General features: G+C 40.1%; 1 protein-coding gene across 1 annotated transcript; it reads right to left on the bottom strand.

The window, feature by feature from the left end:
• Positions 1-38821: 38821 nt before the first annotated feature.
• Positions 38822-101141, bottom strand: LOC134209893 (uncharacterized). Its single transcript, XM_062685914.1, has 2 exons — positions 99370-101141; positions 38822-39008 (listed from the first exon to the last, which is right to left on the bottom strand). The coding sequence occupies exons 1-2, from the start codon at positions 101139-101141 to the stop codon at positions 38822-38824; spliced, it is 1959 nt and encodes a 652-aa protein (XP_062541898.1).
• Positions 101142-117041: the final 15900 nt, after the last annotated feature.

Here is a 117041-nt window from a genome sequence, read left to right as displayed (position 1 = left end):
ATTTCAAAGATTTTCCCGTGAAAAATCTTCAAAGTTTTTCACGCATATTCCGCATAAATTTTGCATATGCAACAGATATTCTGAAAAAAAAACTTTCCGTGGATATTCTGAAAATTTTCCTGCAGAAATTTGGATCAATTTCTCGTTGAAATTCTGGAGATTCTAGAAATTTCAAAGTAGTTCCTGTGAAAAATTGGAAAATAATTTCCAAATTTCCAAATGAATACTTGGATACTTGGAGAATTTTGTAGGAAAGTTCCTCAGACTTCTCCGGTTAATGTCTTAAAAATATCCTAAACACTTTTCAAAAATTAATGTAATAAAAAAATGGCCACGCCTATTCACGACGCCGCCGTCTCCGGCTAAAATGGATTTCGGCGTGACGCCGAAAACGCCGCCGGCCAAAGTTCTGACAAACTTCGTCGCCAACAATTTTCGGACCGGCACACACCTCTAAGTGAGGAGCATTCCGTGATGAACTTGTTAATAAAAAATCACGAAAATAAACCGTTAATAAAAAATGAGACGTCCCACTTTCCACATCTCATTCCTCACTTTTTAAATAAATATTTGACCAAATGACATGTTCAGCCAAATGATCTGTTCGGCCCAATGCCCAATTTGCCCAGATGACCTATTCGGACAAATCAGCTGTTCGGCCAAATGACATCTTCCGTCAAATGACCTATTCAGCTAAATGATCTGTTCGGCCAAATAACTTATTCGACCAAATTACTTATTCGGCCAACTGACTTTTGGTCAGATGGGTTTGTTCGGACTAGTGGCATTTGGAATGTAAGGTCATTGAAGAAGAAGAGTAATAATAATATAGAATTTTACCCTGAGAAGAATAATGTAGATGGAGTTGAATGATCAATGAAGAAATGGAGAGGTGTGCAAGAGCAGTAGGCTTCGCGAGATTAAGCATAAGTTTGTCTGGCGTCAAAAAGTTAAGCATGTTGTGTGTTAGGTGTAATTTAAATGCCTCGTTCATAGTCCGGTTTTTTGAGATTGTAACAAATTACCCAAATTAAAAAAAAAACATCCCCAAAAATACCATTTTCCCGGAAAGTATCATGTTCTCGAGAACAATATTTCTCCAAAACTAACATATTCCCAAAAATTACATTTCCTGATTATGACTTTTTTTTTGGAAAATGGCATTTACCCAAATACGACATTTCCACACAAAAAAAAAGTTTCCCGAAAAAAAAACATCAGAAAAAATAACAATCGTCTTATAAAAGCATTTCTCCGAAAACCTTATTTCCAGAAAAGCATCCATTTACAACAATATAACATGAATTTATTGAACGGAATTAATGTATTCGAAAGTGAGAACAGGTATCTTTTTATCATTGGATAATCTTTAACCAGTCAATTGCTCTTCTCATCAAATGATGAAGTATTAAAAATAAAAAAAACAATGACCCTGTTTACCTGGTTTAAGCGAAATCAAACTGGCAATTCTGGATAAGGCCGAGTAACGTACAGCTGGTCTTCAATATTTTATTTGTTATCAATTTGATATCAAGGACATAAGCTTTGTGTTGTTCTAACAATTTCTTATTTCGTTTTGTATAAGTTCTTTTTGAATTCGAAATAATTTTGGTGTTCAAATAACACATGATGAAATATAAATAATCTTCCAAATTGACATGAAGGATAGCCATTTGTAAGACCCCTTGTTTTCTAACTACACCAATGCGTCACAGTCCAGAGATGGTTTACGACGAGTGCCCTACGGCAGCCATCGCCAGCCTTGAAGACGCAGCTCCCTTTCACGCTTTTTAATTTAACGATTTCTGTGATGGGCGGTGCACTTGATCCACTGAATGGGATGGTTTTATTGACGGATGCTACCGATGATCGGCACTGCCGCCTTATGAACCCTGATTGAAGGACCAGCTTATGTCTGGGTGATGTTCGGTTCGGCGAAGATGAGCTCGACTCGACGAGAGTATGGTAATCGGACGGGGTGGTTAGTGGGGTAAGGTACTTTATGACCAAACGCTACCGACCGACGGACGACTCTCTGTTATGATTTTAACAGTTAATAATGGGTAATTTCGGTGCCAAATTCGGCGATGAGCCGTGAGGCAAACAGCGGGATGCTTATGCATACGTTAATGAAGGGAACAGTCAATTAACTAATGGATTTATGGTGAAGGGTTTGCTTGAAGATGGACAGGGTGATCAATGAAATCAGGTTTAAGAATAGAGAAAAGTTAAATACCGGCACATTTGTGTAATCAATCTCAAGCATTACGTATGCAGAGTATTTGGAAAGGAAAAATGAAGTACATGTAATGGTTGGAATATCCAACTTCAATTGAATTTCGTCAATTACAGATTTTTTAGACAAAAAAAAAACATTATGTACAGGCTTAAATGATATTTACCTTATTTTTTTGACGCAACATATATGTACCTGCAAGATGAAAAAAAAGTATGGTTAGTTTGGTCAGTTACATAAAAATTCATGAATTTATATCGAACGAATGGCAGTAACTAAGTTATACTTTCATGATTACAGAAATAATGTTTGAACTTAAAATCAACACTTATTTGCAGTTGGTCTTATTTTTTCCTTATTCATTTGCCCACTCATTAAGAAAAATGATAAATTCTGCTGCAAAACATCGCTTAATTGAAAAAAAATCCATCATTTTCAATAGGCTTGAGTGAAATCTCCAGTCGAACACACTAAATTGAATCTTCTAGTACAGTAATGAGTACCGAGTATTGGTAAATCATTAATAAGCAGCGCGGTATAGCCCATTGATCCAGATCACGATCCACGATCCTCGTGATGCCACCAAGACGCCGAAGGTCAATCAGATAGTGTTCCAGTTCGTGGCATTTCCAACGGAAAATAGGAGTTACAACAACAATCGCTTCTGCAGCTACTTAAGCACGAAATCCAGCCACAATTAACGAACCTAACAAGTGCTGTTTGAGTTCTTCAACTAGAACCCTCGACAAGCGCCATCTGAACTAGAAGCTTGGTTGGCATACCTCGTCGCAGTGGAAGATTGGCGCTCGTGAGTGATCGAATCGCGTTCAATTTCAATAAATATTATAATTTTCCTCGCCGGTAAATAACCATAAATTAAATGGGTGATTAGAAAAAATGGCGATGCTTCCACGGCTGATGAAGCTCTCTGAGAGTGCGAATGGTATGAGGTTGATCATAAAATTGATATTTATTGCCACATTTGCACACAGTACAGATGAAGTTCGATCGTGATCGATCGAGCCGTGAAGACGAGAGGCGCTTCGTTGCATTCAACATCAGTTCTGCGAAGCTGAGACGTATTTTCACAGGAAAATAAACTTTACGCCTTCGGAACACTCCTTCTAATATGAAATCAACAGCGATCCACAAGATTCGAATGAATCGAGAAATGTGTTAGCAAATGGGACAAGCAATAAATTCGTTCCAATTGATATTAATGCAAATCAATTCTCATCGAGCTGCAACTTGACCCATTAAAGACACTTGAACAATCGCATGCCATCATAATTTGTACCTTAACTACTATCAACCGCATTCGAGAGCACCTTGCTCAATAGTTCAACCATGCGCTTGATTGTTATGGCGGTTCGAACCCTCCGAGCATTTTGTTGTTTCGCCCTACCGCCTTCACCGGCATCCACGATCCCCAGAGAAGAGGGCTGCTGTTTTTTTTCTATTCGTCTAATCTTACTTGTGGAGATCGCATCTTCATCGCAAATCGCAACCAACAACCTGTGCGCGCCTGAACCATCATCGAAATACAAACATGAGACGCGGTAGCACTTGATGCGATGTGCAGTCTCCTAGCAAATTGTCACGATTTGCCATTCTGATCGTCGGAGCGCGAGCGCCGTAGAATCGACGCAGAACCGCTCATCCATTCCGATTAAGTGGTTGTTGATTTGTTTTTACTTTTCTTAAAAGAATATACTTGAAGTATCGTTTTACAAGAGAAATTCGACTAATTGACATACAACACCGTGATAAATAAGTTCGGATACAATTTCAAGTTTTTGTGTAGATTAACTACAGAAAATGATTCGAAATAACTCATCTCCAGTTCATTTATCAGCTCAAACGTGTTTTTAAAAACGTGACAGCTGGTACGCACGAAATCCATATGCAAGATTTTTTGATATTCGTCTTGACATGAAGTAAAATCTAGATTGTGCAGTACTTAACCTTACAAAAATACACAAAATACAGCAAAAATACACCGTGATTAAATTCATGAATTCGGGAACACCAGTCACGTTTTCCAGAACGTTCCAGAAAACGTGACTGTGTTCCCGAATCCGTGGTGTTAGTTCACGAATTCATGAACGCTTTTTTCTGCGTGTATGAGGCCATTGTCCCATGAACCCTACACAAGGCCTGAAAAATAATATCTAGCCAAATATCTCATTTGACCGCAAGTGATTTGGACGAAAATGTCAATTAACCGAAAATGTCGTATAGTCGAAATGGTTATTTGGCAGGGCCATTTGGTCAAAAACATCGTTTGGCTGAATAGTTGGCCGAATAGTTGAAATACGTTTCTTTATTTAGTGTGTAAAATGAGAAGTAAGAAGAGTTTGTAGTGGGAAGCAAGAAATGAGAAGTGATAAGTAGCGAGTATCCAACAATACGAAGCAAAATCATCTCTGAAAGAAGAATGGACAAAGAAAAGAAGAGGAAGAAGGAAGAAGGAAGTATTTTTACTTCTTACTTCTCACAGTAAGAAGTGAGTGAGAAAAAAGATAAAAATATTTTCTCACTCCTTATTTTAAATGCTCACTGTTAAGAGTGTAAAGTGGATAATGATGAAGATGATGACGAAAGCTGAGAAATACGAAGCAAGGAGTGAGAAATGAGAAGAAAGAAATGAGGTGCGATAAATCAGACATTTTACTTCTCACTTCTTATATCTAATTTCTCACGTCTTACATCTCATTTCAAACTTCTCACTGTTGAATTTCAGAAATGTGAAGTGAGGAATGGGAAGTTGAGCATGATAAGTGAAAAGTAAGACTTCTCACTATGTAAATGGAAGATTATGTTTGTGGTATATCTCTCACTATGAAAAGTGAAAAGTATGAAGCGAGAAATGAGAAGTCTCATTTTTTATTTTTCGTTTCTTGCTTCTCATCTCACTGTGAAAAGTCAGAAAAGTGAAGTAAAAAAAGAAAAAGAAAGTGAAAAGTGCGAGTTGAAAAATAAAAAAGGAAGCTTTCGATCCTCTTGAATGGAGGCTTCCAAGCCTCTTGAAATGAGGCTTCCGAGCCTCTTGAAAGGAGGCTTCCAAGCCTCTTGAAAGGAGGCTTCCAAGCCTCTTGAAAGGAGGCTTCCATGCCTCTTGAAAGGAGGCTTCCGAGCCTCTTGAAAGGAGGCTTCCGAGCCTCTTGAAAGGAGGCTTCGAAGCCTCTTGAAAGGAGGCTTCCGAGCCTCTTGAAAGGAGGCTTCCGAGCCTCTTGAAAGGAGGCTTCCGAGCCTCTTGAAAGGAGGCTTCCGAGCCTCTTGAAAGGAGGCTTCCGAGCCTCTTGAAAGGAGGCTTCCGAGCCTCTTGAAAGGAGGCTTCCGAGCCTCTTGAAAGGAGGGAGGAATTTACCCCAGATGGAGAACCGCTAGCCTGATTTAAGGATCCCCCAAACCTAAGCGATTTCATCGCTGCGATGGCGACAACTAGTCGCCGCGATTCTATCGTTGGGTCGCTGCAGGCAATGTTTCATTTACGGTTCCATACCAACGGCGACAGAATCGCAGTCGCCATGCGATAGAATCGCGTCGCGATTGTCGTGTCGCATGTGTTTGGGGGAACCTTTAATGTTTGCTCAATTATGTAGATAGTATTCATTTCCGGCAATCGATTTATTTGTCATTGGATGGTTCAATATGTTATCTCTGCTAATTCTGTTTAAATTTCTCTTTGAATTTTGTCCCATTTTTATCCTTCCACCATGTTCGTTCACCCTTTCAATGAAATTTAATTTCAATATTTCACACAAAAAACAGGGCAACGAATTGGTAAATCAACATCTGGGAAGGGGCGACAAGTATAAAACTTGACTAGTCACTTAGTATTTGACCGCACCGAATTAGACATTTCTTTGCCGAAAAAGCACATAAAAAGTGGTTTAGGTTTCATCATACAGGGAATTCAGTAAACTTTGAAGGAAAAAATATCGAAAAATTATTCATTGGCATTTCAGATGAATTCTCGGACTTCTCTCTCAACACCACTCATTATTATTTTTTGCACAGTAGAACAGTCAACTTAATCTGCCATTTTTTCAACCCACTTCTTTCTGATTGTTCTGCACCATTTTTCAAGCTTCCCTATGATAATTGCCTAATATTTTTCGTTGGGATGAAAATTTTGGCATTTTGGTGGATTGATAGTTTTTTTCTATAACGTCAATATAACGTCAACACATCCCTTCTGTAATGGCAGCTGGTTAAGTCAGGCCAAAGCAACACCAGACAGCCGTGTGATAGAAATATAGAATGAATAGGAAAAATCGTTTTTGAAGACACTCCTCCTTGTATATTTGCCCAGTTATGGTCGCTCCAGTGATGGAAACTTTAGTTTCTTTCGACAACTGAAGATGCTTTTCCATACAATCAATTTGTGGACAATGTTGCCTGCCAAGACATATTTGAACTTTCCTGGGGAATCACCTTTCCGTTTGGCAAGGTAAAACTTTCAAGTTCCCGGGAAATGAAAATTCATTTTAATATTAGTTTCAGCGTCCATCAAAATACATCAATTGTATTTCGTCAGAACTTGCTCGTACAGCATTCTTGCGCGACGTTTGCCAACCAGGTACTATTTCAGGGTCCTGTTGAGATGTTTAGTGACATGATACGACTTGAAACCTTCGCGCCGACAGATTCTTTGTTCTGTGCTGTGCGGCGCAGTGAACCTTTTCGCTAAATTTACGAAGGGAAATCCCAGAATTGCTCCGAACTGCTCTGTGGGCTTTCACTTGCAGTTTCTGGTCGTATGTTCCTCTTTAAAGGTTGTTTTGTTCTACGCGATCCAGCAATAGTGTTTCCAGATAGCGTTTGATAGTATTTACAATCAATTTCGATAATTTTAGATGCTTTGAATTCATTAGTACTGACCACGTTGGATTTCCAACGTGAGTGTGCAAAATTAGTTCCCATCTCTCGCGTTGCATTGTCAATAACTTTTGAACGTGAGGATCAATACTGATCAAACTTTCACCACAAATCAAACAAACCTTCCACAATGATGTGATGTATTTTACTTCTCGGTACGGCCACCAGAGACGCCGCAGTAATTGGAAAGAAACGGCCAAATACTAAGTGGATCAAGCTTTAGCTCACAAATTCCAATTGTACTGTAGTCTGGAAGCTTTTGACCTTCTAACACCAGCTAGGAAGGCTGACCGCTGAGAATGACGGAATCCCGGCTGAGTTTCTTACTTTGCGAAAAATCCTACTTTAAGGAATTGCACGACACAGTAGAATAGAAAAAAAACTGTGGCATATAATGCTACAACATGACTTTCCGGCAAAGCTAATGAGGCTATTACGTCCTAAGCTTTGAGTCCAATCGAGCACCAAAATATCTGGTGATATATCCGACTCATTCGGGACGTTAAACGGATTGATGCAAGACGATGCGTTCTCAAATCTGCTATTCAACATGGCGAAATCCGAAGCTCTGATGTGCAAAGAAACGGAACCCGCATTAACAAGTCTTACATAAAACTCCTTGGTTTTGCAGATGGCATTAATATCATTTATGTAGATCGCAGAGCAGTGGAAGATGCTTTTTTTTAACGGGAGACTGATCATAAACTTAAGAATTAAGCTGCAAGAAGGAGTTTCTACGGTTTGCGCAGCTTATAGATACGGACAAAACATAATTCAGTACACATCGTTGATTCGCCCAGTTGCCCTGTACGATCATGAAGCATGGACGTTCAAAGATGCAAACTATCGAATTCTCGGACTGTTTGAGCGGAAAATACCGTTTTAACTCAAATTCCGAACATGACTCATATTCCCAACACTCGCTTTCAAATGGTCATTTTGGCTTTATTCGTTTAATTCTCTCCATAGGGTCTTGACTTCATTTGTAATCTTGATCCTCAGAACTGAAAATCGATGGAATTTTTAGTTTTAGGTTGCCAAAACGCCAGTATTCGGAATATGAGTCATGTTCGGGATTTGAGTCAAAATGGTACTGCTTCCAATACTTGGGTGCCGGAAAATGATGAATTGCACAGACGCAATTCGTATTTTCAATCGAAATTGTGTCAGCTTGATTTCTCAACTTTAAATGAAACTAAATTTCTATATCGTACCTTAAAACAAAATTCATTTTTATACATTCTTTCTGACCTGATTGGTCATTCATTGGTGCATTTATAAGAAGGGATCAGCTTCCCTTCAGATGCATGAATCCAAATCATTAAAACATACCGGGATCGATCATCATCATTGGAATAGAAACATCGCTCTAAAGAGCACCTTCGTGCAAATTCAATTTTCAAGTTCTCTCGTGCCATAAATCGTTGATCGTCGATGCCACCGCCGCGTACCTTCATCTTCAGCTATTTGGCAACAACTTGTCTCGTTGATCGCAATCGATTGTACATCGATACACAAGGTATGCTCTGGAACTGAAGTTCAATTTACATCAGCGCAGTTCTTGATCGTGAACTATGCACTGTTTTTGTTTAGTTTGTTGCGGTAGTCTCCCAACCCAATCGAGCTACATTTTGCAATACTTGACTCGAACAAGATTCAAGTTACTCACAACGGTAGCAACCATCCATTGACTATTGGAGCATCGGCACTCATCCAGTTTGTAATTGAAGCGAAGATATGCGGCACAGCAACGAACACAACGACCGTCCGTCGACCCGATCAACAGGCAGCTTACATAAAGTTCAAGGCGCAACAATTGACGCCCTGTGAAGCAGAGCAAAACCGGCTTACTGCATCCACAATGCAATGTGCGACCAAGATCAACCGAGATGGGCCATTGACAAATAACTTGCTTGCACTAAGTCGACAAGACGCGCTGTTTTTCGCCATTAAACCCAATTGACGATGGGGGGGTTGCTTTCGGTTGGGATTTTCCCAGAAACTGGTCCAGCGTTAGATCATTCGCATCCGATGTGGGCGAGGAGTGCTAAGTGTTCAAAGTCAACGGTAACGAGACGGGGACGAGATCAGCTGGAGATGAGACATTACCTTAGGGGTAGTTTTCCCAGGGACGGGTGGTCCATCGAGGTTAGACTAATGCGAAGATAAAGAGCTTTTTGTTGGTTAATTTGTTAATTGAAATAATCGAGGTCGGTGAATCGCTCGCATCCAAATCGTTGGTTTTAGGATATTTCAAGCGTATTGGTGGGATGGAATGAAGCAATGCCGAAAATTGAGAAATGTTTAGTTGACAGAAACGATTTTGAAGCTTATAGGGTACTCAATTTATCATTTTTTCAATTTATCGCAGGAATTAAATTAATTTATTATATCGCCCACCCTGCTTGGTTTTCTCACAACAGTTGCCCACAGTAGTGGTATGATCAAACGATTACTTCAATCGCCTGTACAAAATTTATATTTGAGGATATCATATTCCAATCCGATAAAAAAGCTCTTAATCTGCGTTAGAACTTTGAATGGCCAACACATTCCTCAAATTCAAACACAACACATATTTCAAAAAGAATTATGATTAAGCACGCGATTCATACCTCCGGGTTCCGGATTCAAAGATCGCGATTTGAAATGTCCTTTCCATTAGAACACGATCAATCATGAATCCGCCATATCATCGGTAACAGCAATGTGGTGTGGTGGTCGTCGAACTTGGTTTGGCTGACCTTGCCTTTTAAAACACACTCAACGTAATAAATTGGTACAGCAATTTCACGGTCCTAAATCAATCAAACTGTTTTTTTTTTTTCGTTCGAAATGTTTCGATTACGTCATACGGAAATAACCCCGCCCAGGACAATCCTTGCACCGTCAAGTGTTCTACCTTCAATCATCGACCGCAACAAGGTGGTGTTGATAAAAAAATCCAAAGCCTTGTGTACAGGCAATCAAGAATCAAGATCCTGTTCTGGACGGCAACGACCAGTTCTCCTTTTAATAGCAGTCACTTTGTGCGGCAATCAACTGACTACTAACTAAATGATCGTATGTTTGCGCATATACGTAAAATATCTGGATCACATTGGGCGGTAAAACATTGCTGCGATATGTGTCATAGATAGCAGGAGCAGGAAATTAAGCAGGTCCCCTACAGCGTTTGACAGTGGCAATAATTAAGCATGTCGGTTTTCCATTTCAAGGATTTTTGATACGAGAGTTGACTGCTAATACAGTTTATAATGTGATATTATTTTTATTGCTACGGTTTAGAACGGTTCTGGTGGGCTGATTAACCCTACAATGGTGTATTTGAATGAATATAAAGTATAAGTTCGGAATTGGAAGATTTTTCTTATTGATAGAGTTGAAGACCTATCTTCCTTATGTTTGGCTTGAACATTTTCCGATCAAAAAATGTAGTTATTGACAAATTATAGGATGACCATAAAACCCATGGTTTCTTGTAGATAAGTACCATAGCATCACAAGTCAGACAAATTTGGTTGCAGCAACTTGATTGTGACTGAATTTGGTCAAATATGAGTTTCAGTAACCTACAGCTACAGACAATCTGTTTAATGAATGTCTTTGAATCTAGCGCAGTCTACCGTTTTGTAGCAAACACAATGTTGCACACTTACGAGACCCCTGAGAGCAAGCTCATTAAAATAAGGTAGTGGTGTTCAACACACTGCGGTAAGTGATTTTTACCTACACCATTTATTCAACCAATTGAAAAAAAATAATACTTACTGAGTACAATCTGCTTAAATAGTTAAAAAATATCAAATGCGTCTCGTTTTGTTTTTGACCGAATTTTTGAATAATGATCGCTTGTGTAATTAAATAAAAATTAATTTAAGTAAAAAAAGTTTAATAATGCCACACAATTTATTCAACAAATTTTGCACGTTTTGTGCTCGGTCGATAAGACTCAAATCTCCGATGGACACTACAACATTAGCTAAATTCGCTTTAAAGCAAAATGGGTTTTTGGACCACCCTTTTCAGCTTCAGGTACCATCGCTTCATGTATTCCATGAATAACTGAGTTTGGCAAGATAACTGTTTTAAGTTTTCACCGATTTACATGTCTTCCTTCAATCATGTTCAAAAATGGTTGTACCTGTTTGTCTGTTTCGTATAATAGGCGATTGGCTTATTGACATAATGGGTATTAGAAGTGAATAATATTTGTCGAGCAATTAGTTACAATAATTGAATGTTTGTTTGTTACATATTGAATATACGTGATAATGTTATGCATATTGAATGACCCATCAAATAAATTGTTAAGCAGGTTCCTGTATATTCGGAAACTCTTCAAATATTAAGTTAATTTTACAAAAAAAAAGCCAAAAAACGGCCATCTTGGAAATCACGGGTTTTTTTCCGAAATTTTTCAAGAGCACCAGTTGAGGTATCCATAACACGCATATGGGGTAAAACAATGGAAAAAATGTGAATTTTATTTTCACTACGGGATCAATTAATTTTATTCACTTGCTAAATTTCAGAAACTTGCCAAATGCAACAACAAACATACACAAAAATCGCGAACCTTCATAAGGCCTCTCAAGGTTTCATTAGGAATGGCTTCTTTACGGCTTGCCAACACAATCTTACTTCTTTACTCCGAAAAGCACCGATCCATTTTTTATATTTTTTTTATTTTTTTTTTATATATAATAGCCCTGTTTGTCTGTCCGGTGACTAGCCAACCAGACGCAGCACGTGGGGAAATTCTAACAAAAAAAAATTGACGCTTCAATTCTTTTTTACTATCAGATGCAGAAAACAAAACCAGTGACAACCTTAGACAACCAGACACAGCATTTGATGAAAAAAATCACAGCCAACAGATGTTGAAAATTTTGATTTTTTTTCAATGCATTTTTGTTTATTTAAAAAAAAACACTTGCCACGGGCGCTACTTCGTCTACAAATGAACTAGTATTAAATATAAAAACAGCAGCAGGGACTATGTCCAAGGGCTTGACGATCCCTCCCCGACCATCTGCGAGTTGTGGCGCCTGCTTAGGATGTGGTGGGGTTTGACAGTGGGCCCTGTTAAACCTCTATAAAGAGCAGCATGAATCCGCGAGTAGGCTCCGCCAAAGCGACCGTGTGCCGCTCAAAGCGCACAAGCCCAAGTCCTGGTGTTAGGTGGGACAGGAGGTTTGCGCAGGCCCAATAAGCCGCCTTTAAAAACAACTATTACGAACGACATAGAAGACTCGATACAATCTCGATACAATCGGCAACGGCCTAGGCGACGAATAAAGGATCACGATTGGAAGCTTGGAACATGGAACTGCAAGTCGCTAGGCTTCGCAGGTTGCGACAGGATAATCTACGATGAATTACATCCCCGCAACTTCGATGTCGTAGCGCTGCAGGAAATCTGCTGGACAGGACAGAAAGTGTGGAAAAGCGGGCATCGAGCGGCTACCTTCTACCAAAGCTGTTGCACCACCAACGAGCTGGGAACCGGCTTCATAGTGCTGGGAAAGATGCGCCAACGCGTGATTGGGTGGCAACCAATCAACGCAAGGATGTGCAAGCTGAGGATAAAAGGCCGTTTCTTCAACTATAGCATCATCAACGTGCACTGCCCACACGAAGGGAGATCCGACGACGAGAAAGAAGCGTTCTATGCGCACGCGCAGCTGGAGCAGACATACGACGGATGCCCACTGCGGGACGTCAAAATCGTCATCGGTGACATGAACACTCAGGTAGGAAGGGAGGAAATGTATAGACCGGTCATCGGACCGGATAGTCTGCATACCGTATCGAACGACAACGGCCAACGATGCATAAACTTTGCAGCCTCCCGCGGAATGTTCCAAGGACCAAGTTCTAATCGACGGTAAATTCTTCTCCGACATCACGAACGTACGCACTTACCGCAGTGCGAATATTGAATCCGACCACTACCTCGTTGCAGTATGTCTGCGCTCAAAACTCTCGACGGTGATCAACACGCGTCGGTGTCGTCCGCCGCGGCTAAACACTGGGCGGCTACAAGACGGTAGACTAGCCCAAGACTACGCGCAGCAGCTGGAAGTGGCACTTCCAACAGAAGAGCAGCTAGGCGCAGCATCTCTTGAAGATGGCTGGAGAGATATTCGATCCGCCATTGTAAGCACCGCAACCGCTGCACTAGGCACGGTGGCTCCGGATCAGGGGAACGACTGGTATGACGGCGAGTGTGAGCAGTTAGTTGAGGAGAAGAATGCAGCATGGGCGAGATTGCTGCAACACCGCACGAGGGCGAACGAGGCACGATACAAACGGGCGCGGAACGGACAAAACTCGATTTTCCGGAGGAAAAAGCGCCAGCAGGAAGATCGAGACCGTGAAGAGACGGAGGAACTGTACCGCGCTAATAACGCACGAAAGTTCTATGAGAAGTTGAACCGTTCACGTAAGGGCCACGTGCCATAGCCCGATTTGTGTAAGGACATAAACGGGAACCTTCTTACAAACGAGCGTGAGGTGATCCAAATGTGGCGGCAGCAATACGAAGAGCACCTGAATGGCGATATGGCAGACAACGGTAGCGGTATGGTAATGAACCTAGGAGCACACGCACAGGACATGCGACTTCCGGCTCCGAATCTCCAGGAAATCTATGAGGAGATCGGCCGGCTGAAAAACAACAAAGCCCCTGGAGTTGACCAACTACCAGGAGAGCTGTTTAAACACGGTGGTGAGGCACTGGCTAGAGAGCTGCACTGGGTGATTACCAAGGTTTGGGAGGATGAGGTTCTGCCGCAGGAGTGGAAGGAAGGTGTCGTGTGGCCCACCTACAAAAAGGGCGATAAGCTAGATTGTAGCAACTAACGTGCAATCACATTGCTGAACTCTGTCTACAAGGTACTCTCCCAAATTTTATGCCGCCGACTAACACCAATTGCAAGAGAGTTCGTGGGGCAGTATCAGGCGGGATTTATGGGTGAACGCTCTACCACAGATCAGGTGTTCGCTATAGTACGTCAGGTATTGCAGAAATGCCGCGAATACAACGTGCCCACACATCATCTATTTATCGCCTTCAAAGCCGCATATGATACAATCGATCGGGATCAGCTATGGCAGCTAATGCACAAACACGGATTTCCGGATAAACTGACAGCGACGATGGATCGGGTGATGTGCGTAGTTCGAGTTTCAGGGGCATTCTCGAGTCCCTTCGAAACGCGTAGAGGGTTACGGCAAGGTGATGGTCTCTCGTGTCTGCTATTCAACATCGCTTTGGAGGGAGTAATACGAAGGGCAGGGATTGACTCGAGTGGTACGATTTTCACGAAGTCCGTCCAGTTATTTGGTTTCGCCGACGACATTGATATTATGGCACGTAACTTTGAGAGGATGGAGGAAGTCTACATCAGACTGAAAAGCGAAGCTAAACGGATTGGACTAGTCATCAACACGTCGAAGACGAAGTACATGATAGGAAGAGGCTCAAGAGAGATCAATGTAAGCCACCCACCACGAGTTTCTATCGGTAGTAACGAAATCGAGGTGGTTGAAGAATTCGTGTACTTGGGCTCACTGGTGACCGCCGATAACGATACCAGCAGAGAAATTCGGAGGCGCCTTGTGGCTGGAAATCGTACGTAATTTGGACTCCGTAATACGCTCCGATCGAATAGAGTTCGCCGCCGTAACAAACTGACTATCTACAAAACGCTTATAAGACCAGTAGTTCTCTACGGACACGAGACCTGGACGATGCTCGTGGAGGTCCAACGCGCACTTGGAGTTTTTGAAAGGAAAGTGTTGCGTACCATCTATGGTGGTGTGCAGGTGGCGGACGGTACGTGGAGGAGGCGAATGAACCACGAGTTGCATCAGCTGCTGGGAGAACCATCCATCGTTCACACCGTGAAAATCGCAGCCAGAATGTCGGACAGTAATCCGGTGAAAATGGTTCTCGACAACGATCCGACGGGAACAAGAAGGCGAGGTGCACAGCGAGCAAGGTGGATCGATCAGGTGGAGGACGATTTGCGGACCCTCCGCAGACTGCGTTGTTGGCGAATTTAAGCCATGGACCGAGCTGAATGGAGAAGACTTTTATGTGCAGCACAGGCCACTCCGGCCTTAGTCTGGTAATAAAAATAAAAAATGAAAATCACTATGAAAACAGTAACTTTTGTGGAAAGCCGTTCCCTACTCTTCCCCAAAAATATATGATTACATTAACAACATAGGAAATTTAACAAGGTAGCGGATCGTCTTTGCTGCGAAACGTTTTGATGCCTGCAAGAAAAGATCATAAGAAAATGCTAAATCGTGGGAAATTCAATTTAACACGTAAAAGAATAACATCAATATCAATAATGAGCATTTTTGTTTCTTTTGTAACTTGACTTTGAAACGACAAATCACTTCGCAACAACAACTGCCTTAGCCTGCCAGCTTAGGAAGTATTCTATGTAGTCAACGTGTTGATTACCATAAATTAGTTCATGGGCAACCTCACGGAACGATCTTTCACATAAGGGTCAATTTTCACAGTAATTTGCATGCAAACATCAAATGACGTGTGCACAATCAAATTACATCCAAATTTTCTAAAAATTAAGCAGGATTATCAAAATGGCAAATGCAATAGTTTAAGCATAGGGGAGCGAAAAAGTTAAAATTTGAATCACTCTAATGTACATTGTAGGGACCGAGCAATCCATCGACATAGAGAGAGATATCGAGATGTAGAACATCGAGATGTAGAGAGTCGACTATATTTATATAATCTTTTAGATGTCCTTTATCACCTACCATCAAGTTAGTAACAATTCATTCAATTGTTTCCCAGATATTTACAAAACAAAAACTGCTGTTTTGCTGCTATTATTCCGAACACCTCTGTAATTGAAACAAACTGAACATTTTCGCAGGAAAGCAAATAAAATTTACGAAAGTGGTTGCCCCAAAAAAATTATATATCTGTTTTCATCAAATCTCGTTTAATGACATGTTTTTCTACAATGTTCTGGAAAACTGCAATATGAATATGTACATTATGTGGAAGATTTTGATTTAAAAAGTGTATTGGAGATAACTACTTTCCTTCAATAGGACTCGAACCCATTACCCTCAGTGCGTAGACTATGCTGTTAACCAACTAAGGTACGAAGCACCTCCGTCCACATAGGTTTTTGTAAAGTTGTACCAGAAGGCTATAATTTCACTCCAAAAGCCAAATTTTGATAGAAGGCTCGGAGACCCATAGTGTTATATACCAATCGACTCAGCTCGAAAAACTGAGCACATGTCTGACTGTGTGTGTGTATGTGTATGTGTGTAGCCCCGGGAATTTTTTATTGTTAAACACGTTTCATATAGAAGGACTTGACCGATTCGAGACTATGAAACTATCATTCGACGGAGAAACTTTCCTAGTTGGGCACTATTGTTTTTGTTTGCTAATATCTCATGCGGTTTGAATAATATTTCTATTTTTCTTTTATCAAATAGGGTAAATGATATATTTTGGACATGTACATATTTTGGACAAGCCTGAGCTTCTTCGATCTATTTTAGATAATGTGTACACACTTAAATTATTTTTTAGATCTCGGCAAAATTTTTACCGAGATTCCAACAGCCGAGATCTCGGTAATATTTTTTACGGAAATTCGGTAATTCCTTTACCGAAATTTCGTCAATATTTTGCCGAAATTCAGCAAAGTTGATTTTTTGCCGAGATCTCGGTAACGATTACCGATGACTCGGTAAAGTTTACCGAAATCTCGGTAAAAATTTTACCGACATTCGTCAAAATCATTACCAATATCTCGGCTGTTGGATTCTCGGCAATCGGTAAACTTAGAATTTTAAGTGTGTAGGAAGATTTTTATCGAGAGTATGATCATTGCATACTTTTACCTCAACTCTAGCGGCTCCTGATGAGAATTCACAAATAAACTATTATTTATCTTTAAAATTATCTAAATTGTAAAGCTATCTACGAAAGTGCCTGCTGGACGCCAGTATGCAGGAGAACATGCATTATAGGACTCTTCGTAAAATGCACCTGAAACACGTTTAAATTGGTTCAAACGGCAATCTTGAGGTCCTGCGGCCAAAGTTTGATTGTAATTGAGATACTAACATATTCCAATCGCTTAACATGAACTTGAGACGGATGAAAAAGGAGTGACCAAAATGAAGTTATGTTTTTATTCATCAGACATTTATTGGTCACCTCATGTACAGTACATGGATAAACCATTAATTGCCAACTTTCAGGCTGTTTTCGATGATATCGATAAGATTGCGAAACAATGTTAATTTCTGGTTTAATCTATGTCAGTTAAGCAAATAAATGCACTTAAATGAATGTGGATACGTGCAGGTAAGTCATACCATTGAAATCTGTAGGTGGCCATTTTTAAATTAGGAGAAAATGACTCTGTCCAAAATATATGCATTTTCATGTCGAAATTATATATTTGATGTCCAAAAAGAAAATATTTCAGTTCGCAGTATATCACAGTTTACACCTAGTAAACGTAATTTACTCAAAAATTGGGAAATGGAGACACAAGACTAATCATAGGTTATGAATTTGAATGAACCTAGTGGTTTTCAATTGTTTTATACTATTCAATCTCGATATATTTTCTAATGAATGTCCTGCGCTTGTCCAAGATACATCATTTACCCTACGCTGTGTACATGCACATTTTAAATCATTAATCAATTTAGCCGTGACGCAATCCATTACATTCATAGTTGAGTTATTTTTAAGCAGCATATAATCGCATCAAAGCTATTAACCGCCTAAATGTAGGCAATTTACGTTGCATTTACCATACTAATTCGAATTCAACACATTGAATCGAGAAAGGCATAATCACCACTGGGGGATAAATTTGGGTTTTTTTTTTCAAAACCTCACAATTCATCAAAATTCAAATAATTGTAAATATTTAAAAATCATCCACAGACAAAAAAAATTATTTGATCGCTGAAAAAATCAAGTTTAAGGCAGTTTCAAACTTTAAAAAAAATCGTTTTTTGTGTTTTTGGTGGTTCAAAATCCACTTTTTCAATTTTTGATGGGCTGCCCTTTTACTTTTATTCGGTTCTATTTGATTCCCTGATGCTCTGGACGAAATTTCAGCCAAATCGGTCAAAGTTTAGCATTTTACTGGAGTGTTGTAGGGGTGAATTTATTTCTTTTCAAAGGTAAAAGAAACGAAATTTGCTCAAACCACACTTCAGAGAAATGCTAATAACTTAGCCGGGCAAACTCTAATCTTCTCGCGGTTTTCTGCATAACAATCTGTATTAAATTCTTTAAGATCTGAATGAGTATCATAGTTCTTCATCGTAAGTTGTGCCGTCCAACTGCAATTCACTGTTTTTAGATGTTTCTGCATACATTTTTGCATATAAACTAAGTTTAAAACGAGTTTAGCACCACCCAAACGTTGGCCGATTTGACTGAAATTTTGTACAGAGCATCAGGGCATCAAATAGAACTGAATAAAAGGGCGACCCATCAAAAAAATTTAAAAAAGTTTTTCCCATACTAATTTGAGCCACCCTAGTGTACAGGTAAACAGTGAGGTTACGCTAGGATTTAACATTTAGTTTCATGCATCAACTATAGGAAACTGCAATGATAAATCTATTTCTCTTCCGTTCTTCATACATTTTGACGTTTACTGGCCTTGTTGTTTTCTAATTCCTTTGCAGCGAGAACGAGACAAAGCAGTCCGTGCAGTGCCCAATAGGGCTTACTGGTCGGATACTGATGGTCGTAAGATTTTCATACAAACAAACTTATGAGAATGTTTCATAAGAATTGAACTATGAAAATATTAAGATCATATTTCGGTCAAATCTATCTTTTTATTGGATATCCAACAAGACGGTTCTTTGAAGCGTCGGTGGGCGTGCAGTGTGAACACACGCCTCCCAATCACGACGTCCATGGTTTTTACACTTTTTTTACCCGAACTTAAAAGTTTTCTTAAAATTGTCATATGAAATGCATTCCATTAGTGAATCGTATGGAAATCAATACATTTTCTTTTGGCGAAATTTCAAATTCGGCAGGTTTAGTCATCAACGTCAACAAAACCAAATCGTTGGATGCAAACACGGTGACCCCTTCCAGTTTCATAGTAGCCGGGCAATCAGTTGAAAGCTTCCAATATCTTGGTAGCCAAATGCCGTCAGACGGCGGTACCAAGATCGACATAGGAGCACGGATCAAGAAAGCAAGGGCTGCCTTTGCGAGTTTAATAAATATCTGGAAAAACAGGCAGATAAGTGAACGCACCAAAATACGAATTGCCAACTCTAACGTGAAATCTGTGTTGTTATACGCCAGCGAAACATGGTGTGTATCAGTGGAGAACACTCAATGGCTGCATGTGTTCATCAACAGATGCCTGCGGTATATAATTCGGGCCTGGTGGCCTCACGACTGGATCACAAGCAACGAGCTCCATCGTCGTTGTCACCAGAGGCCGAAAGCAACAGAAATTCGGGATCGGAAGTGGGGCTGGGTCGGCCACACTCTACGTTGGGCGGAAACGAAATCTGTAAACAAGCATTAGACTGGAACCCAGCGGTACATCGCAGCAGAGGCAGACCCAGAGGCTCATGGCGGCGAAGCCTCAATAAAGAAATAAAAGAAGTCGACCGAAATCTAACCTGGCAACAGGTTAAAGCGATAGCCGGGCAACGCTCAGGATGGAGATCTTTGCACCACCGGAGGTGTACAGGATCTTAAGGAAGTAAGTAAAACGAGAATAGGACTTTCCATTATTTGATACTTGACTCTTCTGTCAGTTTCACAGCTGTTGTTTACATTTTCAGGCTGGCGCGTTTTAGCTTCGGGGTGGCGCGTTCCAAACCGCATGGTTTGAATTTGCACGAAAGTGCAGCGCTTTAAAATAAAATTGTTTTCTCTGGATATATATAGGTATAGGTATAGGTATGTATATCGGGTATCTGTTCCATTATTAATAACATGCTCCTATATCAATAACATTCGCAAAACAGGCAATTTAGGCCTGTGTTTGGTTGGTATCCGGCGTGCTCACTGCTGAAAAAAATCACAAAAATGATAAATAAAACAATTTGTGCACCGATTCTTTGTTTTCGAATGGTATTGATTTGGGTACATGGTATGGATTCAAGGAGCAGCTCCCCTAATAGTTTTTTCTTCCAAATTTTTATTCTGTATTTTAGATGGTAAGTTAAATTAGTGGTTGACACATTGGAAGTACATACTTTCGATTGTTTGTTTTTGTTAAATTTGAAGATTTGCTTGGGGGCGCATATTGATCATCCTTCCCCTACAACAAAGTTGTACCGAAAGGCTAGGCGAGACCGGGGCTAGTTGGCCGCGATTCGCTTTCGGAATGTCTGTACTCATTTTGGTTAGGCTTTTCGAAAAATGGTTTTCGCTGTTATAAATATACAAGTGGTTCTACAAACAAATGTATTCGGTGTCGCAGGAGGGAGAGAAGCGGAGTTATTCCCCGTCTGACTCTTTCTGCGTCACTTTTTCCGGGTCCGCACTGCCTGACTACGTAGTGATTGGCAAACTTCGTCTACCTGTTCGGCTGTATGTACCGAAGGTGATGAATTGTGTTAATTGCAAGCAGCTGGGCCACACCGCTCAGTACTGTTGCAATAAACCTCGCTGTGCATCATGCGGAGAGAAGCATGTGGAGGGAGCGTGCAAGACGGCACCGAAATGTGTCTATTGTAACGAAAGCCCCCCACATGCTCTTGAAGCTTGCCCAACGTACATACAGCAGCGAATCCACCAGAAGCGGTCTCTTCAGCAACGTTCTCGTCGAAGTTACGCCGAAATGTTGAGGAAGGCCGCTCCTCCACTCGTTTCTGACACCATCTACTCGTCTCTTCCTTTGGACGATCAAGGTAGCTCTGACTCCGAGGTTGGAAATGGGGTTCCCTTTGTTTTCAATGGCTCAACGAGGAAGAGAATAAAACAGAGCCAGCGACCCTCGAAAAAGCCTAGAAAACAGCCTCAAAGTGAGCCCCAATCCAACATGGTCAAATTCAAAGCGGGAGGAAATGCTCAAAAACGATCAACTTTTGTGGTTTCACATCGGGATGATCGAGAGTTTCCACCGCTTCCGGGAACATCTAAAATCCCAGATACCCCATTTTTTGCGATTTCTCAGCCAGAAAGAGAGCATACAGAGCGAGCAGAAGAACTCCCGAGCGCTCCAATGTTCACACTTTCTGGCATCGTGGAGCTCATCCTCAACTTCTTTGATGCTTCCGACCCCGTGAAGAACATGGTCAAAACTGTTCTTCCTATTCTGACTCCTCTCCTGAAGCAGCTGGCTTCAAAAATGCCCATCCTCGAGTCATTTGTATCCTTCGATGGCTAACTCAGTCAATAAGGGTAACATGATTTCGATTCTACAATGGAACTGTCGAAGTATTGTTCCAAAATTAGATATTTTCAAATTTTCAAATTTCAAAAAATTACAATGCGATGCTTTTGCTTTATGTGAAACATGGCTAACACCAGATGTGAACCTTCATTTTCCTGATTTCAACATAATCCGCCGCGATCGGGCAAATCGATATGGAGGGGTGCTTTTAGGGATCAAAAAACAGCACTCCTTCTATAGAGTCGATCTTGCGCCGATGTCTGGTACCGAAGCTGTCGCATGTCAGGTGACTATTCGAGGAAAAGACCTCAGTATCGCCTCGATATATCTTCCTCCAAACACCGCGATATCTCGAAGAGATCTCTCGCACATCTGCTCGGTTATGCCCGAGCCACGGTTGCTCCTGGGAGATTTTAACTCCCACGGAACAGGCTGGGGGGAACTGTACGACGACAACCGTTCATCAATGATATACGACCTCTGCGACGACTTCAATATGTCAATTTTGAATACAGGAGAAGTTACACGAGTGGCTCCTCCAGCAAAAGATAGCCGTCTAGATCTTTCCATTTGTTCGAGCTCATTATCGTTGGACTGTACTTGGAAGGTGGTCCAAGATCCCCATGGTAGTGATCATTTGCCGATCGAAGTTTCGATTTCCAATGGACATAAGCAATCTGCTTCCATCGATCTTTCATATGACCTCACGAAGCACATCGATTGGGGCAAATATGCGGACGCCATCAGCGATGGCATACAGTCGATAGAAGAACTTCCCCCGCGGGAAGAGTACAAGTTTCTATCGCAGTTGATTCTTGAAAGCGCTCTTCAGGCACAACGTCGGCCGGTGCCAGGAGCTTCGGTTCGTAGGAAACCCTACAGTCCGTGGTGGGACATCGAGTGTACGCAACTTTATCGCGAGAAATCCGCCGCGTTCAAAGAATTTCGGAAACACGGGGCGATCGTTCTTCACCGCGTTTTTCACGATACACCGCGCTCGAAATCCAGTTCAAGAAACTGGTCAAAGTGAAGAAGCGCGGATATTGGCGCACTTTTGTTGAAGGTTTATCGCGCGAGACTTCAATGAAAACTCTGTGGACCGTCGGGAGAAGAATGCGCAACGCGTCGTCCGTAAACGAAGATCGTGAAAGCTCGTCGCGGTGGATACTTGACTTCGCAAAGAAAGTTTGTCCGGATTCGGTACCGGTGAGGCAAGAGCTACGTGATGCTTTTGCAGACAGGGATGATATGGATCGTCCCTTTTCGATGATTGAATTCTCACTTGCTCTCCTTTCATGTAACAATTCTGCTCCAGGGATGGATAGAATCAGGTTCAATTTGCTCAAAAACCTCCCAGACGTCGCGAAGAGGCGCTTATTGAACTTGTTCAATCAGTTACTGGAGTGCAACATTGTTCCGGATGATTGGAGGGAAGTGAGGGTGATAGCCATCCAGAAGCCCGGAAAACCCGCGTCGGATTGTAACTCGTATCGCCCCATCGCGATGCTGTCATGTCTTCGGAAGCTGTTGGAGAAGATGATTCTCTTCCGGCTAAATAAATGTGTTGAATAGAATAGTTTCTTGCCAGATACACAATTTGGTTTCGGCAGGGGCAAGGGAACGAACGACTGTCTTGCGTTGCTCTCTTTAGAAATTCAACTTACTTTCGTTAAAAAAAAAGCGCAAATGGGCTCAGTGTTTTTGGACATTGAGGGGGGCTTTTGATTCAGCTTGTGTCGATGTCTTATCCGACAAACTCCACTCGTGTGGACTTTCACCAATTTTGAACAATTATTTGTACAATTTGTTGTCAGAGAAGCGTGTGAGTTTTTCTCATGGTGACTCAGCAACTTCACGAAGTAGCTACATGGGTCTCCCCAGGGCTCATGTTTGAGCCCCCTTCTTTACAATTTTTACGTCAGAGATATTGATGAATGTCTCATGCCAAGTGCTCGTTGAGGGCAGCTTGCAGATGATTGTGTTGTATCCGTTTCGGGGCCAACATCGGTTGATCTGCAAGGACCATTGCAAGATACTTTGGACAATTTGTCTACTTGGGCTACGAAGCTGGGTATCGAATTCTCTCCGGAGAAAACTGAGATGGTTGTCTTTTCAAAAAAACATAAGCCGGCAAAGTTCCCGCTCCAACTGATGGGTAAGACAATCACTCATAGTATATCTTCTAAATACCTCGGGGTCTGGTTCGACTCGAAATGTACCTTCGGGAAGCACATTGTGTATCTGACACAAAAATGCCAGAAACGGATCAACTTCATGCGATCAATAACCGGAACATGGTGGGGAGCGCATCCTGAAGATCTTATGACGTTGTATAGAACAACCATTTTGTCGGTCCTCGAATACGGTAGTTTCTGCTTCCAGTCCGCGGCTAAAACACACATGCTGAAGCTTCAAAGGATTCAGTACCGCTGTCTCCGTATCGCGTTAGGATGTATGAATTCGACACATACAATGAGCTTGGAAGTACTTGCGGGAGTACTGCCACTAACAGATCGTTTCGCGGAATTATCGCTCCGGTTCCTCATCCGCTGTGAGGTTCTCAATCCATTGGTCATTGATAACTTCGAGAAGCTGCTCGAACAAAACCCTCAATCTCGATTCATGAGTATTTACCACTGGTACATAACGCTGGAGGTAAGCCCTTCTTCGGTAGATACCAATCGTGCTAACTTCTTAGACTCTTACAGTTCCTCTGTTACTTTTGATCTGTCCATGAAGCAGGAGGTTCATGGAATACCAGACTTTCTGTGTGCGGAGGTCATACCTCCATTATTTGCAAGCAAATACAGGCACGCCAGTGAGGAGAGAAGCTTTTTTACAGACGGGTCAAAAATTGATGACTCCATTGGTTTCGGTGTTTTCAACGTTTTCATAGCGCCTACTTTAAGCTCAAAGAGCCTTGTTCCGTGTATACTGCTGAGCTAGCAGCTATACACTATTCACTCGAGCAAATCGCATCCCTACCTCCTGACCACTTTTCATCTTCACCGACAGTCTAAGTTCCTTGGAGGCTGTTCGGTCAATGAAACTCAGTTAAGCACTCAGCGTATCTTCTAAATGGGATACGGAAAGCTTTGAGTGCCTTATCACAACGGTCTTACACAATCACCTTGGCTTGAGTCCATTCTCATTGCTCGATTCCGGTAAATGAGAAAGCGGACTCTTTGACTAAGGTGGGCGCTATGGAAGATGATATTTACGATCGGTGTATCACCTTCGATGAATTTTTCACATTAGTTCGTCAGGAACCTTGAACAGCTGGCAACAGAAATGGACAAATGGGGAGTTGGGTAGATGGCTGTATTCAATTCGCCCGCAGGTGTCGAAGCGTCCATGGTTCAAAAATTGAATATGGGACGAGACTTCATTCGAACCATGTGTCGTCTAATGTCCAATCACTACACTCTAAATGCACATCTTTTCAGAGTGGGGCTCTCGGAAGGAAATCTCTGTGTTTGCGGCGAGGATTATCAGGACATCGATCATGTCGTGTGGGCGTGCGAGGAGCATCGTGGCCCCAGATCTGCGCTAACTGAACATCTCCGGGTCCGAGGAAAACAACCAAAGCCTATTAGGGAAGTGTTGTCGGGCCTTGATCTCGAGTACATGTCCCTGGTCCACCAATTTTTGAAAGTTGCTGATGTAAAACTGTAATCATTGTCTGCCCATTCCCTTGTCTGTCGTACCCCATATCGAATGTCTTCCTCTTGTTGAACATTTCCATGTCTGTCGTTAATCCCTTCCGTATGTCTTCCTCTCGTCGTTGTCTCCCAAAAAAAGTTTGTTTGTCCCGTTACAGATGTAAAAATGCGAGGAATGTCAACTTTGTGAACATCAGCATAGTAATTACTTAAGCACCCTAAAATCCTTTCCTTTCCTACTGTATTACTGTATTCCCTAACCTCGACTAAACCGCGAGTCTATGTATAAGAATCAAGAAATGTATTGTTAAACTTGATTTCGGCTCCGTAACGCTTCACGGCAAATGAGCCTTCCAAATAAACGAAAGATAAAAAAAAAAAATATACAAGTCTTGACTCTTGAGTACCTAAATTTGTGAATTTTTTGATCGATGAAAAAGAATAGGGGAAAGCCTTTTCACAAAAGCTACTGGGCCAACTTTTACCTCAAAAACGAACTTTTCACAGAAGGCTCAGATACTCATAGTGTTATATACCAATCGGCTTATCTCGACCAGCTGAGCAAAAGTTCGTTAGTCCCTGCACAGAAAAAAATTCCATGGTAAAAACTACTATTTTGTAGACTACGCTCTGTTTTTAAAACTACCATGGAATTTCAGTAAATTTCACCATGGTTTCAGAGAAATTCACCACTGTTTCAGTTCATATGACAACACCCCGCATGGGCCACAGTTGATTTTTACCGCGCGCATGGTAAAATCAAACGGGTTTGTTATCTGCTGAAAATCGGTGGTGCATATTCTTAAAATAACCCTCGGAATGGTAGTTTCGACTGCAATATTTTTTTGCGTGTGCGTATGTGCACAAAAACCAAGAAAAAGATTAGAAAACTTATCATATAGGTACATAGTAATCCTTCACCGATTTTTTCGTAAGTTGCATTCGACGGTGGGTAAGGCTTTGTTGAACACTGTGGAATTTGATAATGGTCGGCCATTGCATTTAAAATTTACGAAGAAAAGGATGCCTCGATCCTTAACTTGAGAAAGGAAGTAACACTATGTACCTGGTAGATTATTTTTGGATTTTTATGCAGACGTCCCGAACCCTGACCCAGGTCGCAAAATGAATTCAACGATAAAACTGCACCCACATTGATTTCTGATATCTGGATAAAGATTTCAAACAAAACATGAGCATCAGTAGATTCCAATTTACGAAGCACACTGTAACTATGCTAAACTTCATTATGGAAGAAAGGAAGTATCACAGGAAGGTTTATTGCTCGAAAGTGGTCCTAATCACGTTCAGACTCACAGTATCCATGACAGGGTTAAGCATCGTGCGCGTCAAGTACATGCTCAAAGGTTACAACCGTACCCGATCGATAGAACAACGCATTTGCAACAGATTGCTTAAAACTTGTCACTGTGGAGAAGGAGTAGGTAACAATCAGGTACCTACCACCGGCACCGAGCAAAGTGAACGTAGTTCACTCGAAGGATTTTTTGGAACGAAACGACAACGGTGAGGAGAGTTCGGTTCAGGGAGTCGTGCGGTACCACACCCAGTCCTTTGAGTCCACTTGGTCCTACGAGGAGCTGATTGGGCCCGCTCTGGTTGTAAATTTATGCATATATCAATTGTGTTGAATCTAGTTTTATGTCCCCAGCACGGTAACGACAGCAACGGTTAGTGGAGTGCTCGAGTTTTGCTACACATTGACTGACTGACTTGTCGGGCTCAGACTCCACAGCGGAGACACGGTTCATCGAAGCAGCAGCTTGGCGCGACCGCGGTCGGAGCAGGATGGGAAAGAAACTTGATCGGCCCATAGTGCGGAGTTCGGTACTTTGGGCAAGCAACTCCGGTGCGGTGCGCGGTGGTGCTTAAAATGGTTCCAGTTTGCCTTGCCATTAAGCGAGAATAGTGCTGGCTGCTGCCGCCTCCCATCATCAACCACCAACAAACAACCACGTGCTTCGGTGTTTTTATCTCCACCGTGTGCCGTGTGCGGTTGTTTGTAATCGTTGAATCATAAGTGAAGGGCATTTTTTCAATTAAAATGGTGTCAGGCTGCGCACGGTTCGGTGTTTGGTAACCGGCCTTATGCGTGGGTTTTTTCGAACAAAAACGGAGGTGCCGTTATGAGGGTAGCGAAATGTAGGAATTTTTCTAGAGATGAGTATAGCCGAGTTGGCAGACGTAGATATGTTTTATCAGGATTTTGGTATCCAGAATACTTTTAGTTTAGTTTTGATTACGAATTGATTGTGAATCGAATAACAGTTGGTAAGAAAGAATCTGATTCAGATAATGCGACTGAAGCCATTCAACAAAAGGGAGACATTTTGATTCAATGTCGTATCGCGATGTTATCCATCCAGGGAAAAAGAGATACTCCAGGAGTAATATAAACGTACGATTGCCTTGTCAATCAATCTATTGTAAGCCAAAGAAAGTAGGTGGCCTATGTAATTAATAATTTCAAACAACAATTTTTGGAATGTAGACATCAAAATTAAATTATAATCGTTGAATTTTCAGCCTACGGCTTAGGTTTATATTAATTCGCATCGAATAGATGAAGTAGAAGTTGACGAACTTATTCGCTTTCTTTGTATGATGAAAATGACTATTGTTAGCCTTGCTTGTACCCATTTATGTCTTCCGCAACTAAATTTCAGTTTACATATCTATCTACTCAACTTACTTCCCACAACCAAGAATGGATCAAGCCAATCGCTTTTTACTCATTCCACCTCTTGACATTAACCTCGAACGATTAGAATTCCATTTCACACTTCATCAGCATTAGTACTGCGAGCACCAAAGTCAAGATTTGTTCCCACCATGTAACTTATCTATATGTAAGTCGCCACAAAACCTTCTAGTCCGCGCTTCAACGCCAAGCACCACTCCGAAATGGTCGAACCGGACAATTATCCACCGGCTGGCTGGCTATCTTTCGCTCAGTGCTCTGAGCAATGACATATCCGCGTGGTTGATCTACAAAGAAACAAATCAACCGCGCACGATCGATCTCAGCCTAGATCTTACAGCCAGCCGCAGCCGTGCAAGCCTTCGTCGTAGTCGTCGTCGTCGTTCGCCAGTGACAAGCGCACTGCTGAAGGTCAACCCTCAGCTCGGACCTCTCTGCGCGCGCTCGCTATTCTATCAACTGAAGCTGATACAGCCCCGAAGCTTTTTCGCCAGACCTGTGAACTGTAGCACCAATCGGAGTCGACACAAGACCCGCGACGATTGTCCGACATTGTCTTCTCGAATCTGGGTCAACTGCTGTGGCGGAGACCCGCAGTTAAGTTGATTATTGTTAAAAGCCCCAGCGCGCCCGCCGCTATCCGACAATAAAAATTGTAATTATAACGATTACAGTTCCCGACTAGAAGAGCATAACAGAAACTAAACACAATATTGACATATTGTGATATTTATAACTTATTTTGATACAATTTTGTTCTTAGTAGCCATTATCTTTCAAATGTTATAACAGGATTTTATCATAATATGATTTAAAAAATGCTTAACACCGAATTGCCCAACAGTAGGCAATTAAAATAGATGTAGCAAAGTCTTCCAGCCATATAGATATCACAACGCTGATATAATTTGCAAAGGTTGCCTTATTTGTAATGTTGTTAGTTTCATGTTCTTGAAAAATATTTTTGTTCAGACAAAAACAAAAGTTTTGTATTGTTGATCACAATCTGGAGACCTATCACGAACTGTAAAAATGTGCAACTGCACAGAAACAATATTTTTGTATCTGATTCTGTTATAAATTTCTAACAAAATATGTTATTTTTATGATAAAATTGTAACAAAATTTGATAGTTTTTTTTTTCCAGTAGTGTGATTTTTGATAGAAATTTAGATATTTTAACAACATCCTGGACCACGTTTCTAACAAATTTTGTTATAAAAATTTAGTATAACATAATAACATAGGTTGATATAATTTTGATATGACCTTCTAGTCGGGTTTTTAGAGGGCCGCTGCGATTCTGCTTTCCAAAACATTGGACCAACAAAAGGGAGGTGCGACATTCCAAGTGGTTTGCTTTTGGACCTGAGCCGCCCGGCCAGATTACGATGAATAATGTTGACGCGCGCGTTAGGTAAACAATTCGCCCGGTCGCAATTCACGGCGCAGCAAGGTTGAGGAATTTGATTATGTTGAGGAGTTGGATGCAGTTGCAAGATCCTCTGCGTCACTCATTATTTTATTATTGAAGTTGACAACTCGATTAGGTATTCCGCTGCCATAAATCAGCAACGGTGATCCAACCTAAGGCAATAAAAAAAATTCTATTGCCTTCTTGTAGAGCATAAATCATTTCACTCGCCCAGGCCGGATGATTGGTGGATGATCATAAAGAAGCCTTCTTGACCACGCCGGTCTTCATCATGTGCGTTGTTCATTGTGCGAGTTGAGCGTTGTGTCATAAGCTGAGGATAAAGCACGTTTAATCCCAGAGTCTGAGAGTTGTGCACCGCGCCATTTTTTTCTGTGCACTGATTGAATGGATCGTTTGAATGATGTTGGTCATTAGCAGTCCTGATGCAATTTGTATTAGTAGTCCTCTGATTAAAATCGCTCTTTTCAACGAAGGATGACCTTGCAGAATTTTTTGAAGATTGATCAACCAAAGTGTTTGAAAGAAACGGATCAAGTTTGTCATTTTTCTCGATTTAGAATCTCAAAAACAAAAAGATAGAAGCAATTTCAAAATAAAAAATCGATCGCAAGATAAAACAAACACACATCACATTTACCCGGAAGTTTCAGATGTCCGTAAACAAGACGAAATATGTGAACAGGATGAGTCCAATAATTGTTGTTTCGACAATCTCATTATTTTTCCCCTTCCCTTAAGAAATTCATAAAAATAAAAATAAATTTACTTAAAAATTCGAATAAATTTCCGATGGAAGTTCGAATGAATATCCGATGGAAATTTGAATGAAATCTTTAATTGAAAGTTCCAATGAACTTCCGATGGAGATTCGAATGAACTTCCGATGGAAATTCGAATGAATTTCCGATAGAAATTCGAATAGATTTTCGATGGAAATTCAAATAAATTTCCGATGGAGATTCGACTGAATTTCCGATGGAAATTTGAAAAAAATTCCGATGGAATTTCGAATGAATTTTTGATGAAAATTCGATTGAATTCCGGTGGAATTCGAATGAATTTCCTATGGAAACTCGAATGAATTTCATGTGGAAATTCTAATGAATTTCCGATGGAATCTCGAATAAATTTCCCGTTGAAATTGAAATGAATTTCCGATGGAAAATTGAATGAATTTCCGATGGAAATTCGAATGAATTTCCGATGGAAATTCGAAAGAATTCCAGATGAAAATTCGAAAAAATTCCCGATAAAAATTCGAATAAATTTCTGATGGAAATTCAAATGCAATTTTTTATTGAAAATTCGAATGAATTTCCGATGGAGATTTCGAATGAATTCCCGATGGAAATTCGGATGAATTTCCGATGGAAATTCGAATGAATTTCCGATGGAAATTCGAATGAATTTTGAATGAATTTCCGATGGAAATTCGAATGAATTTCGTATGAAAATTCGAAGGAATTTCAGATGCAAATTCGAATGAATTTCAGATGCAAATTCGAATGAATTTCCGAAGAAAATTCGAATGAATTTCCGATGGAAATTCGGATGAATTTCCGATGGAAATTCGAATGAATTTCCGATGGAAATTCGAATGAACTTCCGATGGAAATTCGAATGAACTTCCGATGGAAATTCGAATGAACTTCCGATGGAAATTCGAATGAACTTCCGATGGAAATTCGAATGAATTTCCGATGGAAATTCGAATGAATTTCCGATAGAAATTCGAATGAATTTCCGATGGAAATTCGAATGAATTTCCGATGGAAATTCGAATGAATTTCCGATGGAAATTCGAATGAATTTCCGATGGAAATTCGAATGAATTTCCCATGGAAATTCGAATGAATTTCCGATGGAAATTCGAATGAATTTCCGATGGAAATTCGAATGAATTTCCGTTGGAAATTCGAATGAATTTCCGTTGGAAATTCGAATGAATTTCCGTTGGAAATTCGAATTAATTTCCGATGGAAATTCGAATTAATTTCCGATGGAAATTCGAATTAATTTCCGATGGAAATTCGAATGAATTTCCGATGGAAATTCGAATGAATTTCCGATGGAAATTCGAATGAATTTCCGATGGAAATTCGAATGAATTTCCGATGGAAATTCGAATGAATTTCCGATGGAAATTCGAATGAATTTCCGATGGAAATTCAAATGAATTTCCGATGGAAATTCGAATGAATTTCCTATGGAAATTCGAATGAATTTCCGATGGAAATTCGAATGAATTTCCGATGGAAATTCGAATGAATTTCCGATGGAAATTCGAATGAATTTCCGATGGAAATTCGAATGAATTTCCGATGGAAATTCGAATGAATTTCCGATGGAAATTCGAATGAATTTCCAATGGAAATTCGAATGAATTTCCAATGGAAATTCAAACAAATTTCCAATGGAAATTCAAACAAATTTCCAATGGAAATTCAAACAAATTTCCAATGGAATGAATTTCCAATGGAAATTCGAATGAATTTCCGATGGAAATTCGAATGAATTTCCGATGGAAATTCGAATGAATTTCCGATGGAAATTCGAATGAATTTCCGATGGAAATTCGAATGAATTTCGATGGAAATTCGAATGAATTTCCGATGGAAATTCGAATGAATTTCCGATGGAAATTCGAATGAATTTCCGATGGAAATTCGAATGAATTTCCGATGGAAATTCGAATGAATTTCCGATGGAAATTCGAATGAATTTCCGATGGAAATTCGAATGAATTTCCGATGGAAATTCGAATGAATTTCCGATGGAAATTCGAATGAATTTCCGATGGAAATTCGAATGAATTTCCGATGGAAATTCGAATGAATTTCCGATGGAAATTCGAATGAATTTCCGATGGAAATTCGAATGAATTTCCGATGGAAATTCGAATGAATTTCCGATGGAAATTCGAATGAATTTCCGATGAAAATTCGAATGAATTTTCGATAGAAATTCGGATGAATTTCCAATGGAAATGCAAAAGATTTTCCAATGGAAATTCGAATGAATTTCTGATGGAAATTGGAATGAATTTCCGATGGAAATTCGAATGAATTTCCGATGAAAATTCGAATGAATTTCCGATGGAAATTAGAATGAATTTTCGATGGAAATTCGAATGAATTTCCGATGGAAATTCGAATGAATTTCCGATGGAAATTCGAATGAATTTCCGATGGAAATTCGAATGAATTTCCGATGGAAATTCGAATGAATTTCCGATGAAAATTCGAATGAATTTCCGATGGAAATTCGAATGAATTTCCGATGGAAATTCGAATGAATTTCCGATGAAAATTTGAATGAATTTCCGATAGAAATTTGAATGAATTTCCGATAGAAATTTGAATGAATTTCTGATAGAAATTTGAATGAATTTCCGATAGAAATTTGAATGCATTTCCGATGGAAATTCGAATGAATTTCCGATGGAAATTCGAATAAATTTCCGATGGAAATTCGAATGAATTTCCGATGGAAATTCGAATTAATTTCCGATGGAAATTCGAATTAATTTCCGATGGAAATTCGAATGAATTTCCGATGGAAATTAGAATGAATTTCCGATGGGAATTCGAATGAATTTGCGATGGAAATTCGAATCAATTTCTGATAGAAATTCAAATGAATTTCAAATGGAAATTCGATTGAATTTCCGATGGAAATTCGAATGAATTTCCGATGGAAATTCGAATGAATTTCCGATGGAAATTCGAATGAAAATTTTAATGAATTGCAAATGTAAATTCGAATGAATTTCTGATGATAATTAGAACGAATTTTCGGTGGAAATTCGAATGAATTTCCGATGGAAATTCGAATGAATTTCCTATGGAAATTCGTATGACTTTTCGTTGAAAATGGGAAAGAGTTTCCGACGGATGCTAGGCAAAATGGATTTAGTTTCCAATTCATTAGTTCATCCGAGGTTATTTGAGACAATTCTCCGAGATCCAATTGCCCGAATTCTTCAAAAAAAAAATAACAAATCATCGACACTAACATTCTCCTGCAAATAAAATTTCCCCAAAATTACTTTTCAACGAAAATGATATTTTCCAGAAAAATACGCTTCCCCGAAAATGACATTTCACCGATAATGACACATCCCTGGAGGGTATTAGGCCTAAACCTATTTTGGCATGACAATTTGGCACAAGTTCATTTGTTGGCATAAAGACCATTTGGCATAATGGTAATTCGGCATAATGGCCATTTGGCATAATTGTAAAAAGCGTCAAAGGTGATGGTCATTTGGCATAACGAACGTTAAGCCTTTTTATTTTTGTATTAACTCAAATAGTTATTTGATTGAGTGGTGCTAGAATATAGCCGCAAAGGTGAAAATAACTCCAGTCGGTTATAATTTTTAAAGGCATAATCCTTCTTTATATAGCATCCATTAGCTGGGTACAAAACAATGATAATTGTTATCCCTCCATCGGAATTATGGTTTTCCCTGTGAAAAGCTATGATTGACGTGTTTCGAATGATGGATGTAATTTCAATTCCATCTTAAGTGGTAGACATTTGCTCGGAATAAGGCAACGATGGATGCGATTCCTTCTCTAAAAATAGATGGAATAAGCCGAAGCTGGGATTGATCCATTCTTCAAAAATATACGTTTGCCCGGAATAATGCAACGGTGGATGGTGGATTCGATCCCTTCTTGAAAAGTAGGTGTTTACTCGGTATCAGGCAACGGTAATTGAGATTTCTTCTTTGGGAGTAAGCGTTTACCTTGAATACTTAAGTTAAAGATGGAAGTAATCCCTTACTCGGAAGAAGGTCTGCCGTTTCATTTATCCGTTTTTCCGAAAAAGGCCTACCATCACTCTATTACAAGATTAAAAGTAATAGTCTATTCTTCCACTATTCACTAGTGGAAGTAAATGGAAGAATAATAGTCTTTTAACCTTGTAGCATTTCCCCTAAGACGATCTAAAATAATTAATCATTAATTAATCACTCTATTACACTTTATGTCTATATTTAGATGAAAAAAAAAATACATCAAATAACCCTTTCTTTTTTAAGGCTGCAAATTACGTCATAAAGCGTTAAGTCAAATAACTTTAAAATTGATTATCAAGAACCTCCTTCCCCTGAAAATGGCATTTCCTCGAAAATGACATTTTCCCGAAAATAACATTCCAGATAAAACAACTTTTCTCAAAACAAAATACCATTTAGATTATAGTCAGAATTTATTAACCGGAGTCAATGTAACGGATGAAAGTGATGCTACTCTCATACAATATTCTTGGTTTGTAACCACCTTCGAATTTGTGCGAAATGCTAACAAAACAAATTTTGGCATTATTTTGTTTATGTATTTATTCAGTTAAAGCTTTTAATTAAAAATGCGTTTACAATGAATTATATCGTTTATTTTTGGCTTCTCCATGTTTTCTTCAAGAGGCTTAATAAAATTTAAGCTGAATTGATTTAGTTTTTAAATGTAAGTTGCCTATTTGTTTTGAAATCATTCGCCTTATGAAACGCCCTCTGGGGTTTATCTTCGATCTTTGAGGATTGAAACCATTTTTAGTTCTTTATTCACAAACCGTTTTGTTTACGAATAGATATATTTTATTATAAAAAAAAACCGTTGTTTTCCATTCGTCTTTACTTATTCTACTTCAACCAGGGCAAAGCGACAGTACAGTAATTCAAATATTTATCCAACACAATTCATAACAGAGTTGCACGCCTCCTCGCTCGCTACCCGAACCGCCTGCTAATGAGATTGACATTTCGACCCGCATATTTCTAATCTCACCCAAGCTCCAACCCAATCAGCCCACGGTTAGTCACGAGTCGATCAACGGCCGTCATTCGATTCGACAATCATCGCGTCAGTCAATATTGTGCCCATAATGTAGCGCTTCTCCGAAGCTTCTTCAACCGAGTCAATGGTAGTTATTTAGCCTCTCAAACCCACCGATTGGGAATGGAAGGTGATTTATTATCCGGGAACGGTGACCGCCTGCCCACGAGGTACGCGGAGGAAGATTCATCTAAAACACGGATCACCACTCTCCGGAGATTTTCAAAAATTCTTCGAATGGTCGGATTACGCGAACGAACGCCTATTTGAACCGCTACCGCATTACAACAGAAAATTAATTTAAGAAGCGATAATCGATCATCACCCCCGTGTGCAGCTTTAAATGACGATGATGCACAGTGGCCGAAAATTGTAAAATATCGCAGGAAGTGAAAAACTTTTATGGAACTACGAAAAGTTTTAAGCTATGCTTAATCTAATAGACATAAAGAAGTCATTCTAAAAAAACTATCCGTGTTATGTGCAGCATTTCGTCAAAGACTCTTCACTGCACATCCCGAACAAAACGATTAAGGCGATAGTTCATTAATGCAAAACAGATGTCCACCGGTGTGGTGGCTACTGAATCAACAGATGATAAACGAAACACTATGGGTGATATTGCTGTCGCTTCTGAGGTTGCTGCTGCCGCTGTTACCGCCGCTGCCGCTGCGCGACGACTTGACCTGTGACTGCGGCGGTGATGCCAAAGATGGTGGGTGATAAAATTTAATGACTTTATTCGATAACCAATCGAAAGGTGACAGGAGACGTCAGCAGCGCGACTTCATCGTGCCTGAGGAGGGTCCGGGTGCGCACGCTTTTGGCGGTTCTGTTCATTGAAGAGGATCGACAACAACGACGAAGCTGGTGACGGCTCATTGTGGTGACAAATTATGGATTTGTCTCGGCCGTTTATTGATTTTCGGTGTAGCTTTCAGAAGCAAACATGGCCATTGTGGATGATGGCTTAATAGGATGATTAGCTGAAAATTATGCAGATCGGATTGGCTATAATCGATTTATGGTTGTTTTGACTGCATAACAAATTTGATTCGCTGAAGACACGAACGGTAGCCTCGACAGAACTTGATAAACATGACAATGAATTCACTTTTTATATTCAAACTATTTCGAGTCTTTATCATCGTTTGATGGCCGAAATTGCATTTATTGTACTTCCTGAGGACACCTTTCTTGCTTTAGGATTGAATATTTTCTACAGTTCATAATGAAAAGACACCATTACGAAGCTTGAAACATGATTAAATTATTCAAATAAGTATGTGGTTCCGGGCTGGGTGAGGAAAAGAAAATGAAGACACATATTTTCTTAAACAACCGATGAATTTGAATCTTAAGTGTATTGTAACTTTTTTCACGAGAATAATAACATCCTCCATGACATAAAGCTCTCTTAAAAAGCTTCAGAATTCGTCTTTACAGAGGCTTGAAAGCATCTTTCCAAGAGGCTGAGAAGCATCCTTTCTAAAGGCTGAAATATGTCTTTTCAAGATGCTCACAAGCCTCGTTCCAAGAGGCTCAGAAGTCTTCCTTCAAGAGGTTCGGAATTCTTCTTTTACGAGGCTAGAAAGCCTCCTTTCAAGAGGCTGGTAAGCGTCCTTTTAAGCAGCTGAAAAAGGCAATCGAATAAAATTCATTCAGTGAGTGCAACTAATAGCCCGCGTGTATTTGGCGTGCACCATTTTGTCAGATCGAAGTGACATTTTGAAAACTCAAATATCCATCTATCAGTTGCACTCACTGAATAAATTTTATTTGATTGTTAAAAATTGTGAAAAATAAAAGAGCAGATTTTTTGCCAACTGTGTAGGACATCTCTGCTTTCCAGACGCCTGGAAGCCTTTTTCAACAGGCTCGGAGCCCCGTTTAAGAGTTTTTGAATCCTGCTGTCATGAAACTCGGAAGTCCCATTTCAAAAGGCTAAGAAGCCTTATTTCAAAAGACTCGGAAGAATCATTTCATAAGGCTCAGAAGCGTCATCTTAAGAGGTTCAGAAGCGTCCCTCTGAGCGGCTTGGAATTCATTTTTCAAGAGGCTGAGAATTGCCCTTTCATGAAGCTGAAAAGTGTCGTTTCAAGACGCTCGGAAGCCTCCTTTCAAGAGGCTCGGAAGCCTCCTTTCAAGAGGCTCGGAAGCCTCCTTTCAAGAGGCTCGGAAGCCTCCTTTCAAGAGGCTCGGAAGCCTCATTTCAAGAGGCTCGGAAGCCTCCTTTCAAGAGAGCTCAGAAGCCTCCTTTCAAGAGGCTCAGAAGCCTCCTTTCAAGAGGCTCAGAGCCTCCTTTCAAGAGGCTCAGAAGCCTCCTTTCAAGAGGCTCAGAAGCCTTCTTTCAAGAGGCTCAGAAGCCTCCTTTCAAGAGGCTCAGAAGCTTTCTTTCAAGATGCTCAGAAACCTGCTTTCAAGAGGCTCAGAGCCTCCTTTCAAGAGGCTCAGAAGCCTCCTTTCAAGAGGCTCAGAAGCCTCCTTTCAAGAGGCTCAGAAGCCTCCTTTCAAGAGCTCAGAAGCCTCCTTTCAAGAGGCTCAGAAGCCTCCTTTCAAGAGGCTCAGAAGCCTCCTTTCAAGAGCTCAGAAGCCTCCTTTCAAGAGGCTCGGAAGCCTCCTTTCAAGAGGCTCGGAAGCCTCCTTTCAAGAGGCTCGGAAGCCTCCTTTCAAGAGGCTCGGAAGCCTCCTTTCAAGAGGCTCGAAAGCCTCCTTCGTAAAGCGTCAAGTTCTCCATTGGTCCACTGAGCGTTTTGTGAATGTCCTGTCCGTTGTCTCATGCTAGATGTTAAGAGTTCAGACGGTGCGACCCCTGGTCGAAGCCGGTCATTCTGTCTTTTCCTTTTCTTTGATAAAAAGCGTCCTTTCAAATAGCTGGAAAGCGTCGTTTAAGACGCACGGAAGCCTTTTTTTAACAGGCTCGGATGCCGTTTTTCAAGAGGCTCATTTCAAGAGGTTTTGAAGCCTTCTTTCCAGAGCCTTATTTCAAGAGACTCGGAAGCCTTAGTTCAAGAGGCTTTCAAGACGCTAAGAAGTGTCTTTCCAAGAAGCTGAGAAGCGTCGTCCTCTCAAGAGGCTGAAAAACGATCTTTCAAAATACTCATCGATTTGAGCATCAAGCATCCCTTCCGATTCAACCAATTGATTCATTTTATTGAGCTACTCAATTCAATCTTAAAATTCTCAACATTATCCTGACTTATTATGAAAATTTTGATTTACTTTCTTTTAGCGTCTGTTGTCGATAATTGAATTAAACTCACCGCCAATTTGAGTACATTTATCACATCGCAACTCTACCAACCTAACAAGCCATTCCGAACGTACCTGCAGAGAAAAAAGAGAAACGAAATAAATTAACAATTTGGTTAGATTTGACTAATGAAATTTATACAATGTAATGGGCAGTTGGCGAGATCGTGCCCAAGTTCGAGTAAGGTTTCGTAAACTCAGGAACACCGCCATTGAAACTGTATATATTGAATTGGCCATTAACTTCGCGCGTAAAATCAAATGCTCTCGCTTAAAAACAATTATCAATCACACTGGCTGCTTTCTTTTAATTGTCCGGTGGTAATCCGATTAGCCTTTCGCCTTTTGCTTTCGTCATTTACGGCCGGCTGTCTGCGCTTTTGGCCGGATTCGCGCTGCCGTTTGTATCTGTAACGGCAGAAACAGCTGCTCCGGGTTGAGTAATAACAATTTTAGCTTCCCGAGCGGGGTTAATGAAAGCGAATTTTAACTGACCAGCAACGACAGCAACAGCAGCACCACCGCTAAGGGTACCGAACTCCCGACTGTTGGACGTTGAGAATAGAAAGATTAACGATCAATTAAAATCTCATATATGCGGATCTTGGTGTAATTAAGCCCTCACATTGATGTTGTTTTGTTCGTATAGTCATTGTAGGCTTGCAGCCGTCGAGGAAAGCTTTTCACTTTCGTTCTTCCATGACCAGTGCTAGTGCACTATGAGAAATATGAATACTAATGTTTATGGTTTATGCATGTTCACAGATCACAATAAAATAAAATGATTCTGCTATTGTTATACAAATTCAATATTTTGAGTATTCCCCAAATGTATTACCAAGAAATAAGGGTTAATCTGCAAATTGTACATAGCGCATGCAAGCTTGTACGTTTTAGACATTAGCAAAATACCGAAGAAAAGAGAAATTCGCAACTTTTAACCATCAAGAACTCCATAGTGCATCGCTAAAGCATTTAGTGTGCCATCGGCAGCGTGAATGAAACTGACTTAATTTTTCACGCGCTCCGCAACTCCACCGGAGTTGAGGCTGACTGCAAGTCCGGGCTACATAACAATTCGACGGTAATTGGGTGCAGACTAATCAATTTCAATGCTGCGGCGCGGCGCAAAGCATGTAAGTAGCCAGATTGGTCAACACTCAGCAAACAACAGCCGACGCGACGCTCCAGTATCGAAAGGAAAAGTTGCACGTTTTTGTTTTCGGTAAGTCTGCGGCGCGGCAAGAAGGTGTGTGTGGCAACAGGCCGGCGATCCCGCCAAGCAACAGAGCCAGCTTGCGCCAATCGTATGCTAATTAGTTTGAAGCAAAGAGGTAGGGGAACTAGGTTTAAAATGCGCCAGTCAGCTAATACGAGCCATTGCATTTTCTGGGTTAATAGGCTAAATTAAGTTACAAAACCGATGGCAGCTGGCGCCTAAACATGTTTTTAGATCAACAAACTAAAAATAATAGTCAAGACATTCATAATGAAATTTTTAAAAATAAATTTGTTTTTTTCCGCTTTTTGATAAAATTTAAGCTTCCGTTCCCTTAAGGATTTTCCACTAGATAAAAACATTTTTTCAATAATCTTTGCACATGTCTGGAAAAACAAATTAGTAAAGATTGTGCCAAGTTACTAAAAAGTTAACTTTACTACATTTTTCATAGAAAAACTCACATTTTATTAAAATCTCTGCATGCAGGATAAAACGCGCCCATCTAATGTGCTTGACTATGGATGTCATAGTTTGAAAAGGGCGTGTGCCGATAATAATTTATTTTTAAAATATTATCAATTAAAAAGTAAAAAAGTAAAAATTGAAAAGTGATAAAATAAAAGTGAAAAGTGATGAGTGAGAAGTTATGAGTGATGAGAAGTGAGAAGTAAGAAACAACAAGTGAGAAGTAGGAATTCAGAATTCGACTAAAAAGCCCTAAATAGTTTTATAATCAATCGTGAATTGTAAGCTGGATTTGGGATATGAGAACTGATGAGTGAGGTGGGAGAAGCAAGAAAAAAGAATGAGAATTAAGAAGTGAGAAGCGAAAGGCAAGCAGTAAAAAGTGCGAAATAAGATGTAATCAGTGAAAAGCGAGAAGAAAGTAGTAGAAGGGAGAAGTAGTAAGCGAGATACTTTGTGTGAGAAATGAGTAAAAAGCATGAAGAGGAATATGACAGTTGATAAATGGGATGTGAGAAGTGAGAAGCGAGACGTGAGAGGTGCAAGGTACAAGGAGTGAAATTGAAGAATAGATAAAAAAAAGCAAGAATAGATGCGAAGGGAGAGAAGTAAATAGTGTGGAGACAACTCAGAATAGAGTTTTTTCAGCATAGATTTTTGGGCATCCAATAAATTCTTTTGGATGTGTAGATGTAGAATATTATAAGTCAACGGCAGAGGTTCTCGGTCATCCAAGAAATCCATGGAGTTAGCTCCTCAGATCTACAAGCGTAACTAAAGATCAATCGGACTGTTTTAAATGTGGTACATGCCCTTTTGGATGTGAAGAATAGAACAAGTCAACGGCAGAGGTTTTCGGTCACCCAAGAAATCCCTGGAGTTAGGTCCTCTGATCTACACGCGTAACAAAAGTTCAGTTGGACTGTTTAAATTATGGCACATGTCCTTTTGGATGGTTAGAATAGAATGAGCCATCGTAAGAGATTCTGGGTAATTCAAGAAACCCCTGGAGTTAGGCCTTAAGATCTACACCCGTCACTTTAAGATTTATCGGACCATTTTAAATCTAGTACTGCAAAACATCTTTTTGCGCCCAAAACGGGGGAGCGTAAATTGAATCAGAGCGTAAAAAGGGGAACCGTTATTTCGAATTTAGGGCGTAAAAAGAGAGAGCGTTATTTGTAATTTTGAGCGTAAAAGGAGGGAGCGCTATTTGGAATTTGGAGCGTAAAAAAAGTTTGCAATCTGTAAGGTAAGCAAAGTTTGATATTTAACACACTTTTAGTCTTAAGATGTGTCTTTTACCTATTTCGGTATTAGGGTCGTCGAAATTGTTTTCGTTATCATGGTCGTCCCATTGTTTGAGTGCTGAGGCCTTAAGATGTTCTTGGTACGACAAGAAATCAAGAAGTCATAAGTGGTAAACATCCTTGATGACGCATAGTAAGACGTTCATTATTATTTTCAAGGCTTTAAAGTTTTTCGAGAACCTCCTGGAGCTTGGACCTTTGTTTTGTGATACATTGGATAGAATGCAACCATTGTATATGTTCATGGTCATCCAAGAAAAGTCTGGAAAAGGCCTTAAGATCTACAAGCGTAACCAGAGATATTTCGTCTTGTGTAGAAAGTGGTACAACCCCTTTGTGGTACATAGAATGGAATGCGTCCATTGCATAGGTTCATGGTCATCCAAGAAAACCCTGGAATAGGTCTTAAGAGCTACACGCGTAACCAGAGCTCTTTCGGCTTGTTTCAAAAGTGGTACAACTCCTTTATGGTACATAGAATAGAATGCGTCCATTGCATAGATTCGCGGTGATCCAAGAAAACTCTGGAATAGGCCTTAAGATCTACAGGGTAACCAGAGACCTTTCGTCTTGTGTAGAAAGTGGTACAACCCCTTTGTGGTACATAGAATGGAATGCGTCCATTGCATAGGTTCATAGTCATCCAAGAAAACCCTGGAATAGGCCTTAAGAGCTACACGCGTAACCAGAGCTCTTTCGGCTTGTTTCAAAAGTGGTACAACCCCTTTGTGGTACATAGAATAGAATGCGTCCATTGCATAGGTTCACGGTGATCCAAGAAAACTCTGGAATAGGCCTTAAGATCTACACGCGTAACCAGAGATCTTTCGGCTTGTTTCAAAAGTGGTACAACCCCTTAGTGGTATATAGAATAGAATGCGTCCATTGCATAGATTCACGGTGATCCAATGAAACTCTGAAAAGGACTTAAGTTCTACACGTGTAACCAGAAATCTTTCGTCTTGTGTAGAAAGTGGTACAACCCCTTTGTGGTACATAGAATGGAATGCGTCCATTGCATAGGTTCATGGTCATCCAAGAAAACCCTGGAATAGGTCTTAAGAGCTACACGCGTAACCAGAGCTCTTTCGGCTTGTTTCAAAAGTGGTACAACTCCTTTATGGTACATAGAATAGAATGCGTCCATTGCATAGATTCGCGGTGATCCAAGAAAACTCTGGAATAGGCCTTAAGATCTACACGCGTAACCAGAGACCTTTCGTCTTGTGTAGAAAGTGGTACAACCCCTTTGTGGTACATAGAATGGAATGCGTCCATTGCATAGGTCCATAGTCATCCAAGAAAACCCTGGAATAGGACTTAAGAGCTACACGCGTAACCAGAGCTCTTTCGGCTTGTTTCAAAAGTGGTACAACCCCTTTGTGGTTCATAGAATAGAATGCGTCCATTGCATAGGTTCACGGTGATCCAAGAAAACTCTGGAATAGACCTTAAGATCTACACGCGTAACCATAGATCTTTCGGCTTGTTTCAAAAGTGGTACAACCCTTTTGTGGCACATAGAATAGAATGCGTCCATTGCATAGGTTCACGGTGATCCAAGAAAATTCTGGAATATGCCTTAAGATCTACACGCGTAACCAGAGATCTATCGACTTGTTTCAAAAGCGGTACAACCCCTTTGTGGCCCATAGAATAGAATGCGTGCATTGCATAGGTTCATGGTCATCCAAGAAAACCCTGGAGAAGGCCTTAAGATCTACACGCGTAACCAGAGCTCTTTCGGCTTGTTTCAAAATTGGTACAACCCCTTTGTGGCACATAGAATAGAATGCGTCAATTGCATAGGTCCATAGTCATCCAAGAAAACTTTGGAATACGCCTTAAGATCTACACGCGTAACCAGAGACCTTTCGACTTGTTCCAAAAGTGGTACAACCCCTTTGTGGTACAAATAATAGAATGCGTCCAATGCAAAGGTTCAAGATCATCCAAGAAAACCCTGGAATAGACCTTAAGATCTACACGCGTAACCAGAGCTCTTTCGGCTTGTTCCAAAATTGATACAACCCCTTTGAGGCACATAGAATAGAATGCGTCCATTGCATAGGTTCATAGTCACCCAAGAAAACATTGGAATAGGCCTTGAGATCTACACGCGTAACCAGAGATCTTTCGACTTGTTTCAAAAGTGGTACAACCGTTTCTGATACATAGAATAGAATGCGTCCATTGCATAGGTTCATGGTGATCCAAGAAAACTCTGGAATAGACCTTTAGATCTACACGTGTAACCAGAGCTCTTTCGGCTTGTTTTAAAATTGGTATAACCCCTTTGTGGCACATATAATAGAATGCGTCTATTGCATAGGCTCATAGTCATCCAAGAAAACTTTGGAATAGGCCTTAAGATCTACACGCGTAACCAGATATCTTTCGACTTGTTTCAAAAGTGGTACAACCTCTTTGTGGTACAAATAATAGAATGCGTCCATTGCATAGGTTCATAGTGATCCAAGAAAACTCTGGAATACGTCTTAAGATCTACACGCGTAACCAGAGCTCTTTCGGCTTGTTTTAAAAGTGGTACAGTAATATCCCGGTTTTTTCACCCCCCTGGTGAATTTTGGGGTGATAAAACAGGGTATGTGACAAAATTGGAAAAAAAATATTTTCATTTTTTTTAATTCATTCCACAAATATGAATCATTTTATGCCTTGGAAAGGCCAAATGTGTGAACGGTACCCGTTATTTGTTGTCGAAATTGCTTACAGAATATTTCCCAGGTACTCAGAAGTCGTTCGTAATAAACTACAGGCGGTGAAAGTTATTTCATGAAAATCAATGTTATTTTTGGTATTATTTACGAAAATAAAAAGAATGACAAATTTTTTTGGGGTGACAAAATCGGGTCGAAAACGTGACAAAATCGGGACGTGATAAAATCGGGTCGAAAACGTGATAAAATCGGGGGTAGACAAAATCGGGGGTAGCCAAATTTGGGGAGTGACAAAATCGGGTCAACACTGTACAACCCCTTTGTGGCACATAGAACAGAATACGTCCATTGCATAGGTTCATAGTCTCCCATAAAAACTCTGGAATAGACTTTAAGATCTACACGCGTAACCAGAGATCTTCCGACTTGTTCAACAGTGGTACAACTCCTTTGTGGTACATGTGGAACCTCCTGGAGCTTGAACCTTTGTTTTGTGATACATTGGATAGAATGCAACCATTGCATATGTTCATGGTCATCCAAGAAAACTCTGGAAAAGGCCTTAAGATCTACACGCGTAACCAGAGATCTTTAGGCTTGTTTCAAAAGTGGTACAACCCCTTTGTGGTACATAGAATAGAATGCGTCCATTGCATAGGTTCACGGTGATCCAAGGAAACTCTGAAAAGGACTTAAGATCTACACGCGTAACCAGAGATCTTTCGTCTTGTGTAGAAAGTGGTACAACCCCTTTGTGGTACATAGAATGGAATGCGTCCATTGCATAGGTTCATGGTCATCCAAGAAAACCCTGGAATAGGCCTTAAGAGCTACACGCGTAACCAGATCTCTTTCGGCTTGTTTCAAAAGTGGTACAACTCCTTTATGGTACATAGAATAGAATGCGTCCATTGCATAGATTCATGGTCATCCAAGAAAATTCGGGAATGTGTCTTTAGATCTACATGCGTAACCAGAGATCTTTCGGATTGCTCAACAAGTGGTACAAGCCCTTTGTGGTAGGGGCCCTCCTTAGCCGTGCGGTAAGACGCGCGGCTACAAAGTAAGACCATGCTGAGGGTGGCTGGGTTCGATTCCCGGTGCTGGTCTACGCAGTTTTCGGATTGGAAATTGTCTCGACTTCCCTGGGCATAAAAGTATCATCTGTTAGCCTCATTGATATATGAATGCAAAAATGGTAACTTGGCTTAGAAACGTCGCAGTTAATAACTGTGGAAGTCCTGTCTCGTCAGAGGGCCGTCGTGTCAGGGCAGTTTAGCGTCCCACCTAACTCCAGGACTTGGGCTTGTGCGCTTTGAGCGGCACACGGTCGCTTTGGCGGAGCCTACTTGCGGATTCATGCAGCTTTTTATAGAGGTTTAACAGGGCCCACTGTCAAACCCCACCACATCCTAGGCAGGCGCCACAACTCGCAGATGGCCTGGGGAGAGATAACATGGGGAGGGCCTTTTAGATTAACACGCGTAATCAGAGATCTTTTGGCTTGTTTAAAAAATGGTAAATGCTCTTTGTGGTATACAGAATAAAAAGCGTCCATTGCATAGATTGATGGTCATCCAAGAAAACCCTGGAAAAGGCCTGCACGCTTAACTAGAGATTTTTTGGCCTGTTTGAAAAGTTGAACATGCCCTTTATGGTACGTAGAATAGAATGCGTTATTTCAAATTTCCATGGTCATCCAGGAAAACCCGGCAGTAAGACGTTAGGATCTACATGCTTAACCAGAGATATATCAACCTGTTTTAAATGTGGTACTTTTCCTTTGTGGTTCATAGAATAAAATGCGTTCATGGCATATGCTAATGGCCATCCTTGAAATTTATGGAGTAAGGCTTCTAGGCTTACACGAATATCTATAATAACACGGTACATGATCTAATATAGCGCCGTTTTTTCTTTACGTTTTTATCGTGAAGTTATTTCGTTCCAATTTATTCACATTTTGCATTTCCAAGAAATAAACAGTTTCGTACGTGATATGAATGAAGTTAGTATACTACCTGGAACGCATGACAACAAGAACTACTTGGAATGCGAATATATCAAAATGAGGTTGCACACCTTGTCAATAACTGCCTAGAGCTAATGACAACAACTTGAACTATTTGGAAGGCAAACATATACCAACAGCCTCCCGTTCGGGGTTAATCTGCAAATCATAACTGTATCGAGTTCATACATAGTTCCATGGAAACAACTTAAGCTACTTGGAATGCATACATTCACTCAGATGAGGTTGCACAGCTTGTTATTTTTTCGATAAATGGCTTTATCACGGAGGTTAATCAGCAGGCCCTAACTCTCCGAAATCCGTAGATTACTTCGAACCCATGACAATAACATGCACCACATGGAATGCGAACATATACAGTATTTACCCGATTTTGTCATTCTCCGACTTTGTCTACCCTGATTTTGTGGACCCCGATTTTACCACGTTTTCGACCCGATTTTATCACCACAAAAGTTTTTAATTTTTTTGTCGTTTGTATTGTTATCTACCTACCTGCTACCTGGCATCAATGACAACAACAAAAACTACTTGGAGTACGAACATATACTGAAAAGGGGTCAAACAACTTGTTTATTCTCCAATAGCTGCCTCCATTACGGAGGTTGATCTACAGACCTTGACTCTATGGAGTACGTAGACTACCTGGAGCCCACGACAACACCAAGAACTACTTGGAATACAAACATATACCAATAAGGGGTCACATAACTTGTTTATTTTTCAATAACTGCCTCCATTACGGAGGTTGATCCACAGGCCTTAACTCTATGGAGTTCGTAGACTACCTGGCACCAATGACAACAACAAAAACTACTTGGAGTACAAACATATACCAAAAAGGGGTCAAACAACTTGTTTATTCTCCAACAGCTGCCTCCATTACGGAGGTTGATCTACAGACCTTGACTCTATGGAGTTCGTAGACTACCTGGAGCCCACGACCACAACAAAAATTACTTGGAATACAATTATATACCAAGAAGGGGTCACACAACTTGTTCATTCTCCAATAGCTGCCTCCATTTCGGAGGTTGATCTACAAACCTTGACTCTATGGAGTTCGTACACTACCTGGAGCCCACGACCACAACAAGTACTACTCGGAATACAAACATATACCAAGAAGGGGTCACACAACTTGTTTATTCTCCAATAGCTGCCTCCATTACGGAGGTTGATCTATAGACCTTAACTCTATGGAGTTCGTAGACACCTGGAGCCCACGACAACGACAAGAACTACTTGAAATACAAACATATACCAAGAAGGGTTCACACAACTTGTTTATTTTCTCAATAACTGCCTCCATTACGTAGGTTGATCCCCAGGCCTTAAATCTATGGATTTCGTAGACTACCTGGCATCAGTGACAACATCAAGAACTACTCGAAATACAAACATATACCTAGAAGGGGCCACACAACTTGTTTATTCTCCAATAGCTGCCTCCATTGCGGAGGTTGATCAACATACCTTGATTCCATGGAGCTTGTAGACTACCTGGAGCCCACGACAACAACAAGAACTACTTGAAATACAAACATATACTAACTAGGGGTCTCACAACTTGTTTATTTTTCAATAACTGCCTCCATTACGAAGATTGATCCACTGGCCTTGACTCTATGGAGTTCGTCGACTACCTGGCACTAATGACAACAACAAGAACTACTTGGAATACAAACATATACCTAGAAGGGGTCACACAACTTGTTTATTCTCCAATAGCTGCCTCCATTGCGGAGGTTGATCAACATACCTTGACTCATGGAGCTTGTAGACTACCTGGAGCCCACGACAACAACAAGAGCTACTTGGAATACTAACATATACTATGGAGGTGTCACACAACTTGTTTATTTTTCAATAACTGCCTCCATTATGTAGGTTGATCCATAGGCCTTGAATCTATGGTGTTCGTAGACTACCTGGCATCAGTGACAACATCAAGAACTACTTGGAATACAAACATATACCAAGTAGGGGTCACACAACTTGTTTATTCTTCAATATCTGCCTTTAATACGAAGGTTAATCAACAGACCTTGAATGTATGGAGTTCGTAGACTACCTACAAACCATGACAACAGGTAATACCACTTCGCATCCAAGTAATCTTTGGTTCCGCCTGTAGACCGAAAGGCCTATTCCAGGGATTTCTTGGATGATCAAGAACCTATGCTGGGTACACATTCTATTCTATGTGTCATAAAGGGCATGTACCATGTTTAAAACCGTCCGATCGATTTTTTGTTGCTTCTATAGACTTTATAGCCTTAATCCAGAGATTTCTTGGACTATCAAGAACCTATGATGTGAACACGTTCTATTCCACGTATCACAAAGGGCATATATCACATTCGAAGCAGTCCGTTAGATCGTTGATTACTCATGTAGACTGTAAGATCTCACTTCTTGGAAGTGTGATACATGTACCATGCACAGAAAATCGTGATTTGGCTCCGTAATGCACAAGGTCACATGCGCCCACCAAATAAATTTAAGGATAAACATATCTTGTATGCACACATCAACTAGTTACACGAAAATTTAGTAAAAAAAAAATAATTTACATTTCATTGCAGTGGAAACGAGAATAGGACTTTTCATAAATCGATACTTGATTCTTCTGTCAGTTCACTGCTGTTTGTTTACATTTTTAGGCTGGCGCGTTTTAGCCTCGGGGTGGCGCGTTTCAACCCGCATGGTTTGAAATTGCACGAAAATGCAGCGCTTCAAAATAAAATCGTTTTCTCGGAATATAATTGGTTTTTCGTCCAAATTTTTATTCCGTATCATAGATGATAAGTTAAATTAGTGGTTAACACATTGGAAGTACATAATTTCGACCATTATCATCGTTAAATTCGAAGATTTGCTTAGGGGGCGCATATTGAACGTCCCTCCCCTAATCGATTTCATTGTTATTACATCGATGACGACGGAGGAGAAAATATTCAAACAGAAAGTACATAAATCTCCTCGAGCGATGATGATGTTGTGGGCGTAGTGGACGATTTTACTTTCATTCAGTTTGAGATGGACTTCTGGAATCAATTGGGCATGAACGATCGTTCCACTACTATGGCCGTGATCCGAATGCAGATGAATACAACGAATGAATCGAATACATATTTCGAACTTGATCTCAATGATGAAAACCAATGTTGCATAATCATCAAAAAAGCTGAATCGGTCGAAACTTAATGATTTACTTTTTTGGATATACTTTCCGAGTCAAAATGGCAAAGAGTATTTCTCTATGTATGAAATAGTTTATTATCTCTTGGAAAAGCAAAATGCGTGAACGGTACCCGTTATTCCTTGTCGAAAAGGCTTACAAAATCATTGGTAGGCCCTCAGTAATGATTCGTAATAAACCACTGGCGGCGGTGAAGGTAATTTAATAAAACTCATTGTTGTTTTCGGTAGGCTATTTACAAGAATAAAAAGAACGAAATTTTTTTTTAATGTAACAAAATTGGGTAGAAAACGTGATAAAATCGGGGGTCAACAAAATCGGGGAGTGACAAAATTGAGTCAACACTATAATATGAAACCAAATAAGTTTCGCGTGCAAAAATGTCAATCGACTTTATTTTAAGCTGTTTAAATCAGTTTTCATTATATTCCCAGATTTAAAATTGTGTGCCTCGAATCCATTTCTATTTTCTGGATTGTACCATTTTTTTTTATTTTTTTTTTTCAACAGGCAAGATTGATTCCGGTATTCAATTATACGGATTACATCTTAGTCCGAACCGAGCCAGGGATTGTACGACAAGCCGCTTGCCTCTGAGGCATACTTACAACCGACCAAACCGGCCAACTAATAATTGCACCTGCATGCAAAACAACATACCACTTGATCGAATTTTCTACGATTAGCTTATTGGTTCAATAAACCAAAACCGCATATTCGACATATTTTAAAACAAATCCTTCGACCTTGGCTTAATATGGAAAGAGAGCGTTGAAAATCCCAGAAAAAAAACCATTCTTTTTTCTTTCACATAACTGGAATGGGTTTCATTGTACATTTTTCAAAATTTGACAAAGGAGTTGGTAATGTGCTACAGATGCAATTTTGAACAAACATTCTTGTGTATTCACTTTCTTAGAGATATGCGACAAAGCTCTGTGAAATGAAACTCTTCAATATTTCTTGAAATAACGAAAAAAAATCATCGATCAAATAAGACTTCCAGTTTTTGGGGAGAATATTAACAATACTTATACACGGAGAAATCAATATGACAATTGAACCGTTTGTTTGAGAAACTGCATATGTCCACGTACTTTGAAAAGCAATTGTGGAGTACTGCTTAGATTTTTTGCACTGAAAATGCCCCAGGGTGTTGAGTTATGCCAAACACTATTGATCTATATCAAAGAAATCGAAAAATTCGGTGCAAATTTGTTCAAAGAACATTTTTTTGTTATTTTCTCGAAATAGTGTAAAATGGGCTTAAGTAGTTTCTCAAACAAATGATTCAATTGTATTAACATATTTTTGCATTATAATGCCTTATTCGGCCAAATATCTTATTCGACCAAATGTCAAATGTTCTATTCGACCAAATGTCCCAATCGGCCATAAGACCTATTCGGTGAAATGTTATGTTCGTCCAAAAGACCATTTCGGCTAAATGACTTTCGGCCTAATGGTCTGTTCGTCCAAACAACTTTCAGCCTAGTGGCCTTCAGCCGAATGCCGGTATTCGGCCAAACGGCCCTTCTTCCTTTTTTAATCTATTTCAGACAAAGGCCATGGCTAATACTGCCCATAAATGCATCAATGGGGGTTAGATTTTTAGTAAGCAATTTCAGAATCAAAACCGAGTTTTGTTACTGTCCAGAATTGGTAAAAAACATTGGAATAACTTCTGACATTTTTATTCGTAAATATCTTAAATAACTCCATAGGAAATACCTCCATCATTTTTCCATAAAATTTAGAGAATAATTAAGAAATTCCTACAGGAACGCTTCCTTCGGATACCACAAGAAATTCCATTTCCTCGGAAATTTCTCCAGTAGTTCCTTCGGAATTTTCTCCAAAAATTATTTCCACAAACCTAGGACAAAATTTCAGGAATTTCCTTATGGATTTCCGAACGAAATTCTAACGAAGGAACCCACTGCTGCAATCAAAAGCTTCCATATTCGTCTGTTGATTTTGTTGACCGGAGAAGGGGAACCCCCTCACGAAGAACAAAACAAATACTAGAGTTCCCTCTCTACACCACGGCAGGCTACTGACTGATACTTGTGCCAGCAGCTGCAGTTCTCTTTATTCAACAACAGGTATATACAATAATCCATTGGCGTAACTACAGGGGGGCTAGGGGGGGCTATAGCCCCACCTAGGATCCAAGTAGCCCCCCCTAGAATTTTTGCTACTTCGCATAAGTATTGCACATATCTAGCTGTCTGAGCTTAACTACAGATTATGAATTTTATTCATCTTCTCTCTTTTCAAATCTGTTTTTGGTTTCAGATTTTTGAATTTCGAATAATTCAGGACCACTTTACGATTTGCAAATTCCCGCTAAAACATTTTTTTTTTTTTGCGAAAACCACAAACCCAAGGAGAAAGACAAAATCTTTCACTTTCATGTATGTATACTCTCTAGATAGGTAGCATACCGTGAGATACGTTTTTCGGAATCTGTTACGATAATAAGTTGATTCGGGGGCTATACCTCATGATAAAGGCCATATCAAAATTATACCAACATATGTTATTATGTTTTAAATTTTCTCAACAAAATTTGTTACAATATCTAAATTCATATAAAAAATAACACTACTTAAAACAAAAAGTTTTCAAATTGTGCTACAGTTTTGTTACAAAGATAACATATTCTGTTAGTAATTTATAACAGAATCAGATACATAATATATTGTTAACTGTGTAGTTGAAAATTTTTACAGGTCGTAATAGGTTTCAGGATTGTGATCATCATCAGATTTTTTCGAATTTGTCTGAACATGATTATTTTTCAAGAACATAAACTAAGCCTTTGCCAATTTGGCAATCTTTTTAAATTACATCAACGTATGATGATCTATTTGGCTTGGAGACTTCAGCATGCTTAGGTGACCGAAGAATTTCAAACAAATCCTGATTTTATCAATGAAATTTCTCAGCAAATGAGCAATATTTTAAAATTTTCAAGTTTTCTTGAAGTTTTGTGGAAAACAATTATGATCTCACGCTTTCTAAAATAGACCTGTGAGGCGCAGGGTCAAAATGCCATACAATGTTTCATATGCATGTATCCAATTCAGCCATTTCCGATTTGTCTGGTAAAGTGTTTGAGGGATTTCGTAATGTCGCTATTTCTTGAAAATTTTAAATTTTCAGTAAACAATTTAGGCTTCTTTATTTTAGACAAAGTTCTGACAAATCTCTTGGATTTTAAAGAGAGATAATTTAAATTTAAATGAGAAAGAACTTGGAATGCTGTTGGATGGATTATAAAAATCCACAGACTCATTTTGCTTTACTAAGGCTCCTATGATTTTTTCACGAAATTTCTATTTTTTATAGGCTCAGTGGTCGTGGACCATAATTCATAATGTTCAAGTCGTCAATGGATGTGTTGTATATTAATAGGTCAATGTATGTTTGATCGGCCAACTTGCCAGCAATATATTAGTTGTGTTGAGCATTGAGCGAAAACGATAACTTTATTGTTTTGAGTGAAAAACTAGAAATATTAAAAAAAAAGTTAGCCCCCCCTAGAATTTTCCATTAGTTGCAATAATGCAATGCAATAATCCATAACAAACTTCCTTAATCTATACCAAAGAGCAACTACAACTAACCAGCTCCCGCTTCTTATCCATCTTCGATCTACAGCGAAGCGTCGCACACTACCTGATATTCCAACAGATTTCAATTTCCAAATTAACTCTTGATAAAAATGTTATCTAGGGCATTTGAAAAAGCTAAGCGAGATTTCTTCAAAAACTCTTTCGGAATTTCCTCTAGTGATTTCTCCGAAAAGCTTTCGGAAATTACTTCGGGCAGTACTGATAGTTTTCGTGATCGTCATGTGAAAACGAAAACAGTTGCATTTTCATTTTTAATGAACCAAATGAAAATGTAGCGGGCTCCCGGTGTCCTGTCACATTACAAGCAGTCATGATGGAAATGTTGCTTTGATTTTAATTAGTTTTAATAGATCTGTGAAAATAACTATAACCAGTATATAAAAATATTATATTGTTCCAGAATTTCGAGTTAGAAGTAACATTATTGAAGGAGAAATAGCTTGTTTACAATAGTTTGATGCGCTTTTATATAAAGATCTGTGAAAATTTGGCGGGATTCCTTTCAATGTTTATGTTTTTTATGAAAAAAATGATAGAATAAAATGTAAATATAGCGTGACCTCTCTCAATGAAAATGAAAATCTCAGTTCTACTGTGTCGTATACGCGCACTAACCGGCCGAATAAAAACCAAAAACAAATTCCAATCGGAAGCAATACACAACCGTTCGATACTAATCTGGTCAATAGACTGACTCACTCTTGCTTGTATTAGGTTCGCTCAGCTCAACGGTCAGACCTGATTCTAACGCTTTTAGAATTTAAAAGCTCTCACGCAGTAGACCTGGCTGACTCCTGCGATGTTTTCACTTTGACACTCTTACACTGAACCAACCAGTTGTAATTTATTCAAAATAATCAAATGACTAATCGTATTCACTACATACTGCTTCGGAGATAAATACAGAAATTTCTTTGGAACCTCCTCAAGAAGAAATTCCCAAAAAAAAATCGAAATTCTTAAAAATTCCCTTACGAATTCTTTTAGGAATTTCTTTAGAATTTTTTTTCGGAGATAAGTAAAGAAAATCCTTGAGGTCTGCCTAGAAGAATTTCAGGGTGACTTACCACATTAATTCCTGGGGTTATTTTTTACGAAAGCAAAACGAAACGAACTTTTAGATAAATTCATGGAATATCTCCTGAAAAAGTACTGTAGGAAATTTTTGAAGAAATTCTCTAAGCAACTTCTAAAGTAAATTCCCATGAAGTTTTTGAGAATATCCAAAGAAGTATGATGATGGATCTACTGCAATTTCGATATTTGGTTTTCCTGTAGAAATCCAGAAATTTATATCAAGATTATAATAGGTTTTCGTTTGGAAAGTCCATTGCAAATTCTTTCGTGAATTCCTCTCATAATTCTTCAGAAAATTTCAATATTAATTCCTTAAGAAATTTTTCCTGATTTTCTCTCGAATTTTTTTAAGACTGTTCTTCCGATATTCCCCAAAAAATTTATTATGGAATTTCTGCCAAAATACATTTAGAAATTCCTCCAGGAATTTCTTCAGAAAATGCTCCAGAAATTCTTTCGGGAACTACTCCACGAATAATTTATAAATTTCCCCCAGTAGCTCCTTTTAATATTCTTCCCGGGATATTTTCGGAAAAATTCCTAAAGTAATTTCTGAAGAATTTCTATGAAGTACATCATTGAAGAATTCATAGATGAATTTCCGAATAAATTTTAGAAATTTTCTTGCCCAGCTAATAAAGACAAAAAAAAAATTTCTTGTAATCAACATTTCGAAGAAATTTAGTTTGAAAGTTCCACTCGAAACTTCCTTTACGATTTTTTTTTAGAAATTTCTTTGAGTTTTTATTCGGAGATTCCATCAGAAATATCTACGAAAATTGTTTTGCGAATATTTTCGGAAATTCCTTCAGGAGAAATCCCTCGAATTGAGTTTAACCCTTTTGTTACCGACAGGGTACCCGGGTACCTTGTTCGTTTTCAAGTGAAATTTGTTTAGGGTTCTGAACATCGCAGGAAATTGAAACTCCGTGACATCTTCAAACTCGGCAAAATTAAGGTTTGGGTGGTACGAAAATGAAAATCCAGTAAGGGGGGGCTTGGGGAGGTGCTTCTGAATATTTTTACCCCTTAACGTACCGACAGGGTACCCGGGTACCCACGTTTTGGTATGACCATAACTTCGTCAGTTTTCAACCGATTTCGACGATTCCGTTTGCTATGGATTAAGAAATTCATCCTCTATCCGTTCCATGTCACATAGGACCGATCCGGATTACCTGGTTACCGGAGTTCCGGATTTGCTAGACCATGTCTCAAAAATGGAGAAGTTGATCTTATAGAATCCAAATGATGATTTCTTGTACCCTGAGCTACCAGTTTCGCAGAAAATTCGAGGATTATGACTTCCCAACGTATTAGGACCACGTGATCATATGGACTTGGAACGGACATCCCGGAATAGGTTCCCGTGGGCCCTATAGTGGCCGCAAATTCATTCCTGGCAATATGGGTATCAAAATTCTTGAAATTGTTTCGGGAACATGTTATTCATAAAGTTGAAACCATAGGATGGATATGAACCGGAACGGTCATTCTGGAACAGGTTCTCGGAGGGCCCGTAGTGGCCAAAAACTCATTTTGAATAAACCCTAGCAATATGGGTATCAAAATTCTAGGAATTGTTCCGCAAACATAATTTCCATGCAGGGATTGTCCAAATACTCAGAGCGGTGCGAAAAATGTTCGTGCGGCACCCACCTTCGGGTGCGCGTCTCTCAAATTCTGCGAGCTGTTGAGCCGAAGGTGCTGGGGCTCTCACTGCTGCGTGCGAGTCAAAGACTGCACTACCCTTTCGGGTAGCACGGGTAGTGCACATTGTGCATTTGGAATTCATCAACCAAATTGAGATGATATTAAATGCCCGCCAAGAAATGAACGACAAATGTTTTTGATTGTGTTTTGTTTGCTTGCTTTACAACATTAAAAAGTTATGTATTTGCAAATAATTGAAACTCATTTATGCAGTTTCTTCTTAGAAAATAATCTAAAAAAGACTGCAATTAAAAATCCATCCATCCACCGTCTGGTCAGAGATAAATGTAATTTAGGAATTTCTGTTTTCTGTTTTAAAATCACTGCAGTGCGATATATAAATGCAGATTGTTTGCTACAATTATTGTTATTTGTTGACAATATCTTCCATTCAACATAAAGTGCGTTTGGAAGTGTCGTTGGTAGAAACAAAATAATTTGATCAAATTACATTGACTATTGAGTATGTTTGAAATAATCTCTTTCATTTAAAAAATGTGTATTAATAGCCTATATAGCCTATATAGTTAATAGCCGGTAGATTATTTTCTTAATGTTTTTTTTTCGCCCAGTTGCATTTTAGTAACCGTCAAAATGATCAATGTTGAAATAGCGGATCAATATGATCAAGCCCTGATGAATAATTATAAAATACATTCGGGTTATTTACAAGCGAATTTTTATAGGCGGATTTTGAAAATAAAGTGGTTTCATATTGCGTGGTGTTCTTAAAAGCACGAGGGATGTCTAAAACCAAAAAAATCGATTGTCGTTGAAGTACTTTTTATGTAGTTTTTAAGTATTTAGGAAAAATTAACTTCATCGTAAAAATGTTGATTTATTATTATTCACACGAAGAGATTCTTGGCAACTTGAAAAACGCATTTCCGTTGGAATATTTTGAAATGTTTTCAAGGTAAATGAATCTATAAATCAATTCACATATATCCATAGATATAAGAATTGATATAAAAATGATTGAAATGTAATACCGTAGACCCCCGATAATTTGAACGGTACCTCATTCAAATTAACGGGGTTCATTTTTAATTTGAACTTCTGGTTACTCTATAAGCATCAGAAAAACTGGTTTCTGGCTGCTCTCTTTGCTGGTTTGTTTTGATTCTGCGTTCCATTTCACGATGTTCCATTTTTCTTCTCTCGATTCCACGTGGTAAATGACGTTTGAACCATTTTTAATTTGAACGATGTTCAAACCAACGGGGTTCAAATTAAAAAGTGTTCAGATTAAAAACGGTCATATTACCGGGGGTCCACGGTATTTATTTATATTATCGAACAAAGAATACGTCGATCAACCATCTTTCTAACACCAAAGCGTGTAATAATCACCGTTTAGATCTTGAAAATCATGCCAAAGCAGAACCGAAAAAGTGCAGTTAGAGTGCTGCTCTGTGCACTACTCTTTGAGAGCCCCGAGCACGGTCCGCACTTGCTCGCCTCTTTCGATCTGAACGGGCTTGCTCTCAACAACGCGTGCTGCACGCAAAGAGTTTCGTGCCGCACCATATCCCTGTTTCCATGTAGTTGAGACCATAGGATGGATATGAACCGGAACGGTCATTCTGGAACAGGTTCCCGGAGGGCCCGTAGTGGCCAAAAACTCATTTAGAATAAACCCTGGCAATATGGGTATCAAAATTCTTGGAATTTTTCCGGAGACATGTTATTCATGTAGTTCAGACCATAGGATGGATATGAACCGGAACGGTCTTTCTATAACAGGTTCCCGGAGGGCCCGTAGGGGAAAAAAACTCATTTAGAATAAACCCTAACAATATGGGTATCAAAATTCTTTGAATTGTTCTGGAAACATATTTTCAATGTAGTTAAGACCATAGGATGGATATCAACCGGAACGGTCATTCTGGAATAGGTTAACCGAGGGTCCGCAGGGGCCAAACACTCATTTAGAATAAACCCTGGCAATATGGGTATCAAAATTCTTGGAATTGTTCCGGAAACACGTTTCCATGTAGTTGAGACCATAGGATGGATATCAACCGGAACGGTCATTCTGGAACAAGTTCCCGGAAGGCCAGCAGGGGCCAAAAACTCATTTAGAATAAACCCTGGCAATATGGGTATCAACATTCTTGGAATTTTTCCTGAAACATGTTATTCATAAAGTTGAAACCATAGGATGGATATCAACCAGAACAGTCATGCTAGAACAAGTTCCCGAAAGGCCTTTAGTGGCCACAAACTCATTTAGAAGACAAGTTCTTGAAATATTTTCCGAAACATGTTTTTCCAAGAAGATGGGACTGATGTTGGGTCATCAGGCTGAATGGCTGTTAGGCCGAATGGTTATTGGGTCGAATGAGAAGTGAGGAGTGAATAGTGAGAAGTGAGCAGTGAGAAATTGAAAGTAAAAAGTGAAAAGTGAAATGAGAGAAATGAGAAGAGAGAAGTGAAAATTTACACAGTGTTGACCCGATTTTGTCACTCCCCGATTTTATCTACCTCCGACTTAATCACATTTTCGACCCGATTTCATCATGTTCCGCTTTTGTCACGTTTTTGACCCATTTTGCATCCATAATTTTTTTTTGAAATTTCAGTCGTTCTTTTTATTTTTGTAAATTATTCAGCAAACACCAATGATACTTACAGCGTCTGTGGTTCATTATAAATCATTTCTGAGTACCTGTCAAGAATTTTTAAGTCTTTTTGACAAGAAATAACGGGAAAAGAAGAGAGCAAGTGTTTCTTCTAAATGAGGGTCCCCTCGGAAACCTGTGTGAGAATGACCGGTCCATTGTCAAACCATCTTATGGCCTAATAACCCAAAAGATTATGCTTCCGAAACAATTTCATGAATTTTGATACCCACATTGCCTGGGCTTCTTCAAAATGAGTTTGTGGCCACTTTAGGCCCCACGGGAACCTGTTCCAGGATGACCGGTCCGTTGGCAAACCATCCAATGGTCCAATTACTTATCAGATCATGCTTCCGAAACAATTTCATAAATTTTGATACCCATATTGCCAGGGTTTCTTCAGAATGAGTTTGTGGCCACTTTAGGCCCCACGGGAACCTGTTCCAGGATGACCGGTCCGTTGTCAAACCATCCAATGGTCCAATTACTTATCAGATCATGCTTCCGAAACAATTTCATGAATTTTGATACCCATATTGCCAGGGTTTCTTCAGAATAAGTTTATGGCCACTTTAGGCCCGACGGGAACCTATTTCCGGAATAACTGTTCCGGGATTAATTCATAAAATGGTCCTGTAACAGAGTTAAGTTATATTCTTTAAATTTCCAACGAAGTTGATTAGTCATCATGCAAGAAATCTTCATTTGGTTGAATATATATCTTCAATTCACACATACTTTGGGACTTGGCCCAGTTAATCCGGAATTCCGGTCACCAGGTGATCCGGTGGTTCTCTGTAACATGTATCGAATAGCGGGTAAGTTCCTGCATCCGTAGCAACCAAAATCGTCGAAATCGGTGAAAAACTGACTATGTTATGATCATTTTAAGTCCGTGGGTACCCGGGTACCCTGTCGGTAACGTAAGGGTGTTTTTTTTGTCGGTAACAAAAGGGTTAAAGAAATTTCTTCGAAAAGTCCATTTTTTTTTTGAATTTCTTCGGAAATATTTTTAACAATACCTACGGATATTGTGTCAGGAAAAATCCCTTAGATGAATTCTTTTTACGACTTTCTATATGAATTCCTTTAAAAAATTGCTTTAGGAATTCCTCCGGGAATTTATTAAAAAACCCAGATCAATCCACCTAGCGGTGATGGTGCCTTTCTCGACCTTCGTAAAATGTGTGTGCTTGAAAAAAGATGAGCTAGTGGCTAGGAGTAAAAAAGACAAATTTCTTTGTCCGTTCTATGAAAATCAGATTATTTATGGCAAAGATATTGTAGATCCAGTTGAAAACCGAAAATCATATTTTGTCCCATTTCCGGATGTCGCAACTGCATCGCGAGTGGTGCCCGACTATGGCACAGTTGCGCACTACTCGCGATGCAGTTGCAACATCCGGAAATGCGAGAAAATGCGATTTCGCGGGACCTCGGTTCGGTTTTCAGCTTGATCTACAATATGCTAATAAGAATTTCGACATTTTTGTTTCCTTTTCCAATCTTTTTACGTACATAACCCTGTTTTATTTCACCCAGTCATATATTTTAAGGATATCACTTTTGGATGTTAGTTGAACTGAAGCTCCGACTACACAAAAAGAAAACGAAAATGTCATTCCCATCACGCGAGCGGAGGGCAATATTTGTTATGATATAAATCTCATGACCGTCTTTCTGCCAAATTCCCGTATGAAGTGGGAGAGACAGAGACATCATCTCAGTTCGTCGAGCTGAATCGATTGGTATATAACACTATGGGTCTCCAGGCCTTCTGTAAAAGTTTGGTTTTTGGAGCGAACATACAGCCTTTTCGTATAAAAAGACTAAAATGGTGTTTCGGCCATAACTTCCGATCCCATAGTTCGATCTAGCCAATTTTCAATAGGAAACAATGGGACAGGATTCTGCGTCGAATGCAACTTGTTTCGTGTGAATCGATTAAGGTTAGGTGTCCGAAAAATAGGTCACATTTTTGTGATTTTTATGAAAAAGGTATTTTTGGTCATAACTTCCAATCCCATAGTCCGACCTGTCCAATTTTTAATAGGAAACAATGGGAAAGGATTTTGCGTCGAATGCAATTTGTTGCGAGCAAATCGGTTGAGAATAAGTGCCTGAAAAATGAGTGACATTTCTTACGCAATATTTTCGTATGAATTTGTATTTTGGCCATAACTCTCGATCCCATAGTCCGATCTGGCCAATTTCAAATAGGAAATAATGGGACAGGATTCTGCGTCGAATGCAACTTGGTGCGAGCAAATCGGTTGAGGATAAGTGTCCGAAAATGAGTGACATTTTTTACGAGATTTTTTTGTATGAATTTGTATTTTGGCCATAACTTTCGATCCCATAGTCCGATCTGGCCAATTTCAAATAGGAAACAATGGGACAGGATTCTGCGTCGAATGCAACTTGGTGCGAGCAAATCGGTTGAGGATAAGTGCCCGAAAAATGAGTGACATTTTTTACACGATTTTTTCGTATGATTTTGTGTTTTGGCCATAACTTTTGATCCCATAATCTGATCGGGCCAATTTCAAATAAGAAATAATGGGACAGGATTCTGCGTCGAATGCAACTTGTTGCGAGCAAATCGGTTGAGGATAAGTGCCCGAAAAATGAGTGACATTTTTTACACGATTTTTTCGTATGATTTTGTGTTTTGGCCATAACTTTTGATCCCATAGTCCGATCTGCCCAATTTCAAATAGGAAACAATGGGACAGGATTCTGCGTCGAATGCAACTTGTTGCGAGCAAATCGGTTGAGGATAAGTGCCCGAAAAATGAGTGACATTTTTTAAGCGATTTTTTCGTATGATTTTGTATTTTGGCCATAACTTTCGATCCCATAGTCCGATCTGGCCAATTTCAAATAGGAAACAATGGGACAGGATTCTGCGTCGAATGCAACTTGTTGCGAGCAAATCGGTTGAGGATAAGTGCCCGAAAAATGAGTGACATTTTTTACGCGATTTTTTCAAATGAATTTGTATTTTGGCCATAACTTTCGATCCCATAGTCCGATCGGGCCAATTTCAAATAGGAAACAATGGGACAGGATTCTGCGTCGAATGCAACTTGTTGCGAGCAAATCGGTTGAGGATAAGTGCCCGAAAAATGAGTGACATTTTGTTGAGTAGTTTTGCGCACACACACACACACACATACACACACACATACACACACACACACACACACACACACACACACACACACAGACATCACCTCGATTCGTCGAACTGAGTCGATTGGTATATAACACTATGGGTCTCCGGGCCTTCTATAAAAAGTTTGTTTTTGGAGCGATCATATAGCCTTTACCGTATACTTAGTATACGAGAAAGGCAAAAAATCCTTAAGACCTTTGGATATTCCTTTAGAAATTCTTTTAAAATATCTTCAGGAAATCTTTTAGGAATTATTCAGAAATTACTTCAAGAGTTCCTTCGAATTTTTATTCGTACATTTATTTGGTAGGCACTCTGTCCTCTTAACCGCTACTGTGCCGTGATCTACTGTGGTACTCTGCTGTACAGAATCCACACAGAATCTATTTTTAGATGTCCATAATTCGTTATCGTTGTCGTTGCCAATCCATCTCATCGTGAGTCCATTGTGTCCATTTGTCGATGTATTGAATCCAGTGATGTTCGGTTACCATTAATCGAATTACGTTGGAGGAGTGCCTCCGAGAAGAACAGTTTTGTCAGTCGTCATCAGGCAGCCGTGTCGGTGAGGTGCGTTTCCCAAAACGCCATCGTACGGACTACGCTTCTGGCGACTGACGAGGGTTTGGTGGAGGGGCTGGGAATCGAACCCATGACCATTCGCTTATAAGGCGAACGTGTAGCCAGCTACGCTACGGGACCCCCTTGTTCCTTCGAATATTTCATCTGGAAATTACTTTGACATTTCCGTTAGAAACATCAAAGATTTTATATATCATTCTTTAGAAAAATTTCTGGAAAAATCATCCAACAAAATTTCCGGAATAATTCATGCAGCAATTTCGGGTACAATTATGTATGATTTTTATTTATTTACTAGCTGCCCCGTCGAACGCCGAAACCCGTCGTTTCGCCCAAAATAATGAGTTAACACAAACATTTAGTTAGTATTCACAATTTAAGTTTCAACTTTTGCCCTGCGATTAGATTTCAATCTTCTTTCTTCAAATTCTCTTCAAATCTTCTTTTTTTTCTAATGCCAAATTTGATCGCATTTGCTGGATTAGTTCTGAAGTTATGCAGAAATTTATGTTTCATTTGTATGGGAGCCACTTCTTCTAGAGCGAGGAGAGGTCTCCAACCATCCTAAGAACCTTTCCCAGCCCAAACACCCCTGCAAACAAATTTTCACGCTAATTGGTTCAGTAGTTTTCGAGTGTATAATGTTTTATATAAGATGTAAGATGCCCCGTTCAAAAAATATTGTAGTTAGGAAGGTTTAAGGAGTCATTCCATGGGAGCTGTCGTGAAACGTATCTGAGAAAAAACGTTGAAATCTTTCCATTTGGAGATTTTGTACTGCATGGTAAGGTGACCAAACACAGACAGCATATTCCGAAATGTTGCGGACTAAATAACAATAAAGTGACCGTAGGAGCGACATCTATAAAACAACCAGTGCATTAAATGGAATGGTCACACCTCAACGTCAATAAAATGAAGTGCAGGGACAGACATTTTAATTTTCAGATTAAGTTCTTTTTCGATTATTTTTTTAATCTTCCGAAGCAAGTAATTCAATTTTTTTCCTAATCTACTTTACCGCATATTTTTCATTAATTTGATTTTTTGCGAAACATTCTTTTGAACAAAAAAATCTTTCTGAATAATATATTTAGAAATCATTTACTGTAAAAAAACGACGGCATGAAACAATTATTTATAAATCAACTGAACAAAATCGAGTTTAAGGCAGTTTCGTGGGAAAATTTAGTCGAATTAAAGGCTAAATTAAAGGTCCTCACGCTCTTTAAGGCTAGTTTACACATCAGGAGCTTGTATGCAAATATCTCGCCCATGTGTGTAGACGGGGTTATCCCATAAATCCGTTATGAAAAATTAAAAATTCAGTCCGATTGAAAAAAAAACAAGCCAGCGGATATCTCCAAGGGTCCGAGCTGTAAGGCAGATTATAAATTGGTCAGGATTTTTTTACTTTTCGTGACGGAATTGCATGAGTCCCGCTTTTTTTGGAAGCACATACGAATAAAATCAGTTGACAAGATTCTCGAAGTGTGAGGCTTCTCTAGCGTTATTTGAATAAATATTGATCAACAAGAACTGTGAATTGATTAAATTGCGTCTACCATATTCATGGAAATAATTCAAATTACATTTGATTAATGTTCTTTGCTTGTTTAGATTCATGTTATTCTTATCCGCAAATTTTTTTTCCCACTTATATTCACGAAAAAGAGATTTGGCACGGGAAATAATAATCCCACACTTTTGCTCTTTTCACATTTGTCTTTGGACATTTTCTCCTAAAACTATTTTTTCTTAGCCTTCTAATGCCCAAAACGGGCCTTAGGATGGGTACTTTGACTATTGTTTGTTATTCTCAATTGTTAAGAATTGGAAAAGTTTTGAATGTAGATCAATAATAAAATGTTTAATGCATGTCTAAGAGTAGATAAAAAAAATCAAGATTCCACTTTTTTTTTTAATATTTATAAATGCGTACTTACTGTTCCTTCTTGTTTTTGTACGTTTTTCTTTGAAGAGTGGAATATTTGTAGTTTATTATTTTTCCATAACTAACTGAATACAATATAATGTTATGGTAGTGAATGATTCACTCTAAAATATTTCTAATATCTCACACGGAAAATGAAAATTAGGCCCATAAATTTTGAAATTTCTTCAGCTCTTGAACTTTATCACAAGGTTTTTTGACATGTCCCGTTTTACAAGCGCGTTTGCCAGGTTTTTCACCGAAATAATCTAATCAGCCTAAGTATATGTCATTAACTTGATGACGTTTCTCTGTAACTTTCTTCTGCTTGATTATTACCAGCTTTGAAAATTGGCGTGATTGAAGATATCTTCCATGCTGCGGGGAATGTGCGCTTTTACTGAAAGAAAAAAGGAAGTTCCGAAAAAAAAAATCGGGATGAATTTAATAAGACCTATCCAGATGATTTTCCGAAAGGATTAATTCCTGGAGGAATGTCAAAAGAAATTCTCGGTGAAATTTTCCTGGAGCAAATTCCTGGAATGGAAAGAATTTCTGGAGGATTTTCAGAAGAAATTTTCGGAAAAAAAAATCTTGACTTTTTTTTTAAATACTCGAACAAAATTCCAAAGAAGAATTTATAAATGGAAGGATTTCTAAACTGCACATCTGTTTTGAATCATTCCGTGCCGATAGTTCGAACGAGCCAGACGTGTGTGCTGTGTCCCATCGCGGGTGTTGTTCGGTAGTGCGAGTCTATTGTGTGGTGCCTACCTACGGATCCAAGGCGATCACTGTCGGCGAGCGAAGTAGCTGCTTCTGGCGACGCCAGTAAAGCAGGCTATTGTTTCTGCTGCTACCTACAGCAGCAGCACAGATAAGTGGCAGATTTTGTTTTATTGTTCTCCCTTTTGGAGCGGGACTGATTGAAATCGATTGAATTAGTTTTTCTCTCATTATTTTTTTCTGATTTGCTAATAGTTTAAAGTTAGTATAAGACAAAATTGTCCTTCCACCTCTCGGGGTGAGAATGGAAGCAGAGACTATGAGAGGTGGTGAGCCACCAAAAGAGGTTCGCATCACGGTTTTACCAGGCATCTTCGCCTGGCCCTTGGGTTGTTTACTTTCGGCAGAAAGCGAAAAGCCTAGATTTTCTCGGCATAAAACGAGACTTGACGCGTCGTTTTACGAAGCTTGAATTCAATCAAATCAACAGAAACAAGCTACGAGTCACCGCACCTACATACCAGGTGGCGAATGAAATTGCTAGCGACAGGGCATACAATATTGAATATTTAGTTTATGTCCCCTCGCGAGAGGTCGAAATTGAAGGTGTGATCAACGCAGCGAGCTTAACTTGCAAGGATGTACTTGCAGGAAAAGGTCGCTTAACACGTTCTGCAATCTACCGTGGATATCCTGGACTGCAAGGAATTGCATTCAGCAACCACAGTAGATGGTAAAAAGGTATATGCTAAGTCAGGCTCGCTTCGGGTGACGTTCGCCGGTTCGATGCTCCCAAAATATGTAGATATCGAGAATATGTTGTCTGAAACTTGATTATGCATATGTACAACATGTGATAGATTTAGTTCGGAAAAGGTATTGGAGGGTAACCGCCCCTTCGGTGGGGTTTGATCCCACGACCCCAGTTCGCATGACAGGTGCTTTCCCTACTAAGCTACGAAGGACCTCCGTCGTCCACCGCAGCTTAGCGGGTACTGATGAAACCAAATTCCCAGCACCAGGTACCAGCCGATCTCTCGCAATACATTTTCAGAACTAACTCTCTCAAATGTATTTTTGTACACAATGTCAACCAAGTAGGATGGGTATTTAATATTGTCCGGCTCCTACACACTTGCTTCATCAGCAACGGCGCTCAATGAAGTAGGGTTGTGTGAGGTTGTGCCAGTTTGGTCGTCAGATCCCAACAGAGATCGGCTGGTACCTGGTGCTGGGAATTTGGTTTCATCAGTACCCGCTAAGCTGCGGTGGACGACGGAGGTCCTTCGTAGCTTAGTAGGGAAAGCACCTGTCATGCGAACTGGGGTCGTGGGATCAAACCCCACCGAAGGGGCGGTTACCCTCCAATACCTTTTCCGAACTAAATCTATCACATGTTGTACATATGCATAATCAAGTTTCAGACATAGTAATTAATTTCCACTCCGGGTGGCTTAATACCCGGCATATAGGCAATTAACTTTGAATGTACTGATCTCGAGTGGCGATCTCTCTCCGCTTGTGTGGTCGTGTTGGGATCTGACGACCAAACTGGCACAACCTCACACAACCCTACTTCATTGAGCGCCGTTGCTGATGAAGCAAGTGTGTAGGAGCCGGACAATATTAAATACCCATCCTACTTGGTTGACATTGTGTACAAAAATACATTTGAGAGAGTTAGTTCTGAAAATGTATTGCGAGAGATCGGCTGGTACCTGGTGCTGGGAATTTGGTTTCATCAGTACCCGCTAAGCTGCGGTGGACGACGGAGGTCCTTCGTAGCTTAGTAGGGAAAGCACCTGTCATGCGAACTGGGGTCGTGGGATCAAACCCCACCGAAGGGGCGGTTACCCTCCAATACCTTTTCCGAACTAAATCTATCACATGTTGTACATATGCATAATCAAGTTTCAGACATAGTAATTAATTTCCACTCCGGGTGGCTTAATACCCGGCATATAGGCAATTAACTTTGAATGTACTGAGAATATGTTGTTTCCGGTGCGTTTGTTTGTACCAAGGGTATTTAATTGTACCAACTGCAAACAATTAGGTCACACTGCCGAGTTTTGTGACAACAAACCACTTTGTGGTAAATGTTTCCAAAGACATCGGGAGGATACCTGCCAGCAACAAGCCACAAAATGTGCTTATTGTGGTTCGGATCCTGCCCATGGTTTGCAAGATTGCCCGGTGTACAAAAGACGCACCCAAAAAGTGAAGCGCTCGTTGGTACAGCGCTCCAAGCAGTCTTATGCGGAAATGGTTAAAGCGCAAGACACATCCGCCACTGCCACCGCAAAGACTGCTATTTCAGCTGCCGTTCAAGTAAGTGACTATTATGATTCCATCTCCATTGATGAATCGGACTCTGACGCAGCCGACATGGATGATTCTTCGGAGGTACACGCGCCCGAAAAGAGGAAGCAACCGTCTTCCCCGGAATCGCGCCGAAAGAAAACAAAAGTCATCCATAAAGGCTTGGCAAAATCTGAAGGTAATGGGGGATTATTTAAAATCCCGAAGCAACCAGTCTTCACTGCAGATCCCTGCTGCTTCAAGACATTCCGCCATTGCCTAAAACCGATGTTCCTAAGAAACATCCGGCTAGGATTATCAATGAAAGAAAAATGCTACTCGCACTTCCGAAAATAGAATCTCGTCCAAGCGAGGATTGATATCCTTTAAGGACCTCGTGGACCGCTTTTGAATCTTTTCAATATTCCGGATTCATTGAGGCCAATCATTGACCTATTTATTCCAACAGTAGAAAGTTATCTGAAGCAATTGACTGTTTCATGGCCCTTCTTGCAGAAATTGTATCTTTCGATGGATAATACGGCCATACAAGATACAATCACTGTGCTGCAGTGGAACTGTCATAGTCTGAAAATAAATTGGACGTGTTCAAGTTTTTGATTCGCAATTCCGATTGTGATGTATTTGCTCTCTGTGAAACATGGCTTTCTTCTGAAGATGAAATCAACTTCCACGATTTTAACATTATTCGCCAAGATCAGGATGATCATTATGGTGGCGGTCTTTTGGGGCACAAAAATTGCTACTCCTTCTACAGAATTCCCATTCCGACTGTTCCCGGCTTAGAAATCGTCGCATGCCAAGTAAATGTGAAGAATAAAGACCTTTGCATAGCTTCAGTGTACATTCCTCCAAATGCCTCTATTAATCGTCGACATTTTTGGAGCGCAGTCTCCCTTCTATCATCTCCAGTATTGATATTGGGTGATGTGAACGCACATGGTAATGGATGGGGCGAAACGTATGACGATTTTAGAGCGCCTATTTTCTATGATTTGTGTGACGATTTCAATTTGAATATTTTGAACACTGGTGAAGTAACTCGAATAGGACCAAATGGTCAACAAAACCGTATTGATCTGTCTTTATGTTCTAATTCACTATCGTTAGATTGCACGTGGAAGGTTATCCAAGATCCCCACGGTAGTGACCATATGCCGATAGCCACCACCATTAAAAGTGGCTATCAAGAATCTGAGCCAGTTAATGTTCCTTTCGATCTCACGAAGAACATTGACTGGCAAAAATTTGCATCGGCGGTAAAAATGGGTATTGAATCAACTGATATTCTTCCGCCACTGGATGAGTATCGATTCCTTACCGAATTGATTCATAAAAGCGCACTGGAAGCTCAGAAACGACGCGTTCCAAGTACATCTGTCATAAGAAGACCAGCCACTCCTGGATGGGATGATGAATGTACTAAGTTGTATTCTGAGAAATCTAATGCCTTCAAGGCCTTTCGTAAACACGGAAGGTCCGAGCTTTTTGAAGAGTATTTGAGGCTTGAAAGAAAGCTCAAAAATCTTATCAAGGCTAAAAAACGTAGCTACTGGCGACGTTTTGTCGAGGGACTATCACGAGAAACCTCAATGACAACACTTTGGAAAACGGCCCGCAACATGCGGAACCGCATTTCCACCAACGAGAGTGAAGAATACTCCAATCGATGGATATTCAATTTCGCAAAAAAGGTCTGTCCAGATTCCGTACCAGCAGAACCGCTATTTGGAGAATCAGTCACTGATCCCGGTTCTTTGGATGGCCCATTCTCAATGCTGGAACTTTCTATGTCTCTTCTTTCATCGAATAACTCTGCTCCGGGATGCGATAACATCAAATTCAATCTTCTTAAAAATCTCCCAGATATCGCAAAAAGACGGTTACTTGACCTGTACAACTGTTTCATGGAGTACAACATCGTACCACCAGAATGGCGACAGGTCAAAGTAATAGCTATTCAAAAGCCTGGGAAACCAGCGTCTGATTACAATTCCTACCGACCGATTGCCATGCTTTCATGCATGAGAAAATTATTGAAAAAAATGATCCTTTCAAGAATCGACCATTGGGTTGAACAAAATGCATTACTCTCAAATACTCAGTTTGGATTTCGTAAAGGTAAAGGAACAAATGATTGTCTAGCGTTGCTCTCTTCAGATATACAGCTGGCCTTTTGCGCACAAGGAGCAATTGGCTTCAGTATTCTTGGATATTAAGGGCGCTTTTGATTCAGTTTCCATAAAAGTGCTGTCAGACAATCTGCACAGTAATGGATTGCCCGTTATTTTGAATAATTTCTTGTACAATTTGTTGTCAGAAAAACAAATGAATTTTACACTCGGCACTCTGACAACTTCCAGAAATAGCTACATGGGTCTTCCCCAAGGTTCATGTTTAAGTCCCTTGCTTTATAATTTCTATGTTAAAGATATTGACAATTGTTTGGAAGGACATTGCACGCTCAGACAACTTGCAGATGATGCCGTGGTCTCTCTAAGAGGTCCAAGTGCAGCTGTCTTGCAAGGACCATTGCAAAGTACCTTAGATAATCTGACTGTTTGGGCCAGACATTTAGGGATCGAGTTTTCACCGCAAAAAACTCAGTTGGTTGTGTTTACTAAGAAGCGGTACCCTGCTCAACTGAAACTAAAGCTGTTGAATGATGACATCAACCAATCTTTATCTTCTAAATACCTTGGGGTCGTGTTTGATTCTAAATGCACCTGGAGACTTCATATTGAGTATTTGATCCAAAAATGCCGGAAAAAGATCCATTTTCTACGTTCTATCTCCGGAACATGGTGGGGTGCTCATCCGGAAGACCTCATCAAACTCTATAGAACGACTATTCTCTCTGTTTTAGAGTACGGCTGTTTCTGCTTCCTCTCAGCAGCTGATTTCCATGTAATTAAATTGGAACGAATTCAATATCGTTGTTTGCGTATTGCCCTTAGCTGTATGCATTCAACGCATAACATGAACCTGGAGGTGCTTGCTGGAGTCACTCCTTTAAAGCACCGTTACTGGGAGCTCTCATTAAGAATACTAATCAAATGTGGAACAAGTAACACACTTGTCTTACAAAATTTCGATAATATGCTTGAACTGGTTCATCGGTCAAGATTCTTAAGAGTTTATCTCAACTACATATCGTCAGATCTTTGTCTTCCATGTTATACTCCCCCTCGAGTTGACTTCACCAATGACAGTTTCTCAATTGAATACGATCTGTCCATGAAACACGCTATTCAAGGAATACCAGATCATCTTCGAAATCTTTCAATTCCCTCCATTTTTTCTGAAAAATATGAACATGTCAATTGCAACAACAGATATTTCACTGATGGTTCTCGCATTAACGGATCCACTGGCTTCGGTGTTTTTCAATGTAACTTCAACCACCTTCCGAAAACTTCAGGAACCGTGTTCGGTTTATGTTGCTGAGCTGGCAGCAATTAACTTCGCTTTGGGGATAATTTCCAATCAGCCCGTAGACCATTATTTCATCTTCTCGGATAGTCTTAGTTCTATCGAGGCACTCCGGTCGATGAAACCTGTTAAGCACGCATCTTACTTTCTTACAAACATAAGAGAGCAGATGCGTGTTTTGGTCGATAGATCATTCAAGATTACCTTTGTTTGGGTCCCTTCTCACTGCTCAATCTACGGCAATGAGAAGGCAGACTCGCTGGCAAAGGTGGGCGCACAGGAAGGTGAGGTTTATGATAGACAATTCTCGAGCAACGAGTTTTTCCCATTAGTCCGTCAGAGTACTCTTCAAAGTTGGCAAAGAAATTGGACACACAACGAACTTGGACGGTGGCTATTTTCCATAGTTCCAAAAGTTTCTGGGCGAGCGTGGTTCAGAGGTGAGGACTTAAGTCGAGGCTTCATTCGCGTGATGTCGAGACTTATGTCTAATCACTATTCACTAAACGCACATCTGTACAGAATAAACCTTGTCGATAGCAACTTATGTAGGTGCGGAGCCGGTTATGATGACATCGATCACGTAGTTTGGTTCTGCTCGGAAAACGACGTCTCCAGAGAGCAATTATTGGATACCCTAGTGGCCCGAGGTAAACAACCCTTCCAGGAGATAAGAGGTGTTTTGGGGATCGTGATGTGGTCTATATGCAAGCCATTTATAGTTTTCTTTGTTCCTCTGACATAAAAGTCTAATACTTTTGTTTTTTTTCTTTCTTCAAAGTTTTTTTTTGTTTTGTCTCTGTCTGTCTGTCCCGTAGAGCGCCGTAGCTCTGGCCGTCCGGAAGATGCTCCCATTCGAACCATTCTTCGAGCACGACGACACACCACATCGTCCCGACGCCAAATGACCGGATGAGCTGCTGAAATTCCTTGATTATGATGATTCCCTGATTCCCGAATCCTAATCCCCGTCCATCCTTAAACATTGTAAACCTAACCTCGAGTCACCACGAGTACGTTGGCTTATTTCCCTCTCTTACTAATTTAATAATTAGATTATGTCGATTGTACATATCTGAAAGAAACGTGGCTCCGTAAAGTGTTATACACGCCTGAGCCTACCAAATAAACGAAATTGGAAAAAAAAATCTGTTTTGAATCGTAATTCCTCAATTATTTCTACTTTTGTAAGTTGAAAAGTAAGTAAATAATGTTCATTTGTGGTGCATGTTTGCTGGATTAGACATTTATTCTTACGGTTGCTAACATAAGTCACACCCTACCAATATTGTATTCTACCCTACATCGTGCATTATGGACATTCTTTTTGAATTTGTAAAAAAAAAATTCTTTCTTGTTGAAGCTAATGTTATGGACACAAAAATCCCCTGTACGGATCCTTGACCAGATTATTAACCCTACGTAAAGAATAAAAATTCCATCGAATCGCTTAGATGTTACTGCACGAATCGAGTTCAACACCAACAATTTCAAAACACCAACAAAATTCACACCTTCAACCACCTTTTCTATGTTCGAGAACCCGCACAATACCAGCTGATGGCCGAACCCTAAATCCGAACTGGTTTGATGACTTACATTCCAGTGCGCAGCGAGCACAGCGATTCTATTTGCCATAGCAAGTTGAAAAGTGAAACAGAATTCCAATACGTGATCACCACATGCCGAGTGGTAATGCTCGCTCACTTGCTTTCAAGCGAACGTGAATCCCTCCTGAAACCGACTGGATTTCCAACATTCCCAACCGAGAGCAGCGTGTGTGGACCCCCGCGGTCCATATTAGGCGCGAGGGGGTTACCTTGGAAAAACCCGCACACTGCCATCATCCCCCCGAAGAGCGTTCAAAATCGATTTACCCAAACATGCCTTGCGGCGGGAGATGATTAGCCCCCTGTTAGTGAATTTTCCTTTACGTCCTTTGAAGCGCGGCCCGGTGGGTGATAAACCGGTTACTCCTGGAGGGGGAGGCGTTAGTCGTTGATGAGAGCGTCTACCGATGCTGCTGTGATGGTTTCCATTTCACACGAGGAGGAAAAAGAGTCACTCGACTGTGATGCGATGATGAACTTGCTATCGATTTCACGATGATGTTTGAGTAACTGCAAGACTGGTGAAAGGAGTTTGGAACCATCTCCTGGACGGCAGGGTCGGGGTGGGACGCACAAGGTACCAATCGATCAAATTTTATCCGTCAATAGGGTAGCTGCGGATGGCTTCGATAGCAAGTTGCAAGTGCAGCTTTCAGCAAATGTTTGCATGGATAAAAAAAAACAAAATGGAATGATATGGCTGCAACGATGATTTCCCATCAATAGACTTCGATGCCGCCGGTGCGGTAGGTCCGGATTTGTTGTCCAAAGTGGAAATGTGAGAAGCAGTTGTCGGTACGAAGCAGGTGCAAGGTTGCGAAAATTCAAGTTAGATTCGAGATGTGGTGGTAGCCGGTGCTGTAAGAGTAGAGACTATCATTGCAGTCAGGTTGGTGTCAATGTATCGAATGAATAGAGAAGGTACATCGAACTTTAAAGCATTAAAATGAAGCAACCGAGACCGGCATTCGCCGCAATGATTGATGAATTGCTGTTGGAGTTAGTTCTGAGATGCAATAAAAATGTATTAGACAGATTATGAGAATGGTAATAAATATCAGTTCCGATGCAAGTTGACCAACAGTCATCCCTCACGAAATCACAAACAATGAGTTAGATTTAGATGAGCATGAGCATGAGCATGAGCATGATGACCATGCATTTCGTAGTTGCTACTCCGTGATTGACCAGAACAATCGCAATTGCACAGGGAACCAATGGATGGAAACATGGGATTTGCACTCTAACCTCAATGTGCACAGTCCGAGAGCTCTATTATTTTGGAAGGTCGATAACGACGCTGGCCACGTCCTCACGGTCATCGGGGATGGGAAGGAATTGATGATGCAGTCACTCGCCCACTGCAAGCCGAGAACACCTCTGCACTCGCCACGAGTTCCTGCGGATTTTAATTGGAATCTGGGGGTTAGGTTTTATGGCAGAGGTTCGTCTTGGTTAACGGGTTGCCAATATGATAGTAATGATAGGGTTGGGTGGTGTAGTATTCTAATTCGATGCCGAAACGAACTTTTTCGCTTATTTCGAATTCTAACAGTTACCTGCTAGAACTAATCAAATTATAGGGGGATAGAAGATAGAAATGGTATGAAAGCCCATTTCCAGTTATAGCGATTGCTAGAACATGAGAAATATATGAAAAGATACAACGTAGGAGCAGGGTAGAAATATTTCACAGTCAATGCAGTGAAAAACATGGATCTCAGTATAATCTGCAGTCGCCTCCTTCGCCGCCGTGGTGAGTGCGACTGGGTGCAGCCGAAAAATCATTTCCAACACCGACCTTTCAATTTCGCATTCAGCCACTCACAAGTCACTCTGACATGCTGCTCAGTTCGCTCCTTACCATATGACTGTGAGTGGCCCATTTAAACGCGTGGTGAATTTTTTCAATTTGCTGGGTGAATGTGTACATTTTGCTGTAGTAGATTTCATCTTCGCGGCGAAGTGGGTGATGTGAGTTCTGTTGTTTACTTTTCTGCCTCTCCGGGAATGTGAGGTTGATTTCAAAGCAGGAAGAAAATAAAAACATGATATAAAAAAACATCACCTTCATCCAGTGCTGCCGAAAATTTACAACCCTGCGTAGGAGAATGGAACGGACCTGAGATTGAACTCACGACCTCCTGCGTATGAGGCAGAAGCGGTAGCCATATGACCACCAAGCCCGTTACAAACAATGAGTTAGATTTAGATGATCAATAAATTAGTCAGAATGGCACAATTATAATTTCCATATGATACTCAAAACATTATTAATCATAGTCTAAATAAGCTTTTGACAAAAGTTTTGGAAAAAACTTTTATTTTTCGAACAAAAGCCTAGTTTTGCTTATACTTTCAATGAAAAATTTATAGAAAAAGAACAAAAACTCACAGACCAACGCAGACACTTCCAGCTCATTAGCTGATTACGGACGAAATGATTGAGTACGTGAGTTCTCTGATCAAGGAAGATGGGCTCGGACACAACCGGAACTACGCCATTTCACAACTTCCTTCGTGTACGATCGTGATGTTATTGGCACGAAAGTTATTATTGGCTATCTTACACGAAAGTTATGCTGCTTTCTCTCTCCAATCTTATCCGAAAAACAAATGGCCTTGACCTTGGAGCAATGGCGGGAAATGTTATTTCGATGTCATGAGACGAATTTGTTGATAACTTTTTTCACAAGTTATTTACAAATGTATTTTTATATAAACATGTACTACCCATAAATTCATAACAGTCCCATGTTTGCTTGATTTCCTAACTTCATGTTTCAGATTCATTAATTCCACTTTTTCAGCACCCCTCCTCCATTTCACATTTTTTGTTTGATACATCTGAAAATTTGGTATGGATCGTCACACTTTGACCAAATACCCCCTCCTCCCCCTCCTCTAAGCGTCATGTAATTTGTGGACGCTCCCTAAGTCATTTCGCAGAATAAGTCGTTTGGTCGAATTTTGCCGAAAAGGTCATTTGGCGGAATAGGTCATTTGGCCGAATAGATCATTTGGCCAAATAGGTCGTACCGAATGTGTCACATTTATCTGCTGATGCCTACATATAACTGTTCATAAGCTTATATTTGATATTAGCTGACTTATTGCCTAGGAGTCAGGATTGTTTCCAATCAAAAACAATCTAAACCGGTGCAAGTATACAACTTTATCACCTCCGGATTGGGAATCCTGAGATTTGTTCATGATGATATTTGAAACATATATTTTCTGTATGAATTGCATACATTATATTCACCGCTTACTTATTCATACTTTTCCAGCTATATATTTTAGGGTCTTGGTTATTTGGAATTAAGTCATTTTGCATAATTTTGCATAATTTCACATAAATAAAGTAGACCGAGGATACGTTCTGATGAGTTTGAACTAATGGAAAACACTTTTCGAAAGAACGGACAAACGAAACGACAGAATTATTTCCGAGGAAGAGATTACCTTCATCATTGACTTATTCTAGACAAACGACTACTTCCAAAAACAATAATCGCAATTCCCGTTGCTTGATGCCGGACAAACACCTTCTTTCGAAGAAGGGACTACCACTGCTTCAATCTGGGCAAACGCTAATTTTCAAATAAGAAATTTTATTCACCTTCACCTTACTCCTGGCCAACGCCCATTTTCAGGCTTATTGCATGACAAATCCATCCATTGTCTTATTCTTGGAAAACTTCTACTTTTAAAGCAGGCACATCACCATTGCCAATTGGCATTATTTTTATCAGGGTAAACACCTACTTTTAAAGAAGGGATCACATCCACCATTGCTTAATTCCGGGAAAACGCTCACTTTCAAAGAAGGGATCAAATCCACCATTACCTTATTTTTATCCGGGCAACCCTTCAAATAATTTAAGCTGAATTAGCTAGTTTTTTGGCTAGCTAGCTAGACTTGGCGAGCGTGAGGCGTATTCGAGGGTGGAGAGATGCGGCCTCGAACCGTGTATTGTGGCATCAAATTGTTGATTCAGTGTTATCTGTTTAGATCAGGCCTATGCTAAGAGCTCATGTTTAGCGTAGCCAACACCAACACCAACGCCGAGCAACGTACGTCAAATCTAAAAAAAGCTTAACATCATAAAACATCCAAATTCAGCTTTCTTCAATATGCAACTTTAATGGGAAATATTCATTAAATATGACTAATGAGTTTTATTGTTTCAAAACTTATCTACATGATCAATTTTGATTTTATTCTCATGGAGAACAACAATAATTTAATTGCATATTATTCGGCAACTCGGCCGTACGAAAACCTTTTTTTTTTTGTTAAATATCTTGGCTGTGCATATGCACAGCATATGTTTCAAAATGGACAAATTGATATGAAATTTGCGAAAAAGAATCCACGTGTCTTGGAGAGACTCGAACCCTCAACCTCCTACTCTCTAGATAGGCGTGATAACCGTAATCGTAAAAGGCGTAAAAGGCAATCAAACTCATCAAATGCTTTAGCCAAGCAAGCCTTTGGCACAGCAGAGTGCGATTGAATTCGCATTCTATACCGTCCCGCCCAGACAGTTACTGGGGGGCATGGAGTGCGATCCTCTCGTTTAATAAACAATGTGCACTCGCTTGGCTGTGGATATACAATAGTAAAGCACATGTGGAGATTGGACAAATCAAGCATCCGAAAGATATTCAATTTGCAAAAAAGAGAGCTAACCGCGGTGGAGGTTGGTACTCGGATTCTGATGGCTTTTCTGCAAACGTGACCTTTAAGTGGTCTTGTTGTGTAGGGGTTATCACGCCTATCTAGAGAGTAGCAGGTTGAGGGTTCGAGTCCCTCCAAGACACGTGGATTCTTTTTCGCAAATTTCATATCAATTTGTCCATTTCGAAACATATGCTGTGCATATGCACAGCCAAGATATTTAACAAAAAAAAACAATAATTTGTCTTTTATTTTACCGTGAAAAGCTTGAGCAGAATTTAAAAATAAATCCTGCTCTTTTATTGTTGTGGATATTTTTAATTATCAAGCTACAATCATTGGTGTTGTTGACGATTGTTGATATCTCATGCAACTGACAGCGGTCTATCTGCACACTGTGGCTATTTTTAGGCTAAGGGAGTTAGATAGGGATGTCTATAGCCTGGTTTAGATATAGACCAAATAAATGGAAAAGCTAGTTTTTTAGCTGGATATTGAGAAATGCCTATTTTTGTCTTTCTCGTATTTGAAGAAGGGATCACATCCACCATTGCCATAACCCAGGAAAGCGCCATTTGAAGAAGGGATCACATCCCCCATTGCCTTAATCCGGGCAAGCGCTTTCTTTCAAACAAGGGATCACATGCGCTATTGCCTTTCTCTGGACAAGAGCCTTATTTTATAGAAGAGATTCCATCAATCATTGCCCTACACCGGCAAATAACTACTTTTAAATAAGGAATCACATCTACCATTGCCTTTACCTGGACCAGTGCCAACTTTTATAGAAGGGATCACTTAATCTTTTGCCTTAACCCGGGCTAACGACTAATTTTAAACAATTAATCATAACCGCCAATGCCTTCATCCGGACAAGCGACCACTTTTCAAGGAGGGATGACACCCACCTTTGTCTTATACTGAACAAGTGCCTACTTAAGAAAAAGGGATCACATCCGCCATTGCCTTAATCCGGACAAAGGTCTAGTTTCCAAAGGACAAAAGGTCGAAGGGACAAAATGTCGAATAGATAAAAGGTCGAAAGCATAAAATTTGAAAATCTATAACCCTGTTCAATGAAAGAGACAAAATATACAACTACTAGTTTGACAAGATACTTCTAAAGCAATATTATAGCTTATAACATTCTTCAGAGATTTCTCCTTCTTTATTTCATGGGCAATTCTGGAATTAGGAAAAATATATTAAGCTCGTTTAGTGGAATGTATTAAACCGTCTAAGACGAATTAAGTACTGTCCATTTAATTCCACCAGTTAATTTTCGTTATCTTTGCAGATACGTATTTCGACCACAACTGTGTGGTCGTCTTCAGTGTCTTGTACTTGACTCGACTTGAGTCTTGACTTGATAACGAAAATTAACTGGTGGAATTAAATGGACAGTACTTAATTCGTCTTAGTCTGGAATTAATTTAAAGTGGGCATGCAGCAGCCACATTGTGAGCATTGTATGATTTTTTTCATGTCTCGGGATGGTAAAGCTGAATAACACGTGTCCCTTCTGTCAATGCCATAATGTGTCATAACACAATTAATTTAATATTATTCAACGATTCAACGAACAATAATGGTTATTAACACAATACACTGTTGTATTGTGTACTGTAAAGCCTTTTTACGCTCCCTCTTTTGCGCTACTCTTTTTACGATCAAGATTCGAAATAACCCCCCCCCCTTTTTTTTACGCCCTATAGGAGAGTAAAAAATGTTACAAGCATTTATATGAGGCACATTTGGGTTAGTTTCGGAGGATGTTTTTAAATTATCTAAGTACTGCGGATGCTCTAGGAACAGAATTTATGTTTGCATGTGAAGTGGTATTACCTGTTGACATAGGTTGTAGGTAGTCTACGAACTCCACACAGTTAAGGTCTTCGGGTCAATCTATGTAATGGAGACAGTTATCGAATAATAAACAAGCTGTGTTACCACTTTTTAGTATATGTTTGCATTCCAAGTAGTTCTTGTTGTTGTCGTGGGCTCCAGGTGGTCTACAAACTCCACAGAGTCAAGACCTGTGGATCAACCTCCGTAATAGAGGCAGTTATTGAGAAATAAACAAGTTGTGTGGCCCCTTTTTGGTATATGGTTGTATTCCAAATAGTTCTTGTTGTTGTCATTAATGCCAGGTAGTCTACGAACTCCATAGAGTCAAGGCCTGTGGATCAACCTCCGTAATGGAGGCAGTTATTGAGAAATAAACAAGTTGTGTGACCCCTTCTTTGTAAATGTTTGTATTCCAAGTAGTTCTTGTTGTTTTCATTGGTATCAGGTTGTCTACAAACTCCATAGAGTCAAATACTACGGATCAACCTTCGTAATGGAGAAAGATATCGAAGAGTGCACAAGTTGTGTGACCCCTTCTTGGTATATGTTTGTATTCAAAGATGTTCTTGCGGTGTCATTTGTGCCAGGTTGTCTACGAACTCCATAGAGTCAAGGCTTGTGGAACATCCTCCGTAATGGAGGCAGCTATTGAAAAACAAACAAGTTGTGTGACCCCTTCTTGGTATTCGTTTGCATACCAAACAGTTCTTGTTGTTGTCGTGGGTTCCAGATAGTCTACAAACTCCATAGAGTCAAGGTCGGTGGATCAACCTCCTTGATGGAAGATGTTATTTGAAAATAATCAAGTTGTGTGACATCTCTGGGTATACAGGCCGGACTCGATTATCCGGAGTGTTGAAAAAAATTTCATTCCGGATAATCGAGCCATTTTTTGTTGTTGCTGAAAATTTAACTTTTGCTCAAATAATCTTTATTTTGGTTATATAACATCTAATAAAATATCCCGTTGATCCGTTCATGGATTCTGACTACCGTTAGAGGTCTGCGCCGATCCGAAAATCGTCGGCGGCAACGTTTGTCATAATTTTGGCCGGCGATGGCTTGGCGATTTTTTTATTACGTTCATAACATAAAGTTTACAGGATATTTTAGGACATTAAAGGGAGAATCCTTTTAATTTCCCCGGAAAAATCTAATGAGCTGTCCCAGGAGATTCTTCCAAGTTTTACGAATTTTCAACAGGAATTGCTCTAAAGGGAATTTCATTGTAATTTTCACGGGAAATTGTTTAGGAGTTTGCCTATGTCACCGGACATGCATGCTTCAAATTTAATAGAATTTCCTTGTGATTTTTTAAAGTTTCACAAAAACTGTTTCCAACGGAATTTCAACTGGATTTTTTACGGAATTTCTTTGGATTTCTACGTGAAATTCCTTATGTTGTCTATCAGTAAATCTTCAGCAATTCCACGAAATTTTTTTCAAAAGACGAAGGGTCGTTTGGTTGAAAGTCATTTGGTTGAAAGTCACATGGCCGAATAATACGTTAAGCCGAAAGCTATCTTGCCGAATTCCATTTGTCCGATACGGTTATTATGTGGAAAATGGTTTGGCGGTACGACCAAACTAGTCATTTGGCCGAAAAAGCCGTATGCCCTAACAGGTCGTTTGGTCGAATAGGCCTTGTCATCGAAAATTCCATTTGACCGAAACGGTAGTTTAGCAGGAAGGGCAATTTGGCCGAAAATGTTATTCGGCTGATCGGATTATACGGCGGAAAAACGTCGACCCGTTCACCCAAACGCCATTTTCGAACAAATGAGCTGTCGGAGCAAACGTCTTTTTCGGCCAAATTATCAGTTCGGCCGTATGATCTTCACTCGTACGTCGCAAACCGTTTTCGACCTTATGCCACCTCGTCCTGCCAAGCAGCATTTTCGGTCAAACGATTTTTTTTGTCGGCAGCTCGGGTAAACAACACAATATGTTCATTTCGACCAAATGGCCCTTTTCTATCAAACGACTGTTTCTAGGCCTTTTTGGCTAAATGACCTATTCGATTAGGCCATATGTCTATTTCGGCCAAATTATTTTAGGCCAGTCGAGTTTCGGATTAATGACATATTCGGCCAAACAACAAACGGTCCTTCCCCGTTAATACTTTGATTTCAACGTGAAATTCTATGGACTTCAACAGGAAATTCAACGCAGGTAATTCTTCGAGATTCCTAAAGGAATCTATCTTCTTCTATCTATATATATATAAAACAAAGTTGGCATTTGAACGACCGCGCATCACTCAAGAATAGACATCCCTACTTTTGCTAATTTATATCCCTTTTCTTCTTTTATTCACGAGGAAAAATGTTAAGATGAAATAAAATACTTTAAAGATCAATGCCCAATCTATTCGTTAAAATGGTTTTTCGACAATTTTGCATGATTTTTTTAAATTTTGATCATCTATATATATAAAACAAAGTTGGCATTTGGCATCGAAATAAAATCTCTCCGATGAAATGGTTTGTCGTGCATTTTGTATGATAATTTCAAAAGATGTCATCTAAGTTGACATTATCATCAGATAACGGAAAGATCGATTTTTGTTAATTTTGGTTTGGCTACTAAATTAATTCGAAAAGTGTCATGATAAAATAATGTCAAAAAAAGGAAAAATTATTTTGAAAAACCGGTTTGTTTTTTAGATAAATTGTGTACGTAAAAAAATATATCAGCAAATTGATCAGTTTTGGGCGAGACAAAGTTCGCCGGGTCAGCTAGTTCTTTATAATTTACCCGGGAAATTTCTGGAATTTGCATTGTTAGTGACGTCAGTCGTCTAAACGCATTTGCAAGCCATGGAGTGTGAGTTTGATTCCCGCCCTAGTAAGGAGAAAGTCTTTCTTTCTTTTAATTTCTACAAAAAGATGTTCCTAATTTTTAAGGAAATTTACTCAGAATTCCAACGGTAGTGTTTTCAAGATTTCGAAGGATACTATTTAGAATTTTCATTAAAAGTTCTTAGTATTTACGAAAAGCTTTTTCGATTTTTGAACGAAAAAATGTAAGGAATTTAAAAAAATAGCCTTTTTCACGAGAAATCCTCTGGAGTTTCAACGGGATTGCCATAAACTGTCGGCGGCGACGGCGCACACCTCTAACCACCGTGTGGTCCATCGGGAAATCTGGAGGAACCCTGAAAATGAAAACGCCAAGATTTTTCTGATGCAATTTGTTTTTGTATTATTAGTATGCACTTAATGTTGTGGCTTATACATGCTGTGGCCTTCCGAAAATTCCGGAACATCCGTGAAATAAAACAAAAAATAATGAATTTCATTGCATAGCACCATTTGACATTCTAACATTAAAATTTATTTCATTTGATTTATTCAAACTAAGGCCTCTGCAGTATATAAAATTCGTCTACATTCAGCTCGGTCAGTATTTGCACGTCGCTAACTTTGTAGTCCATATCCACGGAGGGACCACAAATCGAACCACCTTGCTCTCTGTGTACATCGCTTTCTTGTCCCCTGCGGATCCCTATCAGTAACCAATTTCACCGGGTTATTGTCCGACATTTTGAGCATGACATTGTGCATGGATCACCTTGACCACCGAGTGATTCTTTAGAAAATTAAAATGTTATTTTCATAATTATTTCCGGATATTCCAGAGGACCATTTGGTAGCATGAGTCACAATGTCAATGCTGTACTCAGAATGTACATACGAATGCTTAAAAAAATATCGGTGCTTTGAATTGAAATTCATAAATTGGCCATTTTTATGAATGTTCTTGATTTCCGTTCCCTTAGGGTTCTTTCACAAAATTCGTAACGCTGAATTTGATAATTTTGATACCCCACTCTCCCTCTCGCAACCATTTTTTATGGAAGGTTTAATTTCTTTGTACGGACCGTAACGCTTGGTCTGACTTCCTCCTTCCTCCTATAGCGTTACGTAATTCGTGAACAGCCCCTTAGGAAAGCGAGAAAGGCACTATCATTTCTAGGTGTCTTGCACATATTGGATACATTACGATACGATATTCACATTGATAATACATATTTCTATTTTTGTAAGATGGGTAAAAACATTACTCCGGATAATCGAGCCATTTTCTCCGGATAATCGAGCCCCGGATAATCGAGTCTCCGGTTAATCAAGCCTCCGGATAATCGAGTCCGGCCTGTATGTTTGTATTCCAAGTAGTTCTTTTTGGTGTCTTGGACTCTGCAATGGTCGACAAAATCTAGGAGGACAAAATTGGAGAGTGATAAAATCGTGTCAATACTGTATATGTTTGCATTCCATGTAGTGCTTGTTAGTTGCGGTTAGCGGCAGTATGCGTTGAAGACGTTCTATTCTATGTACCACAAAGGTCATGTACCACTTTTGAAGCAAGCTCTGGTTAGGCTTATTTCAGATTTGGCTGGACCTTGGATGACCATGAACCTATGCAATGGACGCATTCCATTCTATGTACCACAAAGGGGTTGTACCATTTTGAAATAATCTGAAAGATCTCTGATTACACGTGTAGATCTTAAGGCCTATTCCAGGGTTCTCTCGGATGACCATGGACCTTTGCAATGGAAGCATTATATTCTACGTACCACAAAGGGCATGTACCACTTTTGAACAATTTGGACGACCCTAATACCGAAATTGGTAAAAGATGATCTTAAGACTAAAAGTAGGTAAAATATCAAACTTTGTTTACCTAAAAGATTACAAACGTTTTTCACGCTCCAAATTCCAAATAGCGCTCCAAATAGCGTTTTGGGCGCAAAAAGAGGTTTTGCAGTACAACCTTAACGAGCCTGCATAAGCGTTCCAGATATGCATATTGCATATTGGTGGTAGGAGTTAGTGTAGAAATTTGAGGTTGTGTTCTCAAGCAAGATTGGGTCATCGTTCTCACGAACAGTCTGAAGGTCGGATATCTAAATCGCTCAAAAATGTCTTCGATATAACAATTTTCTGGTCTTCAGATACATTAACCTTCGACCTTATGTCCATTCGACATTTTGTCCTTCGACCTTTTGTCTTTCGACCTTTCGTTATAGATTCTGAGTACTGCTTGCAGTTTTCGAACTGGAAGTGCCCCAGGGTGTTAAGTTTTGGGTCGAACGCGGAAACTCTTCTAGTATACTGGCCCTATGCGAAACCTCTGATTGACCCTTGGCCATTGGTGGTGTTCCGGGTTTTCCGAGGGTATGTTAAAAATGCATTTTTTCTGCTGCTTGTCGTTTTATATGACGTTTACTGCCATAATGTTTTATGCTTTCCCCAGAAACTAGAACTAATATGCTGACTAATGCTGGCTGCAGATCGAAAATCCGTTAGGTATACGCAGAGATATGGCCATTTTCGTGAAAACGATACGGGATTGGTCATACACCCTGAACAAATGTCACTTTCGCACTTCCGGAACCTGTTACAAATTGGGCAAAGAGTCTTACAGTCCTCAAAATATATCTCTAATAAAGATTCTATATTCATCGTCTTGAGAAAACATGAATTTTGACACCCATGGTTCCAGATGGTGCCAAAACCGGTCCCTCCTGGAAGGCCCATGGAACCTGCTATAAGGGTGGCAGTGGACAAATGTGGAAATGTTTCTGTAATCATCGTCTTGCAAAGCCATGAAGTCAGATACTCATATTTGCATTATTCCGATCTGTTATCATTTCATCATGTACCCGGTACCGTTTTTACGGAAATGGCCGTATCTCTGTGTATTTTAGATGAATTCTCGATCTACAGCCACAATTGGCCGGCATATATTTTCGAAGAAAGTATAAAACACGATGAAAGTTAAAGTCACATAAAATTACAAGCAGTGGAAAAAATGCATATTGAACATACTCTCGGAAAACCCGGAGCATTTCCGTTGGCCAAGGACCAATCTCAGATTTTGAAAGAGGACAGTATACTAGAAGAGTGTCCGCTTCTGATGGTCCTAGTTTTATCAAAATCGGATTATTATACGCAAAACTATGCTGATTTGAATTTCGACTTATTTTTACCTATCTCAACCTTTTTGTCTAACCCCTGTACATATCAACATACATTTTGGCATTCTACATCTTGATAACTTCCTATCTCGATATCTCGCACTATCTCGATATGTTCTGAACATATGTTCAAATTTTTGGGCTACTAGACCATCTTTGGACCATAACAAACAGATCAACAAGATGGAATGACAATTTTGTTTTGTTGCCGTTTTTCATAGCAACGAGATGTTTTGGATCTACCATTACAATTTTCCTTCCATTTCTTGATCTCTCCCTATCCCTATCTCGATGGTCCCTTCAATATCGTGATGTGGAGAGGTGACTGTATTATCGTTGGTATAATCTTCTGAAAGGAGATTGTTCGTTCTTCCCGTGGATTTCACATAAGCGACTTTGCTTATGGAACCACCCCACTAAATTTTGGGTCTTCATACAGGAGTTAGATGAAATATGTACAAGCAATAATCTAAACAGGATTAAATTTAATTAAGAAAATTATTTTCTGCTTTTTAGTGGAATGTCTTCACTTGTCATAAGACGAGTTTGTACAATCCCATTGAATTCCATCACTTGTATATTATCCATCACTTGTATATTGTAAGATATCTTGACAGATACGTATTTCGACCTCAACAGTAAGGCCGTCTTCAGTGTCTCGTACGTCTTCAGGTCGAAATACGTATCTGTCAAGATACAATTAAGTGGTGGAATTCAATGGGATTGTACAAACTCGTCTTATGATAAGTGAGGATTAAATTGTTTGTCAGATATGACCAGTACTTTTATAGGCAGGTGCCTTGCTAAAATAGATGGTAGTATCATAATCATCATCACCTAAGGAGGAAAAAAAATGTGCCAAGTTATTTACATTATTGAGTTTATTGCTCAACCGGAAGTGAAAATAAAGGAAAATTAATAGTTTCAATGAGTAAACAACTGCTGAGAGATGTGAATAAGAAATATAAACCCCACAGGCAGGTGTAACATCGTTTGAAGAAAGTTAATTGATCCACCCTGAATGTTCACTACGGAAGGTTGATTCGGATGTTATTAGCTTCTTATCACACCGGAAGAGTTGCCTTTTTACTCAAACTGTAATTCAAAATCAATATAATTAAATCTTCGCAGGTTCCCACAATTTACCAATCGATTGGTAAACATCTCCCATGATCAGTCTATGCCGAAGATCCTGTTAGCGAGAAATAAAATCAACGCCCCACAGCACACCCAACATAGCCCAGCATCATTGAGTTTTCCACAGTTCGTTTACCGCCAAGTCTAATCGGCTGAAAACAAACACACGTACACATACAAGCACACATACATAATTGTACCGGCACCGTTCGCGCATCGCCATCATTGAGGAAACCAGCTCTTCCAATTTCTAATCCATCTATAAGCCCAGCAGCGCAACGGCGTGGATGCAGTAACCAACCTGACTTATTCGTCATCATCGCAGTGAATCCGTAATTGATGAGCCTTGAGTTGGATGCCTGACGACCACCGAACTCGTCCGCTGAGTAACGAACAGCCTCCAACAGGTGCAGTTGGCTTCGGCCCCCAAGCGCACAGCATCCACAAAGCGCGGCGGCGTGCGTTGGCGCGGGTGCGATTCATTCACATCAGTCATTGCAGTCGGTTATGTGATGCTGCCAACAGAAATTTCAAAATTGACTTTAGTTTCCATCTATTAAACTGGCTCTGCCAGGTGCGGAGGGGGTGCACTGCTATCTAATCTGTGGCGGCTGGCGTGCAGTGCGCTTGGCAAGGTGGTGGTGAGAATGTGTGCGATCAGATCGTCCCCTCCGGCGGTGGGCGATCCATGCTAAGAAGCCCTCGCGTAATCGCTGCGATTGCACACGTTGATAGAATATGTAATTTAGATCTGTAGCTAGTCGTTTTTCATCACCCACGAAGGTGCTGGGGAGGAATTTGCAATTTTCGGGTGGATACATTTCATCGAAAATTGCGTGTCCGACTACGTAATAGAGCTTCAAAACAACTCCGATGCCGGCCGCAGCATGGATAAGAGCGTGATCGATATGAGTCCGAGACGGTTGGATGGGAAAGTGTTGATGATTTAGACGCTCGCTGCTATATATCCAATTGGGTGAAATTGATGATTCAATTCGATGCTGCTGTATGTGAATCGTAATGTAATTTTGTATTTTGTACGCATAACCATTGAACCCACTGAGTGGAGCCAGGTGAGAGACGTTTCAGATGAATTTCACACATCAAAGTTGAATTACAACTGTGCAAATAGATGTGTAATGAATGATTCATGTTAGGATCGATTCGACAGTAAATTCAATTCACCATAAAATTAGTTACGATAGATGGCTCTTGCAAACTCGAGTGATCTACAGTTCATCAATGGGAAACTTTGTAAACCTTCAACGGTACATGGCCAATTTACATTTCAATATCAACACTTCAAGTCTAACATCGCCTCTCCTGATGGCAAAAAGCCCCATCCCGATACTTTCCTTCATCGGGTGCTGCATTCCACCGAGAAAAGTGAACCCATTTGAAAGCGAAACAAAAACGAAGTGTTTTCCCCACAGAGGTCCTCTAGTCTTGTCTAGTGCCATGCAAGCAGAAACCCAGACCCAGCCGAACCGTCCGTGATAAGTGCCACCGGGTCTGACCCAATTCGGGTAATAATTACCGGTTTACCAACGGGCATGGCGCGGCGACGGGAATGGCGTGAAGCTCACCGAGCGCCACAAAATCAGCACGAAAATAGATGGAAAGCGTAAGCAAACATAAAAACAACTTTTGATTTCCATTGGAGTCAATTAAATGGCTACACTTTGTCGGTTGGTGGAGCTGGAGCACGAAGAGTGAGGCGATGAAGAACTTTGATGGAGTACCACCGGATCAGCAGAGATGGGGAATGGAGATAAGAAGACGGATAGCATCATCGATGATCGCGTACCTATGCCTATTTGTGTTTCTGGAGCGTTTTCGCTTTTCTTGTTTTGCCTTGAGTGGTATGAGCGATTTGAGACGACGACACGGCAAGAAAGTGAGAAGATTGGTGAGCGTGGGTGTTTCTAAGGTTTGCTTCAGATTATTTGATTCGTAATCACTCTTATTTTTATCAAAGCTTGAATACACATAGGAACAAAAGCTGACTTGCATTCTCGATGCCACTAGAAGCTGCATGTGCTCATAGCGCACAAGCCCGAGTCCTGGCGTTAGTATGCATGTGTTTATTGTTTTTGAACATTTTGCATAATTTATGGAAACTTTATATTTATTTGATTTTTTTATTGGAAATTACCTATTTTTTATGGAGAATTTGTTATTTTTTAGGAAATTTTTTTATTTAAGTATTTTTTTTAGGAATTTTATAGACCAACATTTGAGAAGAACGTAACATTTAAATTTATGCTTTTCAGTTCTTTGTCAATGTATGTATATAGCTATACAATGTACATGAGGAACCGGAATGAATAAATTTTGGCTTTTACGCCTTTTTAAAGTGCTGGTCTAGTTTTAGTCCTTTCAAATAACAACTCTACATAAATTCCCGCCAAATCCATTCTAACGGGTTTTATATGTTTTCCTCGGACCCGGAGAGTTTCTATCAACCCAAAAATGAGTTCGTGATGATCGATGCATCCACACACGACGTGCACGATATTCTTAACAGTCGCTGCAGACACAGCGATTGCTTTCCGAAGACCTAATCGGAAACGTATGTGCCTTCAGCGAGTAGTGATTGGACACTTGTCGACACATATTTCGAATGATATCGCGTCCCATGATCCCATGAAACACTGAAACCCGCCATGATCTCTACGATAAAGGAAGAAGGGAGAAGAAATTAGAGTTTTGATAGAAGCATGAACATGAGTCCATGACCCTCTTCATCGACCTAAAAACCTCTAGAGAAAAGTTAAAAAACCATAGTGGAATCCAAATAGTATTTACGTTTAATATTTACTTTAGAGAAGGCTACCTTAAATGTCATGTACCAGAAGTACACAATAAAGAAACAATTTTGAGAGTTATGTTCAAGCAGCTTCTAAAAGTTCTCAATAACCAATGGGTTGAGTACCTCACAGAGAAGCGTGCAAAGCGATACGATCGAATCAGATTCGTTCGAATGTTTTGGACTTCCGTACGGGACATTCTTGGACACTCTTGGACTAGACTGTATTTAAACCGTTGCGTTGCTAGCAACTTCCTGAAGCATCCAGGACCTTTAAAGTGGCAGACATGCATTCAACAAAGCAAATTAAAGAGGAATAATAACAAAAGATTTCTATCAAAAAATATCCTTCGCAAATTTTCCAAAGATGTTTCCGGAAACTTTCAGGAATTTCCTGTGGGCAGATCCGGGATTTTTTGCATACATTTCTCTAGAAGTCGGATTTCCATCGAAATTTTTAGGTTGTAGGTCATTTGACAAAAAGTCGTTTGGCAAAATACCGTTTCGCATAAAGGTCGTTTGGCATAATAGTCATTTGACATAATATTTGTGAAATCACCAATTTCGGAACTAATGTAAAATATGTTCAATTCTTTATAATAATTATAAAACGTCGTTTTTACATCAAATGAGAGACTTTGTGTTATATGGTTCCCCCCAGAACCCCGAATGCCAGTACCCCCAATGGGACAGTACCCCGAAAAACATAACCCGAAAGGGACACTACCCCGAAATCCGGGGTACTGGATTTCGGGGTAGTGTCCCTTTTGGGGTTATGTATTTCGAGGTACTGTCCAATTCGGGGTACTGGCATTCGGGCTAGTGGGGGGAACCATATAACACATCTCTTATTTGACGTAAAGGCCATAACGAGAGCCTTGAACGCATGGAACGCAATCGAACGCATTTTAGTCTTCTTGCCCTCAGATACATTCAATCTATTCTACAAGCATTCTAAGTAGTTGAAACCCATTCTCACCCCCATTTGACCCATTGCCACCCCCGACGACGGTAATTTTTAAAAGTAACGCGTCTTCCCGATATAAGGCGAACAGAGAGACACACCCTTACTCACTCACTTCCTCTGCATCACTAATTATTACTCACTCACCCACTCTTATTCATTCTTACTCACTCGTCCACTCTCATTCACTTATCCATTCTCACTCATGCATTTACTGCCCATGATCACATATTTGTAACACTCGCATTTGTTTTCACTTTGTACAAAGCCTGTTTAGAATGCTTAATTTACTGCATCCAATCCCACAACAGTAAAATAAGCTTAACTATCTTGCGCATCTGTGGTAAGCTGGAAATTAGTGAGTCTGTGTGGAGTGTTGATAAATGATTTACAAAATCAACCAAAATGCAAATGTGATAAATATGCGAGCATGGGCAATTTACACTCAATCATTCACTCTATCTCTCTTTCTTGCTCACTCGTACTCACTCACTCTTACTCGCTCCCTCACTCACTCTTACTCGCTCCCTCACTCACTCTTAGTCATTCACTGGCACTGACACACTCATTTATTCACTCTCTCACTCTTACTTATACACTCTCTGTTACTCACTTTCTTACTCTTACTAACTCACTAACTCTTACTTCTTCACACTCTCTTAGTCACTCACTCGCTCTTACTCACTCACTCACTCACTTTTATTCACTAACTCACTCTTAACTGCTAATTTTTTCTTACTTATTCACTTACTTACTTACTTGTTGCCCTTGTAGCCATGCTAACGTTGACCGCAAACGCCTCCGGCTCTCTGCCTTGTACATGAGAACGTGCTACATAATCTACCCCTGCCCTCCAGGACTCTTGTAGGGTTATCAATATCTTGAGCTATTCGTTTGTTCTTGTTAATAGCAAAACCTGATATTTTTATGATATTTCGGTGAAATTTTTTGTTATTTTCACTCTTATTTCACTTATTTCAAACAAGTTAATATCATGTTTTGTTATCAATATCACGGCTTCTACCCGGGAAACGACGAGCAAACTGTTGTTCATTAATATGAATTCTGAATTAACTTTTTGTCTTTTTTTATTACTCGAGATGAACCGGTAACAATAATAGTAATAAACTTTTATTGATTTTATTGATTTATCGATTTAGCCATTTGCTCGGTTTAAGGCAAGGGGAAATATCTTCCCTTCTTTCGAGGAATGCATTATCCTGGCAGATGGCAAGAGGGAATATAACTCCTATTTTCAATTCAGGCATTTGCTTTGTTTAGGGCAAGGGGAGATATGATCTCTTCTCGAGGGGTGCATTTGCTCGTTTGAAGGCAAGAGAGTATATGATTCCTTCGTTTCATTCAGGCATTTGCTTAGTATAAGGAAAGCGAAGATACGACCCCTTCTTTCGAAGAGTGTATTTGTCCGACTGATGGTAAGGTAGGATATGATGCATATGGTGCCGATGGTGAATAAGATCGACAAATAGAAGTAATGTTTCCTTTTCAAAACATATTTTTCAGAACGCCTGAGCAAACAGGATTTCTTTGACTGATAAAATCGGGTTCTTTGACTGATAAAATCGAGCAAAGACGTAGGATTGCCAATCCGGAGGTGACGAGCTCGATTCTTGGCCATGTCTAGGAAGTTTTTGGGTTGGAAACTTGTTCGAAACCCTGAGCATAGTGTATCCGTTGCACTTGCCACACTAGATACATATCCATGGTGGGTATAGAAACGCTTTCAATCAATAACTGAGGAAATACTAATAGAAAACTAAGTTGAAAAGAAGGCGAAGTTCCAGTCGGAATGAAAAGCCATTGAAGAAAAAGAATTAATATAAAAAAGAAATGCACATAGGCAGGTTTTCCTTACATGGAAAACAAGACTAGCCACCAATGTCAAATTAATTCAAAGAAGATTTATCTTGCTAGTAGGTGTGTCAACATTTGAAATATTTCTGTTTTTACAGGAACCTTCTTTATTGTTCTTCTGCCGCGTCGTACAAGCATGCGTCTAATGTTTCATAGTAGAATCAACGAAGCTGAATGGCTGAATGTTATTCATCTATCACCAGGGCGTGCAGAAATCGCTCTCGATAGATAACGAACAACGATAAAAAAGAAAGAAAAAAACTCATCGAATCATAACAAGCCATGAAAACAAAACTATCGCACTTGTATACAAGTTGGAAAAAAATGATTCGGATAGGCGGTTCCCACCGAGAGGGTTCGATAAAACACGTTTTTCTCGTTCATTTTATGTTGGGGACCATATTTTTTAGCACAGCTGTGTAGAACAAGTGTAAATGCATCATCAGAACCGGTGCCCCCCGCAATTGGGGTCTATTAAAAGAAATGTATCATGCGTTGAAGCCCCCGAATCAGTTCATTATCGTAACAGCTACCGAAAAAAGTCTCTCGTGGTATGCTACCTATCGAGAGTGTATACAGACATAATAAGTGAGAGATTTTCTTATTCTCCTTTGGATTCAAACCCTGTCTATCACAAAGCTTTAATAATAAATTATGCCAAATGACCATTATGCCAAACGGGGTACAATGAAAAAATATTATTATATTTTTTATTATTCAAAACTTCCTCTGATAACAACCTTCGATATTTCATCACCGCGATAAATCTGTGTTAATCGCATTTTCAACCAAACGACTATTAGTAGTGCTCATTTTTTTTCCATTCGCGAAGGGTCTGGGTCATTTGGCATAAAGTCATTTGGCATAACGCCATTTGGCATAAAGGCCATTTGGCATAATGGTCATTTGGCATAACGGACATTTGGCATAATTTTGAACTGTAAAAAAAGAGTGGGTCATTTGGCATAACGGACATTTGGCATAATTTTGAACTGTAAAAAAAGAATGGGCCATTTGGCATAACGGACATTTGGCATAATTTCGAGCTGTGAAAGTGAAAGGGATATTTCATGTAATGTTTAGCGTAGATAAAGTAGGTCGAGGCTGTTTTCTGATTAATTTAGATTGATGGTAGACATTTTCCGGGAGACGAAATAACAAAACGGCAGAATTACATCCGAGAGAGGGATCACATCCATCAATGACTTATTCCGGCCACATGCCTACTTTTAAAGTAGGGATTACACCCACCATTGCTTCAATCCGAGCATGCGCCGTAAGGCCGGATCAAATCCACCATTGCCTTAATGCGGGTAAGCGCCTAACTTTAAAAACTCAAGCAACACACTTGTCGTAGACGAGTTACTAAAACCAATCAAGTCACATATGAGTTATTGCAACCAAATCAATCTGAATTGTGCTTTTCGGGGAAGAGATCACATCTACCATTGATTTATTTCCGACAAGCGCCTACTTATAAAGAAGGAGTCACATCTACCATTGCCATAATCCGAGCAGGGCCTACTTTTAAAGAAGGGATCACATCCACCATTGCATTGCCACAATTCAGGCCACACACCTACTTTTAAAGAAAGGATTATATCTATCATTGCTTCAATCCGGACAAGCGCCTATTTTTGAAGAACAAATCAAATCCTCCATTGCCATAATCCGTGCAAGCGCCTATTTTTAAAGAAAGGATCACATCCACCATTGCCACAATCCGGGCGAGCGCCTTCTTTTAAATAAGGAATCACATCCACCATTGCCTCAATCCGGGCAAGCGCCTTCTTTTAAATAAGGAATCACATCCCCCATTGTCATAATCCGGCCAAGCGCCTACTTTTAAAGAAGGAATCACATCCTCCATTGCCATAGTCCATGCAAGCGCCTATTTTTAAAGAAGGGATCGCATCCACCATGGCCTTAATCCGGGCATGCGCCTACTTTTAAAGAAGGGATCACTTCCACCATTGCCGCAATCCGGGCAAACATTTTCTTATAAAGAAGGAATCACATCCACCATTGCCTCAATCTGGGCAAGCGCCTTCTTTTAAAGAAGGGATCACATCAACCATTGCCATAATCTATGCAAGCGCCTACCTTTAAAGAAGGGGTCGCATCCACCATGACCTTAATCCGGGCAATCGCTTACTTTTAAAGAAGAGATCATATCCTCCATTGCCATGATCCGGGCAAGCACCTACTTTGAAGGAGGAATCACATCCACCATTAGAATAATCCGGCCAAACGCCTAATTTTAAAGAAGGGATCACATCATGCATTGCCATAATCCATGCAAGCGCCTACATTTAAAGAAGGGATCGGATCCACCATGACCTTAATCCGGGCAAGCGCTTAGTTTTAAAGATGAGATCATATCCTCCATTGCCATAATCCGGGCAAGCACCTACTTTTAAAGAAGGGATCACATCCTTCATTGCCATAATTCGGCAACACGCCTTCTTTTAAAGAGGGGATTATATCCACCACTGCTCTAATCTGGGCATGCGCCTACTTTTGCATTGCATTGTAAATGCATTCTTTCCACGAGAGGACAATGTCTTTTTAATATTGTTATCGACGGGTCTTATATCTACTATTCCGGGGTGTTTCCCGCACCACTTAGTCACCATTCAGCGAACGCAAAGAAAAATTATGCCAAATGTCCGTTATGCCAAAAGACCCTCTTTTTTGACGTTGGTTACAATTATGCCAAATGTCCGTTATGCCAAATGACCGTTATGCCAAATGGCCTTTATGTCAAAAGACCTTATGCCAAATGGCGTTATGCCAAATGACTTTATGCCAAACGGCCCGCTCCCGTTTTTGAACATCTATTTGTTTCAAATGGCTTTTGTTTCGTAGCTTCTCATGCACCCAGATATTATTGTCTTCGGGAGCTGTTAATTTTTGCTTCATTGCTTTCTACCACTGGTTTTGAACCGGAAAAAATTATAGCTTTTGGTTGGAAGAATATACTGAGCATATTCATAAATCAAAAGTTGCATTTTTGGAGCTATAGAAGTTACTTGAAGCCAACTTTTCCGAAAAATCTAAAACAAAAAAGGTAGATCACAAACACAGTTTTATAGAGGCACCCTAAGTAGGAAAAATTGTTCTAAATCAGCCAACTTAAGAGATTCAGAAAAATTTGTTTTTAGCATAGTTGATTAAAATAAGCTGCGCTACAACTTTGTAGAACATAACATATCAGTATTCCGTAAAAAATGTACGACTTCTTCTTCTTCTTATTGGCATTACATCCAGTGTGGGACTGGGACAGAGCCGCCTCACAGCTTAGTGTTCATTAAGCTCTTCCACAGTTATTAACTGCAAGGTTTCTAAGCCAGGTTACCATTTTTGCATTCGTGTATCATGAGGCTAGGACGATGATACTTTTATGCCCAGGAAAGTCGAGACAATTTCCAATCCGAAAATTGCCTAGACCGGCACCGGGAATCGAACCCAGCCACCCTCAGCATGGTCTTGCTTTGTAGCCGCGCGTCTTACCGCACGATAAGATTGAAGGGCCACCCTATTCCTTGATAACATCATAATGATGGCGTTACTATTCCGAACAACTTTGAAGAACAATTTTTTTTTTCTAAAAAATATTGTTTTGGCGTAAAAAAAACTCTTTCCGCATAAAACTGTGCAGTGCTGCAATTGTTATCTTTGATAATCATTTGTTAAATTGTCCCAAAACATTATTCATTATGGCACTTAAACCGTGTCTAAAACTTTTCCTAATAAGACATTGCTGTAAATATGTAATCTGAGGCGTGAAAGGCAAAATGTCATTCAAATAATATGTCAGAAGGCACATGATAGTTTGGAGAGTTTTCACTCTCTAAACCCAAATGCTATATTGAGAGCAATACACTTTCGGACAAAAATATAGGATTACCCAAGCGTTATGTATGCATGAAAAACGATTAAGTGAATTTGACTTATGAGAAAATAAGTCTAATAACATGCAGATGACATTTAACAACAGTGCTCGATGGGCCACGCCGGGAATTTAGGAGAAAAAAATATTTTCACCCAGTTCCAAAACATGCAGAGCAATCCTTAGTCCTTCTTCTGTCTAACTCAGGGAGAAATGGACCCCTCTTTCCCTCCATTCAAAAATACAAGCATATGAGAAAAGCGGATTTTTTCAAGAAAAACAGTGATATCCCAAGTAACATTTTGGTTTTATGCTGTTTTTTTGACACTATTGTAGAGTAAATTATGCTCTTCAAGAGCGTTATAAAACTGAAAATGTTACTTGGGATCACTGCAATCCACTAATGTATTCACTCGGTTATGTAACCAAATAACATCACAATGCTCTAAAACTTTGTAGAAGACGTCAATTCGATAAAAAATAAAACTAAAAAGTTACAATCAAAATATTGATTTTTTAGGGTCACCCTAACATTATTATTTGAAATTATCATAACTAATGATACAAACGACGTACAACAATGGTTTCTTCAGCAAAGTGCCTCAAAATTAAATAAGGAACAACTTTCTAGAACATCGTACAATGCTAAGATAAGAAATATAGAAGTTAAAAATTTTATCTCAAAATATAGTGAAACTACCCTTTTGCAACACACTTCAAAATAAAGCTTAAATAATAAGCTTTGACTTTGCTGAAGACACTTTCTTCCTAAAATATCATCTTCAGGGTGAACATATTTTTTTTCCTCCTAAATTCCCGGCGTGGTCCATCGTGCACTGGTGGTGAGAGCGCAATCTCATCGTCGTCGGCGTCCTTAAACTCGCAATTAGAAGAACTTCTATCCAAAAGATATATAGACATGGATGCTTCTCCCGAAATCAACGTTTTGACTGAAATCAAGAACATGTCTTCACATGCTTTCCATAGGATCTAGAAAAAAATTGTAATTTAGGTGCTTTGTATGGAAAATCGACGAAAGAGTCACATTTTTTTACGATTAAACGCCAGTTTTCTAGATATGAGTCATGTTCGGAATTTGAGTCAAAACAGAATACACGAAAAACCTCTTCTGCGTAGGCAACGAAAATTCACTTGATTTACTTCGCATTTGTAGGCTTTTGCTTTAGTAGATATACCATTTCTTTTCTAGTGACCCAAGAACGGTTTCTCCCGTTCCCTTCCAAGCTTCTTCAGGTTTTAATCAGGTAGACTGTCTAATTACGAACACCATCCAAAACCGTCTAGGAAGATTTGCGTTGTTCAACTTGCCCCGTACCCTTTCCAGTGTGATGTGATTTAATCATTCAGCGATTCCGGTTTGTGCCATTGTGATCGGGTTCCGATTGAACGAGATAGTCTCGTGGTCCGAATTGCCATAGTATTGTCTATCCGGAACAAAGTTAGTAGTTAGTACGCTTTTCCTACCGAAGCTGGATTTTTCTCCACATAAAGGCAACTTACCCAACTTCGGAATTAGTGCGCTGGATTCGCCTAAAGATACGCTAAACAACGCATCAATCAGTTCGACAGCTAAAATTACGCCCTACAATATCCTGACAGATCTGGATATACTAAGGAAATCGACATCTTCAACGCATTTCCTGGCAGGGCGAGTCAAATTTCATCGTTCGCATGTAGGAGCACATAATGTCTAAAGCCACTCTCCTATGACCCTGTGACCGAAAGATGATGGGCGCAACCCATCGAAGATCAGCAACGATTTTTTGTGGATGATTTCCTCAGCGGTTCCGACAACGTAGAAGGTGCAATACAGTTCTGCTCCGGTGTACAGAATATTCTTGGCTTTACAGGGTTAAAATTCATGTCCAATTCTGTGAAAGTCGACGACATCCGGGGCTCTGTAAGCACACTCGGACTACTGTGGCATCTTGAGTCAGACACGCTTCGTTTCAAAGTACTCTAGTACATAGTTTCCGAGATGTCCAAACTATTCGACCCATTAGGCATTATTGATTCAATGACCATCCGGACGAAAGTATTCGTTCAATAACTCTGGAAAATGAGTTTGGACTAGGACGAACAGCTTCTCAGTGGAAAGGTTAAAGACTTGATCCAGCAGCTCTCGGACAGTGTCACATCGTGCCATCACCCAACCTCCAAATGCCGTCAAAACTCTATCCATCACCAGCTTGGAGCTTGTACTCTTGCTCCAGTTGTATTAAAACCTGGTGTATACCCATAACATAACTGTTGGTTTTATACCAACGGGACTGAAGGGGTTAAATCCGTAACTATAATTGCCGCAATGAAACACGAGACTGGGTGTTGTTCAACGGCTGAATTATAATTTTCCTGGCAAAGGTAACGTTATACATAATTGTAATAGCATAATTTACTCATAATTCATTTATGTAGTGTAATAATAGATATAAGTTTATGTTATACAATCAGTGCTTTCATAAGATTCATAGTTTGTTCTTAGATTAGTTGACTTACGTTTAGTCCCTTATGTGGTCGTTCATAGCTTTCTGTCGATTTCTAGTAATTATATTGTAATTAGAGTCGTTTTACGATGAAATTGAACTGTTTACCCTTACCGTGATTGTGCGCTTTTACGTTAGATGGGAATTAGGGTTAGGCTCGAAACAATTTATGTTGGGAATCTAGCTAATAAGTAAATTGATGTAGTATTTCAGTAGTTTCAAATGAATTCAACATTTTTACCTAATATAAAACCACTGTAGTAATAAGAACTTCCCAACTTTATAATAATTATTTTTAGTTTAGAATAGAAACAATTGTAATTTAGTTTAGCTTTTAGATTTTAAGGCGACTTCTCGATTTTGTTTATATATCCTTACTTCGCTAATTGACGTTGCCAACTTTTACCTTACCTATAGCAGCTCTTCGTCGGTTGTGTTTGTGGATAAGCTTACTGAATGCATAGATGCGCGCTGGCAGCAAGCTGCCTCGCCAACACTCCCCCCAGGTACGCTGACTCCTCAGACTGCTACTCCACTTCGCGCTCGACGTCCAGTACTGCTAGCTTGACCACCGGCCTTTCGTATATACCAGCAATCGTACGAACTGTTGCTGATCTTACTTCTCCATCTTTACTTGGACGAACTGCTATTATCCGACCCTTTGGCCAGCAATTGCGAGGAAGTGTTTGATCCACGATAACAACTATGTCACCGACTTTCACTGGTCGCGCTGTGTGGGAATACCACTTCGTTCTCCTTGTTATTTCTGGTAAATACTGCAATATCCAGCGTCTCCAAAATTGGTTGGCAATAATTTGGGAAGAACGCCAGCATTGCCGCACGATGGTGCTAGTATCGTTGAGTGCCGTAAGCGGTTTAACTCCATTAGAACTCCCAAGAAGGATGTGGTTGGGGTTAGAACTGGGGCTGACTCATCTTCAATAGGAATGTGTGTAAGCGGTCTTGAGTTTATCGTGTTCTCGATTTCGATCAACGCATTTCGCAATACTTCATCGGACGGCCTATGCGGAAGATTCAGTGATCTCAAACAATTTTTTATGCTACGAATCAGACGCTCCCAGCTCCCGCCCATATGTGGGGCTAACGGCGGATTAAAAGACCAAGTGGTCTCAGAGCTAGTAAATTCGTTTAAAATAACATCTTCGTTGAGTTCTTCCATAGCAGACTTTAATTCTTTGCTTGTCCCAATAAAATTTGTTCCGCGGTCGCAATATATGTGGCGCGGTACACCACGTCGAGCTATAATGTTGCGTATCACCATTACGCAGGATTGTGTGTTGAGCGAGTGTGCTACTTCGATGTGAACCGCTCGAGTTGTCATGCACGTCGCTAGCATTCCCCATCGTTTCTCAACTCTTCTTCCTATGGCTACTTCCATTGGTCCGAAATAGTCAATCCCTACGTGAGTGAAAGGTCGACTATACACCGCTAACCTTGCGGCAGGCAGGTCTGCCATTATTGGAGGACAGGGTTTAGCTCGATGGTTTTTGCAGCGCTGACAATTCCTTCTCACCTTGGCACAGCATACACGGATTCGTGAGATTACATATTTCTGGCGTAATTCGTTTACTACAGTTTCTTGGTTGAGGTGGTGGTATTTGGCATGATAATGTGCTATGATTAAAGTGGTAACATGATGATCACGGGGTAGGATTATTGGATTTTTTGCTTCTTCGCTTATGAACGCACAGCCGGAAGTGCGGCCTCGCATCCGCAGTACTCCGTCGTCGTCCAGAAACGGGGTTGATTTGTAAAGTTGACTGTTTTGTGGGATCTGCTTGCCTTGGGTTAGGATAGAAATTTCCGCAGCGTAGGACTCTCGTTGAACTAACCGAAAGACACTATTTTCGGCTGCGCGTAATTCCTCTGTACGTAATGGACCATTGGTGATAGCTTGACCCTGAATCCGGCGTCGACAGTTGTCCGGAAAACGAAGTATGAAGCCGATTACTTTGATTAGTCGTCTCCAGTTAGAGTAGTCTGTGATAGGAATTGCTGGTGATACCGGTGAGATATGGGCAACCAGATGGGTACGCAGCTCCTCTCGTGTTGCTTTGTGGACTTGAGTTTGTTGCGGCCACTCCGCTTCGGGCTGCCTTAAAAATCTAGGTCCAGTAAACCATCTACTACCAACGGTCAGATCAGGTCGTCCCTGCCATTTGGTGGCATCATCTGCGACGTTGTCTTTCGTTGGCACCCAGCGCCACTCCCTTGCCTCCGTGGTATCGAGTAGTTCACTAACACGGTGGGCTACAAATTGTGTAAAGCGACGGTGATCCGAATTGATCCAACACAATACGTCTCGGGAATCACTCCAAAAGCAACGGCGTGCTACTCCAAAGGATAGGGATTCCAGTATGGTCTGCGCCAATCGTGCTCCTAGAACTGCAGCTTGTAGCTCAAGCCTAGGTATAGACTGGAATTTCAGTGGAGCTACTCGTGTTTTTGCCGCAACAATTACACATTCAACTGCATCACTATCATTGAAACGAAGATATGACACGGCAGCAAATGCGTTCTCACTAGCGTCAACGAATGTGTGCAGTTCTACGTCACTGTTTGGAGATTTTTGAGCATTGTAGCATCGAGGTATTTGAACGCTTTCGACTTCTGGTAGCACTTGTAGCCAAGTTTGCCATTTGAAAAATAGAACGTCATTGATTTCTTCATCCCATTGAATACCAGATCGCCAAATTTCTTGCAATAAAACCTTCAAAAAGATAAGGAAGTGAGCAATCATACCGAGGGGGTCAAAAATTGTCATGAGCACTTTCAACACTTCGCGCTTCGAGGGTCGTCGTCTTCCAGTCAACAGCGCTTCGTCATAACGGGTCCATCCTATTTTGAACGTAAACGTGTCTTTTTGAGTGCACCACCATAGTCCCAATACTTTCTCCGTAGCTAGTTCAGCTGAAACGTCTAGATTCTTCGTCTTCGTGTCAATTTCTCCGAGTGATTGCAGTACTGCCGGGGAGTTGCTTATCCAGTTACGGATTTCAAACCCGCCATGAGAGTGTACGTATTTTACTTGATGCGCTAAAAGAATAGCTTCCTCTTCCGTCTCCACGCTCACTAACATGTCATCCACATAGTGACGTTTGATGATGGTGTCAACCGCTTTTGGATACTTTTCTGTGAACCGTTCCGCATTTATATTTTTGACGAATTGTGCGCGGCTGGGCGAGCAACACGCTCCGAAAGTCATTACGCGCATTTCAAAACGGCAACTTCCCCAGTGTCGGCCTTCCCGAAGAATCGTTGACATGGGCAGTTTTGATCCCGAATTACAACCTGGTGATTCATCTCACGTTTGTCGCCGGTACGTGCAATGCAATGCTCACGGAACTGGCGTAGAATGGCAATCAGCGCGCACAGCTGATCGGGACCTTTAGAAGAGCGGAATTCAGCGAGACTCCAAAATTGTAGCTGCGGCATCCCAAACCATTCGCACTTTTCCCGGCTTGTTCCGGATTAATCACTGGGAATATGGGTAGATACCACGAACGTGAGGTGGAACGTACGTCTTCTTCCTTAGGCAGTTTACGAATGTACCCCTTTTCAAGATATTCTTTAATTTTCTGATTCATGATCTTTTCTAGGTCTGGATCCTTGCGCAGTCGCTTTTCCAATAAACGATGTCGTCGTAGTGCCATTGGTCGACTGTCCGGTAGACGGATGTCGTCATAGCGCCAGAGCAGACCTGTTTCATACCGTTCACCGTTGAATTTCGTTAGTGATTCCAGTAATCTACAGCTACGCTGATCATCGGAGGACAATAGTGCTTCACTAGACTTTGTTTCACCAAGGCTATCGAGAGCAAAATATTCCAGGTCTTCATCCGTACTACCTTCGCGCATTCCTACATGAAAAGAGTAATGTACCATGATAGGCGCATTCTCTGCATCGCTTCCACCACATATGGTCCATCCCAATCGAGTCTTGATTGCAATTGGCTGCTCTTGCTTCCCTTCTCGACTCTGCAGAACAAGACTCACATGTGCGTGCTTCAGGCCAATCAAAATTAAAGGACGAGCGCATTTATATGACTCAATAGGTAAGCCACGCAGATGAGGAAACTGCTTTTCATGTTCTCTGCATCTAGCGACTGTGGTGGCAGCTGGAGTTCCTTTACTGTTTGCACTTCATTTAGTTCAAACCTTCTTGCTCCACTGTATGTGCCTGCAATCGAAACGGTAGTAGTACAGGAGCCTTCTTCGCAACGCTCAGTACCACCAGTCCATCGAAGGTATAACGGGTTTTCAATTCCATCCAATCCCAACTCGTCAGCGAGATCTTCATCCATAAGAGTGAGCTTTGATCCTTCGTCTAAAAATGCAAAGGTTTGGACGTTTCCATTCTTTCCATTAAGAGTAACTGGAAGATAACGGAACAGAGAGATGCTGGTGCCAGAGCGATGAGTGTTGCAATCGTGCCGTGATGTACTCGTTCCCTGTCGCTCTTGTCTGTGTTCTTCAGTCGCTGGGTTCTCCTCTCTTTTGTCTTGGTTTGCGTTATGTAGCAGCTCATGATGCTTCCGCGTGCAACCATTTTTACCGCATACCTTAGCTCTTGCAGAAGTCCGCTGTGCGTTGTAAGACAACGGCGGCACAAATTGCAGTCACGTATTATTGCCCAACGCGAATCTCTAGATAACTCCTGAAATTGCTTGCATTTTCTATTGTCTTGCAGCTTCCTTACAAAACCAAACATTCATTTAGAGTTTTCCTATTAGTTTCCTTCGGCGGCTCCGATTCAGATTCGCTAGATGCTGTGTGCGTTGAGAAATCCTGTGTTTTTCTTTGTTGGCCTGGTCTCGGTCTTTGGATACTTGGAACTCTGGACTCAGGTATAATCACAGTACTAGCCGCTTCTGCTAAAGAGTTTATCCAGTTTCCAAAGGTCGTGAGGTTGACTCGAGAAAATGTCTGCCGATATCTTGCCCAGTCCAATTTGATAGATGGCGGTAGTTTACTAACGAGTTGATGCAAAAGAGACACATTATATAGATGATCCTCCAGCTCGCATGCATCTATGATCGCGCAGAAATTTTGAACTTCAACAGCAAAATCCACTATTGTCTCAATTTGTCTTCTCGTAATGGAGGTAAAGCTGTAATCTTCGCTATAAGCGAATGAACAATTGCTTCAGGCTGTCCAAATCGCATCCGAAGTGTAGCAATAACTCCTTCAATATTTGATGGATGCATCAAGCGGCTCTTTACGGTGTCGTATGCCTTCCCCGTTAGGCATTTTTGCAATCGGATCGCGTTCTCTGCATCCGTGAACCCACACATGGTTGTGGTATTGATATAGGAAGAATAAAACAGAGGCCACTCTTCTGGGTTCCCAGAAAAGCTCGGCAGGTCCTTCGATACCGCTTGACGTGCCGCCAATTGCCTCTTGCTGAGCAGACATTGGTCGTCTGATTCCTCCTGATGTTTTGATCTTCCACTAGCGTAATCGATAGTAATCGTTCGGGACCACATTCTGATTTGCCAGAACCCCGCTGAATGGGTTGGCCTACCGACATCATTGGACGTTGCTTTCACCGAGAAGGTTCTTCCAATGGTTAGTTGATCCTGCCTTAGTGGAACCATCTGCTCTCGCTGTGCTGCTAAGGGATTTAAACTTTCAAATTGTGCTGGATTTTCGTGGAGTGTCTCTCTGGATCGAAGATATCCTCATTCGGGTTCAGCATAGCTCCTCTTTCCGATTGGTTTTGTTGCCATGTACCCAGTCGCGCACTCGACTTAAGCTTGAGCTCGCCCTAGAACTTTTCTCACTTGCTGCTTCCTCTAAAAGTGCATACTTTCTTTCTAGAAATCTCTTGCCAGCCTCTCTTCCTCCTCTAGTTTCTGTAATTGTAGCTTTAGTAGTGTTCCTGAAGATCTACGGGACGATGATATCGACAAAATACTTGATTCTTCCAGACTGATGGCCTTTTTGCTATCTGACTGTACCTGTTTGCTATTCGTTTCCTTTGGGCCTTTGCTTCCTGAACGTGACTGCTTGCCATCCGCTTTCTTTTGACCACTGGCCTGCTCCGTATCTACGTCAAAAACTGCTACTGAACCTTGCTCGCATTTCTTATCCGGATCCTCTGACATCCGCTGATTTACCACATCCGTGCCATTCATCGCACCACGTGCTGGTTGAAGTTGTTTGCTGGAGGTAGATTCAGTTCGCTGAGCCCATTCTGCCGAAAAGCACTTTGGACAGCTCCAACTGTGGTCCGCCACCTCCTCCGTAACACCAACACAGCCAAAATGATGCCACTTATCGCACTTGTCACACTGCACCATTTCATCGGATCCGGACCCTCACAAGATTTGCAGGTCCTACCGACTAAAGTTTGACCTTCCATCTCGTCAGAAGCACCCGTGACCACCACTGATATTATACCACTATCGACCACCTCAACCACTTTTGTTTTAGAGCTCTTGCCCTTATTTTGCCCTTTAACGCCCTTACTGGAACCATGCGCCCCACGACTTGACATATCCGAAGTATAAACGAAAATTATAACTTGTTGGTTTTATACCAACGGGACTGAAGGGTTAAATCCGTAACTATAATTGCCGCAATGAAACACGAGACTGGGTGTTGTTCAACGGCTGAATTATAATTTTCCTGGCAAAGGTAACGTTATACATAATTGTAATAGCATAATTTACTCATAATTCATTTATGTAGTGTAATAATAGATATAAGTTTATGTTATACAATCAGTGCTTTCATAAGATTCATAGTTTGTTCTTAGATTAGTTGACTTACGTTTAGTCCCTTATGTGGTCGTTCATAGCTTTCTGTCGATTTCTAGTAATTATATTGTAATTAGAGTCGTTTACGATGAAATTGAACTGTTTACCCTTACCGTGATTGTGCGCTTTTTACGTTAGATGGGAATTAGGGTTAGGCTCGAAACAATTTATGTTGGGAATCTAGCTAATAAGTAAATTGATGTAGTATTTCAGTAGTTTCAAATGAATTCAACATTTTTACCTAATATAAACCACTGTAGTAATAAGAACTCCCCAACTTTATAATAATTATTTTTAGTTTAGAATAGAAACAATTGTAATTTAGTTTAGCTTTTAGATTTTAAGGCGACTTCTCGATTTTGTTTATATATCCTTACTTCGCTAATTGACGTTGCCAACTTTTACCTTACCTATAGCAGCTCTTCGTCGGTTGTGTTTGTGGATAAGCTTACTGAATGCATAGATGCGCGCTGGCAGCAAGCTGCCTCGCCAACAATAACTCTTGCGGCCTATATTTGGTATAACAACTACATTCATCGGCAAACTACATACAATGACAAATGACTGAAGGTTTCTTCCTAGGACCACATCACTGACTTCAATAATCCGGTAGATCTAATCTCGCCAGGTATCGAACCTTGCGAGCACACCAACGTCACTCTTTGTTGAAAAGGCCCACCTTGGGTATCGTTCGACGCTTCGAAATGGCCAAGCATGGCTCCAATTCCGGAATTTGAAGAATTATTTTCAGAAATCCTCGAGGTGATGCCAAGTAACCTTGCAGTAGCCGCACGTTCTGTCGAAGTAAATGTCGTTCAAGAAGACTAGTCTGAGCCGATGTAAATCAATCACACCTAAAATCTCTGCACTAATTTATCCACGAATGGACTCATTTTCAGCTAAGCTGTGAAGGTCAGCGGAGGTCCTTTGCTGCTTAGTTCGAGAAAGCACCAGTCCAGCGTACTGAGCGCCGTGGGTTCCAACTCCACCGATGGAAAGTGGCTACTTTCAATACATCCACAAATTACATTTTTCACATGCTTTGCATATGCATATATGTAGGCTCCGTGTTGGGTAGTCAATACCTGGAAAATGTATAAGATCTAATAGTTGGGATCTCGGTAAATGCAATATCATAGCTCGGAAAGTTTTTAGCCAAGGCATCAACACAATTGAACTACATTATTTTTGTTCATTGTATTCCAAATAATCTTGTAAGCATTTACCGCAACTTTACAAAAACCTTACCCTATTTTGTCGAAGAAATGCCAAAATCTCTGCATACTGCATTGGATTCTCGACTGGCACAAAAAATATGTACGTAGACTGAAGAGTGAAAACCAAGATAATAATTTTGTTTCCATGAAAAACAATCTTGAAAACCGCTTAGTCGACTACAGAAAAAAACGAAACTAAACAAAGGGCCTCTTTCTTTTGGACTTGCTTTCCTTCCAGTTACTGTCGGTTTCAAATTGTTACGTGCGTCCAGTTTTTTTTTCTTTCTTTCTGATGCAGCAACAGCAGCAGCAGCTTCAGAAGCAACAACGGCGACAACCGCGGTAACAGATGCTCGAACTGTTACCGTTTTCTCCTGCATTACAACCCGACGACCGGCCAATTGCTGTGATGTGTTGCACCCGCTTTTCCTCCACTTTGCTTAATAGATCAACTAGAGCCTGGCTGCATCCACTCTGCAGCGCACACGAGTGACGCAACTGCAACCCGCTTTTGCTCTGTTTTTTCTTAACTAGACCGTTGTTTGGTAGCTTCAGCGCCAGTCGGCAAAACTGGAAAAAAGAACTTGATCAATTCAGTCAGATCTTGGGACTGCCTTTCTAAAGAAAATGTCTATTTTGGCAACATTCCTTTCTCTTACATGATAATGGATAATCCCGATATTTTTTAAAACTTTGTCTCCATTTGGAACCTTTTAATTTATAATTTTTTTATTTACAAACAAATATGTAAATTTAACTAATTTTGGTAGGAACATGTAGATTAGGTCAAATAGATCCTCTTGGTATCAGTTAATCGCAATACCAGTCTAATTGCAAATTTACAAGCAAATTTAGAGCAAATTTACAAAACATTACCGATCGTCAACAAGTTCTTACCTTCCAACAACACTTTTGCCACATTATCACAGCATTTTCGAAATCTAAAAAAATAACCTTTCATGTCAATTACCTAGAAGCATAAAACGGCGAAACTGTGATTTTCCTCACCCCCAACCAACACACACACACCCCAGGTGCTGGATGTCGCAGTTGCCGTTGTCCTCAGTTGACCGGACTCACCGGGGGTGCCCTCCTTTGAGGTGGCTTTCGCCCAGCGGGGGACGGTCCGGACGGACGGACGGACGGTGACACGACGCGAAGGCATTGAACGACTTGTAACTAGCTTTTGAAAACTTGTCGTTTATCTTCCGTCGTCCACTCGATAGACAGTGCACGCTGTTGCACAAAGGGCTAATTAATTTGGCTAAGTGTACAAAATACAATATTTAACAAGTTTTATTACAATTTCTCCGACATAACAGCAATGATGAGTTATCACATAGCAACTGTTTCGAATACAGAAAAAAAACAGTCCACATGCCATCAACAAAATATTGAGACTAGTATTTTATACATATTTTACTGATTTTACGTTTTATACAGTGATTAAAGGCTCTCACCTTGGATACAAGGGATTAAAAATTGCATTTTATACATCCACTTTGGTCAATTTTCCAATCGAAATACACTAATGTGCGCTGGCTCACAACGAACCCTTGCCGATAGCATGTGTGCTCTATTGCACTTAGAAACACCGCAGCAGCAGCAGCTGATTTGGTGTTTCTCCTCTCTATTTCAAGTATGGTACCACGAATGCTCCGGTTGTTGCACTGCTTTGGGAGGACTGACCCGGTCAAGGACCGGTTCACCGGAGGAAGGGTGTCACATGAACGGCAACCAGCGCCGAGACAGTCTGACCCACTGAACCAAACCGATCCAGTAAGTATCGCGACATGGCGAGATTTCGCTTCTTTCTCCGGTCGGCGGGTCCCTAAACGTCCCGTCAGCCGGCTGTTTGTTTTTTGCTGAACGGTAGTTCTACGTGGAATGCAGCTACCAACTGGGCTTTGTTGGGACATGAGCGTAGCGAAAGACCGAGCATGTTCGAAGATGGGGAAACCTCTTTTGCAGCAGTGATTGTTAAATGGTTGCGTTTTAGGGACAAGCAACAAGAAAACGATCGTTAGTTGTGGAAATTTGCAGGCAGCAGAGCCACGGACGGACGAACGAAATACTTACTACCACAGCACCGATCGCTATTCGCGTCCGCCCGGTAGACGTTGGTCAAAGGGCAGGTTAGGTTTGCAGCCTGATGGTAGCATGGGTAACAGCTGATTATTGGAGCGGTTGTAGTTTTTCGCAGAAATTGGGAAATTAGGTTAGTTGATGCCTTCTGGCTACAAATTGGATGTTTTATTTGCCTCATTCGTGTTATCCGATAGTCACGTGATTCGAATTTTCGCAATGTGTCATACACTTCCTTGTGATGAATTTCAAAGCAGTTATTGCTATTTGGTAAAACATTTATGAGAATCTAGAAGGACTCCTGAAATACAGAAGATTAACACCAATAGACAATGCCAAGCAAAATGAATACCAATTAGGAAATTGTTGAATAAATTGATTTACAAGGATTCCTGCCGGTCAGGCTACATTTCGAGAACTCAATAATATAAATATTTATTCCAAATATTAATTCATTCTCGATTTCTCGAACGTAACATTTACTTGAAAAATAAAGGTTCCTCCAAAGACTGTAACTGATGTCACTGTTCCAAAGCGTATATGAAACATTGTAAACAACATCCCGAGTCGTGGCGGAATAAAAACGGGATTCAGTTATGATTAGTAGCAATAATAAACATTACATTGTTCTACTTAATTATTCTTGATTCGTAATTAGTCGTGATTTTCCTGAATAATACCATGCATTCTGGTCTACTTTTTTAGCGCCCGAGGAAAGCGGATGCCGTTGTAAATGAATGCATCTACCCAGTACCATTTGCCCATGAGTAAATTATTATCATCACTTTCTGCAAATTATAATAGCGCCATGAGGATGTGACGACATACTTTAAAGTAGTAAGTAACTGCACCACATTTTGAAATAAGATCTACTCCATTTTTGCTTTGTAATGTGTTTGTTTTTGTTTGGCTTTGCTTTAGATATGACTAAATGATTTTTTAGACCAAACAACATTATTTGTCATATGATCCAAACAAAACGGCGTTTACCCGCTCGGCCATATGACGTATATTCTGTTCTGTCAAACGACCATTTCGACCAAAGGGCCTTTTGGCTAAATGGTCTGTACGACAAACGACTTTTTTGGCCAAATGGGGGGCAGCAGGGACTATGTCCAAGGGCTTGACGACCCCTCCCCATGGCCACTGCGAGTTAGGGGGCCTGCCTAGGATGTGGTGGGGTTTGACAGTGGGCTCTGTTGAACCTCTGCAAAAAGCTGCATGTGTCTAGAGGCAGGCCCTATCAAACCCAGTCAACACATGAAAGTATATGGTGTCGTGTAGGCTGTTGAAGTGGAGGCGATATAGGTGCTTCTCCATACAACATGTATGTATATCGGGTATCTATATCGTCTCCAATTCAGCATCTTGTATTGCACCATGTACGACTTTATATTGACTGAAAAGCGACCGTGTGCCGCTCAAAGCGCACAAGCCCAACATGAGTGCCAACCGGTACATCAGGATTAATACCAGTGAGATCCTGATTACAGTATATTGGTTACGGCAAGCGACAAACACACGCGCGAAAGTAATGCAAAATAAACGACATGTAAAATAAACGTAAATTAACAAAATATGTCTGGCTACATTCTTATTTAACGTCAAATAGAGATAACATAATTAGCTTTCCGATTACTATCAATTTGTTTGAACAGCCGTGATTATTACTTTATTTTCAATTTAAATCCCGTTTCTTTTTTACTTTCCTTGCGTTAAAGAAATGATGCCGCCGGCGCCTCATCCGAAATTCAAATGAACAATCGCTCATTTTGAGCGATTAATTGTTTATTCTCGCGAAGGATAAACAATTGAACAAATCAAGGAGATGCTAATACTGTAGTATATAAGTTGCATAGTCACATCACTTTCCATGGTAAATCCCGATCTATGTTACTGATTACCCCTCCCAACTAACACAACTTCCTTACCGTGGTAATTGTGAAGATGCAGAGGTATTCTCGGTCTCTAGTAGTAACAATAACCACACACTAACATTCCCTCCCTTCCCCAACTGACTGTAAGGACTTGGCCGGCGCCATTATTGATCAACATTTGAGAGCTGCTGAAACGTGCACTTCGAGAATAGATGTTAAAAACCAACCACTATTCACTTGGATCGTAGTGCAATTTGCACCAGTTCTGATCAATCACGGAGTAGCAACCATTGATATGTACAGTCAGTCTAAGCTAAGCTAAGCTAAGCTAAGCTGTACGACAAACGACTTTTTTGGCCAAATGACTAGTTCAGCCTAACGACAGTTTCTATATAACTGATTCGGTAAAATAGCTTCTTTGACCAACTAGTTTTCGGCTTAATAATCGTTTGAGCCATACGTAGAAGTCGGTCAAATGAGATCTTTTGAGCAAATGATGGGATATTGATGTCAGTTATCTATTCGCTTACTAACGATTTACAGATTTTGTTGTTGCAATACGTGAACAAAAACTGAACTGTGTTGGATCATTACCAACTGCTCAAATCAATATATTTCTTTATGTTTCACAAACATACAAAAATGAGAAACAGAACGATTTACGCTCCTATTCCTTGTTTTCCATTGGTATTGATAATGGTTCATGTTATGGATTCAAAGAGCAGTAACCCTAGATGGAGGTTTTAAAAATAGGTTTTAATTTAAGGAAAGTTGACTTTAATGGAGTCAAAAAATTGACTAAGACAATAAAAAATGTAAAAAAATTGACAAGAAAGGTCAATTTAAGCAATAATAAATTCAAGAGAATGTTGCATTCGTGTATATTCTTAAGGGTTTGTTTTTATATTACGATGCATTTTACTTGAAAATAGTTCATCATATATAGACTGTTCCAGAGATAATAGGCACATTTACTTTTTTAAATATTTCGAACTTTTGCAGGTGTTTTATTTTTATTTTTTGGCTACGTAAAGTTTATTATCTTGTCTACTTTCTCTTAGTGTTGAGTTTTGCAGATTTCATGGGATATTAGTCATGCTCTAGGATTTTTTCCTTCACATGGTTTTAGGGTGTTTGCACAACACATTTTCAAGAAGTTTCTTCATATTCGTCATCAGTATCCACAATAATTGCATATGACCAGGTTTTGCAGAAATCGCTCTCAATAGATAACGAACAACGATAAAGGAAAGGTAAAACTGTTCCGAATAATAACAAGCCATGATAACAAATTTATCAAACTTGTATACAAGTGCGAAGAAACAGAGTCGGATAAGCAGCCCCCACAAAGAAGTGATGATTCTAGCTTTACTTTTGCTCATGTTGTGTTGAGGACCCCACAGCTGTGTAGAACAAGTTGAAATTCACCATCAAACCCAATGCTCCCCGCGTTTGTAGCTTTTTGAAAGAAAATTATCATGGGGTACAGCCTCCCAAATCAGTTCATTGACAGCTCGCGAAAAAAAAGTCTCTCACTGTAAGCTACATACCGTATATGCATACAGAGAAGATAAGTGAGATATTTTTTTCATTCTTGTTTGGATTCAATCCGTGCATATGACCATAGTACTAATTGATCAAGCTTAACGGAAATTATTAAAAATCCAAAATATTGCAATCATAGGAAAATTGGAGGCATTTGAAGTTCACTGGGAGGGGACACGAAAAACATCAGATAAATGTCGAGCGCTTGTTTTCACTTGAGGGAACTGTCCCGATCTTCATCTAACTCAGTGGTTCTCAACCTTTTTCTTGAGAGGTACCCCTTCGAACTTTTCCATGATTTGAGGTACACCCTCTCGAAAGTAGGCTTCCAATCCTCTTGAAAACATAATTCCGAGCCCTCTGAAGGGAAGCTCCTTTAAGCTTTTGATTCCCTTTAGAGTAGGCTTCCGCGCCTCTTTATTAGAGGCTTCTGAGGCTCTTGTAGAGAGGCTTCCGTGCCTCTTGTAGAGAGGCTTCCGTGCCTCTTGTAGAGAGGCTTCCGAGCCTCTTAAAGGCGGTTTTCGAGCCACTTAAAAGGAAACTTCCGTTGCATCTTGAAATAACGCTTCTGAGCCTCTTGATAGTGTGCTTCCAAGCCTATTAAAAGAAAAATTCTGAGCTTCTTGAAGCGAGGCTTCCAAGCCTCTTGAAAGGAGGCTTCAGAGCTTCTTGGAAGGAGGCTTCCGAGCCTCTTAAAAAGAGGCTTTCGAGCCTCTAGAAAGGTTCTTGAAAGGAGGCTTCCGAGCATCTTTAAAGGAGCCATCCGAGCTTCTTGAAAGAAGAATTCCGAGCATCTTGGAAGGAGGCTTTCGAACCTCTTGGAAGGAGGCTTCCGAACCTCTTGAAAGGAGGCTTCCGAACCTCTTGAAAGGAGGCTTCCGAACCACTTGAAAGGAGGCTTCCGAGCCTCTTGAAAAAAGGCAGCCTAACCACTTGAAAGGAGGCTTCCGAGCTTCTTAAAAGGAAGCCTTCAAGCTGCTTGGAAGAAGGCTTCCGAGAGGCGTAAAAGAATGCTTCTAATCCTCTTGCAACGAAGCAACAAAGGTTTAGTGAAAAAAAAATCATTTTGTTCATTCGACGTTTTGTTCGTTTGATCTTTTGTTCTGCAGCCCTTCATACACTGACAAAAGTCCAATCATATCCATTATGTGTGGCACACATAAATTTTGACTATAGCATTTCCCACATAACCCTCATTTACTAACAACCTTTATGTGGATTTGCCTATAGCGGGTGATTATTAACACACACACATAAAATTTATTTGTAAATTTTTCTTTAGATTTTTGCCAATAAAAATTTGTAGATTTTTATTAGTGTACATTGTGCTGGTTGTGAAAGGCAGGATTCAATTGGGATTTATTGATCGCATTACATATTATGTACAATACAAATTTTTGAAATAGAAAATACACAATTATCAAAACTTTATTAATGAATTTTGATTGAAATTGTAATATGTCCGCCATTACGCATTTTGGTCCGAGGTACCCTCTAGGGCCAGTGAAGTACATGTACCCCAGGGTGAGAACCGCTCTAACTGAACATATATTCATCTCATCGCGAAACCAAGAAATATGGCAGTTATTTCGTTGCTTCTTCTTGTTAACATGCGTGCTCACTGCTGAAAAAAATCACAAAAATAGGAGAAACGTCAAATACCTTCCATTGCTTTTTTATGGGATGAACATCGGAGCCATGGAATAAATTCCAGGAGCAGTTCCCCTATATAACATATTATATGTTTTTTTTCAATCGGTGCTTGCTTCGGCAAAGTCATTTGATTTTTGAGCCACGTTAAAGTAGTTTTGAGTCACGTTGAGTATTACCTTCATAATGTTTGTTCTATTTCTAGTTTTTTTTACCATTGCTTTAACACATTTGCAGCTTCTTCTCGGCGACAAAGCTCAACCTCTTTACACCTGAAATGAAAATTCTACTGATTTATTTGCTATACGTTATTACTAGCGTTCCTAAGAAAAAGCTTTCTATTAGTCCATTTCTACAAACAAAAATTTCTGATAACTAATAGAAGCAAAATATTTTCGAAGTTTGACGCAAAATATTCGAAAAAATTACAAAACTAAACTAATAATATAATATAATCAATTCAACAAGTAAAAAATAATCGTGATCATACTTTTGTCACTCCAAAGGTTTTTCCGAACAATTCGCGAACCATCGAATCGATGCCGATATCCCCAATAAACGGTCAAACATAGCACTCAAAATTTATTTCCAAATAGGGGAACTGTTCTGATCTCCATCTCACTGTACATATATCCATCTCATCGCTAAACAAAAAAATACGGCACTAAATTCGTCGCTTCTTTTTGTTGACATGCGTGCTCACTGCTGAAAAAAATCACAAAAATAATAAACAAACCAAATTCCTTTCCATTGCTTTGTTTTTGATGGGATGGAAGTCGGAGCTATGAGATGAAGTGGCGAACCGTTCCCCTATTTGTTGTATGGAGGCATCTGTGTGCCTTTAATAATGATCCAAAATATGGCTCTATTTAATCTATCTATGAAGAAAACAATCAATATTATTATCGTTTGGTTCGATAATTTGGTTAAAATCTGCAGAAAAAAGCGTTTTTTTTTGCCACGGCTCCGTGAGATGGTTGACGTTTATTTTTTTACTCTCAAAAATTATTTGGTTTCAAAGCATACTAGATGAGTTCCAAAGTTTTCTACCTCTTGAATGTCAAATTCAATAGAACTCACGTCGCCATTATGGAGCGCAAAATACTGGATAAATGCATGAAAATCAGTGATAAAAATCTTAGTGGTTGAAACTTTATTTAAACAACAGAGTATCACTGAGTACAACCTCGGTTTCCATACCAAACTACCGTGCAGGAAGGCCAATATCTCGATTCTTGGCGATTTAATTGGGCTGATTTTTTTGCCAGCAGGCTCAGGCTCAGACTTGGATTTTATTCAATGAAAGTTACATTTATGAATATATTCTGCTTATACTCGTTTCTGTGGGAAATAATTATGAAGACAGGTCCGTCCCATGAAGCCCCATATATAAATTATTCCCAGATTTGGAGGTTTAAATCAAAAGAGATGTATAAATTGCCTCAAAGATCGAAAGTTCAAGTTGAAAACAGGTGCCTAGTAAAATTTTGAACATGACGTAAATGTATGGAAATTATGCATGTTTTTATACTTATTTCCGGTGGTATATTTTTAGACGGAAGATATAATAAATCAGATGGATGGAAGGATGAAAAAAATAAAGATAGATGTTCTGAAAATTCAGATGTGCATTATGTACATTATGTGGAAGATTATGATTTGAAAAATGTATTGGAGGTAACTTCCATGGGACTCGAACTCACGACAGTCCCATCGAAGGACAGTAGTTGAACCGAGAAACTGCATATGTAACATTTTTGTTCAAAATAAGATTTTTATATATTCTGGATCCCCGTCCAAAAACATGTATTCTAGCAAAAAAATCAGAAGGGTTATGTACAACGTAAACTACGTAAGGCAGTTTTGTTCATTGAGGATTGTAGTGCCATCATGCATGAATATTCTTAGAAAAATCATTTGATTACTTATGTCACTGGTTTCAAACAAAACTAGCGTATCTCAAAATATGCAAATTGTTGGCGATTCAAACCATGCGTGAGTCAAATCCCATCAGAATCATGGCCTAGAGATTTGCTCATGATTCAAATCGCAATTTGCATCATTGCATGATATTTACGTGTTCTTCATTGATGAATGCATTGAATTAATTGTTTTTCGTCTAAAACAATGAATTGCACATATAAACAAAACATACGACTCGATTGCGTTTTGACGCTTTTTAGAACGAAATCATTTTTCGGTGAGTGAGCGAAGCGATGCGATTCTGGCCGAGAAACTCAAGCGCGATGCTCCCCTTACAGAATCGCAGGCGAGTTAGCTCGTGCATGAAACCTCGATGATTCAGATTTGAGTATGATTCTACCAACACTGAGTGTCACTATGGATAAAATATTCGTGCAACCATTTTATTAATATCATTGCAAGACTTTTGAATCAGGGAGCAAGAAGGTGATAGCTCTATTGTAACTCATATAGCCCGTTTCAAGAACGTATGCGTTCCGAAGCTTTTGTCGTATACAATAAGTACCGCATGATTGCACCCACGTATTATGAAAGTATCTTAAGTGCATTCACACTTCCTGAATCAAAGCTAAAACCTTCTGATTCAGACGCGCATTTAATTGCACAAAATATTATTAGGCCGATATAAATATTTTTTAAAAATATGTCCCCTCCTTCGGATTGTTTTGCTCAAAAATAACAATTTGAGGGGCAACAAAAAAATTTCCGGTAAATTTTGAGAACTTTCAAAACATTCTTTAACAAATCCGAGGAGTTTTTTTTTATTTTTTTCCATTTTAATATTTATTTTTTACTAGCAGACCCGACGAACTTTATTTCGCCTAAAATTGATTTATTTTCTGATTAGTTCTCGAGTTATGCAGAAATTTTTGGTTTATTTGTATGGGAGCCCCTCTTTCCAGAAGGGGAGGCGTTGCAAACCATCACAGAAACATATCTTCTCTTCCAAAACCTCCACACGCCAAATTTGGTTCCATTTGCTTGATCTCGAGTGTCGAGTGATGAAATTGGTGTTTTATTTGTATAGGAGCCAGGTTTCAAAGAGGAGATGGGGTCTCGAACCATCTTAAGGCTCAAGACTCCGTAACGCTGTTTTGAAAATTAATGACGTTATTGCTTGTTAGTATTGGTGAGGCAACTTGTACGAAAAAGTGACGAAAATTTGAGGTGGGTGGAAATGGGGTGGTAAAAGCTTGTCAGCTGCTACATAATGTTGCCAGATGCAACAAAATGTTTATTTTTGAGCATTTATGAAATATGTATTATATGGAAACTTATTTTATTTTTTTTTTCGTACGCCACTGGGCCTTTAACATACAGTGTTGAGGAAAGTACAGCAAAATACTGTGATTCTCCGAATATCTACATTTTATCCGGTAAAATTTCGTGCACTGAGCAGTCGAGCACACTGAGACAGTTTCCCAAATAAATAGTGCTGTCCAATGAGCAGCTCGAAGTAGCTCGAAGTTGTTCCCGTCCTGCTCGTTCTTTTTTGTCAACAAACGGGCATGAGCGTGACAGGAACAACTTCGAGCTACTTCGAGCTGCTCATTGGACAGCATTAATGTAAGACGAAATTGAGTCTTTTTTATTCTTATCCGCAGACTGTTTGTTTGCTGCTGCGCGAGTCTCGTGCCATCCATCCACACTTTCTTGTGCGCAGTGCAAATAGAACAGAATCGAGTTGAATTAGGCTGTGATACACAGCCTTGAAAGAGTGCTAGCCACAGATACTGATTTATTAGTTCTAATCTGTAAAATGAGTAAGGAATAACGAAATGTATATTTGTCACCAAAACCGGCTATACGTTGAGAAATTATTTTACGAAAACATTGATTGTGGGGGGAGAAAATAGTAAAAGTATGTGCTGTCGTCTGCTTGGTCGTGGCTGCTGCTGCTTGTTTTTTTACTGCATGGTAGGATGAATGGTACGGTAAAATTAAATGTCAACCATTTTCCACCCTGCCAACAGAAGCTTGCATAATCT

Source organism: Armigeres subalbatus, chromosome 2 (genome assembly GCF_024139115.2).
Source record: "Armigeres subalbatus isolate Guangzhou_Male chromosome 2, GZ_Asu_2, whole genome shotgun sequence".
NCBI lineage: Eukaryota > Metazoa > Arthropoda > Insecta > Diptera > Culicidae > Armigeres > Armigeres subalbatus.
This window is presented reverse-complemented; position numbering and strand designations above follow the sequence as displayed.

Coding starts and splice junctions, on each gene's coding strand:
- LOC134209893 (XM_062685914.1), bottom strand. CDS start 101,141: ATGACTTTCGGAGCGTGTTGCTCGCCCAGCCGCGCACAATTCGTCAAA. Junction 39,009..99,369: donor GCAGACCTGCCTGCCGCAAG/GTTAGCGGTGTA, acceptor AACGTCCAACAG/TCGGGAGTTCGGTACCCTTA.